General features: G+C 48.3%; 1 protein-coding gene and 1 pseudogene across 2 annotated transcripts; both read left to right on the top strand.

The window, feature by feature from the left end:
• The first annotated feature begins 28,356 nt into the window (after positions 1 to 28,356).
• Positions 28,357 to 129,989, top strand: KIRREL1 (kirre like nephrin family adhesion molecule 1). Of its 2 annotated transcripts, none has more exons than XM_003308524.7 (15): positions 28,357 to 28,495; positions 109,957 to 110,106; positions 111,835 to 111,984; positions 118,278 to 118,435; positions 120,466 to 120,616; positions 121,625 to 121,730; positions 121,876 to 122,024; positions 122,191 to 122,318; positions 123,047 to 123,173; positions 123,263 to 123,363; positions 124,900 to 125,098; positions 126,883 to 126,990; positions 127,167 to 127,306; positions 127,857 to 127,934; positions 128,188 to 129,989. In XM_003308524.7, the coding sequence occupies exons 1-15, from the start codon at positions 28,444 to 28,446 to the stop codon at positions 128,662 to 128,664; spliced, it is 2,274 nt and encodes a 757-aa protein (XP_003308572.2). In that variant the 5' UTR covers positions 28,357 to 28,443; the 3' UTR covers positions 128,665 to 129,989. The 2 variants fall into 2 exon arrangements, with proteins under 2 accessions (XP_003308572.2, XP_009433206.2); XM_009434931.5 differs by having other exon boundaries at positions 122,999 to 123,173.
• A 25-nt stretch (positions 129,990 to 130,014) lies between these two features.
• Positions 130,015 to 130,818, top strand: LOC134808725 (uncharacterized; annotated as a pseudogene).
• Positions 130,819 to 139,910: the final 9,092 nt, after the last annotated feature.

The raw sequence follows: 139,910 nt of genomic DNA, 5'->3' as shown, positions 1-139,910 counted from the left end.
CATGTTCATTTAACTCACTGTGGGAAAGGCTCTGGGCTAACTTTCATGGGACCATGTTCACTGGAGTCTGAGTCCTGGTGCTGAAGGAGCACCTAGTCTAGCCAGGGGAGCCGGCTAATCAATGGCATGTGTAATGTGCTTCATGTGTGCATGGTACTTTGCAAGTTTTCAAGAACTTCATGGAGGTGGTGAACGTAGCTGAAGTAGTGTAAGAAGGCTTCATGCAGAGATGGGCTTTGAGCTGAAAGCTGAATATTAAGTAGCAGTTAGACAAAAGAAGAGAAGGGCAGGCAGGCAGGAGGAGTGCCACGAGCAAATGCTTGGGGAGAGGGGGAGATATGTGAGATATCAGCCCCTGTGGTGCTGCTGAGATAAGTAATGAGTGATAAGACTGGGAAGGAATGGGGACAGTTCCTGGAGGATCTTGAATGTCAGGCTGGGGCATTCAGATTTCCCCACTAGGCCCCAGAGAACTAGTGAAGCTGGAGTCTGTCTTCGCTCTGCCTGGAGCTAAGACCTAGCATTTTCAGACCATTCTCTTAATACCTATTTCCTTCCCTCACTGTCTCCCCAAAGGTTAGACTGGGGACTGAAATCCTCCTGTGCTGTAACATCAAGCTGACTTAGAGCAGACGGCCTTTCTACTGGGGCCTGCATCCAAAGGCCTCCACTTCCCCTCCCCTCCCCGGCCTTCACATTCCAATTCCCCATCTGCGAACTCATGTGAGATCATAAGTCACAGTACCATAAACCACTCCAGAGTGTGTAATAAGTGAATTATTTACCAATGACCCTGGCTAAATGTTCACAGGGATAAATGATTAAGCCACAGATCTGTCAAAAATTTCCCATAAATAAGTAATTCTGTGCCACCTTAATGGGCTTTGTAAATTACTCATTCATGCCACTGCTGGATCACTCTCTGGGGTAAATTCCTCACACCTGCTGATTTACTGCTGAGGTCTGCACAGGGTGATACAAATTCTGCTAGCCAGCTGGGCAGACACCCCAGGTGCCAACCCACCTGGCTGAGCCCCCAGGGATGAGGATACCAGAAACAAAAAGTCTCCTGCGTCATCTGACAAAAATGTGGGGTCCAAGGTGGGCTGACCTTCTGGGCCACTTGGAGTTTGTCCTGCAGGGCAACACTGCAGTGCCAGAATCCTTCTCCTACAGGCATCCGTTCAGTGAGCATGTACTTAGCATGTCCTGTGTCCTAGGCTCTGTGTTAGATGCTTAGACCCCAAAGACACAGAAGTGTGCTCCAATGGGCTTGGTCACAGGAATGAAAGAAGACTGGACATACAATGTAACTGATGCCATAGCAGAGTGCTACTTGAGCCCACTGGGGGAATATCCAGGACAGCTGGAGAAATTGAGGAGATGGCAAAATATGGGGTTTGAGTTTCACTTTGTGCTAAAAAAGCCTCACTCCAATTCAGTCAAGATGGGCTGAGCCCTGTTGCTATGATAGTGAACAGCCCTACAATTTCAGTGGCTTACAACCACAAAGGTTTATTTCTCATTATGCAATCTGGAGGGTCAGTTGAGGGCTCTGTTCAACCCCATCATCCTCCTCCCCCTAGGACCTGGGCTGATAGCACAACATCACCTAGGTTATTGCCAGTCGCTGTGACCAAGGGAAAAGAGAACATGGCAGAGCATAACTTGGTTCCTAAAACTTCTGGCCAGAAGTGACACTTCCACTCACATTTTATTGGCCAGACAAAGTCCCATAGTCATGCTTTAACTCAACTGAGACAGAAAATTCTAACCTGGGGAAAGAAAGAAAAAAAAAGGATTTGTGAACAATCTTAATGACTACTCCACATGCAAATTCTGGTCCTGTGAATCTAGGATCTGCTGTGGACTGAATGCATGCATTCCCCAAAACTTTATTTGCTGAAGCCCTAATCCCCAAAGTAATGGTATTTAGAGGTGGTGCCTTTGGGAGGTGATTAGGTCATAAGGGTGCATCCCTCATGAATGGGATTAGTGCCCTAAAATACACAAAAGAGATTCTCTCTCTCTCTCTCTCTCTCCACCATGTGAGGACACAGCAAGAGATCCAGCAAGAAGCTCAGAACCCATCTGCTGAAGCACAGAAGAGGGGTTCAGGACCCATCTGCTGAAGCTCTGAGAGCGGCTCAGGACCCCATCTGCTGAAGCTCAGAGAGCGGCTCAGGACCCCATCTTCTGAAGCTCAGAGAGGGGCTCAGGACCCCATCTGCTGAAGCTCAGAGAGCGGCTCAGGATCCCATCTTCTGAAGCTCAGAAGAGCGGCTCAGGACCCCATCTGCTGAAGCTCAGAGAGCGGCTCAGGACGCCATCTGCTGAAGCTCAGAGAGCGGCTCAGGACCCCATCTTCTGAAGCTCAGAAGAGCGGCTCAGGACCCCATCTGCTGAAGCTCAGAAGAGCGGCTCAGGACCCTATCTGCTGGCACCCTGATTTTGGACTTTCAGTATCCAAAACTGTGAGAGATACATTTCTGATTTTTAAGCCATCCTGTCTATGGTATTTGTCATAGCAACCCAATCTAACCAAGACTCTAGTGTACGTCTGTGGGCAGGTTCCTAAACTTATCTTTCATTTTCTTCAGCTATGGAACGGGGTAAGAATAATAAGAACAACCTCTTAGAGGATTAAATGTGGTAATCTGTGTAATGCACTGAGCACCATGTCTGGCACATAGTAAGTGCTCAATCGCTCTGTTAGCCTTTGTTATTACCATTATTATTATCATTAGGTGTGACAGCAGCAGTAGCATCCTGTAGAAGTGGACCTCTGAAGTTGAGTATTGAAGAGCAGGTCACACCCACAAACACGTATGCACACTCACCTTTACTGGTTAACCTGGTCTGAGGTAACAACATCCTCTCCAATATCCCCTCTCCATCACCACCACCGACATCTTTAGTCAGAAGCAGGTGGCAGTGATGGACATTGCAGCAGGCCTGAGCTGCCACCATCTTCTCTCTTCTCTACACACATGGAGCATTTGCCTCGCTCAGGTCACTCACCCACCTCAGGCCTCAGTTACTTCACTACAAAACCGGAGCAATAATACTATTTAATGACCCGAGAGCTGGGCCAGAGAATCCTTCAACTTCCCCTTCCGTGCCAACGCCTTTGATTCTTTTCTCCAACTGTCATCACCCCCATGCCTTGTAGCCTTCCTGGACCATATCCCTGAACTGGTCCTACATGACTCATGGCCTGGGTTCCAGGTGGCCCGGAAAGAAGGGGAGGAGCTTCAGATGTGGCCTGGGTTTCCTCTGCCTTCCCAGAGGCCAAACAGACATCTGTTCCTGTGGCTGTCACGTCAGCACAAAATGTGTGCCAAGGGAACAGCAGGAAGAAGAGTGTGTAAATCGGCTGGTTTTCTGTGTGTTTCAAACTGCCTTGTAGAGGCACAGAGCCATTGTTGGGAGGAGATCCCTGAACGGTTGTTGACCACTGAGGCGCCCATCCTCCTTCATCAGCTTGCACAGGGGACTGTGAGGCTTAATAAGCTGATTGTCATTTAGATTATCAAGGGTACAATTCTGGGCCCACAGCTCACAGCTCTGCCTGCTCTGCCTGAGCAAGCCTGAGGAGGCTGGGAAGCTTTATGTTCCACTCTAGAAAAGAAGACATGATTTCCCATCTTTCATAATCAAACCAACTCATACTTATTCACAGCTTGGCAGGCTTTCAGCACTGCGTGAGCATCAGTCAACTCTTCATTTGATTCATTCCCTGGCAAGCCTCTGCCATGAGCAAGAGGCAGGTCCTAAGACATGTTTACTGTGTAGTCTGTGCCTTCTAGAATCGTACAGACTATTAGGGGAGATAAGACAGAGGTGCTGCAAAATGATTGTGTAAAACAACAGGTATTGAATGTGGTGAGGGTCAATTGAAAAACAACAGCTCTCTGATGACAATCAGCAGACAAAGAAAAGACTTGTTACATCAGAAGCTTTCCTTACCCACTTTCCAGCCTGGTGGATGTGGTCTTAGCCTTGGATATGGCAGATGCTTTAGGAAGAGGTCAGGGTTCTGACCACTGAGTCAGGGTGAACTGGACAGCTATGGAGGTGAGAAGAGTGCAGTAGGAGAGAGTAAGGATGATACTCACCGTGTAGGTCTGTGAGCCAGTTCGACTGTTTCTAGCACATTTATAGAAGCAAGGAGAGCTGGCCTGGTGGGACAGAGCATAAAGATGGGGAAACTGTGAGGCTTTTTGCTCCTCTCTTGTAAGACTTCTGATATTAAAATCAAAACAAATATTCATTGCAAACCTATTTATATGTGTCATGCACTGGGTTAGGGACTTTCATTCTGTTATTTAATTTTCTCCTCACCGCAGCCCTTTGGATATGTTTTACGATTCCTACTTCCCAGATTATTAAATTGAGGCTCAAAGAAGGAAATGATTCATATACTGGTAAGTGTTGAGCCAGAATATACAGCCAGGTCTTCTAAAACCTGCCTCCAAATTTCCTCCCCTTGACCATCCTCCACTAGGTGGCCATAGTGAGCCACTTGAAACACCAAATTCCATCATATTGTTCCTTAGCCTACAATCCTGCAGTGGCTCCTGGTGTTGCCAGGACAAAGTCAAAACCCTGGGTATGGCATACAAGACCTTCTACATCCAGCTAATTACATTTTCAATCTCATATTCCATCTAATCCCTGCCTCACTGTCTGCACCCAATGATAAGAAATGCTATCATTTATTGAGCATCTACCATGTGCCAGACACTGTCCCAAGCACTTCACGTGAATTGATTTGTTTCCTTCTCATGACAACCCTATGAGGCAGACGCTATGATATTCCCCACTTTATGATTGAGGAAACTGATTCACCTAGTGGTTTAGTAATGTGCCCAAGGTCACATATCTTGCAGAGAGTCTGGGAGTCACACCCAGGCAGTTCAGATCTTGAAAATAAATGCTGCTCTCTTTGTGATTTCCACACACAACAAGCTGTTTCAGGCTTCCATGATTTGATTTATATTCTCCCTTCTACTTGAAATACCATTCCCTTCTTTCTTCCCCTGGATAAAAATCACTTATCTTTCAAGACTTGGTTTAGGACTTATCTTTTCAAAGTATTTCTGTTAGTCCATTTCACATGGCTGTAAAGGAATGCCTGAGGCTGCGTAATATATAAAGAGGCATATTTTGATTCATGGTTCTGCAGGCTGTATAAGAAGCATGCTACTGGCATCTGCTCCTGGTAAGACCCCAGGAACCTTCCAATCATGGTGGAAAGTAAAGGGGGAAGTCAGTGTATCACATGGCAAGAGAAGGAGCAAGAGAGAGAGAGGGGAGACAGTGCCAGGCTTTTTTAAACAACCAGGTCTCATGTGAACTCACAGAGTGAGAACTCACTCATTGCCACAAGGACAGTATCATGTCATTGATGAAGGATCTGCCTTCATGACTGAAACACCTCCCACCAGGCCCACCTTCAACATTATAGGTCACATTTCACCATGAGATTTGGAGGGGACAGAACATCCAAATCATATCTTTCAGACCCTGCTCCCTAAATTTCATGGTTTTGTCACATTGCAAAATACAACCATCTTTTCCCAATAGTCCCCAAAAGTCTTAGCTCATTCTAGCATCCACTCAATCAAAAGTCCAAAGTCTCATCTGAGACTCAAGGCAGATTCCTTCTACTTATGAGTCTGTAAAACCAAAAACAACCTATTTACTTCCAAGATACAATGGTGATACCAGTATTGGGTAAACATTCCACTCTGAAAGGGAGATACCAGCCAAAAGAAAGGGACAACAGGCACCATGGAGTCTGAAACCCAGCAGGGCAATCCTTACCTCTTAAAGCTCCAAAACAATCTTTGACTCCATGTTGTGCATCCTGTGCACATTGATGCAAGAAGTGGGCTCTCAAGGCCTTGGACAGCTCCACCCCTGTGGTTTTGCAGGGTGCAGCCCCTGTGGCTGCTCTCACAGGTTGGAGTTAAGTGTCTGTGGCTTTTTCAGATTCAGGGTGCATGCTGCCAGTGGCTCTCCCATTCATGGGTCCAGAGGACAGCGGCCACCTTCCCACAGCTCCACTAGCCAGTGCCCTAATGCAAACTCTGTGTGGGGGCTCCAATCCCACATTTCCCCTTGGCACTGTCCTAGTAAAGTCTCTCTGTGGGGGTTCTGTCCCTGTGACAGGCTTCTGCCTGGGCACACAGGCTTTCTAATACATCCTCTGGAATCTAGGCGGGAGCTGGCAAAACTCCTTCATTCTTGCATTTTGCACACCTGCAGGCTTAACACCATGTGGAAGCTACCAAGTCTTATAGTGGCACTCTCCAAAGCAGCAGCCTGAGCTGCATCTTGGCCCCTTTGAGCCAAGGCTGGAGCTTGAGTGACTAGGATGTGGGGAGCAGTATCCTGAGGCTACACAGAGTAGCAGGGCCCTGCACCTGGTGTCCAAAACCATTCTTTCCTCCTAGGCCACTTGGCCTGTGATGGGAGGGGCTGCCTTAAAGATTACAGAAATGCCTTTGAGGCCTTTTTCCCATTGTCTTGGATATTAGCACTTGATTCCCTTTTAGTCATGCTAATCCCTCTAGCAAGTGGTTGCTCCACAGCCAGCTTGTATTCCTCTTCTGAAAATGCTCTTTCCTTCTCTACCATCCAGGGTTGTAAGTTTGCAGAAGTTTTATGCTCTGCTTCCCTTTTAATTATAACTTCTAATTTTAAGTCATTATTTTGTTCTCACATCTGATAATAGGCTGTTAGAAGCAGCCATGTGCATCTTGAATGCTTTGCTGCTTAGAAATTCTGCCAGATACCCTAGGTCATCAGTCTTAAGTTCAACCTTCCCCAGCTCCTGGGCCCAGACACAATGCAGCCAAGTTCTTTAAGGCATAACAAGGGTGACCTTTGTTCTAATTCTCAATAAATTCCTTATCCCCATGAGACCTCATCAGCCTGGGCTTCACTGGCCATATTTCTATCAGCATTTTGGTCAAAACCACTTAACAAATCTCTAAGAAGTTCCAAATCCCTCTCATCTTCCTGTCTTCTTCTTAGCCCTCAAGCTCTTCCAACCTCTGCCTGTTACCCAGTTCCAAAACTGCTTCCACATTTTCAGGTATCTTTATAGCAATGTCCTACTTTTTGGTACCAATTTTTTGTTAGTCCATTTTGCATTGCTATAAAGAAATACCTGAGGCTGGGTAATTCATAAAGAAAAGAGGTGTCTTTTGGCTCACAGTTCTGTAGGCTGTATAAGAAGCATGGTGGCAGCAACTGCTCCTGGTAAGGCCTCGAGAATCTTCCAATCATGGTGGAAGGCAAAGTGGGAGCCAGTGTATCACATGGCAAGAAAGGGAGCAAGATAGAAGGGAGGAGGTGCCGGGTTCTTTGAAACAACCAGATGTCAGGTAAACTAATAGAATGAGAACTCACTCATTACTGCAAGGACAGCACCAAGCCATTCATGAGGGATCCATTCCCAAGACTCAAACACCTCCCACTAGGCCCACCTCCAACATTTCTTTCTTTTTTTTTTTTTTTGAGACAGAGTCTTGCCCTGTCACCCAGGCTGGAGTGCAGTGGCATGATCTTGGCTCACTGCAACTTCCACCTCTTGGGTTCAAGTGATTCTCCTCCCTCAGCCTCCTGAGTAGTTGGGACTACAGGCACACGCCACCATGCCCAGCTAATTTTTTTGTATTTTCAGTAGAGTTTCACCATGTTGCCTAGGCTGGTCTAGATCCCTCAACCTTGTGATCTGCCTGCCTCAGCCTCCCAAAGTGCTGGGGTTACAGGCATGAGCCACCACACCCGGCCTCTAACATTTCAACATAAGATTCCGATGGAGCAAAACATCCAAATTAGGCTAGAGTTTAAATTCTCTCTGGGGTGCATTGGTACAGACCCCTGTAAACAGCTCTATGTCATCTCTTCTGCCCATGGGTCTGTCTCCCGCTAGACTGAATGGCAACTTGAGAACAGACCATACCATATTCATCCTTATTTCTCCAATCTTAAAGAAAAAATCTTGACCCCACTTCCCTCTGTAGTTACCACCCATTTATTCCCTTCTTTATACAGCATAATGTCTCACACCATTGTCCATACTCATTGTTTCTCATGTCTTTCCTCACATTCTTTTTTGAACCCACTTCAGGCAGGCCTTAGCCCCCACTACCCCACTAGGAAGGTTGCAGTCTTTGACACAGCTGACCACTCTTTCCCCCTTGAAATTCTTTATCTCCTTGGTTTCCAGGACACCACCCTCCCCTGAGTTTGTCTCCACTCTCCTTCAATGTCTCCTTTGCTGGTTCCTTCTTGTTTCCCTGACCTCTAAAGATTGGAGCGCCCCCAATTTCAATCTCTGGACCTCTTCTCTTTTCTTATCCACACTCACTCACATCTTAGGTGATCTCATTCAGTCTCATGGCTTTAAATACCATCTATATGCTAATGACTCCCAAATTTATAACTCCTGCTCAGAATATTCTTTCCTGAATTCTACATTCTGTTATCCAACTATATAGTAGCACTCTCCACTTGGGTGTCTAAGAGATACCTGAAACTTAACATGTCAAAAAACAAGTTCCTATTCTTTCCTCATGCCCCCCACCTGCTCCTACTGCTTTCTTTTCTGTCGCAACAGATGACATTGCCTTCATCCTTCCAGTTGTGCAGGCCGAGATCCCAGGCATCATCCTCGACTTTGCTCTTCCCATATCCCATGTCTAATCATCAATAAATCATGTCCATACTGTCTTCAAGAGAAATCCAGACCCCAGCTCTCATCCTAACCCAAGCCACTCTTCACAGATGGTTGAGCAGTACCCCCCATGGCTCTCTGCCTTTGCCCCTTTCCCTTTGCCCTCTATCCTTGACATGGCAGCCAAAGTGTTCCTGTAAAAGCATAAGTCAGGCCATATCGTGATCATCCCTCTGCTCAAACCTTCCATTGGTAGCACATCTTATTGATATTAAAAGCCCAGAGTCGGCTGGGAGCAGTGGCTCACTCCTATAATCCCAGCACTTTGGGAGGCCGAGGCAGGTGGATGACCTGAGGTCAGGAGTTAAAGACTAGCCTGGCCAACATGATGAAACCCCGTCTCTACTAAAAATACAAAAATTAGCCAGGTGTGGTGACATGTGCCTGTAATCCCAGCTATTCAGGAGGTTGAGGCATGAGAATCGCTTGAACCCAGGGGGCGGAGGTTGCAGTGAGCGGAGATGGTGCCACTGCACTCCAGCCTGGGCAACAGAGCGAGATTTCATCTAAAAAAAAAAAAGAAAGAAAGAAAGAAAGAAAAAGAAAAGCCCAGATCTCTACAGTGACCTCTATGGCTGCTAATTGCCGTTCTAACCACCGCCTTTCTGATCATTTACTATTCTCCTCACCCTCTGGGCTTGAGACACCTCCTGGTCTTTGCTGTTACTCAAACACATTAAATGTGCTCCTACCTCACAGCCTTCACATTTGCTGTGGCCTCTCTAGAATACTTTCTCCAGATTTCTGGATGTCTAACTCCCTCACGTCCTTTAAGTTGTTATTAAATGTCACCTTTTCAGTGAGGCTTTTCCTGGTAAACCCTTCCCACCTCCCAATATGTTCTTTCCCCACTTTCTTCTTAGTCCCCTTAGTACTTAATATTACCTAACATAGTATGCATTTTACTTATTTATAATATTAACTGTTTATTTCCCTTTCATAAAGGCAGAGATTTGGGGGATTCTGCTTTTATCACTGCTGTTTCTTCCGTGCCTAGCACAATACTGAGTACGTAGTAGGCACTCAATAAGTGAATGAATGAATGAATCTTTGTGGCTTTACACGTACCTCCTTTGTAAACATTTGTTGAACTGAACAAATTCTCCAAAGTCCACCACAGAGTGGTGTTTCTTTATTGGCAGCAAGCACTGCAAATTTTCCAAGCATCAGACGCTACTCCATTCACATGTAAATACAGAAACATAGCCCCTAGCCAGAGAGAAATTGCTTCTGTGTTCTCTCTTATATGTTGATTGCCTAGGCCTCTGTCCCATCCATCAGAGAGAAGAACAGACAGTTGACTGGAATGTGGTTCACTTACAAACAGAAGAAATGACTGGAAAACCAGCTACTTGATGAGCAAAGTTCTGGAAAATGCTCTGTTCAGAAGGAGAGAGGCAGTTTCTTGCTCACCTGGGAGGAAATTTCTGGTTTATTGTGTTTCCCTCCAAAGTTATAGCTTTCCAATCCTGCCAGAAGCCACCAAGGGAGCACTGCCTTTCAGAGTGGGGCTTCCAATTCTGAAAAATTAATTTTAAATAGAGACACATTACACCTCCCCACAGAACACTTAGCAAGAAAGTGCTACTTAGACTGGGCTTGGCTGCCAAGACTGCTCAAGCTGGGGTACTGATGGTGGGTGCCTCTTTGTCCCCTAGCCCATCCCCATAGGCCCAGCCCTGGCCTGGCTCCCAGCTCCTCCTCCCTTCCTGAATCTATACCCACAGTTCTGCCTTCTCTTTTGCCCCTCATCAGTGATTTAAATTCCACGAATATTTATTAAATGTCTGCTTTTTTGCCTTGCACTGTGCTAGGTACAGGGAAAGGGTACGAAGCAGAATGAATGTTTCATCATTCCATTCATTAGCACTGAAAAAGATACATTTTAGAGGCTGGGCATGGTAGCTCATGCCTGTAATCCCAGCACATTGGGAGGCCAAGGCGGGAGGATCACTTAAGGTCAGGGGTTTGAGACCAGCCTAGCCAAGAGAGTGAAACTCCATCTCTACTAAAAATACAAAAATTATCCGGGTGTGGTAGTGCCCACCTGTAGTCCCAGCTACTTGGGAGGCTGAGACAGGAGAACCTGGGAGGTGGAGGTTGCAGTGAGCTGAGATCATATCACCACTTCCCCTTTCTCCCTACATAATAAGTTCTAGACCACCGGGCTACTTATTGCCTACCTCCCCTCTCCCCATTACCATATTCCAGCTTCCACATCTTTCTTTCTGCCCAAATTTTTGACCTACAAAACTGTGAGCAAGTAAATGTATATTGTTTTAAGCTGTTATATTTGTGACATTTTGTTACACAGCAGTGATAACTACTACAAACAGGAAAAAAAAATTGGCCTTTAAGGTTTACTTCTAATCTTAGCCCTTTAACTCAGTGATATCACCAGTCCCAGAGATCTTGAACCAGTAAAGCAGTATCCAAGAAATGTGCCTGGTCTGAGTTTCCGTAGGATCTTTTTCATATAGAAGACTCTTCAGAGCAGAGCAGCCATATCTTTCCCATCAATTTGAAACACCCAATGCCAGAGACCACATCTCCTGTACTTTTGGATCCTTTCTGCTGTCCCTTCTGCCTTCCCCTCAGGCCCTGATATTTCCCAGGTGTTAGGAAGCCTTGGTGGATTAAAGTTTTCAAGATACTCCTCTTAAGAGGACAGGCATAGGAAACAACCCAAGTGTCTGTCTATCAGGGATTGTTTAAATAAATCATTTTACATCCACATATTGAAATACTATGCAGTTATTACAGAAAAAAAGTGAAGCCATCTGTATAGATATGGGGAAACCTCCTGGATATATGGTTAAGTGAAAAATGCAAAGGGTAAATCAGTGAATACTAGCATTTGTATAAGAAAGGAGGAATATACATATATGCATTTGCATGGGCTTCTATTTGCATAAAGAAACACTGGGAAGACACAGCAGAAGCTAATTAAACCTACTCCCTGTAAGGGGTGGGGTTGGGGAAGAAACGGGGTAGGTGGAGGTGGTAAGAAGAAGACTCCTCTATGTTTTCAGTTTTGTGTCATTTTTTGGAAACTTTGAACTAGTCAAAATATATTATTTAAAGGCACTGAAACACTGGGGGCGGGAGGGGGACGGGAAGAGATTTCTAAAGGACCAAAGAAACTGAAGAGCTATGATTCTACAATAGGCAGCCCCCACATCACAGAGTAAGAAGCCAGAGGCCAGCTTTGCTCTTAGGAGCAGGAAGTTGGTAATCCTGTGTGCTAGGTTATACTTGCCAGCTTACTTGGGCCTGTGTGGCCAGGTAGTTCTGAGAGGGCCTGAATGTGGAGGGAAAAGTGGAAAAGGTGTTAGGGTGTGTTGGTGCATGTCACAGCATCCAGTCTAAGGAAATCCTGTGACCTGCAGGATTTGGTGGCAGAATGTCTAGACATATAAGGCGTTATGGGCTGAACTGGGTCTCCCAGAATTCATATGTTGAAGTCCTAACCCCAGTATCTCAGAATTGACTATATTTGGGGATAGAGTCTTTAAGTTAAAATGAGGTCCTTAAAGTGGGTCCTAATCTAACTGATGTTCTTATAAGAAGAGGAAATTAGGACACAGGTATGCATAGAGGGAAGAACGTGTGAGGACACAGCGAGAAGAGGCTGTCTATAAGTCAAGGAGGCCTCAGAAGGAACTAGCCCTGCCAACACCTTGACCTGGAACTTCCAGCCTCCAGAGCTAGGGGAAAATCAACTTTTTTGTTTGTTTGTTTGTTTTTGTTTTTTTGAGACAGAGTCTTGCTCTGTCACCCAGGCTGGTGTGCAATGACATAATAGCTCACTGCAACCTCCACCTCCAGGGTTCAAGTAATTGTCCTGCCTCAGCCTCCCAAGTAGCAGGGATTACACGCGCCCACCACCATGCCCAGCTAATTTTTTGTATGTTTAGTAGAGACAGGGGTTTTACCACGTTGGCCAGGCTGGTCTTGAACTCCTGACCTCAGGTGATCCACCTGCCTTGGCCTCCCAAATTGCTGGGATTACAGGCATGAGCCACCACGCCCAGCCACTACTGTTGTTTAAGCTACCCAGTTTGTGCTACTTTGTTATCATAGCCCTAGAAAATTATTATAATGCAGAAGGGAACTGGAGGGCAGTGGAAATTGCTCTGCTAGGAAAGGGGTGAGCTTGGAGGACAGAGGTGGGTGGTATTGGGATGGCACTGGGGAAGCACAGCTCAGGGGATCCTGTGACAAAATGAAAAGGGTGGGTGCTTTGAAAAGAGGAGCTCGGGGCCAGGCGCAGTGGCTCACGCCTGTAATCCCAGCACTTTGGAAGGCCGAGGCGGGCGGATCACGAGGTCAAGCGATCAAGACCATCCTGGCCAACATAATGAACTCTGTCTCTACTAAAAAAAAAAAAAAAAATACAAAAATTAGCTGGTCGTGGTGGCACGCGCCTGTAGTCCCAGCTACTTGGGAGGCTGAGACTGAAGAATCGCTTGAACCTGGGAGGCAGAGGTTGCAGTGAGCTGAGATGGCGCCACTGCACTCCAGCCTGGCGACAGAGGGAGACTTCGTCTCAAGAAAAAAAAAAGAGGAGCTAGGAACTTTGTGTATGGAGGGGGTGTTGCAGAAGACAGAAAGTCTCATTTCTCTCCCTTAAAATCTCATTTTCCCCTGGGCCAGCCCATTTTCCCCAGGGCCACACTCTCAGTGTGCCTCTGTTCTGTTCAGGGAGCAGAAGGTTTGGCTCCAAGGAGCGTGTAGAACTGCCCCCGCCCCTCCCCGCCATCTGACAGCCCATTGTGTCCACAGAGTTGGGTGGAGTGATTCCGAGGGGAAAAATTCCCTCCTGCTCCGGGAAGTCCACTGGCTCCCCCGGCTCCTCGGTGCTAACTGGGGGCAAGGGGTGGGCGGCTCTGAGGCTGGAGAGGGGCAACAGTCTGGGGGCTGCAGGCCAGGGATTTGCAGCGGCCTCAGCTGGCGGCGCCTCCTCCCCTGCTTTCGCCACCCGGCGCCTCGCCCCTCGACCCCGCGGCAGCTGGGCCCGGGCGCTCCGCTTCCCTCGGCCCTTTGTGGCTCTAGTTTATTTTCCAGTTAATGAAATGGGAGACTGAGTCCCTGCCGCTGCCCCTGGAGACGCCGGAGTTCTGAAGGCATCTCCTCCGCGAGACTCCAGCCTGCTTCCCTGTCCCCTTCCCCCGCCCCAGGCTGCCATTGGGTCACACCTGCCGAGCATCCGCTCCACACAGGGCCTCAGTCCGCCGGCAAGGAGCGACTGCGATGGGGCCTGGGCCGAGGGCGGTGTTTGCTGGTGTGGGAGGGAAAGCCCTGCGGCCTGGAGGTCTAACTCTGCCATTTGCCTGCTGTGCATCGCCCAGCAAGTCACTCAACACCTCTGAGCCTTTGCTGCACCCTCTGTAAGACATGCCTAGTAAGTGGGACATTGCTCTTCCTTCTGGAGTCAGGGAAGATGAGGGAGACAAATAGAGGAAACAAGCTTTGTAGCTTCCCAGCTGAATAACCGTGGGCAAGTTACCTAGCATTTCTGGGACTTCAGTTCCTTCACATGTAAAATGGAGACAACATAGTCATAGAGGAGTAAATGAGAGAACTCATGTAAAGCCTTGGGACAGTGCTGATGCATAGCAAACTGTCAGGAAAGGTGAAACCATTGTTGTTATTGTAGTTATTATTATTATTATTATTATTATTCAACACTACCTTAATAAAATACCAATGCTGGCCGGGCGCGGTGGCTCAAGCCTGTAATCCCAGCACTTTGGGAGGCCGAGGCGGGCAGATCACGAGGTCGGGAGATTGAGACCATCCTGGCTAACACGATGAAATCCCATATCTACTAAAAACACAAAAAATTAGCTGGGCGTGGTGGCACGCACCTGTAATCCCAGCTACTCGGGAGGCTGAGGCAGGAGAATCGCTTGAACCTGGGAGGCAGAGGTTGCAGTGAGCCGAGATTGCACTCCAGCCTGGGCGACAGAGTGAGACTCCATCAAAAAAAAAAAAAAAGAAAAAAACAAACAAAAAAAACCCAATGCTGTGGACAGAGTTGAATCCAATTTTATGGGGCCTGAAACTTACACTGGTTGGAGGGAGGGTCTCCCATAAAGGAAAAAAAGATAAAAGTATAAATGCAAAATTAGATACATACTTGAAAATTTATTTTTAAAATGCGAAGAGGAATCATAACCAGTTGCAAATTAAAGAGTTGGCAAATCAAAAATCACTTAGAATCCAGAAAAATAACATAGTAATTTATATTAATTAACTGCCTAGCACATTTATATAGTATTTTTTTACTTCTTCTGGCAGCATGCTCTTTGATGGATTCTTCATAATGATTTTGTCATTTTTTTATAGAGAGAGCAGAAAGATAATTTAGTTTTCTTCTGGCATGGTTGATGAAAATTTTTATTATTATTATTATTGATAGTATGTAAAAATGTGTTTCAACTTTAAAATTTTGTGAGGCCGGGCGCGGTGGCTCACACCTGTAATCCCAGCACTTTGGGAGGCCAAGGCGGGCAGATCATGAGGTCAGGAGTTCAAGTCCAACTTGGTGAACATGGTGAACCCCATCTCTACTAAAAATACAAAAAAAATTGGCCAGGTGTGATGACACACACCTGTAATCCCAGCTACTGGGGAGGCTGAGGCAGGAGAATTGCTTGAACCCAGGAAGCAGAGGTTGCCGTGAGCCAAGATCACGCCACTGCACTCCAGCCTGGGCGACAGAGAAAGACTCCATTTAGAGAAAAATAAATAAGCAAATAAATAAAAATTGCTCTTGGTAATACCACATATAATTTTAGGGTAGGCCAGGAATGGTGGCTCACACCTGTAATCCCAGAATTTTGGGAGGCTGAGGCGGGAGGATCACTTGAGCCCAGTAGTTTAAGGCTGCAGTGAACTGTGATTGTGCCGCTGCACTCTATCCTGGACAACAGCAAGACTCTGTTTCTATTAAGAAAAAAAGAAATTAGGATTGTCAGATTTGAAAAAGAAAGCTATGCAAATTTTTTTTCGTAATAGAGCTGTAAGATTTCAGGACAGTTCAGGCTTTCTTTTGTAGTAACTAATCTTAAATACTTGTTATAAAGGATAATAGTCAGCCAGTTTGTCCTAGATGTAGTGGTCTATTATGAAGTTTATGAATGTTATTTTTATCAACCCACCAAGAAATTTAGAACTTTTTGCAGTGTATTCCTATGAATTACTCTTCTTCAGTAATTGAATTATTAAACAATCCAAGATCTTATTAGAAATCTATCTCTTCCTCTTACTGCAGTATCTCTTTGAGGATAATCTGAGTTTTATGTTACGATTCACTTCTTAATGTCAGAATAATTTCTATCTAACAATTTTATGTAAAAATCAATGGGGAACATTTTTGTATGGTATGTTTTAATTGTATATCCCACCTTATTAAACATATTCCTGACAGGGAAAACTTCCATTTTGATAAAGCACCAGTGAGAACCCAATCCACTGCTTGCAATGTTACATGACTAGTGATTAGGAGAATTTTCCATGGACTGGCTTCTGGCTTCATACAGTTCAAATACTACTTCCAGGTCCAGGCACTAGAGGACATGTTCTTGCTACCATGACCCTCAGGTTCTGAATCTTTATGTCATGATGATACCTGAATCAGTCAGCTCAATGGCTGTAGGAATATTCCTGGAAGCCATTCCTATACCAGAAGTTAGCAACAACTATACATGCAGGTGATCGTGGGCCACATCACATACCCCTTTAATCAAACCTAAATGTAGGCTGGGCGAAGTGGCTCAAGCCAGCATTTTGGGAGGCCGAGATGGGTGGATCACTTGAGGTCAGGAGTTCAAGACCAGCTTGGCCAACATGGTGAAACCCCGTCTCTACTAAAAATACAAAAATTAGCCAGGTATGGTGGCACACGCCTGTAATCCCAGCTACTTGGAGAATTGCTTGGAGAATCCCAGCTACAGGAGAATTGCTTGAACCTGGCAAGTGGAGGTTGCAGTGAGCCGAGATCGCACCATTGCACTCCAGCCTGGGCAACAAGAGCAAAGCTCTGTGAAAGAAAGAAAGAAAGAAAGAAGGAAAGAAAGAAAGAAAGAAAGAAAGAAAGAAAGAAAGAAAGAAAGAAAGAAAGAAAGAAAGAAAGGAAGGAAGGAAAAACCTAAATGTATTTTCAACTCAATTTCCACTTAGGCAGACCCCCAAAACACCCATGGTTCCTTCACCACCTAATATGAGGGGAGGTGGGGCAGAGAGAAAATTATAATGGAAAGAGACATCAGACTTAATGAACTGTAGTTACAATATCTTACTCTTGCATCTTTTATGCAGAACCACGTGAACATACTAGCAGGGTGCCTCCCAGGGCCTTAGGAGGGCCCTGAACGAGTGAGCTTCATTAACTTTATGATAAGTCTGCCTCCGGTTGTAGACTCCATAATTTCAAGGGCTGTAGAAGGTCTCTCTAGTACACCTCCAAAATGCCTCCTTATCAAGTATAAGGGTGTCTATAATTACACTGTCAGAAATGTATTCCCTTGGTTACAGCATTGTGCCAATGCTAGCTCTCTTTTAAAATACGCTTTGGTAGGGGGTATGAGGGGAGGCAGGATAGGCAGTTCCTCACATTTTAGTATGAATGCATTCACCAGGGGATGTTTAGAACTGTAGGAGAATTCTCACGGTTGTAGAATAAAGTATCAAGAAAGAGAGACCGTATCACCAAAGGCAAACTTTCTTTACTTCACATTTTGTGTGTAAAGTGGATGTGCTGCGTCCTACAGCCAAATATGGGATTACAAGTGGCCTATGTGAGGAGATAGAGTGAAAGAGAACCCATCTAGCATACAGCATTATTTTTAGTCACTTTTCAATTATGAGCAATAACAGAAAATAATTATTAATAGTATTCATAGCAATTTCTCAACAAAATCACTTTGCTTGGTAAGTATTTTGGATTTTATTGAGTGCTTTAAGCTGCATGTTGGTGACTTAGTTCAGGCTGAATTGGAGAGACATAATTTTTCTAACTTCCTTTGGCTTGCTTCCCCCGCTGCCCTCTGTCCGCACTGCCCAACCTCAGCTTGTTAAGAGATCCTGACTCAGGGAGCAGCCCAGCTGAACTCTCCCTACACCTACCCCATCCACCTTGGGTGATTTCCAGGCCACACTTTCCATGAGCTGAGCACTTGGTGATGTGTTTGTGAGAAGGAGAATCTCAGTCCACCTTGCTTCTCCTCCATTTAGACTCTAAACAGAGGTAGTGGTAAAATCATCTAAGAAAATCCAGGATCAGAGGAGTGGAGACTGAAGAGGAGAGCCCATGTTGTGAGGAGCGAGCGGCTGGCAGGTGAGTGTTTATCTCTCTCTGAGCTGACTCTGAGCTTTCTTTTCCCTATGTAAATGAAGCAAGGGAGGTGAAGGCCCCCAGAATACAGACAGGGCCTGGGCTGCCTTTTTCATAGCAGCCATTCTCTGAAAAGTTTCTTCAAAAACTCCACTTTGATAACCCCAGTGCCTGAGCGAGCCGCATTGGAACTCTCTGTGAAGAGGCAGGCTCTCAGCTGGCTGTGTGCAGTGTCTTTGAGAAGAGAATACAAACCCTGGGATATTGGATAGAAATTAGGCTGTGGAACACACAGCCCAAGGTCTCCAGGAATAGAAGAAACATGGTGGAGTTTGACACACTGGGTGAGCATCCTGTGGTCACATTCGCATACTGTGTGCCTTTGGGCAAGCTGCTTAACCTCTTTCTGCCACAATTCCCCTATACAGAAGTGGGAATGATAATGCCTATCTTGTCATTATGAAGATTGAAACTAATGCCCATAGCATGTTCAGCATAGTGTCAGACATGTTGGAGATGCTCAAGGAGGACTGGGTTGGCAGGAGGGACAGATATTTGGTTGAAAAAATGTGCCCTGAGCTTCCTCCCTGTGACAGGTCCTGAGCAAACCCTTAGGGAGGAACTAAGATGTGTGGGGAAGGCTTTCAAAGTTTAAGGAGGAAAAAAGCTATGTAAATACATGACTGTAATAGTAAACAGGTGGCCTCCAGGAGTGGAGAGTCAGTGGCTTTGGAAAGAGAGAACTAAAAGTCATGTCCTCACATCAGGCAGCTCAGGGAGAATGTCGTGTCTGGGTTGGGCCTTGAAGGAGGAGTTTTGACCAGAGATTATGGTAGAAAAATACATCACGTAAAGGGGAAAGCATGAACAAAGAAGTAAGGGAGTAAAAACCTGAAGACTTCAGAGAAGAACTAATACGTTGGAGATTAGGATCCATGTGACATACGTGAATAAAGCTGGAAGGTAACAAAGCTGTCCATGAAGCTAGAAGGTAAGTTAAGGCCAGAGGGTTTGCGTGTCTTGAATGCGCAGCTTAAACGTTCAGAATTCTCCAAAAAGCAAAGAACCATTGCGCGTTGTTGAATACATATTTTGGAGAAATGGCTCCGCTTTTCAGAGTAGCCAAGTATCCCCAGAGCAGGTGCCTGGCCCAGCCATCCTGTTTCATCAGAAGAACAAGGAATGTGGCCACCACTGAACAGGGAAATGAGGGAGGGCAGGCAGGGAGGAGTACTAGTGAGTTACACCGTTATAAATACACTTTAGGGCCGTGTGACTTGGCCATAAATCGCCGCACTGTGCTCAGGTGATGTCACCCGACGCTCGGCTGTGTTTATAGCTTTGTTCACTGTTCCCTGGGATTTTTTTTCTTGGCACATTCGAGGTAATAAGTGTCTCCCCCCCACACACTCATCCTGAACAACTGAAGATAAACTTTTATGCCACTTCTGCTCATCTTCTCCCAGCTCCTTGGAAGGATGATTTCCTGGACTTACCAAGTGCCTGCTTAGTTGGGAATATCCTCTTGCAGTTCAATTGCTAGCCCCCTGGCTTTGTACTCTGATATGGAGCTCAGCCTCCTCTCTACTCCAGTAAATCCTTTGTGGAACTCAGAATCAGAAATATCTCCCTTTTTGCCGGGCACTCTGGTAACAACAGTGAACAACACCAGTACAGGCTCTACCTGCACAGGGCTTATGATCAAGCATGGAAAACAGACATTGAATACTTAATTAGAAGGGAGATGAATGTTACTAGTGGAAATAGAAGGTGCTTGAAGGCAATAACAAGGTGATCTAGCTTGTCTGGAGGAATTAGAGAGGCTTCCATGGAGAAGTGACATTTAGTGTGAGGCCTGAGGGATGAGTAGGACTTAGCTTAAGGGGCGAGGTTGGGGTAGACCCCGGGCGGAAAGAACATTGCAGGCAAGAGAACCCCATGTGCCGAGACCCCAAACAATGAGAGAAATATGGCCAGTCCCTAGAACTTAGAGAAGCCGGGTGGAGTTGGAGTGTAAAGGATAAGAAGGGGAGTGGAGAGCAGTGGGGTTGGGAGGGAAGGCCAACGTACCCCAGGCAGGCTCTAGGAACCAACGGGAAGGTGCTGTATCTGATCCTAAGGGCAATGAGAGCCCCAATGAGTTTTAAGCAGGGGAGTAATGTGGTCGAATTCGAGCTGGAGAAAAATTATTAAGCTTGGGCTCATGCAGAAAGGCCTTGCTGGTGTTGAGGCAGGAGATAATACACATGGAGCAGGCTGGTGACAATGAAGATGGAAGCAAATTAGGCCACTACCTGGGAAAGCCAATCCACAGGATTTGGAGACTGTTTGAATGTGAATGGGGATGGAGAAAGTATGTACTCGCAGATGTCTGGTCTGAACAATAGGATGGAGGTTGGTGCCATTCTCGAAAGAGGACTGCTGAAGGAGTAGCCAGGGTTGGTTGTTGTTTCATTTTGTTTTTTACTTGGGGGACAACATTTTCCTCTGAATTTGCTTTCCTCTGGATCTATTCCCAAAGCCTAGACTAGGGTTTTGCATGAGGAGGACCTATGGATGGGGGAAGCATTGAGGCTCATGGCTAAGGGCTAGTAGAAAAGGGGAAACTGCCAATGCCTGGAAGAGGTGACTTGGTACCAGGACCTGTTTGCTGGCTGTATCTTGGAGGCTGGAACAGAAGCACTGGAGAGATAGTAAACCAACATTCTCCATCTGTCCCTTTAGGAAATGCCACCTGAGCCAGCAGCCAGACCCTGCCTGGCAGGTACCACGAGGCCTATTCCCTGGCACAGAAGCCGGAAAGTCAGGGGAAGTAGAGAGGAGTTCCATTGTCCTGGAGCTTGGCTGTCACAGGTAGGAAGGCACCAAGTCAGGTGAAAGGAGTGGGAGTCAGAAAATTGGTCCCCAACTCTGGACCTGGGGAAGAATCTTGGCTCTGGTTCCTTGAGAGGAAATGAGCCAAAGTTTCCAGAAGTAGTTCTCAAACACAGAGAATTTACAGAATACCCTATGGGCCCTGATGGAACCCACTAAAAGGCATCCCCAGGGAATATCTCGTAACTCAATATTAGAGACAAAGAATATTACAGTGCCATGGGGGCATCAGAGTTAGCAGGAAATTGAGGCCAGAGAGGGGAGCTATCTAATCTAAAGCCACACTCAGACTCTAAAGATCCTGAATCTCCATTTCTAGGAAACTTTTCTTGATGCCTGCAAGCTGAGTTGAGTAACTTCTGTTTTGCACTAAAAAATAAAAGCATTTTTCTATATGCGCTTCCCACCTCTGTTGTAATTATCTGTCTGTATTTACCACAAGATGATGAGCTTTTGGAAAACAAGGGAGTGTGCTTCATTCTTCTTTATATCCCAAGTGCTTCACCCAGTGCCTGGCATAGAGTGAGCTTTTAATACATGTTTGTGGGATGAATAGATGAATGAATGGGTGAATGGTCTAATTACTTAATTAATCTCAACCAAAACCCTTAGCAAACCTCTACTAGGGGGTTATAACGGTTGGAGTGACATTGTTAAGAGTTGTGCTTTAAGTTAACGGGCTCTCTTATAGTTAAGGTTAAGTAAACTTAGCCCTTATATTTCCGCTCATATGAACCTTATTTAATTTCACTCTTCAACTGCCATGATGTTCAGTGTCCTTAATAGAACTTCAGGCCATAATCCTAGCTGCAAACTCAATCTCATCTCTATCTTGGATGAAAACATAAACCATAACCCTCTAATCCAGTTCTGATACTAAATGAATCTAATGAATGGGTGGTTTTAGGTGTTCAAGGAAGCACTGGGGAATGTTAAAGGCCAAGAAACTCTGGGCTTGGGGACAGAATCCAAGAAAACTAAAACCAAGAGCCAAAGGAAGATGAGAGACTTCTCCCTTTTCCTCAGTATCCCTTGCTTCCTGCTCACTTTATTCTCTGATTTCCAGACCCCTTACAGAAGACTAGAGCCACATAATGGTCAGAGCCGTTTAGGTATCAGGAGTGTCTTTGCTGATAAAAGCATTTGGAATGAGACTGGGGTGCAAGGGTGGGAAAGATGGAGTTAGTGAGATACATAGGTGAATCCTGGCCTGAGAGGCCTGGGTTCTAGTCCCAGGTCTACTGTGCCTTCCCTTGCGACCTTTGACAGACCATTTTGCCACCTCTAAGGGAAATGAACTTCATGCTGTCTCCAGTTGTGCAGCTTCCCATTTGAGTTATTAATTCATTATTACTGTCTCCATTTTTTCCAAAAAGTCTATTTCCCACTGCCCTCCCCCCCACACACATACCCACTCCCCATCTCAAGGCCTCCGCCCAGAGTTGCTGAATGCTAACACTCTTCTTTTTTCTGAACAGGTCTCCTCAACCAGGCTACTCATTGGAAGCAGGGATCTTCCAATCCCCGTGACTCAGGCAATGAGATATTCATTAAGCCTAATAAGAGATAACTGGTTCATTTAGTACAAATTGCCCTCCCCCCGACACTTCCCCTGCCATATTGGAGCTGGAATATGAAGCAATGGAAGGGGAAGTGCTGAAAATGGGTGGTGTGGAATGGATCCCAGTCATTCGCAGGCAATGCTGGCACATGGTGGATATATACACTGGGAACCTGTCTTTGCCAAGGTCATTCTTTCTAAGCCCCTGCCTCTGAGTAACTTCAACCCATCCAAAACATTTCTCCCTAAATATTTTGGATACTTCTCAGTAGACAGTCCTTTATGGTGGCTAGCCTCTAGTCTTTCTCCTTCAATAGCAGCACTGCTTCCTAAGTGTCCTCTGACACCCATTCCCCATCCATGGAGCCTGACTTCCTTCTTCTACCATCTTCCCCTTCTGTAGGAGGCCTAAGATGGCCACTTAACCCCACTGCTGTCCAGGGTACCTAGTTTCTGTTGCGTGTCTTACTGGCATCCTCATGTCTTAATGTATCATGGATCTGGGCTTCCTTGGAATATCTTCTTTGCTCTGCACAGATGTCAGAGATGGTGAACAACTATCATTTCAACTGCTGAGCCCCCTGTTCCTTGGCAAGATATCAAGCATAGGTGGCAAAACTGAGATGAGGAAACGCCAGTCCCCAGGCCCAGAATTCTTCTTCACTTTTTTTACAGGGCCAGATATTCTTTACAGAGAGGCCAGCCTAGCTGGACCCAGGCTCAGGGACCCCTGGCCACTAAGGAGAGGTCTGGGGTACTTAGACTGATGCTGTCTTTCCTCTTGCCCCACTCTCCCCTCAGATTGCAGATTAGAGACTTTTTCCACGGCCATATGGCAGTCCCTTGCCCCTGCCCTTTTTCTTGTACATCTCAAAAGCTGGGCAACTTAAGGAAAAGGAGCACAAGAGAAATAAACTGGTATAATAGCAGGAAATCTCAAGGCTGAATATCTGGAAGGACTTATGCAGTACCTGGGCTGTGAGATACAAAAGTGGAGAAGGGATGAAGAGCCCCCTTTGCTGGGAGGACTTTTGAAGAAGGGGTACATCTCTCACTCTCACTGCTCTGGGCTATAGTCTGCAGCAGGGGAAGAGACAAGGTGACCTCTGGTGATCCCTTGCCCTCGGGGACTCAAAGTTTCCTTTAAGGTCAGGATTATTTTCCAAGCTGAGAATAAGGATCTCACCCTTTCTCTCCTCTGTCTCTGGTAAGCAGCAGGGACACAATACTCCACCTCTCTAGGGGGAAAAAGGACAATTTATAGAATTGTTCTGCTGTTCTTAGCCCTCATTGAGACAAAGAATTCATTTCTGTCTCTCAAGGTGGCTTCTCCTCCTGATGGTCATAAATTGCCTTCCTGCTCACTCCCTGACCTCTTGATCTTTTTGCTTTTGTGCTAAAAAAATTATTAATATTTCTCTTAACTCCATATATAACCTTTGGCTGTTTCTCTCCTTTATTCTAGGTGAAGTAGCATCCTTAGGGATTACTGCCTCCGCCTCCGCGCCTGCCTGCTTCTGTCGGGGCAAGGCTCTGTGCATGAGGATGAAGACAAATCCACAGGAGGAAGATTCAAAAGATCTCTGTTTGGGGAAGCTCTAAAACTGAAAAATAATCACAGCTAGCATTTACTGAGCATACGCTGTATGCCTAGTATTGTTCTAAGGGCTGTATGGATATGAACTCAATTCTCACAACTACCCCATAATGTAAGTACTATTATTATCCCTGTTTTCATGTGAAAAAACCAAGAACTAGAGAGGTTAGCCACATAAAATGTCCAAGGTCACACAGAAAGGAAGGGAAAGAACCTAGATTTGAATCCCTGTCTGGTTTCAGGGCCCATGTGCTTTGCTGTCAACTACTCTGCAAGGTACCTCTCTGATAGGGAGGGGCTTACCCAGCTTTTGCTCTGCCCTCAGGGAGCTCCAGAATGGTGTGACATGCATATTCCTTGCCCCCCAAGAATCCCCAAGTTTGATAGGGGAGGCAGATATCCTGTCCTAGGAAGATATGTCCAGTCTGATGGAAAAGACACAAGCTTTATCTTTGGATCATCTGACTGATACTAGGGACTCAGCCCCAGGATGTCTACAGTTTGATTAGTTATGTTATTAGATTCTAAGAGGCTCAGTTAATTCGACTAGACAAAATTGTGAGCCTTAGTGCTAAAGAGACGAGGATGGAGCAAAGTTAGGGCAGCTTAATTGGGGTTGCCCCAGGAGGGGAGGGTGATACAAGATTGGCAATAAGCAGAAGAAATGCTAGTGGAGATAAGAGGGCAGGACACTTGTGTGGTGTGCAGGCTTGCTGAAGACAATGTCTGGAAAGCAGTGGTTTGCTTAGTTTAGCAGCTCTCTACCTTGGCTGTCTACTAGAATCACCTGGGGCTATGTCTAAAAATACTGATGCTTGAACTTCACCCCAGAACAATTAATCTTTAGGGATGAGGGCATGGCACTGGTGTTTTTAGACAGCCCTCAGGGCAGGGCATGGTGGCTCATGCCTGTAACCCCAGCACTTTGGGAGGCCGAGGCGGGTGGATCACCTGAGATCAGGAGTTCGAGACCAGCTTGGCCAACATGGCGAAATGCTGTCTCTACTAAAAATACAAAAACTACCCAGGCATGGTGGCACACACCTGTAATCCCAGCTACTTGGGAGGCTGTGGCAGGAGAATCACTTGAACCCGGGAGGCGGAGGTTACAGTGAGCTGAGATCATGCCACGGCACTTCAGCCCAGGTGACAGATCTAAACTCCATCTCAAAAAATTAAAAAATAATAATAATAAAATTAAAGGCCCTCAGGAGGTGCTATGCACAACTGGTGTTGAGGACCACTGGCTGGGGATGAGGTCTATGGTGTCTTAAGCTCTGAGATCTGGGATGCTGGATGACTTATGTGGAAGAAATTCTAGAGACATGAGTTTGCTATGAACTGAGCTGGTGAAGATTTGGAATTAAAGGAAAGGGGGAGGGAAAAGGAAAGCTAAAGGACCAGAGGAGACAGGCCAGATTGTTGTTTTCGCTGTTAGTGAGCTAGAGAAACTTGGCTCCTCTGTTTCTAGGCTTTTGAGGCAAAATAAAAGACCCACAAAAATCCAAAAGCTCTGATAACCCAGTCCCTTCTCATAAAAAGAATAGCTATCAAGCCTGATATCAGACATGGAGATTAGGCAGGAAGCACTGAGCTAAGAATATTCCCTTCCTTCGATTAAAGACTTTTTAAAAAAAATTAATGCTCTCCTAGGCCGAGTGTGGTGGCTCACACCTGTAATCCCAGTACTTTGGGAGGCCGAGGCAGGCAAATCACTTGAGGTCAGCAGTTCAAGACCAGCCTGGCCAACATGGTGAAACCCCATCTCTACTAAAAATACAGAAATTAGCCGGGCATGGTGGCGGGTGCCTGTAATCCCAGCTACTCAAGAGGCTGAGGCAGGAGAATCGCTTGAACCCAGGAGATGGAGGTTGCAGTGAGCCAAGATCATGCCACTACACTCCAGCCTGGGTGACAGAGTGCAACTCCATCAAAAAAAAAATAATAAAAAGAAAGAAAAGAAAAGAAAACACACACACACCAAAAATAATACTTTCCTAAGTCAGGGTCACCCTCGCCTTCCCCTCCATACACCATCATGTGGAGTGGAAAGGAGAAAAGGCTGTCTCGCTGACATGCCCAGAGCTCCCTACCTCAGGGTTTTTGCCTTTGCTGCTACCATCTTCCTGCTGCATTCTTCCCTCAGACGCCTGAGCAGCTAAACCCTGAGTTCCTTCAGGTCTGTGCCCAAATGTGGCTGTAGCAGAACAGCTTTCTTTGACTACCTGTAAGAACAGTAATTCCTCCCTCTCTCCCTCTCCCTAATCTTTTATCCTGCTTTATTTGTCCCCCATAGCATTTACCATAACCTAGTATATTTCATATTTTTTCTACTGCCTCTGACTTTCCTCCAGAATGGAACATTAAAGGGAAGGACTTTGTCCTTTTTATTATTATTATTATTATTGTCTCCCCAAAGCCTAGAATGGTGACTGGAAAATAGCAGTCTGGAGCTGAAAAAATGTCTGTGGAATGTATGATTAATGAATGAACAAATGAAAAGCCTTATGTGTCTGTGTGTTGGTGTCTTTCTGTGTACGTTTGGGATTGCAGTCCTATTTCTCTGGCCAAGGTATGGCCCTATTCTTAAACTGTGTTTGCCTGTGTTTTGGAACATATGAAGAATTCTCTGGGTCTGTGCATATGGGGCTTCTGCATATGAGCTTGGGTGTTTTCCTGCCTTTCTCTGTCTTCTACTTGTGTGTGGATGTGTCTGGACCACAGGCTGGTGTTAGAATCTGCGGAGGAAAGAGGAACTGTGGCCGCTACACATCAACAGAGGGCACCAGAGAGCCACGCACCTACTTTCAGGGGCAGAAATTGAGAAAGCTTGGCGGGGAGTGTTAGAGACCCAGGAGATCTGGGATCTGGGAGGAAACAAGTGGAGACCTCTTTGGACCAACACATTACTGTAAAATTGTGCAATTCCAGCAACTCCTCTGTCCATTCCCTAGGGTCCAGACCTCTGGCTACCCGAGCAACCCTGTGAGCAGAAGTATCTGGTCAGGGGTGAGAAGAGGAGCTGGTTGCCAAACTGGGCCCTTAAGAAAGTGGAGATCCCTCCTGAATGCTCTCATGATTCTCAGGAATTCCCTTCCTTCCTAGTTCCTCCATGTCCCTACCCCAAAAGATCTCAAACTCCAGCGTGCTTAGAGATCCTCTGGTGGCTGTCTTCTCCTCTGGCTTGCATTCAGGGAGGTGAGGCCAGGTCTTGGCCCTTCAAAGCCATCCAGTTGGCTACCTTCTCCTTCGGGATGGGTGGAAGTCTAAGATGAACGAAGGAAGGGTCAACTGTGCCTCTTCCAGGCCGCTGAGTCCTCCAACGCCTAGCTGTGCTCAACCTTGACTGGGTGAAGCCAAGGCAGGGCCTCAAGGCAGGTCCAAGAGGCAGCTCCCACTCTCCAGTTCTGGGTTTTATAGGTGGGCAGAGGCATGTATGCCCCTCCCTTATCCAAGCATTCATTAGTCAATTGAGAATTCTTAATTTGGGGAATCTAGGGGCTAGACTTTGGGTGTGGAATTTAAAAAGAAAGGTCTTTATGTTTATTTAACTCCCTGCCCCCCACCCCACTCCTAGACACACACGGAAACACACACACACACACACACACACACACACATACTCCCCATCACATCCTCTGAGCTAGAGGCTGATGTCCCTCAGCCCATGTTCCTCCTCCACTGCTTAGTTCCATAGCCCGCGACCAAGACTGCGTCTATAAATGGGAGGGGGTGGGGTGGCCAGGGGTCCTGTCGTGCCTGCCCCAGAACCCACGACGGTCACATTTTTCACCCCCTTTTGCCTTTGCCCTCAATTCCTTTCTCTCTTTGCTCTCCTTCCATCTCAGTTCCAGCGAGGGGGGTGTGTGTGTGCGCGCGCGTTGCGGGGGGCGGGGGGCAGGGGGAGGGCTCGTGGAGGGAGGCGCCGTCGGAGGGAGAGTAGACGTCAGGCGGAGGGAGGGAGGCAGGCAGGCAGGGAGGCAGGGAGGGAGAGAGGGAAGGAAGAGAAGGGGAGAGAAAGGGGGAGCAAAGACCGAAAGAGACCCAGAGAGATAAAGCTTGAGAGGAGAAATAATTAAAGGGGGAGGGCGACCAGGAGGAGAAAAAGGTCTGGGAGGAAAGAGAGATAAAGAGAATCGGAGGGCAGGGAAGTGAGTTTGTGCGCGTGAGTGTGCGCGCGCGCGCGTGTGTGTGTGCAGGGGCGGGCGCGGGCGGGCGGGGGGCGGGCTCCCGGGCTCCCCTCCTCCCCAGCCCGCTCCTCTGGCTCGCTCGCCAACTCCGGGCCCCAGCCGCGGGCGGGCGCACGGCGGGCGGACAGCATGCTGAGCCTCCTCGTCTGGATCCTCACTCTCTCCGATACTTTCTCCCAAGGTAAGGGCCCCCAGCCCACCCCCGGACGCTCGGCTTCCCCCCGGGGCCGGGGCACTGCTCCCCCGGTGGGTGAGTGCTGGAGTGCCCCGCGGCCCGCGGCCAGTCCCCGGGTCCGGACGCCACGAGGCGGGGGCTCGGTCCGGGCGCAGAGCCCTGGGGGAGGGGGCGCGGAGTAACGAGGGGCTGGGGAGAATGAGTTTGCCGTTGATTTGCCCAAGTTGTTTCCTCTGGCTGCGCGGGAGAACCGAGCAATGGGGCCGCGAGGGCTGGAGGTCCGAGTAAAACGGGGAACCGAACGCTTTCTCTTGAGCTTCTGGCAGCCCTACCGACCCTCGCCCTCTGAGGCCGGGGTTCCGGACGCCTGAGTCCAGCCTAAGGGCAAGGCTGGGAAGAGGGTGGGATTTCGGATTTCGGGCGAGGGGGTGAGCGAAAAGCTGGGTCCCACCTCCCGAAGATGTTGCTAAGGGGATCCCCCTACTCCAGCCCAGCCCCTCGGGGGTCTGAGTCTGAATCACGGCTCCAGCCTGCCTGGGGCTGCCCCCTCTAGAGGAAGGGAGGGGTGTCTCGGCGCCTCTAGTGGGGATTTGGAACCCCTGCCCACGGAGGCTCTGTTTGGAGAGTGGAGTTCCACATACAGCTTCAGGCCCGCTTGATACAGAGGGGGCAACTCACGGGGGCGGGGGCAGAGGCGGTGGGGGGAGGGGGCTGACACTCTACTTGGGCTCAGGAAAGTGTTGCTGTCTGGGGCTTATTTGACACTGGCAGGGGAGAGGCTGGGAGGTGAGGGAGGTGGTTGGGAGAGATGAGGATGTCAGTGTATCCTGGGCAGGGCTGGGGTTGGGGGAGGGAAGAGGGCTGAGGGAACCAAGGGTCCAGACTGCAGCAGGGACTGGGGTCTGTGGGAGTTGGTTCTTGCCTCCCAGGTCTGACTCTAAGGAAGACTGAATCCTGCTGAACTCCTTCCCTCCCCCAAAATGGAGCTGACACACAGAAATTGACACACAAACACCGTAAAACACTCACAGACACTGAGACAGACTACTCACCTACTGAGAGAGACATCCCCACAAACATCCCCCACACTGAGACAGACACATATACACAAAGACACTGAGACATCTGAGGAAGACAGATTCCTCCCCCAGATCGGCACACACTCACGCATTCATCCACCCGAACGTTACAACTATACACAGTACATGTATGCAGGCGTTTACAAGGACAGGACACATGCTCTCACAGAAACCAACCCTCTAGCAAACAAAGAAACTTGAACAGACATTCATATGGGCAGACACCTATGGAGATGTACAGACTGCAGGTGGAGGAGGTGTTCTCTTTTAGGGGGTGTCTGGGAATGGATCTGGGTAGAACAGCCTCAGGCATTATTGCCCTGCTTTCTGTTCCCTTCCTGCATTTGTAGGTGGGGTGTTATGCTGGACCTTTCCTCTCCTTGTCGGGTCTCTTCCCAGTTCCGAAGGCAAAGCCTAGCTGAGTTGGTGGGGGCACATCTTGATTCATTTCTCCCCATAGGGCACCCATGCCAGCCCCCCAGCACACACTATGATATGGGAAGGGCACACATCTGTGGTGTGAGCCAAGAGTGGGAGGTGGTGCTAGGGGAAAGGAGGAGGCCTGGCCCTGGGGTTGGCAGGCCAGGCCAGCCACTTGGCAGAAAGTTGGGAAGATGACTTAAGTTCTGACTTTGTTCAGCCAGGCTGTTGGTGTCGGGGAGGAAGGGGGTGGGCCATGGTAGTGGTGGAGGGGGGTCATGTTGGTGGTGGAGGGGGCCCCTGGGTCAGTATTGGTCTATGTTGGGGGCAAGCTTATGTCTGTCCCTTTCTTACAGCCCTTACATGTCAGCAACATGGATACAAATGAGTGTTAAGGAACAAAAGCAGCAGTTAGCAAACAGGAGAGACATGTGGATTGAATTGGGGACAGAAAGAAGTGTGTGTTGTGAGCCTTTCTCTCTTTGGAAAGGAGCGAGTGGCTAGGGAATGCTGAGCTCCCACTTCTCTGCTCCAACAGGGGTGAAAGCAGGACCTGGTGAAAGTATCTGGGGTTGGGGGAGAGGATACCAGAGAAAAGAAAGGGAGAGACTAGACAGGAGGGGAGGGGAAATCACTAGTGAGTGTTGGGGGAAGCTTGGCAAGGGACTGGGGAGGAGGCAGAGAGGGAAGGAGTAGGAGTCTGGGGAGACTGGGACACACATAGGGGTGGAGAGCTTGGCAGGACCCCCTTTCCTTAGCCTCCATCCTCAGAAAGGAGCTCTAGGTCAGGGACTGGGGCAGTGAGAGAGGAAACGGAGGGGGGCGCTACAAAAGGGAGGAGGAATGATGGTGGGGGAATAGGGATGGGGGAGTAGGTGTCAGCAGGAAGCCATAGAATTGAGGGGAGCAGAGAGGAGAGGGGAAGGGGAGATTCAGCCTAGGCTGAGAAATAAAAATCGCATTTTAAAGAATTTCAATGGGCTTCATCAATCTTCATTTTTCACTAAATAATTTTCTGTATCTTATCTAAATGAAAACCATTATCCTTCCCCCTGTTTCCATCATGCGCCGGCTCCACAGACTGATTGCGCCGAAAATTGAAATATTTATTCATTTTCTGGGAGATTTTCTCGCTCCCTAGTCTCGGGGAGGAGAAATTGAAAAAGAAAGATTATAGCTAATCAGAGCAATGTGGGATGACAGGCCGGCTCGGGGCGGGAGCTGCCTCCGTGGGGGGGATGGATGTGGGGGCAGGAGAAAAATAAGCCCATCCAGCCCCCAGAGCTCCCCCTGGCATTCCTGCCACAGCTTTTGAGGGGAGTAAAGTGTAAAGGGAGGAGGCCCGAGGGCCTCCTAAATTCCCAGGATTCAACTCCCTGAGTACAGCTGAATCCTGGCAGAGAATCCTAGCAGGTCTGGAGAGTAACTGGACTCTCCCCTCTCGGTGCTACACATAGACACATATACACACTTTAGATGTCCCACTTCTGCCCAGAGCAGGGCACTGAGGTTGGGGATGAGTCAGGGGAGACATGGCAGAAACCAGGACACTGGGTTCCTCTCCTTGACCTTGACTGGACTCCACTTTCTGCCTTCTACTCACTTAGACCCAAAGGGAGGGTGTGAACCAAGTACTCAGTGCCTCAGCCCTGGGCCCCAGAACACCTGGTCAGGAGGAGGAGGAGGAGGCATCCAGGCCTTCTCGCCTCTGCTCCTTCCCACAGCTGAGTGGTTGGTTGTTCTGGCTCTGCCTTTAGTGCTCCAGTGAGATGGGAGGAGGAAGCCCCACCTCTGCCCCCTAGGACCTCTTTACATCCTTGCAGGGACTAAGTCTTAATTTCTTTTATCCTATAGTTTCTGGTGGTAAGTGCCCCTTAAATATCTGATCAATTGATTGATTTGATGAGCGCGCTGCAGTGCTGGAAAGAGGCAGCATTCGATGGCGATTAAATCACAGACTCCCATCCAGCTCCTACCTCCACCATTTGGTAGTCGTAAGCTTGAACAAGTCATGTACATTCTCTGTGCCTCAGCATGCTCTTCCAGAAGTGAGGATAGAAGTAATACCTCATAGGGTTGTGGTGGCACTTGAATATGTTAATCCATGTAACGTACATGGAACAGTGTCTGGCACAGTGAGAAGTGCTCAGTAAATGCTTGCTATCTTGACTTTGAGGTGAGACATAGATAGACAGGCAGTCGAGTTGTCTGCGCTTCCTTTTCTTCTCCCTATGATTCTTTGTGGTGTGTGTGTGTGTGTGTGTGTGTTTTCTAGCTCCAGCTCCCCAGATTCTTGGTCCTGGGCTTCAGTAAGCGCCTTCTTTGTATCTCTCATGGAAAGAACTATGTTGTGGCAGACCCAGAAGGGGAAACTGACCCCCTCCTTGGAGACCTCAGAAAAGATCTGGGGAAGGGATTTGAGGAGAGAGAGCAAAAGTGGAAGAGGTTGGCACTTGAGTGAGAAGGAACCAGAGCTCTTGTGTGGAATGAGGAGGGACACTAGCCCCGAGGTGGCAGCATTTCAGAGTCTGGAAATAATATGGATCATTTATTGAGCCCTGTGTTAACTACTTCATATGCATTATCTAATTTAATCTATGCTACAGCCCCCTGAGATTGGCTGTGTAAATTATCCCCATTTCATGGATGAGAAACTGAGATTTATTTATTTATTTTTTTAGATAGGGTCTTGCTCTGATGCCCAGGCTAGAGTGCAGTGGTGTGATTATGGCTCACTGCAACCTCCTCCTAGGCTCAAGCCATTCTCCTACCTCAGCCTCCTAAGTAGCTAGGACCACACACACCTGGCTAATTTTTTTTTTTTTTTCTTTTGGAGAGATGGGTCTTGCTAGGTTGCACAAGCTAGTCTCAAACTCCAAGGCTCAACCGCTCCTTACATCTCGGCTTCCCAAAGTGCTGGGATTATAGGTGTGAGCCACTGTACCTGGCCAAGAAACTGAGGTTTAGATACATTAAGTATCTTATTGGTAGTTGTAGGAACCAGTGGATCCCACAGCCTACACCCTTCTCCTTTGCCAGATCCTACATGCCAGCAGAGACTGATGCTGGGCTGGGACAGGGATTTTCCTGGTCCATAGCAGAATGAGAACTAGGAAGAAAAGGGAGTGAGTATTTCATAAAGGTAAACTCACTCACATTTAAAAAACAATCCTTTATTCTGAGATTCTGTCCTACATTTTTTGGTGTTAAATTGTTTTTCTTTGATGATATGATAAATCTAGTAAATGACTTTTTTCAAGGACTTGGCAAATAAAAAGGTTTGTTTCTAATATTAAACACAGCCTTACAGGTCCATGAACTACAAATTTGGGAATTATTCTTGTTCCATGCAAGGCTGACTCCTGGAGAGGCCCAGAGCCATACAGAGGCAAAAGAAGCACCGAGAAGGGGTCTAGGGGATAATCCTGAGACCAGGATCTCCCCAAGTGTCAGCTTCCAAATTTGTCTGGTCCCTGGTAGTCTGGTAGGATTGGAGGCTAGGGTCTTAGATGGCTTGTTCTAACCCGCCTGGGGAGGCTTTCAACCCTCCTTCTTAGCCTGCGCCCTGGGGAACTGCCTGGCCTAGGGTGGTGAAAAGTGATTGTAGGAGGTGAACTCCATACCAAAGCATCAAAATTACCTTTTATTGAATTCCTACAGTGTGCTTTTCAGGTTAATGTTACTCCCATTTTATAGATGAAGAAACCACAGTTGAGAGTTTAAGTAACTTGCTGAAGGGCATACCTGAGGTGTTAGATCCCAGATTCAACCCCTCTTTTGTCTCCCTACTAAGCGCCATGAGTGCCCTTCAACCTGCCTAGAAGAGCCACACCCTGCCTTTCTTAGAGTTAAGGCAGCTGTGGAAGGACAGGAGGGAAGCCTAGGCCTTTTTTCCTCTCCTGGTGCCTCACTCAGCTCAGCCCCCTTCCCTAGTTCTCAGCCCAGAAATTCCAAGGCCACATCTATCTCCCTGCCTTGCTTTGATGATCATTTGTGAAGCAAAACTTAGATGTCAGGATACATGTTTTAATCAGTGGGGCTGGGACCAGTAAATAATGCCCCTTGTCAGAAGGAGGTTTGGAAAGCCTCAATCCTTTTCCTCCCATGTTTAGAGTCTTTTATCTTTGTACCTGTATGGTGCTTGGCAATTTTAGCAACTTTTTACATGTACCATTTGATAGAGAGATACACTCATCCTATGATGTAGGCAGGATAGTTGTTTCTCCATTTAATAGATGAGAAAACAGAGACCTAGAGAAGTTAAATAAATTGCAAAGGGGTGGCAGTTGGTATGGAGGGAAGGGATGGGGACAAATTCCTTAATCTCCCCAATTTCTGGGAGATGTTTCCATCTGAGGCTAGAGACATTTCTCTTCATATGTCCAGAGATGAGAAAGCTATGCCCCTTCCCGACCTACCAGTTCCTGTCTGGTTTCTTCCCAGGGCCTCTGGACCAGTTTACTTGGCAATCTCCTGGAGGGTTCTTTGACCTGGAAAAGGATGGGGGTGTGGGGGTGGGTTGTCAGCAGTAGAGGAGAAAGAGGCTGTCATGTCCTTGATCCTCAAATGTGAAACCAGGGAGGAGGAAGAGGCAATTTCAGAAATCAGGAAAAATAATGGGCTCTCTCAGAGTGGGGGAGAAATCCGTTCACTTTTGTGAAGGGCAATTTTGTATTTTACATGCATTAGTAACTAATTCAATACTGACATAATTGTTGAAGTTAGGTGTTATCCCCATTTTACAGATGGACAAACAGGGATCCAAAGAAGTTAAGCAGATTGTCCAAGATGATCCAGCTAGTAAGTGACAGAGCCAGAACTAGAACCCAAGCAGGAAAGTTGGGGTGGGGGCTGAGGATAATTCCTAGAAGGAAGACTGCACACCTACCTGTTCTGCATTACTGCTGCATGCAAGCGTGTGGATGCAATCTCACTGCATGCATATGCATATGTATTCACACATGCCTTCATAGTGCAGCTATACATGCACCCACTTCTTATCCCCATCCCCATACACATCTGGACAGATATCTCTCATCTTTACCCAAGCCCTTTCAGTCACCAGAGCACTAGTGTGCAACAGTAGTACATTTTTGTGAGTCATTTTTCTTCCAGCCATAGCAGCCCTCCTGTGTCTTTAAAGGCACTACTTTTTGCCTTGCCTTGCATGCCCTGCATCCTCTCTGATAGATGCACAAACTGTGAAGTTATGAAAGTTGAGAAAGAAGCTTGGGGTTCCTCATTCTGTAACACTGGTCCCTCTCCATTCTGTAGCTCCAGCTCTTATACCTTCCCACGTCTGATTGTCAGACAATGCGAACCTAATTAAGTTCTCGGAGCATCCAGGATAAAAGCTGCTCTAGTTCGCAGACACCACTGAAGTATGACACTTTTCTTTCTTCTTTCTATCCCACTTACTCTCCCTGTATCAGCTGACTCCAAGCTCCCAGCTTGTCCTTCCCTCCATATTTAATTTATTCAGCCACTTTTATTAACCTCTGTTGTCTCCAGGGGCTGCAGTCCTCACCCCTCTCTGCCCTCCTTGAGCCCATTTAACAAAATAGGCATCGTATTGAAATAAATGAGCCTTACAGCCAGTCAACCTCCTCAGGATTAAGGGTCTTAAATCCAGGGGTAGAAATCTCCAGAACTCTCTAGCAAATTCCATTAGTTTCCCAGGAGAGAATGATGCTGCTTCATTCCTTTTGCAATCTGGCTCTGGAAGGTGATGGGAGACTCACCCAGAATGCTGTGGGTCTTGGGTTTTGAGGCAGGGAAGGGATAACAGGAACCCGAGTGTCTGGAGGTGTACTCTGTGCCCAGCAGGTTTATCCCAGGAAGCTGTCCCATCCTAGGTCCACTTCAGAATCGACTAGGCCGTTGGATGCCTTTTCTCTCTGCCCCTTCTTTCCTTCTGAGGCAGTCTGAGGAATATATCTTCACTGAAAGATGTGTGGAAAGAGGAAGGACTTTTGTTCCTTCATTCAGCGGAAGAGAATTGTGTGCTTACTGTGTGCTGGGCTCCAGTGTTGCAAAGTGAATAAGGTACTAGATCTCTGCCCTTGAAGGTCTCACTTTGTGATTTCAGTGCAAATTACTTAATCTCAGTAGGCCTCAGTTCTCTCTTTCACCAAATCAGGAGAATTATTTTTTTAATCATCAACTGTACATTATTATATGCAAAACATACTGGTAGGCATTATGTGGACCAAAAAATATGACAGCAGGTGGTCCTTCCCTTTTAAGAAACTAAGATATACATACATGAAGACTGCTGGTGGTGCAAGGTGTGGAGTCATTGGTGCCGTGATAGCAGTGTGCAGGTCAGAGCTAGAGAGTCCAGAAATGGGACTTTGCTGTGGGCTGAAGTGACCAGGAAGGGCTCCGTGGAGGAAGTGGGGCCCAAGGATGGACAGGACATGGATGTGGCAGGAAGAGGGAGAGCCTTACCAGATGGGCCAGACTTCCTGAACCAAGATGTTGCTGCTGGGATGTGTGGCGGACACTGAGGCCAGTTGGACTGAGGATTTGGGTTGGTTTGGGAGAAACAGATGAGATGATCCAGAACGGTAGAATGGGGACAGACCAGAGGAGGCTTGGAAAAGCCAGGCCAAAGACTTCTTGCAAAGACTCCCCTGTAAGAACTAGGGAGCTATGGATTTCTGTTTTTTAAGCAGACAAAGGGTATCTTAAAAACAGGTATAATCCCCATCTCATTTCTCACCAAAGCCTCCCCTCCTCTTAAACACCTCTTCTACTGGAGACGCTATGGAAATTTGTAACCCCTCCAATTAAAAACATGAAAAAAACAGATAACCAAGGTTTGGCCGGGCAGAAGTGAGCAGAAAACCTTAGAGAAATACCAGCTCTGCCTTGGGAGGTCTCAGATCTGTGACTTGAGCCAGAGAGACTTCGGAAGGATGAGGAAATCTTTTCCTCTGAGAATCCTTCAGTATAAGATAAAGATGCCTGGAGGCAGAGTTCAACAGCAATAACTGTGAGGAGAGCTCTGCAGCCTGACTCTGAGGCCAGGCTCTTTGTTACCTGTCCCCCCCAAGCTTGGGCCATGTCTACACTGCCCAGAGTCAAGGGGAGCCATCTGGTTCCATCAGAGGGCCCATCTGGGTTTAGTCCCTTCAGGGTCAATTCTGGGCTATTTCCACTGGTCTGTGGCCTTAGATACATGTGCATTTAGGAGCTGAGCCTAAAGATTCTTAAAACCTCTGCTAGGAAGTGAGCTCTGGTTTTTCAAATGGAGTCCTTTGAAGAGGGTCCCACCAGGCGGGGTGAGAGCATGTGTTCAACTTATGAGCATTGTTTTTTTAAATGACTGTGCTGGGCCTAGGCCTGGGAATGAAAAGGTGGGTAAGATTTAGTCCCTCCCTGTTCTTGAGGCACTCTCAGTATGGTGTGGGAGATGGATGTATAAACACATATTGACAATTTTATAAGATAAAGGTTGTGAGAGAGGTATGTGAAAAATGCTGAAGCCTAACCGTCCAGTGAGGGGGAGCGGAGCAGGGAGCAGGGGCAGGGAGGGGGCCACAGATGTGAGGCTCAGGGGCTGCGGGGCCTCTGGAATGCGGTGCCTCGAGATATCCCAGCTCTGGACAATCCCCGATTGTACCCCCTGCTCCGGATGGAAGGAGTCGAGGAATCCGAAGGAGTGAACCCTGGTCCCTCCCAAGGATTATGATTTCCAGGAACAAAGGCAGTTTATATAAAGCCCACTTCCCCCAAATCGAATCTCCTAACCTCTTGTGTCCAGTTCCGTACTCTCCACCCCCACTCCCACCCAACAGAGCTGATTTCTAAATTAACTTTGTCCTTGTAATCAGCTTAGCTGAGTTTTTTTTTATTATTATTATTTTTCCTCCTCCTTCCTGAATTCTCCCAGGAACAGCCCGGGGCCCTGCTCGCTCCATTACCCAGCATTGTCAAGCCATGAGGTGCTTTTAACTGCTTCTTCCCATTCGATTCGCTTAACTGGGAGGTTATTAAAAGGAAAGGAGCAGAGATGGGCAGGCAGGGCAGAGGAAGAGAGAACATAGTAGAGAGAGAAGGCATTTCAAAGGAGCAGAAACCCAAGGCTAGGGAGGCTGGCAGAATGAAGCCTCTGAGAGAAGTTGAAGTTTTCATCTCTACTCCCGAGTCATCCAGAAGGACATTTCATCGAGACAGTGGGACTCCTGGGTTTTAATCCAAAACCTTGAGGAATTGACTTGCTCCTCTTTGTCTCAGTCCTCCCCACCACTCCCCACTCTCCCTGGAAATCTACCAGCTTGACACTGTGGGATGGGATGGGGGACTCCCAGAGGTCCCACACTCCCCTTGATGCCCGACCCTCCCACACACACACTCGTGGCTGGCTGTGCTGCCAGCGCCAGAACCCTCTAGCATTCACCCCCGGGGCAGCTACATTGTGGTTGATGTTGGATCCCAGACTGACGTGCCTATCACACAGCACACATCTGGGAAGTCTCCCTTCACCAGGCAGTGGGCAAAGTGAGAATGCAAACTCATTTTAATGTCAGTTTGAGCCAAATATAATTAGAAAGGAAAATCTCTGACTTTGAAAAAAAAAAAATCTAATGCATTTCAAAGCCAAGTTGAAATGACTTCTGGATTATCTGCACCGCTGCCACTCTCCATTTAAGCAGAAAATCGAGAGGGGAGCTGGTAAAGTCTGTGCCTGAGGGATTTAGTTTGCACACATTGCCTTCGGTTTCATGCCAGGGTCATGTTTTAAGACTGGCCTTTTTCAACACAACCCGGTTCCTGGAATTGGGAAGCACCTAGAGTGACCTCCTCACCAGGGGGCCTGTGGCAGAGTCAGCCTCTTTCTCAGAGGGGCTGCTTCTGTGTGATCATGACCAAGTCACTTACTTGGAGCCTCAGTTTTCTCATCTATAAAATGCAAATGATTACGTCTATCTTCTAGGGTTGTTGTGAGGATTGAATGAGAGAATCTATATTAAGGAACAGTATCTGGAATACAATAAGTACTCAATAAATTATAGTTGTTATTAATATTGCACAGTCCTTGCTTTTTACAGTTTAGTCCAAGGCAGATCTTGAAAAAACAGACAATAGAAATGAGAGATGAACAAAGAATAGGCCAAATACAGATCAGACTGTTAACTGGGCCAAGGAGGGTGACCAGTGATGTAGGTAATCCTTGAGCTCTGTTCTCTGGGGTTCAGTGCAGTGGGAGCTTTAGGAGGCAGCACAGTGTAATGGAAAGCACTCTGGTTTAGAATTAGGTCTGTGTCTTGGATCTGGAAACTGAATGCTGTTTTGCCCTTTATGAGTCTCAGTTTCCTTATCTGTAAAACAGAGTGATAGCACCCACTTTCCTCTTTTGTAAGTCCTGGAAAAGCACTCTCAGGACGGTGTACAGTAAGCTTAACCATTATTTTAAACCCTGTCTTTCAGCCAGGCATGGTGGCTCATACCTGTAATCCCAGCACTTTGGGAGGTCCAGGTGGGCGCATCACTTTACATCAGGTGTTTGAGACCAGCCTGGACAACATGGTGAAACACCGTCTCTACTAAAAATACAAAAATTAGCCAGGCATGGTGATGTGCACCTGTAGTCCCAGCTACTCTGGAGGCTGAGGTGGGAGGATCACTTGAACCCAGGAGGCGGAGGTTGCAGTGAGTGGAGATGGTGCCACTGCACTCCAGCCTGGGCCACAGAGCAAGACTCTGTCTCAAAAATAAATAAATTAATTTTAAAAACCCCTTTCTTTCCAGCTTTCAACCCAGTGTGTTAGAACAATGATTCTCAAACTTTAACATGCTTACAAAACATCTGGGGATCTTGTTAAAATGCAGATTCTGACTCACAAAGTCTGGGGTCAGATGGAAGTTCTGTATTTGCACCAAGCTCTTGGGTGATGCTGATGTTGCTTGTCCTAGGACCACACCTTGAGGTGTTAGGGGATGCTTTCCTTGGGGAAATAGATCTTCAACGTTCTAATGAGAATCAAAAGAAAATAGAATTCATTTAACTGAATTCAGTTTTCAGCCAGCTTAGTTGTATAACAGCACTGATGGATCATTGATTTGGGAGCATTGATATGTTTGTTTTCAGGAAGCAGCTGGTGGGACAAGAGAGTGCACAGAGCTTGCCAGCACGCCCATCCTTAGCCCCAAGATTGTCTTATCTAAGCCCCTCCCTGCCACCTCACTAGCTCCATGCCACCCCACCCCACCCTGCCAAGTCTTCACTCAGGCTGCCAGCTGTCGAGTTGAAAAGCAACCTGCTGGTGTGCTGGTGGAAATTCATCCATATCGGAGCCAGTCATTTCCACTTTTTTTTTTAAATGAAAAAAGTCCTCATAATTCATCTCTCAATGGGAGATGTGGGGGAAAGCATTTTGACAGAGCTTCTGGTCTGGGCTTTGACCCTGTTGGCTTTGGCTTAAAAACTGGGTCATGAGCAAGTTGCATGATTTGGGAAGGAAGGTAGGTCATAGACTTAATTGGGTGCATGATTTGGGGGAGCAGTGGGGAACTGTCTTCTGGGCAGGTCAGCATCTCACACTCACATAGACCTCATAGTTGTTCAATCCACATGATGAGCAAACCCACTCTCTCCCTCCCTTCTCTGCGCGCAGAACCCCAGGCTGTAGAGGGAGATCCACAGGCCAGAGGAGAGAGACTGCCTGCCTTCAGGGTTCCCTGGTTCTGTGAGAGAAGCCTGGTCCTTATATGTAGGGAATCCTGTCCACTGGGGGAAACAGGAACTCCCATTAATTTTCCTTCACCTGCTCTTCTCCCCCAGAAAATCAACACACATTTAGCTATCTGCAAGTGTGAATGAGAACACAGGCAAAGTACGGATGGGGCGAGATCAATAGATTGGGCTTCTTGGAACATAGAACCTGCGGTGAGAAATTAAAGTGGAGTGATGATTCCTTAAGAACCTCAAAATGGACTGTCAAAATGTCTCTCTTTAGGTTGGACTAATTTGAACCAACCCAGAGACATCAATGTTTGTCCTTTTTCTGAAGAGAAAGGAATTCATTAGTACTCTCTGCTCACTCACTTTCATTTCAAATACTCCCTGGCAAGCAGGAAGTTCTTCTTTAGGTCTAACCTGAACCTTCCCTGCTCCTGCATGGAAATTGTCTGATTAGGTATTGTAACTGAACACGTCTCCAGTCTTCTCTATGTCTGGATAAATAACATTTTCCACAACAGGTTTATTTTCTCATACTTCAAGGCAAAGCTCCTTGTAATAGAGAAGCAAGCCCAGAGAGGTCATAGGCGAGACTGCCTCCTGGGCCCCGTGTGAGCCCAAGAAGTTTATCTTGTTAGGGGTCAGATTTGCTTTCCAGCAAACCACCAAGGCTGTCCTCCTACAGTATCCCCAGCCAGGACCAGGAGAATGATGTTCACAAGAACCTGGCTGAGTCACTGTGCCCTTACCTGTCTAGTGTCCCCTTCTCAGCCGCTCAGAGCAGCTGGGGGCTGGAGGACTCTGGTGTCCTTCCCATCATTTCTAGCCGATGGCCTGAGGGACCCTCCTCCTCTCTCCACGGGAGCCAGGCTGAGAGCAGTGCTGACATCTGCTGCTGAAGCCAGCATGTAGGAAAGTGGGCATGGGGGTGATGGCAGAGGTGGGCCTGCCTCACAGCCAGGGCCAGTTTTAGCTTAGGAGCAGGAATGTTTTCCTCTTGGAATCACTCAGAAGTGTCCTTGTCCCGCCTTGCCAGGGTGGATCCCAAGAGATAGCAGTGTAAGCAGAGAGAGGAGGGGATGGGGTCTGTGGGATGGGGTGCCTGCCTTTGGGGATCTCCTAGTCTGATGAAGGAGTGTGGGCATTTTCCTGGGATACTGAACCGTATAAGTGCAAACTCAACTGTAAACTTGAACTTGAGGCAGGAGACTTGGTTTCTGTTACCAGCTAGCTAATTATAATGGGGGGACATGGGTTCCCATCTTCCCCAGTGTATAAACACCTATAAAGATCATTTAAATAAGGGAAGATTTTGGACCCTGTTGTGCATCTGCACAGAAGAGGATAGAAAGAGACACTGGAGCTGGGTCATCAGCGAGGGACGTTTCCTCAGAAGGGGTGGAGGGAAGGGAACCTGGGCCCAGGTGGAAGGAGGACACCAGGTGGAGCCCATGAGAGAAGTGAAGACGATTCTTATAGGGGGTCTAATAGAAAGGGGTGGGGCCGGAAGGAGGTCGCCCAGTGAGGGCTATGTGGGCTGGAGGGTCTGGAGGCTGAGAGCTGTGGTATGGCTTTGTCAAATGTGGTCCCTGCAGCATTCACACTGGCCAGGTGACATGCTTTGCACACACACAGGCAGAGCCCCCCGACACCTCAGGAGAGGACTGGGGTGGAATGTAAGCCGTCTGAAGAAGAAGAGCTCGTGTGTCTGGGGGGAGAGTGCAGCATGGGCAGCCTGTCCTGGAGTTAAACCGGGCTTCAGCTTGGAGCCTGCTTGTGGGCAGCCTGGGTTTGCTTGAGGATAGTGCACCCTTTAAGGGTAGGAGGGTAGGACAACTATGGCCCGGAGTCCTGGAAGTGCAGCTGGCCCTGCAGCTGGCCATCCACCAGCAGCCCCCGTGCCCTGGCTTCTCTCTGCCCCCGAGCCGGATGCTCCCCGCTCCTGCTGTCCTTCCCTGTCTGTTGGTCTGTCACTCTGCAGGAGTGAAGTGCGCCCTGCTCCTGAAGCATTTGGAGCTTGATAATTTGTGGATTATAGCTAACTCTCGATAAAGATTCCCCTAATTGCTTGGCTCACCTCAGGTTCTGTCATCAAAGCAAAGCCGGGAGGCCCCCCTCTCGCCCTCCTTTTCTTTTTATTATCTCTTAATTAATCATTCTGGCTTTCACACTTAGCAGATAATTACAGTCTCCTGGGCACGCAGCTCATTTTCATAACCTCCTGCTCCTAGCCGGCAGCTAGGGGGGTGGGGAGGAAGAGGGAGAGAAGGGGAGAGTGGGAAGAGACATGTTGGAGGAAGGGGGCGGGGCGCAGTGAGAAGAAAGGGACACTTGGGGTGGTAAGGCAGCCTGGAAGCCAGGACCCCTGGGCTGCCCAGCAGGCCCCAGGGGTCTCTGCCAGAAGGCAGGAGGCTGTGCCCCCTGGGGAGGCCTCACCTGGTCCACAGTGCTGGCTGCTGGCACAGGCTTTATCCCCTGAGCTCCCCTGGCCTGCCCTAGGGGTACAGCAGGAGATGTGTATAGGTTGGTGGCCAGAAAGCTTAGTGAAGAGCAGGAGATAGTCCCCAGTGCGGTTCAGTCAACCGTGTGCTGGGAAGTCGAGAATCGCTGTGATAGGGAAAGGAAGGGCAGGGCCACCATCACAACAGGACCTGGACCCTAGCCTGGGAACTTTTCTGTTTGGGGGGAGCAGGACACCTCTCCTGAGGCTTGAGCCCCTGGAAATGACCAGGGAATGATCACTCAGTAGTAGGATCAGATGAAGAGGGAAAGGGCTCACCTTTACTCAGCACCATGTGGGAGCTGCGCCAGGTGTTTCACAGTGTGCTCATCATGCCCGTTTTAGAGATGAAGAAAACCGTGGCTCAGAGAGCGCCCGTCATTTGTTCGAGTCACAACAAATTAAATCCAGGTCTGTCTGGTTAGTTGTAAAGGTCATGTTCGTACCACCCAATGGCCCTGTCGCCATGGGGTCAGCACAGGACAGGATGTAATGGAAAAAGGGAGGGAGGGGACACCATTCCTGCTGGGCCCTCCCCTCTGGACCCAGCAGACGGTCAGCTCTGCTGTCACCTCGGGGCTTTCCTTGGGCTTTCATCCCAGAGATAAACAGAAAGGACACCCGTCCAGATGATGAATTGAGAGGCCCAAGAGACAGAAACCTTTGCCCGTGAGTTGGACACACAGTTGGACCAGGGGACCCTAATCTCTAGTGTGTCTCGTGTCTGTCCCTCGTTCCTGTTCCTCAGCGGTTCTTTGTGGCCCAAGCTTCTTCAGGTCCCCGAGAAGCGGATGGGGGACATGGAAAAGTCCTTCTTTCCCTGGACATATTGAATTTTCTTTCATGACCCTAGTCCAGTGTGCCTGGTTTTTAGAATTAAATGAGTTGGATCCCACTTCTTTGCCATTAACTAGCAGTGAGATCCTGGAATATAAACTTTGAGTCTCAATTTCTTCATTGGTAAATGGGAATCTTGAAAAGACTGGTGACAGTATATGCAAAACAGAGCCTCTGACCCATGATAGGTGCTTAACAAATGGTGGCTGTTGTTACTGCTACCATTATTATTACCACCATACATGAAAGCACCTGGCTTAGCAGACAGCACATAAAACAAGTTAGTTTCTTAACAAGTTTGTGAGGGAGGGAGGGAGGGTCCTTTTGTTCTACTTCCTCGAAAAAGGAGGGAAGGCACACAATTTCTACCTCGTGCTGCTTCTAGGGTGTGCTATTGAGAAAAGTCATGGCAGCCTGTTCTGGTATAATTCTTCTTTCCACAAATAAATTGCCTGTTCAAACTGGGGCTGCCTCTGGCTGAAAGCTCATTGGCACCCAGCTCCAAGCAAGGCTGATCTTGCCTCTGCCGCCTGCCAGACCTCAGATTGCCCACCTCAAGCCTGTGTGCCAAAGGGTTAAACATAGCGAGTTAAACATAAAAGGGTTAAACATATCACATGGCTTGCAACTTCTGACTCAGCTTCTGGTTTCCTGGGCATTACAATAGGAACATCTATATTGAGGAGGCAGTATGGAAAGAGCACTGGATTGCAGGTCTAGATGTGGATTTTAGCCCCATTTGTGCCTCTACTGGAGAGACCTTACTCAGTGACCTGGGCCTATTTTCTTATCATAAAATGAGAAGGTTAATTTCCAAGATTCTTTCTGGCTGCCCAGTTTTCCAACTCCTTCCTATCCAGTAAGAGTTCATGAAAAGGACTGGCTCTTCCCAAATGAGGCCCTGGATCTCTCTGATTTGGTTTATGAGGCAAGGCCAGAGGTACTGATTTCAGAGGGCCAGGGCAGGGGTATCCCAGGAGCAGCGTTTGCTCAGGAACCAGGGTGGAAGCAAACATTTCATGCATCTTCAGATCTGGTCTGAACTTGGGGTAAGGAGAGCAGGAGTCCCCACCACACACACACACACACACACACACACACACACACACACACACCACACAGTCCTGAGAATGTCACACACATGCATACACACACACACACACACCACACAGTCCTGAGAATGTCACACATGCACACACACACATACACACACACACACACACACACACACACACACACACTGTCCTGAGAATGTCCCAGCCTGCCCTGGAAGGTGGGGACCTGGACCAACGGTGTGGGTGCTTGTGTATGCATGTTGATAAGAGTTTCTCCCTGAAGAAACATGCTCTGGCTTTGCCCTGAACTTTAGCTTTGGTCTATGAAAAGGTTTTGCTGAATCTTGTGGGAACATAAACATTCGGCAGATTTCTTTCCCTGAAAGCTATTTCTTCTCTTTTTCTGGGAACTTTTGCCAGCAAGATCAAGGGCCCTCCACCCTTCCCTCCTCCCTCCCCTTTGCCTGAGACACCCAACCCCCTTTCTCCTCCTCTCCTAAATGAAAACAAAGTTAACTGGTGTGTACTGGGAATCATTTCAGAGCAAACTGGGCCAGAAGAAAGGAGTAAAGCAAACAGATAGCTCTCCCAGGAGGAGAAATTATAAGAAGGGAAGGGAAGAGAGAGAGAGAAAATAAGCCAATGGCATCAGTGGTGAAAAGTGAATTCCAGACATTTAAAATTCTTTTGGTTTTAATCATCTCAGAGGCTGACCAGAGCTGAGCTGTGGGGGCAGGGAAAAAATGAAAACCAGGGCCCTCTACTTGGAGCAGGCTGGAATCTCAGATTGTCTGCAAAGACCGACAGCCTTCCTAGGCAAGCTGCTCACTCTTCTCAGCCCAGGCCCTCATGACCTCCTGTGTCTGAGTGCAGATGGTTTACCGCCTCCGGAGAGCCCATCCTGACTAACCCTCTCTTTTTATCTCACTTTACACTCGGTTTTCAAGCACTGACCTTTCAGTTTTCCAACCGGATTGCAAGTTCCCCAAGGCCCTGGATTATGTTTTGTTAAAAGCAAAACTAGCAAACGACAAACCAAAGCCTCTTTCATAATTATGCCTTGGTCCCCTGCATGAGGGTTGGACCCTCGGAGAAGCCCCAAGGCCTCTTCCTCATCTGTAAAATGGGCTGAAGAGCTGAGCCCAGCCTTGAAGAGACTCTAGAAGGAACCGGGAGCTGGGAGGAGCCTAGCGGCTGGTGCCTCCTCTGTGCTGTGCTCTATTGGGCACTTCAGGATTCTCTCAAGGCTGCCCTGTGGGAGGGGTTGGAGGCATTTCGCTGAGGCCTAGGGGAAGTAGAGGGTCTTATTGTCCCCTTTCTCAGGGGTAGGGCTGGTTGGCAGTGGGTGAAGCTCCTAGACACAGGTGGCTGGGAGATGGGATGGGGGATTCCAGGCTGTCTCCTTCCCTGGGCCACGGTGGGTTTTAAGGTGAAGGAGGGAACCAGGAAATCTTGCCAGCTGTGGAGAGGTGATTGGTGGGAGGACCGGAGGGCAGCAGTCGGGGAAGGAGCCTGGAGGAGAAGCAGGAGGCCAGGCAGTGGCCACGAGGACGTGGTCACACGCAGAAGCCTCCTTTCCCTGGACCGGGTCCCCTCTGTGGTCAGCATCTTTCTTCTTTCTGAGCTCCCTCCCCCAGCTCTTCCCCCTCAATGTTGAGCTCTCAGTTTCTTTCTCCATCTGGAGGCAGCTCTCTTCATTCTCATGACCACCAGCTGTTTCTCCCACTTTCCCCCTCCCACTTTCCCTCAAACTTTGATTCCTGGGCCTTTGGACTTAGGTCTGTTTTTCATAGTGTATCTCCCACCTCCTGCTTCCCTTCCCCAATAAGATTAAAAAATGTAGAGCTTGAGAGTAGATTAGAGTTGACCTTAGAATGGGAGTCAGGTGACCTGGATTTTAATCTCAACTCGTCTTATTGGACTGCTTTCTCTTGGGCAAGACATGTGCTTTTTTGGGGCCTCGGTTTATTCAGTAGTAAAATGAGGAGCTCCGTAAATGATGCCTGAGGCCAGATGCTTTTCACCTTCTGGAAAAAAGAGCAAGATCTGGAGTTCAGACTGCTCAGATTCAAGGACCTGTCACCTCCTACCCGTGTGACCTTGTGCAAGTCACTTCACCTCTTTGTAGGAGAACAGTGGCATCTGCTTCATGGAGTGATGATAAAGACTACATTAAATAACCTGCATAGAATGTGTGGCTTGGTACCTGAGACGCTGTAAGCCAGTGGTATAAGTTAGCTCTTATTGTTAAATCCTAACCTTTTTTTGGTGTGGTGTAATAAAAAGAGTCCTGGATTTGTAATCAGGGACCTGAGTTCACATTCCGTCTTCCTTTCCAATTGTCTGTGTGACCTTGTGCAAGTCTGTTTCCCTAATGCTTTATAACATGGAATTCTTAAGTCCTGTTTTGCCCCTCACTGAGAGTTGTGAATGTAAGTTAATGTAAAGTCTATAGGGGCAAGGGCCTTCTTTGTCTCAGCCTCCCATTACCCGCCTAGTGCATGGGCACTCAGCAAATGTGAGATAAATGATAATTAGTGTAAGATACTAATCTATGAACAAAGAAACTGAGGCCCAGAATGGGGAAATGACTTGCTTAAGCTGGACACAGCTAACCCTTTGTTGTAGGGGCTGTCCTGTACATTGGAGGATGTTTAGCTTCATTCCTGGCTTCTACCTACTGGAAGCCAGTAGCACCCCAGTCTCCAGGTGTGACAATTTAAAATGTCTTCAGACATTTCCAGATGTCACCTGGGAAGTAAAATTGCCCCAAGTGAGAACCACTGAGCTAACCAGAGGAAAAGCTAGAACTGGAGATGAAGTCTTCTGACTCCCCTTCCATAGCTTTTTCTAAAATGCCACACTGCTGTCCATTTCTCCCTTTATCCCATACCCCATAAAATTTAGAGAGAGAGGTTTATGTTGTTGAGGATGAAGTAAAGTATTTTGTCCTCTAGCCCATTTCAGAGGTAATTAATTTCCACATAAGCTGCGACTGACCTCTCTGTCCTGGGTTAGGGCTAAGGAAGGAGGCAGGTGGCAAAGAGAGTCACCTGGGCAGTCCACTAAGCAGAGTGGACGGAGGACCTGACTTCCCCTAGAAGCATGTCATGTTTGTGATGAGGATTGCTGGACGATCTACCACATCTCCACCCCGAGCAGATAAAAGCAGACTCCTTGTGATGCCAGTCAGAACTGTTTTGGGTTTCAGGTGCCTACGGCTCCCTGTTTCTTCTCACCTTGCATACCCCACCCCATGCCCCACAGTAGCTCTGAGAGGACCTAGAGCATCGTAGAGTACAGTTTGAAAATTACAGATTTATTCCAACCCTTGAATGTTACAAATGAAAACCAAGACTCAGAGGGTAAGTGACTCGCTGCCCCACAGCAGTGACCAGAGCCACAAGTTCCACCTTAGTCCCCGCCCTTGCTCCGCAACCAAGGTGTGTGTACACCTCCCGCCGACTAGAAAACTGCCACTTCATCTAGGCTGTCTCCACGGACCTCCCTGCCTCCCCTACCATTCCCCACTGCACAGACAAAAAAGTCCTTTCTGGGGTTGGGGTGGGAGTGGGGGTGGTGACTTAAGGAGCTTACTGTCCATTAATTGCTGGAGGAAGGTGGTGGTCCCTGGAGGATTTTAGGTGACACTGCTCCTGGGACTGTCAGCAGATCCCCCACCTTCCCCAGAGATGCCCTTGTTTTTCACCCTCTGCCCCCATCCCTCCTAAGGGGCCTATTCTTGCTGTCATGGCAACCAGGGGATTAGGACCAGTTTGGAAGCCCAAAGATATGGGAGAGGGCTTAGTAAGAAGGCAGGTGGAAGGAGGAAATGAGAGAATGAGGTGATGATAAAAAAAACAGAGCTACGTGGGGGAAGTGGAGGGCAACGAGGAAGGTAAAGGGAAGGGGGAGATGAGAGAGACCTCACTAGAGTAAGAGAGAAAAAGGAGGGAGGAGGGGGAGGGAAGAGAGAGAGAGAGAAACCTCAACTTTAATTTAAAATCAGACAGCAGTTGTAAGCCTGGAGTTGTTGCCATGGCAACAGCAAAGAAAAGAAGATAGAGAGCTTGTGAAGCCGTGAAAACCCAATAGGGGTAAATGTTTAAAGCCAGGAACAAAAACCATTCAGAGATAATTAAGTAACCGGCCGCAGGTTCCATACTCCTGCCCACTGTCCGGGACTCTGCCTGAGATCCTAGCCTCCTTCCCATCTTGCCTTCTTCTCCCACCCTTTACTCCTTCCCCTCACTCACAAGGATTTCAAAGCAGCAGCCAGGGAACACCCGACCACCCTCCCTGTAATCTTCTTTCCTTTAGCGAGGGACTGACCTGCTTACTCCGGTCCCAGTTCCTTAGACCGACACTGGGCGAGCTTTCTCTCCTTCACTATTAAGAGAAATATAATCTTTATGGGCGGGGGGGCGGGGGGGGAGGAGGTTTTAGTCAGATAAATGGAAGAACTTCTTGACGCTGAATTGCTCCATGGATAACTAAGTTGTGGACTTTTCTTTCCTTCCTTGGATACGACAGGCAAGGCCCACCTCTGTGTTAACTGCGGCCCTCTAGATCTCTGAATTGCTAGGATTCTTGGGGTCTTCCTCGGAAGGGGAGGTGCGTTCTCCTCCTTCCGGTGCTTTACTGGGACTATTTAACTGTGTTTAATGCTACCACTAATTCCTCTTTGAATGCTTCTTAGGATTTTTCCAGCAGGCTTAATCTTCCCAAGCCTCAGGATGGCCACAAGCTAAGCTGATACTTTGGGGGTTAGGTGTACTCTGAAGAAATTTTTTTTTATTGCCAAAGTACTCTTTTCTTTTTTAAATGAGTTTCATAAAGTCACCTTACTCCTACCCCAGACATCACAACAGCTGGCTGGCCCCTCACCCCACCTCCTTAGGGAAATAATCTTTTGAGTCCTGCCATACCTTCAGTGTCTCCTAAGAAACTGTGAGTATCAGAGAGGGCTGTGATGTCCTTTTCTTCCTCTCATCTCTGATGCAGTTCTGAACTGGGGGCCAAAATAGCTAAGTAGGAAGAGTCCTGTTTTGCACCTGCAGCACTCCCTCACTCCTGCCCGCTGTTATCACCCACCTCCAGTCCCTTCCTGCAGATACTCTCAATGTTATCTTCAGACTAAGCCAGACCATTGGAGAGTTGGGAACCAAGATGGAATGGTTTTGGCCCCTTGAAGAATTGCTTTTACTGAACTGAGCATTTGGTGCTGTGCCACCAGCCCTCACTGAGGAATGCTTTAAGGAACAGCCCTGTGAGACTCCTTACTGCATTTATGGTAGGAATGTTGTCCAGGACATGGTTCAACACATCACAGTGTCCTTTTATGCAGATCCACAGGAGAAAGTTCCAGAGCTACTTTACCTAAGCCTCTGGTTCATTTTTTTATGGTTACTGTAAATTGTATCATGAATTTTGAAATTTTCCTCTTTGCACTGACTGCTTGGAAGCTCAGAGCTAGACCTTGTAGTTCATCTCTGATGAGGCACTTAGGATCTTATGGCATATATTTAGTATATTAGTTTTACCCCAACCTCAATTTATTTCTCTTGTTTTTAGTCTCTTTCCCTGCTTCCCTAATCACCACCATCCCCATCCCAGTATCTAGTTTCTTCTCTTATTTTTAATATCATTGACCGAATCTATGTATGCTGCTTCAGATTTTCTATGAAACAAGTAAACTAATTGAGTTAAGATCTATAAAACATAGAGCATAGTGCCTGACAAATATTAAGAAAGCAGGCTGGGTGCGGCGGCTCAAGCCTGTAATCCCAGCACTTTGGGAGGCTGAGGTGGGTGGATCACAAGGTTAGGAGTTTGAGACCAGCCTGGCCAACATGGTGAAACCCCATCTCTACTAAAAATACAAAAATTAGACAGGTGTAGTGGCGTCTGCCTGTAGTCCCAGCTACTCAGGAGGCCGAGGGAGGAGAATGTTGTGAACCCGGTAGGCAGAGCTTGCAGTGAGCCGAGATCGTGCCATTGTACTCTAGCCTGGGGGACAGAGCGAGACTCTGTCTCAAAAAAAAAAAAGAAAGCAAAGAAAATGTCAACTACTATTTTAAGTAAACAAATAATACAAATTGTTTCTAATCTTTATTTTAGAGATGTTGCAAATATGGACCAGAGACTGCAGAAAGCTAGCCAGATCAAAGGCCACCAGTTAAAGGCAGTAAATATAGTTAACTCCCAGTTGACCCAATAGAAGGAAGAGCCTTGACCTGAGTAACACCCAGCCACTGATTTTTTTTTAATCTTTTCTTTTTAACTTTGGGATGCATCATGGTGATAATAATGATGATAAATAATCAGATTTGCCTTGCTTATTAGAGTTGACTTGGTCTGCTATTTAAATGAGTTTCTAATTCCCTGCTCACACCAGACTGACAACCGAAACCTTCTGGGTGGCAAAGGGAATCAGCCTGCCTGGGATTAAGATTTTTCCATGGTTAATCTCCAAAGTGAGGAACCTACGTGTGAGTAATTGAGAGCTGACAGCATTTCGTTGGATCAGTTTTGCCTAGTCAGACAGGGAGAGGGCTAAGCCTTGGAAAGACAATAGGGTAAGACAAGAGGAGGTTGACAGAGTGTGACTTCTATCCATTTCTCAGCCTTGCTTGCACAACCTGCCCTAGCTCAGGTGAGGTTGGCCCTGCACTCTTTGTCTCTTATTTGCTCATTTCCAACAAACCTTTCATTTGGTCCAAGGGTAAAAAGAAAAAGAAAAAAGTCGCCATGACATCTCTGTTTTGTTCAACCCCACATTCACGGAGCATTTACTATATGTTAGGCACTGTTAGGTGCTCTGGATGTGTCAAGTCCCTGCGAGCTCCCTTTCCTGCGGAGGGCAGGTTCCAGTGGAGACACTCATCATTGCACGCACGGCCCAGGAAATGGGCATCTCCCCGGGCAAGTTCTCCTCATTTTCCTCCTTTCCTGCTTCCTCCTGCGTTTCTCAAGGGCTCTCTTCCTCTCACTCTTCTCTGTCATTCCCTCAAGGTCTTTCTAGCCCTTCTTAGTTTTCTCTCCTACCCTCTTTACCTTTCCCTCCTTTTTAAGATCCTTCTTTTCCTTTTACATTTTCAAGGGCTTTCTCTCTTTTTTTTTTCCTATTAAAATACATTTTTTGCCTAGCGCAGTGGCTCACGCCTTTAATCCCAGCACTTTGGGAAGCTGAGGAGGGCGGATCACTTGAGGACAGGAGTTTGAGACCAGTCTGGCCAACATGGTGAAATCTTGTCTCTATTAAAAATAATACAAATTAGCTAGGCATGGTGGTGGCACCTGTAATCCCAGCTACTTGGGAGGCTGAGGCAGGAGAATCGCTTGAACCCAGGAGGAGGAGGTTGCAGTGAGCCGAGATTGTGCTACTGCACTCCAGACTGGGTGACAGAGTGAGACTCTGTCTCAAAAAAACAAAAATAATAAAAAATAAATTTCTGAGAAAGGAAATAATTTCTTTTTTTTTTCTATTTTTCTGTTTTTTTTTAAACCTCTTTCCTAATTACTTACAAGGAAAAAAAAGAAGGCAGCCCTCCCTCTCAATCTCTCAGTTCTTTTGCTTAGAAGACAAAAGATCCTTCAGAATTAGAGAGGAAGAGGGGAAAAGAAAAAAAAAAGATTCCAGTTAAAAATCTTAAAAATCTTCATCAGGGTCAAAAACCTGACAGAAAAGCTTTGTTTGAAGGGAATGTGAAGGGGGAGGAGGAGGGAACTGGCAACCGGCAACTCTCAACCTCAAAAGGCAAAATATCTTGAGAGTTGAAGGAAATCTGGAGATAGTGAACACTCCCATTGAAGTAGTGGAATAGCTTTGATTTTCTTTTTAGCCAGAGAGTCTTGTCCTTTTGAGGCTGGTGGAATATGCTGAGAGGAAGAATTGGGGGGGTGGGAAGCATGGGGAAGCAGGAAACTGCCATTTTAATTTCACCCTGGGTCAGAATTGTCAGGAGTTAGGGTGACTGCAAAGAAGCCCTAGGCCTGAAGCCTCAGGCTCTGGTGTGCCGCACCACACCACAGGTCCCAGCCTAATACTTCCCAGAAAGGGAATGAAGCAGGGAGTAGGCAGAGTCAGGGGGCAGGGGAAGGGCCGTGGGAACTGATGTAGAGGGCTGGTGATGGTGAAGCTGGTGAAGCCCCGGGAGAGACCTGTGGGCAGGTAGGAGGCAGCTCGTAGCATGGCCATGGAGCCAGGAGGCATCAGAGCGTGAGATGGTGCCAACCTGGGAATGCAGTGTGGCCTGTAGGGAAGCAAGGTTCTAATTGGTCAGCTGCTCTAGGACTTTGAGGAGAAAAGACTCAGAGATGTCCCTTGATTGGAGGAAGGGTGAAAGCAAAAAGTAGCATGGGGCATTATCGAAAGGGTGTCAAGAATGGGACTGCTAGAATGAGGAAGCAAACATAAAGCTGGACACCCAGACAAGGAGGAGCCCTGGAAAAAGAGGGGAAGGGTAAAGAGGGGGCCTCCTTCCCTGGAGGCCATCTGATGAGGGTCGATGGGCCAGTTTGAGAACCATTTGTGGCAAGCGTTTAAATCCCAGGCTGCTTTTTGCCCCAGTACCTGGTATCCAGCCATCGATTGATGTGCTACGAGAGAAGATGAACCAATTTTATTATTAGCCTGAACAAAACATAATTAGGAGGAGAAATTTGCTTCTGCTGTTGCAGTTGCTGCAGCAAAGAAGTTACATAAGGTTCATTCGGATGACTTGGGAACACCTTCCCTACTTCCCTATTCCTGTTCCCGTTTCTCTGGCTTGAGCCAAGTAAATGGAGGTCCAGAGCCTCCACTCTGCCTTCTAGAAATTCCCAAGACAGAAATGTGGTCAAGGAGCAGATCTAAGACCCTCAGCCTATAGCGGACATGGAACAAGGGCACAAATCGAATAAGTCAGTGCATTGTCATGATGAACATGTGGACAAAGGCAAGAAAAGGGAGAAGGGACAAGAGAGAGGAGCAGACTGGAGGAGAAGGAATAAAGAGCTGAGGCATAGCTCTGCTCCTGTGATGTTAGAGGAAGGGAAGGTGGAAAAAAAAGGCATTGAATTATTCTCAGACAATTTCAGAAGGACCAGATGGATTCTGGAAGGAATTAACTCTGTTATGTCCTGTACTAGTATCATTACTACACTCTAAGATGGGCAAACGAAAGGATTTGGAGCATTTTGGCAGATACTCTTTGGGTGATTGAGAGGGGGAGGTAGGAGGGCATGGCTGTTGGGGTGACTATATGGGGGTCGCATTTGGGCTGAAAGTTAAGGCCACAGACACATCCCAGGCTGAGCTCCACACTGACCCCCTTAGACTGAGGCTTTCACTCAGGGCACTTAACTTGGGTGGAGGGAGGCAGGAGTGGAAACTCCAGGCCTAATTGCTAGGTCTCTCTCAGCTCTTCCAGGGAGCACGGGGCAGGAAATTCCTCAAATTCCAGGCTTGTAGGATCATTGCTGAGCTTAACCGCAGAGCAAGAGAAAGAGGCAGGAGAGGCAGAGAACTGCCTTCTCTCCATCTTTTTTTCCCTTGCAATTTTAAAGCTGCAGCAAATCAGAAGGGTTTGGAGGGGCTGATGGCTATGAGAGAGGCCCCAAGCATAACACCCCCGACCCCGGTAAAGAAAGTCCCAAGTCTGGGAATCCCAGAGAAATTAGTCCTGAATTGAGTAAGTTTGAAGTCAAAAATAGACTGCTGTGGCCCGGGATAAGCATTTTTCCCAGGGTGAATTTTTTTAGTTCTTCAGAATAGCCAGTGGAAAGGAAGTTGGTTTAGGAGCAAGAAGGTCTTGCTGAGATAAATGATGGCTGTGCAGGGAGCACCTTGGAAGGGGTCTTGGGGTGGACAGAATTTCCTTTTGCTCTAAGGGTGAAACCAGTCAGGTCTCTCCCTTTCTGAGCTCTCCTCCCAGAGCACCTGGTCAGGATATCCCAGTCATCACCTCCGGGAAGATGATGTTCCCTGGACAGCCCACACATTTTCTCACCTCCATACCTAGCTAACACTGCTGCATCAGTCCCAATGACCCCACTTCCCATCCTTTACTCTCTGAGATCTGGATTTGCCTTCAAGATGCACCCCCGATGCCACTTTCTTAAGGTAGTCTTCTCAACTCCCCCCAAAGAATGAACTATTATTTTTGGGGGGCTTCCAAAGCAAATTGCTTTGAAATTCCAAAAGATCATACATTCTGTTTTAATCATAGTGGGTTGTTAAGCTCCTGCACTAGACTATAATGCTACTTGTGGATAGGGACTATGATTTGTTTATATCTGTAACTTCCATCTCTTGCCTCTTTTCCCCAGCATAGAGCAGAATGACTGCCATACAGTAAATCAAAAAAAAAAAAAAAAAAAAAAAAAAGCCGTTGAGTGAATATCCCAGTTATTTGAGTGTGGATTATCCACTTGGTAGATCCCTATAATTAATGTTTAACTCAAAGTCTAGTTTCTCTTCCAGCTCAGCTCCTGGTACTATCACGTAATATGTGCTCAGAGAATGCAAACAGTTTTTAAATATTATCTTCAGTACGACATAATTAGGTGCTGCTAAAAATTCACTATCATGCTTTCCAAAGCCAAAAAGAAATAACTTTTGTATTATCCACTCCACTGCTCTTCCTCAATGGTGTGGATAACTGAGACATAAACATTTTCATCATAATTGATGATGGGACCACCTTACAGTGCAGTTGGATTTATTGGGTGCCAGGAGGAAGAAACAGTGGCCCAGATCTTCTGTAATTCTTTCTTCTCCAGTTGCTAAGCTCCTTGGATTTGCACAGAGCACTTAGAGTTGATGGTCCCACCCTCAGCAGTAACCTAAAAATGGCCAATGTGGGCTGGCATTGAGGAAGTATCTCGACCAAAACCTCAAAAATTCACAGTAAAAAATGCCGTATCCTAGGGCTCTTAATTTTTTTCTTGGTGGAATCATAAAATCCTTTTGGTTGTTCTTCAGACCTATTTGTCCCTCTTTTGTTATCAGAATTATTTTCTGGTGACCCGGAGAGATTCTTTCACTGCACTATATTGCAGATTCTCCACCAAAAAAGCAGAACTCAGCTGGCTGCATGATGCCAAAATGACTCCTTGCTTTGGCTAATTCAGTCAGCTGGTGAAAGTATCATGGTATTATGGAAGGAGCCCTGTTTGAGGCATTACCCTCATCTTAGTTTCATTCCTGATTCTGCTACTAATGAGCTGTGTGACTTTGAACAGGTTGCTTAACCTCTCTGGGCTTTGGTAATCATAATCCCTAACATGTGGAAGTTGGGCTAGGTAAAAGCAGAGGCTCTTTTTAGCTATAACTCTGTGTGTAAGTCTGTAATTGAGGTTAAGAAGAAATGTGCATATACATGACTTTTGATTGAATACTATTTACTTTCTATAACAGGTTACAGGATATATATAAAATTATGTTTTCAGTCTCCCTCCCTTTCCTGGGGAAGACTGAATAGGCCCTAGAGGTTCTGGGGGTGTGGCAGCTGTGGTGGGCTTTACAAAAGGGGTTTTTTTGGTTCCTTCTGTTCACTTGTAAGGTTTCAAAGAAAATTGTGCCTATACTTATCAGGATATATGTAAGCAACTGCAGAGAAATGCCATGCAACCTGAGGTGTTAAGTACTGAAGGGACAGGAAATAATACTGGGTGTGGTTATGCATAGTGCTAGTTTGGCTAGGCTTCCTTAAAGAGGTAAATCTGGAGCAGGGCTCAGCAGGAGGAGACATGGCATGGATTGCAAGGGGAGAAAGAAATCCACTCCAGGTGTGTGGGTGGGTGCGGTTGGGGTGGGGCTCGGTGGGTAGTTATTAAAGCTTTATGCACCTGGATTCCTAGTAGGCAGCTATTTTGGGTTCTGGAGAAGTGGGTCAACATAATGAAGTTTGAGAGGCTGCATTCTGATTTCTGGGCACATAAAACTGGGGAAGGCATGAAGCAAGGAGGATGCTGAAGGGCCATTATCATCCAAATGAGACCAGTGGGATGTAAAGGATAAGAGCATTATAAATATCCCAAAAAAGAGAATCTCAGAATTATTTCTATTTGAGCATTTAACTTGTGCTAAACACCTGCTATGTTCTGGGATGTCCGTTCTGGAAAGGACCTTAGAGGTAATCTGTTCTATGAATTATGAAACTGAAGATCAGAGAAGGGATGCAAACTGCCCAGTGCCACCCAGCGGATTCTGACAGAAGCAGATCTAGAAGCCCTGATTCCTTACTCCCACCCTACTGTTCTTCCTGCTACAGCTAAAAAACACCCATATTCTTTGACTTCACTTTCCCTATTGAATTTACATCTAGTGCCAAAGGGGCACCACTGGGAACACCCAGGACCCCTACTATAGATGTGCTTCCCACTATGGTTAAAAGTTAGGACTTGTCCCAGATCCTTTGCCAGCTGCCGAAATCCAGGCCCTGAGATTTAAACTCCCCAAACAGCCTCCAGAACAGATTGCATAATAACTTAATCGGAAGGGCGGGAGAGAGGGTCCAAGTGTTCAGGCAAGTACCGCTCTGCCAGCTCCTCTCCACATCTGCATCTGTGGGCCTTCTGCTAAAGTGCCAGCGCCCTAGCCTGTTTCCAGCCTCTTCCTCCCACACACCTGCACACCCGCACACTCTTACCTGTGTATACTCAGTCTGGGTGCAAATGAAGAGAGACCTGGGGTTAGGTCCAGGAGCAACTAGAGTGACCACCCTGGGTGATGTGAGGGTCCACGGGTGTCTTCTGAAGTTCTTTTTGGAGGCCTATGTGGCCCCTGTTCTCTCCTCTCCACAGGTTTTGGCTGCAGCCATGAAGCAGGCCAAACAAATGCAAAGGTCATGGCCTGAAAGGTTATGCCTTTTTCTTCGGGCCTTGGAAAGGGCAAAAAGTGCAAGTTGTGTCCCTAGGCATCATTCCAGGCCCCATTTTCCTTTGGGAGTGGTGGGGAGTGGCAGGAGAGAGCTGGCCCCCAGTGGACTGGGCCATGCCTTATCATTCTTGTCTACAAAAAAACTCCCTCACCCTCTTATTGATGGTGAGGGCTCTGTAGTTTTAGACAGTCAATAGTATGTTTTCATTTCAGTTAGTTTCAATTCAGCAAGCATTTATTGAGTGCCAGGCACTGTTCAGTGCTGAGGAAACAGAGATGAATACAATATGATTACTTGCCTTCCAGTTAAGTAAATTTTCACTTAAGAACAATAATACCAGTCTCAAATATAGCAAAGAGACAGACTACAAGGGAAAGTATTTTGGAGTAGAGCATAAGAGGCATAATTACAGGAATCCCCACACCAGACAGGACCATCTATTCTCCATTCTCCGTTTAAAAGGCAGCTGGGTACCATGGAAAGAGCACAAGTAGGGGGACCGGGAGACTTGTGTGTCTTCTACCAGCCTTGCCATTAATATCCTAGGTGCACTGGGAAAATCATTTTACTGCTCTAACATTCAGTGTCCTAACTCTAAATTGAGACAGGATTAAATAATTTCTTAGATCTCTTCCAGCTTTAAGATGGAGTCAATCCAGGACAGCTTCCTGAAAGAAGTACAATTTCAGGAACTGTTTGGAAAGTGGAAAGAAAACGTTAAGTTATTGTGCTGCGAAAGGTGTCCTGTTGTCAAATATCTTGGTAAAATGGAGATAGGAATGTGTGGTAGTGGGAGGGGATGGAAGAGACACAGGGTTTTTGTTGTTGTTGTTGTCGTTGTTTTCTTTTGACGAAGTCTCGCTCTGTCACCCAGGCTGGAGTGCAGTGGCATGATCTCGGCTAACCACAACCTCTGCCTCCCGGGTTCAAGTGATTCTCTTGCCTTAGCCTCTCAAGTAGCTGGGATTATAGGTGCATGCCACTGCACCTGGCTAATTTTTTGTATTTTTGGTAGAGACGGGGTTTCATCATGTTGGCCAGGCTAGTCTCGAACTCCTGACCTCAGGTAATCCACCCACCTGGGCCTCCCAGAGTGCTAGGATTACAGGCGTGAGCCACTGCGCCCGGCCTGGTTTTGTTGTTGTTGTTGTATTTATTTATTTTTTTTTTGAGACAGAGTATTGCTCTGTCTCTCAGGCTGGAGTGGAGTGGTGCGATCTCTGCTCACTGCAACCTCCACCTCCTGGGTTCCAGCTATTTTCCTGCCTCGACCTCCCTAGTAGCTGGGACTATAGGTGTGTGCCACCACACTCGGCTAATTTTTGTATTTTTAGTAGAGACAGGGTTTCACCATGATGGCCAGGCTGGTCTCGAACTCCTGACTTCAGGTGATCCACCCACCTCTGCCTCCCAAAGTGCTCCAATTACAGGTGTGAGCCACTGCACCCGGCTGAGACACAGGGTTTTGAACAGGTATTGTTAACAGGTAGTGTAGGAAGTGGTAGACCCAGAGGATGAGGGTGGGAAGGCCCTTGGATCCAACTGTAGAATGCCATACCTGAAAACATAACGGTTTATAGAGGAGAACTTGAAACAGATCTGGCAAAGGGGATCGTGGTGTTTTCCCTGTGTCCCTTCCCCCACCCAGTTCCCCAGGGTCCATCCTGACCTCAGAATTGAAAGCAGCTCAGCACCAGTGGCATTTTTAGAAGGAAGGGAGGGGTGTGGAAAAACCAAATTAAGTAACTCCTTGGAGGTGGGCACTTCTTGCCCTAAGCTGAGGAAACCAGACCAAAAAAAGAGATCCTCCCTTCCGATTTCTTCAGCCACCACTGTGAGCAGCCCAGGTGTGGCTGGCAGACATCCTGTCCCCGAGGGACCCATGGACACTCAAAGCCTGTTCCTTTGTAGCCGCCTCCTCTGTGTGGAGAAAGCATCTTCAATTTTCTTCTGACCCTGCAAACTGACCTGTCACTGGGTCTCACATTCTGGACTAATGCGTGGATTGAATGCAGGGGAGCGCTTTGGATGAGAAAAGTCAGATGGGTCCTCCTCAAGTTCCCCCCATTCTCTCTTCCCACTGGGAAAGGGAAAGAATGCATGCACAGATTTCTTTCAGGGTGGCGGAGACACCGAATGGAGCAATGACAGGCCCTGTTAGGCCCAGGAATGAAGAGGAACGGAGTAAGAAAAGGGGAAAGAGAAAACTCGGGGAAACGACAGAGAAAGGGGAGCTGGGAATAAGCAGAGCAGAGGCCAGAGGTGAAGCAAAAGGGCAGGAGAAGCAAGGAACTGAAGACTCCGAGGAGCGACAAAGGCTAAGGGTGCCCCAGGGAGAAGGGCATCGGAGACAGGATCTGAGAAAGGAAACAAAGGAGAGAGATGGGGGTGGGGGACGGCCAAAAAATGGTCTAGAGAGGAAGGAAGAAGGAAAAGTCCAGAAGGAAAAACAGCCAGAAAAAGAAGAGAGAAAGGAGAGAGGATAAACAGAGCAAGACGAGGCCAGGCGGGAAGAGATGCAGCCAAGAGCAGCACCGAAGAGGAGAAGCAGAGGCCAGAGGGTGAGAAGATGGGAGAGGAAATGGGAGCAAAGGAGGTGGAGAGGAGAGGGCAAGCAGAAGAGGCAGAACCCGGGGAGGGAGCCACAGAAGAGGCACGCATGGCTGGTTTAATGAGCCACTCTTCTTTCCCACTCCCCAGGAGAGGCTGCTGCTAATTATGCCTTCATCCTCCTGGGCAGGAGGAGGTCAGGATGTCTGAAGAAATGCCCTCCCCCAGCAGAAGGGCTGGGGGAGGTGGCGTGAAGGGAGGATGGGCTGGGGCAGGGGCAAGTAGGAGTGCTGAGCTGGCAGGACAGCAGATGGGACCCCTGCCCTGGTTCCTGCAGGCCTCTCTCCCTGCCAGTCCTGGTGGGGTGGTGGGAGGGGGCACACCTATTTGACTTGGCACTCTGGCACTGCCTTCCTCTTGACTAAGTCATAAGAAGGCCAAAGGCTGAGTGAGAAGCAGAGGAGGAGCTGCAGGCTGGGGTTTCTACTCCCCAGCACCTCCATGGGGCCTTTTTCTTTGCCCTGTATTTCTGTCTGGTACTGATGCTTTGCCCTCTGAATCTCAGAGGCACAGAAAGCACACCAGGGGTAGGTGGAATTCCAGCCTCTGGCCGGTGTGGCTTCTTCCCTCTTCCTGTCCTGCCAGGTAATGTATAGAAGCTAGGTCTAGTATATCTTCACTGTAGACTTGCTTATCTGGGCTCACTGACTGGACATCCTCTAGGCCCCGTGGAGGACACACCACTGTTAACCTAATGAGAACATGCAGGAGATGGGGACAGCATACTTAGAGAAATACAAGGGAATGGGACGCTATGTGGAAAAGTGGAAACAACATGGTTTTGAAGGGAGACATACTTGGTTATCATCCCAGCTATATCACTTACTAGGTCTTGGGCAAATGTCCAAGCATCAGTTGCTTTATTAGCTAACCAAGTGCCAGATACCCTTCAAAGTGATATTACTTTATGTGATCTTCCCAATGATCCTATGAGGTAGATATTTTATCATCCCCATTTTACAGAACAGGAATCGGAGTCACAGAAAAGTAACTTGTCCAGTCTCACAGCTAAGATGTGACAGAGCAGCTGGGATTGGAGTCAGACAGTCTGGCCTGGAGACTATGCTCCTAATCTCCATGCTCCAAAGCTGAATGAAAAAAAGCAAACTGTTTTTCCTCTGCTCTGCACCCCCCCACCCCCTACAACAGTCAACACAGAAGACTTCTGTGACCAAATGTGTGGGGTTTTCCCCGCACTTCCAGCAAGCAATCAGTCTTCCAGTAAGCAAGCAATCCTTTAGCAGACTTGGGCTGGGTGTCCTTCAATTCAACTCTGACACTATCTACCTGGAGATAGCATCAGATCCCCCAGGTTGAGGGCTCAGTCCCACAAGACTGTCCCCCACTTCCAATATCAATCGCAAGCCCCGCATTGTTTTACCTGCGCTTCTGACTGGCTGGCTACAAATTGGGGTTCCCAAGACCCCATCCTGAGGTTTTATTCCTTTTCTCTAGTGGCTCAAAGAGGTAGGAAACACATTTACTGGTTTTTTATAAAAGGATAGTAGAAAGGATATAGATAAAGAGAGGCACAGAGCAAGGCACGTGGGAAGGAACGTGGAGCTTCCATGCCTTCTCTGGGCGTGCTACCCTCCAGGAACCTCCCTGTGTTCAGCTACCTGGAAGATCTCGGAATCCTGTCCTTTTCGGGTTTATGAAGGCTTCATTACATAGGCATGATTAATGAAACCATTGGTCACTGGTGATCAACTTAACCTTCAGCCCCTCTTCCCTCCCTAGAGGTTGGGGTATGGAGCTGAAGGTCTCAACCCTCTAATCCTGCCTTGGTTTGTCTGGTGAACACCTCTCATACTGAAGCCACCAAGGGGCTGCCAGCCACCAGTCAATTCATTAGCATACAGAAAGACACTTATCGCTTGGGAGATTCCAAGGACTTTAGGAGTATATGCCAAGAGCCAGGACCAAATATGTATTTCACAATATCACAAAAGTCTTTCTCAGAAATGAGGATAATACACAGGTGTGTGGGGAAAATTAGATCAGCTGAAAGCACTTGGCGCATAGTAGGTCCTCAATATGTTTGTGTTGTCTCAGAGCAAAGCAGTAGATGTTAAATTGCCTTGTGAGTAGCATAGCCAGGAAGCTCCCAGCAACAAATTACTTCTTATTAGGGTGCTTGGAAAAGGATTGACCTTCAGGAAGAATTAATAGGATTTCAGTCTTAGGGATAGTGCAGGGGCAGCCCCAGGGAAGGAATGATAGAGACCACTTCAAAAAAGACCCACGCTCCCACCTCCCCATTATACTTCCCTGCAGGTTTTAATAATGCTATTTCTCATCACCTCCCTACACAACTCCTCCTCCGCTCTCCCACCCTACCATGTCCCTGAGGTAGGGTCTGCTCATTCCTGCCCCCAGGCTTGGAACATGCCACTGTCTCTGCCGGAATGCCGTCTCTCTCCACAACTAACCTTGACCTTCATCTTCTGCCAAAGCAGCTGCAGTGGTCTGCAGGAACTGAGACTTTATTAGCCTTGTCTGCCTGCGCAGGGGCTGTTGGGCACCTGGGTCCTCAGGGTGTACCTTTGCATGGTAATTTGCACTAGTTGGTCTGCCCTTGAATAAACCCTCCCTAATGTTGGGGAGTGTGTAGCTGTGTGATGTGTCCCATCCAGAATGGCTAGAGAAGGGTTAATGCAACTTAAATGAAATTTAGGGAGAATTTGGGTTGCTTCTTTCCTCTTTAGTTGTTCCCAAAGCTGGATGCAAATTCTGCTTTTAATTGTAGCAACTAGCTTTTGCAAGGATCTCTGGAGTATTCATTCCATTTGCGATGATGTACCAGGCCTTTGCAAGGCATAGGGGCCATAGTTTCCACTGAGGCTGGAAAGCCCAGGAGGCATTTTCCTGGGATGCTTCCACATCTTAGGGGTTTGCTCAGTTGTTATTTTTTCAATTATTTTTTCTATTTTTTTAACTTATGTAACTGAAAACTACATAGCACTTCTCAGTTTACTAGGGATTTCACAGTCTCTTTATTTAATTTTCACTACAGTCTTGTGAAGTAGGTATTATTATGTCCATTTCATAGGTGCACAAGCTAATAACTGAGAGGCTAATTCTCTTGCCCTGGGTCTTGGTAGAACCAGATAAAGTCAGGATGCAGAACTTGACCTTCTCCAGGTATTAGTGTACATTCCACTGCACAACACTGTCTGGTGAAAATTACCCTACCTAGAGGGCTCATATCCCTTTAAGTTGAAATAAATGACCTTTATCTTTGTGGTCATCTGTTCAAAGCTTTATTAAACACATAATTGCGTCTGGCTCAGTGTGGATGTAGTATAAAGAGATACGTATGGTCCAGCCCCTGCCTCTGGGGCCTGCAGTCTAAGCCAGAGGCATTGACATGGAAAAACCTGTACAGGGCATGTACAGCAGAATGAAAACAATAACCTATCGTGAATCAACAGCAAAGTATTTACAAGACTGTGCAAGGCAAGGGTAAGCGCATTTCAGGCATAAGACAGAAGGAATAACTCTTGCCAAGGTGCCTGGGCAGATCTCCACAGTGCTAGACCACAGAGTGCATCTTCAATAGCTGCCCTAATTCTCTCTCCCTATTGCTGTAACAAAAACCTGTGTGTGTGTGTGTGTGTGTGTGTGTGTGTGTGTGTGTGTGTGTGCGCGCGCGCGCGCGCATGCGCACATGCATGCATGTGCATATATGCACGTATGTATAATGCACATAAAATATGTATAATTTTTAAATATTATTCTTCAGGCTGCCAATGTACAATTGGGTTGGTTAGAAGGTGAAAAGTTATGGGAGTCTTATATTTAGATAATGATGGGGAAACTTTTAGCCCTCCTGTAGCAGTATAGTGAAATTTATTCTCCTCCGATGTACATCAAGTTTATCTCTTAACACTGAGCCTTTATGAGATGGAATGAGCACCTGTAATATAGGAGAGAGAGAGAGAGAAGCAAATAGCAACTCTGAAATCAGAGAGATACGAACTTTAATCCTAGACCTGCTAATGTTCAGACACAATTGTGACATTGCACAATTTATCTGAGCTTACTGAGTCTCAGTTGCCTCACATGCAATTGGGAAAATTATCTCTACCTTGCAGGGCTGTTCAGAGAATTAAGTGAGATTGTATAAGTAAAGCACTCTATAACCTGATGGCTTAATGTATTTTTGTTAAATTTTTAATTTTATATTTTTAGTAGGTAATGTACATAGTACAAAATATAAAAACTACAAGAAAAATAGTGAAAATAACTCTCTCCCATCATTATCTTCTAGCTACCATTTCTCTTAACCTTAAGTATTTTGGTCCTTACAAAATCCCTGTGTATAAGGCAGGTCAGGGTTTTTGATTTTTATTTCTCAGGTATGGAAAGTGAAGCCCAGAGAGATTAAATGGTTACCTGAAGTTACCCACATGAAAGTGGTGGGACTAGAACCCACATCTTCCTGTTAGTACCCCAGCTTGTTGTATTTCATGTTTCACACTAGAAGATGTGGTCAGAGATGGACCCCAGGCTGCTGAATTTTGTGACTTTGGGACCATAAACTCTTTTGAGAATCTTATGGAAGTTATGGATCCTTTCTTTCTCACCCTCACATACACATGCCATTCAGACTTGCATATATTTTAGATGGTTTCTCAAACACTAGAATTTCAAAAGTCTAAACCATCCCAATACCTTTATATCATCACCAGGGTTTTAGCTCTATAGGACTTCTCTGGAGAGCAGTGGAGTGTGCTCAGTGACCTGCAAACCGAACCTGCTCCCCAGGGAGCCCAAAGTTCTGGAGTCAGAAGATCTGGGTTCTACTCCAGGCCGTCGCATATCTTAGCTTTGTGACCTTGAGTGAGTCCTTCAATTTCTCTGACCTTAATTTTCTTTGTCTGTTAAATGGGGTTGGTATTCTCTGTCCCCAGGAGCTGTGAACTAACATTTATAAAGTCATTTTGCAAACTGTGAAATTACAAACAAATCTAATATATTATTTCTCCCTGCTAGGCCTGGAGCAGGTGAGAAAACCAGAAAGAAGTAGTCTCATACCTGGAATTTCATCCAGTAGCTGGAGTACCTGTCCTATGTGGTAGAGGCTGTCCAGCCATGCACCCCCTCTCTGGATTTGGTACCCAGAGTCAAGATCCCCAGGAGTAGGTGTGAGTGCTGACTCATGTTGCACTGAACATCCCATCATCAAATCCCAGCTCCATCTGCTCATCCTGGTCCAAAGTGGACGATAATCCCATTGTTAAGACATGTCTCATTAAGACTTCTCTAAGATGGAGCCAGCAAACAGCCCAGTAGCATCGAGGCTGCTGCCTGGGAAAGAGTTCCCTCCTCTCCTCTGTTCATTAATGATTATGGGAGGTTTTATTCCCCCCAACAAAAGTGTTAATTAGACATCGTTCGGAACAGGGATATTACACAAATGAATTAAACTCAAACCAATCAACAAGCTGGCTCTGTGCTTCAGGTCCCCCGAACGAAAAGGGAATTGAAGGCTGTAATGGGAAACAAACGGTAAGATGTCTTTCCTAATATCAAATAATAACTAGGAAGGCTGCCTTCGCTTCTAGAACTTGTCTTCTTATTCTTTTCTTTCTCCCCTCCACTACACACACACGCGCGCGCACACACACACATGCACACACACGCACTGCCATGAGGCTTGGAGAGTTAGGGTTCCATTCTTGTGACTGAAACTGAAACTGGCTGGGACTGCCCAGTGGTACTTCTCAGGTGCCCTCTAGGCTCAGGGGCCAAGTGGGATGGAAGGAGTCAGAAGAGCCCAATTCCAGTCCCTCTCTGTCACTCACCACCTTCCTCATCAGAGAATAGTGTGTGTAATGCTCAGGAGTTCACAGGGATGCAGTAGGTACTCAATACTTACCTGCTGTGTCCAAATGGCTGGGCGACTTCTGGAAGCATTCTGTGCCCTGGCAGCAAATTCCTGAGGCTGATTGACCCCTGTGGGGAGAGTGGGAAGAACTGGAGGGAAAAGAGTTTTAGTCCTTGTATTTTGAGGGATCCCAGTTGCTTGGAGGGATAGATAAAGAAGATTGAAAAGTCTTCTAAAAATGGACAGATGAAGCCAGTGCAATGGCTCATACCTGTAATCCCAGCACTTTGGGAGGCAGAGGCAGGAGGAGCACTTGACCCCCAAAATTTGAGACTAGCCTGGGCAACAGGGTTAGAAACCATTTCTACAAAAGAAAAAAAATTAGCCTGGTGTGGTGGTGCATACCCTTGGCCCCAGCTACTTGGGAGGCCAAGGTGGAAGGATTGCTTGAGCCTAGGTGGCTGAGCCTGCGGCTATGATCACACAACTGCACTCCAGCCTGGGCAACAGAGCCAGATCCTATAAATGAGAAAAAGAAAAGAAAAGAAAAAAAAAAAAACAAACAAACACACTTGCAAATGAGAACAAGATAGGACAAAATTAAGTATTAAGAATTTAATGTATGATGGGAACTGGGGACTGGTGTCCATGGGGGAAACTAGAGCAGGGTTGAGAAGTCAGGGGCAGGGATTCTCATGGCTTCCACAGGGCTGGGAGATGGCTGGAGAGGATAAGGAGGAGCTGGGCCTGTCTGGCTGAAGCAGGAAGTTCAGGCTTGGGAGCAGGGAGATGAGGTTGGGGTAATGAGAGGCTGGCTGTGTGTTGACTCCCTGAAGGCAGGGCTGACTTTCCTCTAGCGTCTCAATCTCAGGAACATAGTAGGTGCTTGAATGCATGTATGAAGTTGGCTTCTGTGCAAATAAATGGGCTGTAAGGGAACTTGTCTCTGGAATTAATAGGAGTCAGAAGGCAACTGAAGGCAGAATTTAAAAACTATTTTTCTTGGGAACAGGATGCAGAGGGTGGAAGTGTGGAAAAGGAAGTCCATTCAAAGGTTTCCCTGCAGGTCTGAGAAGAGATGAGCTCTGGATATCCCTTCCTTTAACTCCAGGTGTGTCCCAGGCGTAAGAACCGCCCCCCACCTCCCACCTTTCACTGCTTGTCCCCAGCCTCCTTATAAATCATTCCCAGCCTGTGATGGGGAATCCCCACTTTCTTTTTCTTTTTTCTTTTTCTTTTTGAGATGGAGTCTTGTTCTGTTGCCCAGGATGGAGTGCAATGGCACAATCTCGGCTCACTGCAACCTCCACTTCCCGGGTTCAAGCAATTCTCCTGTCTCAGCCTCCCGAGTAGCTGAGACCACAGGCATGTGCCACCACAACTGGCTAATTTTTGTATTTTTAGTAGAGATGCGGTTTCACCATGTTGGCCAGGCAGGTCTCGAACTCCTGACCTCAAGTGATCTGCCCGCCTCAGCCTCCCAAAGTGCTGGGATTACAGGCCTGAGCCACTGCGCCCGGCCGGGATCCTCACTTTCTTCTTTTTGAGACGGAGTTTCGCTGTTGTCACCCAGGCTGGAGTGCAATGGCGCGATCTTGCTGCAACCTCTGCCTCCCAGGTTCAAGCGATTCTCCTGCCTCAGCCTCCCCAGTAGCTGGGATCACAGGCGCCCACCACCATGCCCAGCTAATTTTTGTATTTTTAGTAAAGACGGGGTTTCACCATGTTGACCAGGCTGGTCTCAGACTCCTGACCTCAGGTGATCCACTCGCCTCGGCCTCCCAAAGCTGTGGGATTACAGGCGTGAGCCACCGTGCCAGGCCCCGACTCACATTTGAGAGTACCCCCACCACTATCCCCATGCCTCACCTTTAAAGGAAACATCGGGGCTTTCCATGAGTGGCCGCCTTCCCTTTCGAGGAGCACCTTGCAGCTCTGGGCTGGATGGTGACTTTTTGGCATCAGTGCTCCACAGTGCCTTCTCTTCCTTGCTTTGCAGCTCATTTTATTGCTCCTCATGCTCCCACTGCCCCAATCAGGTTGTTTGATCCTTGTCTCAAAGCCTACTGCTGCAGAGAGTCCTCTTTCTTGTTTGGCCCTTGACTACATATCATGGAGCTAACATTTCAAAGATAGAAAATGAAGTTTTCGGCCGGGCATGGTGACTCACATCTGTAATCCCAGCACTTTGGGAGGCCAAGGCAGGTGGATCACCTGAGATCAGGAGTTAAGACCAGCCTGGCCAACATGGTGAAACCCCGTCTGTACTAAAAATACAAAAATTAGCCAGGCATGGTGGCACGCGCCTGTAATCCCAGCTACTGGGGGGCTGAGGCAGGAGAATTGCTTGAACCTGGGAGGCAGAGGTTGCAGTGAGCGGAGATTCTGCCACTGCACTCCAGCCTGGGCAACAAAATGAACTCCATCGGAAAAAAAAAAAAAAAAAAAAAGAAGGCTGGGCGCGGTGGCTCACGCCTGTAATCCCAGCACTTTGGGAGGCCGAGGCGGGCGGATCACGAGGTCAGGAAATCGAGATCATCTTGACTAACACGGTGAAACCCCGTCTCTAGTAAAAATACAAAAAATTAGCTGGGCTTGGTGGCGGGCGCCTGTAATCCCAGCTACTCAGGAGGCTGAGGGAGAATGGCGTGAATCCAGGAGGCGGAGCTTGCAGTGAGCCGAGATAGCGCCAACGCAGTCAGGCCTGGGAGAAAGAGCGAGACTCCGTCTCAAAAAAAAAAAAAAAAAAAAAAAAAAAAAGAAAATGAAATTTTTCTTTATCCTTCTCCTCTTTGATTTTAGATGCCTCAGTTTCCCATAGATTCTCCTTTCCCAATTTTCATTCCATTTTATATCCAAGTACTTGGCATTCTTTATATCTCTGAAACCCAAGCTTCAATAGGATTCTGAGCATGACCAAAATGGAAGGGTGTTGTTTTCTAGTCTCTCTTATCCAGTTACCTGGACCTTTTACTTTGTAATGTGACTTAGTGAAAGTGTGTATTAGGAGTCAGATATGGGTTCAAGTTCAGAATCTCCTCTCGCCAGCTGTGACACCTTAAGAAAGATATGAAACTGAGATTCAGCTTCCTAGGGCTGAGTTTTTTGTGGCTGAAGAAGTTAAATGAATATAAAAGTGATTTTTGAATTGTAAGCTGTTCATAAAACATAAGGGATTGTTATTTCTTGCTAATTCCATCTTAGCGCAGTTACTTAGGCAATAGGGGTTGAGGGACGGGAGACCCTGGTGATCTGCAACTTCGGTAGCTAGGGTAGACATATTTTTGGATAATGTGGGGCCGTCTAGTTATTACTGAAAAATCACACGTTTATTTCTCATGCTACCAGATATAAATGTGTACTTTTTTTATTGAAGAAATTGAGGCAAGCTAGAAAAAAAAATTTTTAATTCTCTCTATATTTTCTATTTAACAAACATCTTTACTGAACTGGTTGTGTGTGTGTGTTCATGTGTGTATATGTGTGTGTATTTATTTTTGCCATTGTTCTGTTTTTCTTACCTCCTTTTCTTCCACCTCTTTGGGTATGTATTTTATCTTGGAATCTGGGAATTGAAGCAGGAACTGGTAGGAGCCATTCCCTTTGCCCCCTGGCTAGGTAGCTATTCAGGCTCCCTCTCTGCCTCTTTTAAGAGATCAATTACTTACCATCCGTCAGTTTCTTTTATCTTTTGGAAGGAAACCTGTTTAGAACAGCCCCCTTGGGACTAGGGCCCCAGGCAGCGAGTGTAGTAGAGAAGTGAGGTCCAGATGCTGTATGCTGATGTAAAGTTGCGACTGCCCTCATGGAGCCTGACAGCAAGGACTGCAGAGTTTTTTCCCCATCTCTGGCATCTTTCCTCCATCAGTAGAGGGTCCAGGGTATCAGGATAATGACAAGACCCTGCCCTGAACAGTAGAAGGGTAAATACAAAGAAAGGAGAGAAATCAAGGGGGAGACAATTCATATATAATGAGAACCTATTCTGCACAAGACACTGCTAGATATTCTACTTACTGTCGACCTATTTATTTTAATTCTCATGGAGCCCTGTTAAATAAGAATTACTCACCCTATGTTCTGGATGAGGTGTTAAGGCTCAGAGAAGTGAAGGTGGAGCTGGGATTCAAACCCAGGCGTGTCTGACCCCAAATCCTAGTATTTTTTTTTTACCAGTCCATGATCTGTCGGGGCTTTAAAGAACCACTCTGACGGAGACAGGCCATGCCCCTGCTACGTGGAGACCATGTGGTTAATAACAGTGATTGGATGTTTGGGAGATTTTAGCCACAGTCTATGTCCTAGTAGCAGTAGTGTCAATAATTTGGGAGGAACATACCTTTGCCCCTTAGAAAGGCATTTTACTACCCCAAAGTCCCAGAAACCTACAGAGCCCTACAGAACTACACAGAGCCAGGGGGAACTGGTATTTCCAGGGGTGGATTTATGCCTTGACAGAGTTTACCGTCATCCCTCAATTCTCAACAAATGTAGAGAACCAGAGTGTGGACAGATACTTTCCTAAACCAACAGTCAAAACCCAGGGATACTGGGGATTACTAAAAGTGTTGTAGTTTGTTTGTGTTTTGATATAGAAGGGACCTTGGGCCTTGACATTACAATGCATGTAGACTACGGTGCAAATGGCGCCCCCTGGAGCACAGAATTAGAATACAGAATTTCCATTTATTTATTCATTTATTCATTTCTTTATTTATTACTGTTCCAGACTTATTTTCTGGTTGTAACTTATTTAGATAAATACTGCAATGAACTTGTAGCACCAATTGGACAGATCAGCTGGAGGTGCTGGGCCGTGATAGACAGTTTAGGTGGCTTAGGGAGCTAAACTAACGTGGAGAATATGCAGCTTTTTTGCAGACTGAGTAATAAGGGGACATGCATGATGCTTGGGTAACAGAAAGCAGTCCACTATGTAACCTGTATTTACAAATGGGGAAAGGACATGGAGAATGAGAGCAATTCGAGAGGGCTCCTAGACCTTTCCAGGTTTTGGCAGGACCTTCAAGGAGAGCGGCAAGGTTCATGGAGGAGGATGGTGTAAGTTCTCTCAAAGCAGTCACAACCCGGGAAAGAGAGGCGCTTGATGGAGGAGATAAACATCCATGGACCGCGATGCTTGGTGCAGTCTCGGTCAGCTCACTGGGGCTGATGTCCTCCAGTCTACAGTGAAGGGCTTGGGCTGGATTATACCTGAGGCCTCCTGATGCTTATGGTTTTCATCTTTTCTGGCCTGAAGTAGGGGATAGAGAGGGCAGTTTGGGGTGGACAGCAAGCTGTCTGGAGAAGAAAGACTGGGAGAGCAGACGAATGAGGGCCGTTAGACAGGAGTGAGAACAGCCGATAGCTGGGCTGTGGGCTTTAATCAGCCAGAGGAGCCTTGGCGGGCAGGTCTGGAGTGAACCACCTGGAGTCTTGGACTTCGATGGAGCCTGAGATGGGACAGTCTCAGTTGGGCCCTTCAGGGCCTCCCGTGTCTCCTTTGGTTCTCCTATGTTAAAGAAATCCCAGAGGCTGCTGTGGGCCCATGGGTGTCATGCAGCAGCGAGTCCAGATTTGGAGTCCTGGACACCTGTGTTCTAGTCCCACTGCTGCCATGACTAGCACTGGACCTTGGCCTAGTTGCTTCATCCCTCTGGGCTTGTTGAAAGGGGTCAATCGGCCGGGCGCCGTGGCTCACGCCCATAATCCCAGCACTTTGGGAGGCTGAGGCTGGTGGATCACAAGGTCAGGAGTTCGAGACCAGCCTGGCCAATATGGTGAAATCCTGTCTCTACTAAAAATACAAAAATTAGCTGGGCGTGGTGGCGCATGCCTGTAGTCCCAGCTGCTCGGGAGGCTGACGCAGGAGAATCACTTGAACCTGCGAGGCAGAGGTTGCAGTAAGCTGAGATTGCGCCACTGCACTCCAGCCTGGCGACAGAGCAAGACTCTGGCAAAAAAAAAAAAAAAAAAAAAAAAAAGAAAGGGGTCAATCACACCTACTTCTCAGGGGTCGTGAGCATTAAGTGAATCAATGTCTATAAAATGGTTAGCAGCATGCCTGGCTTATATACGTGTTCAATAAATGACCATTATTTTAATTATTATTAGCTATCAAGTCCCATCTCTCCTTCCAAACCCTGATTGTAGCTCCCTCCTCCAGCAAGCATCCTCTGATTAAGCTCACAGGTCTCCAGTTGCTCGTACACACTGCACCCAGGCTCTTGCAGCCTCACTTTGGGGTTCCCAGGTAGCAGTTGGCTTGTTGTCCTGAGTGTCCTAGGAACATGGTCTTTAGAGTGGGGACCTGTCTCCTTTCCTCCCCAGATTCCTTACTGCCCATTGCAGATTTTGGCCCTCAGGGCACTGGGCTGAGCCCAGGGTGCCTGGCTGATGGACTTCCTGCGACTCATAACTATTTCCTCACCAGGAAACACCCCCAGGCCCAGTGTCAGCTAGACTCGGGGCAGGACCAGCCTGCCAGCGGCTCAATGGCTCTAGCTAAGTTAGGGTCTGGCTCTGTGCCCACGACCTTCCTGGGAAGCTCGTCTCAGGCCTGCCACCCATCTGCCTGGCTGATGAGGGAGGAAGGCCAGCTATTTCTTCCTGCTGGAGGAATAGAGGTCAGTGTGGTGACTCCATCCGTTCTCCTCATGTGTGAGCTGAGTCCTGTGCATTCATCCGTTTAGTTCTCAATTCAGCAAATGTTTATTGAGTCTTCCACTCTGTGCCCCACACTGCTCTGGTCCCTGGGGACCTGGTAGGGGTCACTGTAACGAGGCTTTGCTCTCATAGCTGCAGGGGGTCAGTCAGTGGTGGTGGGAGGGGGCAGAGGACAATAGCAAGTAAACAAGAACATATGGACTGTGAATGAGTGTTATGATGTTAAAGATGAAGCAGAGTGGCATGAAAAAATCTGATGTCTTCCAGTCCTTTTACAGGTGGCTCTTCCTCTTTTTTTTTTTTTTTTTTTTTTTTTTTTTGGAGGCAGGGTCTCTTTATGTTGTCTGGGCTGGTCTTAAACTCCTGGCCTCAAGTGATTCTTGCCTTAGCCCTCCCAAAACACTGAGATTACAGACGTGATCTACTGTGTCTAGCCATTCTCTTCCTCTTTTAAGGAAGGATTCCTAGTGTGTGGTAGGAGTGATTATTCTTAGCCCTGGGAGATCTCACAAACTGACGACTGAACAAAAATAGGGTTCCAAAGGGTCTGAGGAGACGTGAAAAATTCTGTGTCATGTCAAAGAAACAGTAGACTTGCCCACTAGGGGCTTTGTTTTGTTCACGGCTGTAACTTCAGAATCCAGAAGAGTGGTACGTAGTAGGTCTTCAATAAACATTGATTGGCTCCAGAGGGCTAAACGAGGATGAATGGATGTGAACGTTACAGAAAGGCAGAGTTCCACAGACTATAAAGAACAGCTTTTTAATAGCTGTAGCTGTCAGCAGATAGAGAGGGCTGCTTCATGAGGCAGTAAGCCCTGCAGCCCGAGAGGGTTCAGGAAGAGCCAGGCTGACCACATGCTGGGCACGCTGGACCAGAGACTTCTGATTGAGAGGAAGGTTGGACAAGGTGACCGCCATTATCCCTTCCAACACTGAGGCTCTGCCATTTCAGCACCACCCCTTCCCAGGCCCAGCCTGCCTATGATTTTGCATCATAAATGCCTGAACTTTGCTGACAATGCCTATGTCTTGCTTGCCATAGAATTGTCCACGAAGAGGAGCCCTGACTGCTCAGCAGTAAAAGGGAAAATCACTTGGAAATATACTTCCCTTTACTGACCCTGAAGCTCTGTCCTCATTTTATTTTTCTGTATCAAATTGCCAACAGTAAAATTGCTGGATGCATGGCATGTGCTGTTTGCTTCCTTTATGGCCCCTCATTCCCACCATTTGGCCATTAGAGAAAACAATTAGTGGTATTGGCTCGAGTCTCAAGCTGGAGGACACAAAAGCAGCAAAGGCTGAGCGGGATGTGAGAGCTGGGCAAGCTGGGGTGACCAGAGCCGGGATGCGCCTGCACTCACATTACCGTATGTCTAGAACCTCCCACCCCACACTTACTCATCAAGCCAGCTTTTTCCCCAATCATGCCAATTGTTCCTGAACCTACTGTCCTGCAGGGACCTCTTTGCTTGAGCACAGTTCTTTCCTTTTCCTCCCCACTCCTTCATGTCTCCTATCAGGCCTGTGATGTAAATACAGTCTGGTCATGTATTGATTGTCTATTTCTAGGTCTTCTTTCCAAATGGCCTAGATGTTGCTACCTGTGTTGGTGTGTTGGTCTCAGAGGGAGGTCCCAGAAGGGAGAGAGCTTGTCTGTCTTGTTCTTTATAGGGAACTGCTCTTGCCACCTCTGGGCGTTGTTGTTATGTTTTTCAGTTTGTTTTGAAGTGTTTGGTTTTTTGTTTTTTGGCAACCATGCCATCTCCTTGTGGGCTGTTGATCTACTCATAAAGCAGAGCTCTGAGGAGAGGAGACAGTTGATGCACAAGGGGTTCTCCAGCGGAAAGCATGAGACTGGGCCTCCCTTGCGTATTTTTCCTTTGCACAAATTGTTGCTTTCCTTCATTATTGCTCATGTCTAGGGGCATAACATAATCCTCAGTTTTCATTCATTCATTCACTCATGCATTCACTCACTTGTTTGTTCAATTAACCACAGTTATTGAGACCCTTATATAAGACCATTCCTGGGCTTGACCTCCAGGATGTAGATATAAGTAAGAACCAGCCTCTGACCATACATCTAACCGGGGAAAGAGACATGTGGGCTGAGAAATGCCATAAAGCATAGCAAGCAAGTCCCATAATAGAGGTCAGAGACATGGAAAAGAAAAAAACTGTGACTTTAGAGTCAGACAGACCAGGGTTGAAATTCTGACCCCAGCTTTTATTGTTTTTATACCTACTCCGGCAAAGGTTTGATGGAATGATAACATCTACCTTCCAAGATTGTTGTGAGGGAGAATTAAATTAGATAATGCATAGTCAGCACTCTATAAATATGGATTCTTCCTCTCCATTGTCTAGGAGAATATAAAAGGAGTTACTCACTTTGCCTAGGCAAGTTAGGAGGGCTTCACAGTGGAGGTGGTTTTTGAGCTTGATTTTATAACACAGAGCAGTTTTCAGGTGAAAATGGAGGGGAAAAACATTTCAGAAAATGGGAACAGGCATTTCCTTAATATCAACCCTAGTAATGAAAAGGCTGGTCTATTCAGAGGAGGAGGGCTGGAGCGTGTGCTAAGATGGTGGTTGGTGGGGGGCTGAAGATAAGATGGAAAGGAAGTTGGGAACCTGGTTATGAAGGGCCTTGGGTGACCAGCTAAGGATTTTGAATTTTATTATCAACAACAAGGAAATAATGGAGGTTTGTAAGCAGTAAGTGATGTGAATCAATCTTGTGTTTTAGGATAACTCTAGGGATAGGTGGGGGCTGGGCATGTGTGGAAGTAGGGATGGAACAGAGGAGAGAGAGCAGGTAGATGTGCATCCAGGAGAGACTACAACCAGTCAAGCAACAAATGTTTATTGAGCAGCTATTATGTGCCAGGCACTCCACTGAGCATTTGGAATACAAAGATGAATTGAATAGGATCCCTGGGATAGACAGATAAATAGGGAACACAATAAACTGTGGTAAGTTGTGCTAGAGGGGAGAACAGGTCCTGTAGAGGCCTTGGGGAGGGTCAGCTAATAAAAGATGCTGTGGACAGGCCACTCATTTATCCGCGTAGGTGTGCATACATCTCACAACTCCCGTGTGCCACTCACAGACAACTTCGTAAGGTGGTCCTGGTCTTGAAGTTATCCAGGAGAGAAAGATAGGTTTGAACCAAGGGAGAGACAATTCAGGAGGGGAATCATTAATTCAAAAAGTATTCTGGAGTTGGAATTGACAATAGATTTGAGATAAGGATTAAGGGAGAGGAAGGGATCCAGGCTCATAACAGTCCCTCTGAAGGTGCTGAGGCTTGAGTGTCTAAGGAGAAAGGAAAACCAGCAGAGCAGCTAATGGGAATGACCAGAAACCTGAGGGACCCTTGCCCTCTGAGCCTCACTTCTCCTTATCTTAGAACCTAACCCAGAGGGAATCACTTCTCTCCACCCTCGCTTGGGCTTTCCCACCTCTCTCTTCAGATTCCTATCTCAGTCCTCTCCCAAAAGAACCAGGTTCAAATCTCAGCTCCCTTACCTACTGTGTGCGTGATGGTGAACAAGTCTCCCCTCTGGTTTGTGCGGTGGGAGAATGGGGGTGCTTTGTACTCTAAAACCCTAGGCTGATGCTAGGACATTAACTTTCATCATTGCAGGCAGCAGGTTGACTTGGATGGAGTGGAAGGGCATGGATTTGGTGAGCTAGAGATGGCGAGGAGGGTTAGGCAGTTGGTCTGGTTCAGAGATTTCTTTCTGGGGAAGGAGGTGAGAGGAACAAATTGGACCTCAGAAGTTCAAGGGCCTTCACAGGAACTCAGAGAACTTGCTACATTGCCTGAGCACTTCTGGAGCTCAGAGAACTTGTTCAGAGAACACTGTTACATTGCCCAAGCACTTCCAGAGCTCTCGATGTCAGAGGAGGCTTGGAGGGAGGGACAAGAGAGGAAGAGAGCTCCTCCAACACCAGAATGGAGGTGGGCCCAGGGCCGTGAGTAGCTGCGTCGTGTGGGTCTTCTCCAGGGTGTGTGTGTGTGTGTGTGTGTGTTTGACTCAGACCTGGTAACTAAATAAGGTTTCCAGGTGAACGTGCAGGTAAGGGGGGCCCGGCCTAGATGCTCCCGGCACCAGTTGAGAGTGACCTTTGTGCCCTCCTATTGCTTCGGTTTTCACTGGGAGGCAGCTAAGATATTTGGAAGAATCTTTAACATGAGCCCAAAAGTATTTGCTTCTTTGGTTACGCTATTACCTCATTCTCTGTTACCTGAGCCTCAGTTTCCACATGCGTAATATGGGATACCAGTCCCTCCCTTGCAGAGCTATTATGAGATGAGGTGAGATTATGGAAGCAGAGCTCCACACTGCTGTAACACTAGCTAGTGTTTACAGAGGCCAGGCACTGGTCTATGTACTTTACAGATGCATGTTGCCTCATTAAAACCTTCACAACAACCTGAGGTAGGTACGACTATTCCCCAGTTTTGTAGATGAGAAAATGGATGCAGATTGGCTGTTCTCTGGCCTGTGCTCTTAACCACCTGCTGCACCCTCTGTGATGTTATTACTATGCCTTATAAATTAGCTTTGCCGGCCGGGCATGGTGGCTCACTCCTGTAATCCAAGCACTTTGGGAGGCCAAGGTGGGAGGATCATGAGGTCAGGAGATCGAGACCATCCTGGCTAACACGGTGAAACCCCGTCTCTACTAAAAAAAGAAATACAAAAAAAATACAAAAAAATTAGCTGGGCGTGGTGGCAGGCACCTGTAGTCCCAGCTACTGGGGAGGCTGAGGCAGGAGAATGGTGTGAACCTGGGAGACGGAGCTTGCAGTGAGCGGAGATTGCACCACTGCACTCCAGCCTGGGCAACAGAGCGAGACTCCATCTCAAAAAAAAAAAAAAAGATTAGCTTTGCCCTTCATCATGAGGGTGGGGGCACTCCAACACCTACTGCGAGGAAGCAGTGATGGAGAGAGGGAGAAGCTGCTTGCAGAGTGGACTGTGAGATCCACACTGGGAGAGGCTACAGATGGGAAAAGAGAGTGGATGGAAAGCTCCTGAAAACTGAAAATGGTGACATAGGCATGGGATATTTTTGCCCCAGCCAGCACCTCATTCCCCCCTTATGGAAAGAGTGGCGTAAGAATGCTGACCCCACCCCTCCTCCATTCCTGCTCAGATGTGCTCAGCCCTCTCTTGGCCCCGCTGCACGCCTCCCTTCCCCCAACCTGTGGCCTCCACCCCAGGCAGGATCAGATATGGTCTTTGTCTTTCTGCCTGGCTGCTCCCTTTCAGGGGATAAAGGCCTCTGTGTCTGGGAACACTGATAGTTCAGGGGAGTTTGAGGGACAGCTTGCGAAGTCAGACAGGACTCCCTAAATAAACGCCTTTCCTCTCCACCCAGTGGCCATATCTCCCCGTTACCTTCCCCTAGGCTGGGTACCCCATTACCATGAGTTCTAGGGGCTGTGGAGAAGGCCTCTGCTTTCTTGGGCCCCTGCTTAGGGGGAAAGAGGAAAACAGAAGAAAATGTGCCTTCCTGGAGAGACACTGGGGGTGGGGGTGCGGCAGTGGTGTGCTGTGCCATGGCAGGGAGCCGTGAACAGCAGCATCTCGGTGAGAGATGCTTTGACGCCACAAAGGACCCCATGTTTAACCCTATTTTTCCAGCTTCACCCTGCAAATTACTAGCTTTGTGACATTAGGCAAATTACTTAATTTCTCTTACCCTCCATATTTCCATCTGTAAAATGGGGTTAATAATAGGTATCTTAATGGTGGATGTTGAGGATTCAGTGAGGCAATCCACATAAAAGAACAAGCTCGGTGTTTTGGACATTCATTCATTCATTTAGATGTGAACTGGATGCCGACCGCATACCAGGGACTGTGCTGCATGCCAGGTCTGCAAAAGTGAGCAGCTGGACATGGCCCCTGCCTTTGTGAAAAAAAGCAATCTCTGCAAGGCATGGTGGGTGCCAGATGTAAGAAGCATTACATAAAAGGCAGCTGTAAAAAAGTGGCAGAAGGAGGTGAGCCCCCTTCTGTCTGCCTCCAAAGCCAGTTCGGGCTTAATGCAAGGTCCTGCATCTGGGAGGGGACGGTCATCTGTACTGACTGGGAGGTCCGTGCCCAGAGAGAGCTTCCATCCTCTCTGGACACTCACTTTAATGAGAAGCCGACAAACTGGACTTCCCTAATGGAGGACAGTGGTGAAGCTTCCAGAAATTATAACAGATTTATTTATTTATTCAATGTTTTTAAAGTATTAGGCATTTTTTGTTTGTTTGCTTGTTTGTTTGTTTGTTTTGAGACAGTCTTGCTCTGTCACCCAGGCTGGAGTGCAGTGGCACGAACTCGGCCTACTGCAACCTTTGTCTCCCGGATTCAAGCGATTCTCATACCTCAGCCTCCTGAGTAAATAGGATTACAGGCATGCGCCACCATGCCCAGCTAATTTTCGCATTTTTAGTAGAGATGGGGTTTAGCCATGTTGGCCAGGCTGGTCTCGAACTCCTGGCCTCAAGTGATCCGCTCATCCCAAAGTGCCAGGCACTTTTTCCAAGTGCTGAGGATACAGCAATTAACACAATGAAAAAAGAAAATCTCTACCCTCACGGACCTTATATGGCTTCTGTCAGAGAGAGGGACAATAAGCTAATTGATAGGTAAAATATAGTTAGTTGGATATTGATAAAATGGAAAATAATTAAGCAAGGGAAGGGGAATCCGGAGTCTGGTGGGGCAGTGGTCCAATTTTAAGTAGTGCAGTGAGTAAAGAACTTACTCAGAAGGTGATATCAAGAAAAGATGTGAAGGAGTTCAGGGAGTAGGCACATTAAGGGGAAGAAGCATTCCAGGCAGAGGGAACAGCAGAGGCAGAGGTCCTGAGGGGCAAATGCACCTGGTGTGTTTGAGGAAAAGCCAGTGTGGATGGAGGGAGGTGAGCAGGGGAACTGGTGATAGAAGTGAGGAGTGTGCCTGCACATGTGCACAAATCATGAGGGGCTACAACACTGTCATACCTTCCCCTAGGCTGGGTATCCCATTACCATGAGTTCTAGGGGCTGTGGGAACGCCCAGAATCCACAGGTTAGGTAAGGGCACAGTCCCCAACAAGGACTGCCCTCGTTTCAGATGTCAGCTTCAAATTTGGGAGTCCCCAGGCCACCTGGACTTCTGACCAAGTAACTACAAATTCAGTGGTTCCCACAACCCCTTTGGGATCAATAATTTGATGGAATGACTCTCAGGACTCAGGAAAGTGCTATACTATTACAGTTTTATTACACAGGATATAAATCTGGATGAACCAAATGAAGAGACACACAGGACCAGCTGTGAGAGGGTCCCAAGCATGGAGCTTCCGTGCCCTCTCCCTGTGGAATCAAGACGTTTCACCCACCCTGCACATCAATGTGTGTACCAACCAGGAGGTTCCATGACTCTAGGAGTCCAGAGTTTTTATTGTAGTTTTATTATCAAATCATTTTGGCATGTGATTGAATTCAGTCTCCAACCTCCCTCTCCTCTCTGGAAGCTGGTGTCATGTGGCTCAGTGCCCTAACCTTCTAATCACGTGGTTGATCTTTCCAGCATCCTCAGCCCCAATCCAGAGTCACCTCATTAGCATAAACCCCAGTGTGCAATGAATAACAAAGACATTCTTATCACTTGGGAAGTTCCACGAGTTTAAAACTTCTGTCCCAGGAATGTGGACCAAGGCCAGAAAAATTCTTCCTTATTGGACCAGAGCCTTGAAGGAATCATAGGACTTAGGCTTTTACTTTGAATGAAATGGGAAGTCACTGGTAGATTTTGAGCACAGGAGTGACATGGTATAATTCATGTTTTAACAGAATTGCTTTGGGTACTGTGTCAAGAATAGATGGTGTGAAGGAAGGGCAGGAGCAGAGAGACCCATTAAGCAGCTACTGCAGTAATCCAGGCACAAGATGATAGCTTGGGCACCATTGGCATGCCTAGAGTCCACAAAAAGTGGTCCATTTCTGGGATTATTGGGAAATGAGAACCAGCAGGACTTCCTTATGGATTGGACGAAGGGTGAGAGGGAAAGATCAGTCAAAGATGACATTGAGGCTTTGTCTTACGGACCTGGAGGAATGAAGCTGGCTTTGACTGAGAAGACCAAGTTTGGGGGTGGAAGATCAGGAGCTCAGTTTTGGACACATTAAGTATGAGAGGCCAATGAGACAGCCAAGTGGGGGTGTCCAGTAAGAAGTTTGAGCGATGCCACTGCAGCTGGAGGGAAAGGTCTGAGCTGGGATAGAACATCAAGTTAGAGATGATGTTTAAAGCTGTGCAACTGGTTGAATTTAACAAGGGAGCGAACCAAGAGGGAGGGGAGGGCCAGTCAGGACCCTTCAACAAGAAGAGGAGGAGGAGGTTGTGGAGCAGGCAAGAGAGGAGGAGGAAACCCAAAAGACTGTGGGGTCCTGCAAGACCAGGTGGGGAAGGTCTTTGAGGAGGGAGGGATCATCTGTAACAAGTGTGCTGATCCATTAAGCAAGATGAGGACGAAGATGAGGGCCAGTGTTGGATTTAGCAACTTGTAGGTCATTGGTAACTCAGCACTAAAAGTTCTGGTGTGAGTTCATGAGTGAATGGGAGGAGAAGGATTGTGTGTACTACTATGCTTCAGTGCTTTTGCTATAAAGGAGAGCAGAGCATGGAGGGGGTTGCTGGGCACAGGGTCAACAGAGAGGTTTTAAGAGAGGAGAGAATGCAGCCCCTTTGTATGCAGATGCCTGTGGAAACAACAGGTTAAGAAACTAGGGATGTTTGGTCATGAGAAGAGGAGACTCCAGGGATATGTCATAACTCTCCTCACGTGCTTAAAGGAGTGTCATATGGAAGAGAATTAGATTCATTTTATGTGACTCCATAGAGAAGAACTAGGACCAATGGCTACAAGCTACAAAGAGGAGGATTATAGCACAGCCTAAATAAGAATTTTGTGCATCCATGTATTTGCTCATTCAGGAAGTCAGTATTGAATGCCTGCTGCATGTCTGACACTGGCCTAGGCACCAGGGGTCGTCATGATGAAGATTCAGCCCTTTCTGGCTAATGGAAGAGAGCAACACAGACAAACAATGATTGTGCCATGTGGAAAGTGCTGACAAGGCCCCTGTGTCTGACTGGGGTGGGGAATGGGGGTTCAGGGGAAGGTCAGGCTGGGTGGAGAAGTCATCATTGTTGGCTGAGGATATTCCATCTTCTGATAACCGAGAGCCTATTTGGCCTAAATAAATGAGACTTAAAAAGGCACTTGAACCTCAGTTATCAGGTCCATTTTCTGGATGGCTAGGCCATGTAGATACAGCCTTCATAAAAATGATACCTGATATATGGGCGGTGCTTTATCATTTACAGAGAACTTCTAATCCTCCCCACAGCCTGCCAGGATCATTCTGTTGTCCCTGTTTTCTAGTTGGGTTAACCAAGGCTCAGAGCAGTGAGCCTTGCCTAAGGTCACTTCATTATTATAAAGATGGAGCTGGGGCCAGAACCCGGTTCATGAGTCCCTGGTCCAATGAACGCACCCTCCCAGAGCTGTGAAATGCTGACTATAATTTACCGTCTCCCTTCTCTGACCCATGCACAAAAGTACTTTGGGGCCAGGATTTGGGTCTCAGCTGAAACATTTCCTAACCTCATGCCCCTTCTCCTGATTTCTTGAAGCTTTCCCCAGTCTGGTTTCTGCAAAAGAATCTGCTCTGATGAAGCCAGAAACTTTTCCACCCTCTGCCTGGGGCTTTCTCCCCTGCTCTTTCTCTCTGGTTGCAACCTTTCTCTTTTGCCTGATCTTACATCACATTCTCTTACTTTAAGAAGATCTCTGGACCTCATCGTGGTCTAAAATTGTTAGAGTCTTCATACTTTCTAGGCCAGCAGTCCTTGGGTTCCTCTGATGTTGGTGAGACTTATTGCGTCCAAAAAATTAGGGGAGTTGGATATCTAAACACTGTAAATAAGAAGGATGGAAGGAAGAAGGATAGGGCAAGAATAATAGTGATTATTAAAACTTACATCAGGCTTACTACCTATGAAGAATTATTTATGTTATCTCCATTTTACAATTGAGGAAACTGAGGCACAGAGCGCTAAAGCAGCTTGCTCCAGGTTGAGTAGCAGAGCTGGTTACCAAGTGGCCATGCTTAGCTGCTGTGCTCCACTGCTTCCCTTAAGAAGGAAAGGAGGAGAGAAACAGGACTAGGAAAGGCATTTTTTCAGCATGATTGTTTTGAGCCAGCAGTGTGCTGAAGCTGTGGGGGAAGAAATAGATCTAGTCCTTGCCCACAGTGAACTCACAGCTACAGAATTACAGAACATCAAAGTTGGAAGAGACCGTGGAGATGTCATCCAAATTGGGACACAGGGAGGTGAAGTGAAACACCTACGAAGGAAAAGGGAACACATACTTTTGCACACATACAAAAATAGCATAAAACATACAAGTCAGCGGTTCAAGGCAGGCCATTAACAACTGAAGTTGAGCACCTGTTACAGTAAATACATGTCTGGATACTGCAGCAGGAGTGAAGTAAAGTCCTTGCCCTCCAGCTGAGGGGAAATTGTGAGAGTAGGAAATAGGATGACATTGACCGAGAGAGTGTAAAGTATTTAAAGTGTTTGAAAAATAACGAGCAGTCCAATTTGGTAGGAGTTGAGCTCACTTCTGAGAGAGAATTGAAAGGTAAGGTGGAGATGCTAAGGGAGGTAGTACAAACTGAGCTCAGAGAGTCCAGAGAAGCAGTCAGGTGGGGCTTATCGGGAAAGGCTTTCTGGAAGAGGGAGCTTTGGGTTGCACTAAAGAAGAAAAACTTGCATTTGCAAGTGTGGAGACAGAACGAATAAGGTATTTGTAGAAGGTGGTGTGGGAAGTAGAAAATGAGGCAATTAACTTTTGGATTCAGTTCAATTCTGCAAATGTAAGTTGAGTGTTTACTAGGAGCCAGACATCCTTGGTCAGTATAAAAATGAATTTAAAAAGTAGTGCCTATCTTCAAGGAGCTTATAGTTCAGAGCTTCACAGAGTCAGAGGATGCACAAGTACTGTGGGAATTCAGGCAGGGCCCTTGGCTCAGACTGAGGGTTTAAGGGAGGTTCTGGGGCCCTAAGCTGGAACTGTGTCTTGATGGATGGAGAGGAGTGAGTCAAGTGACGGGAGCACAGGAGCATCCTGAGGGGGTGCACCCGCACCGAGAGGATGGTTTGGCGTGTGCACACACCTCTGATAGTCTGGGATTTCTAGAAGGTAAAGTGCACGTTGACCAGGGTCTAACTGAATTTGAACTTCATCTGAAGTCAATGGAGAGCCATTGAAAGGTTTTTCATAGGGCAATGTTATCATTAGATTTGTGTTTCAGAAAGATCATTCTGGCAACTTTGTTGGGAATGGACTTAAGGGAAGCAGGCTGGTGACAGGGGAAGCAATTAGGAAGTTATTGCAATAGTCCAGGGGAGTGAGGATAAAGATCTTAAGCAAAGCGGTAGGGTGGAGAGGAAGGGATAGAATCCAGACCTATTTAGGAGGGATATTTAGTGGTGCCTGCTATGAGGTAAGAGAAGAAAGTCTGGGATGAGTCCCAGGTTTAAATGAGGGTAGGGAGGTAGTGGGGTTGGTGAGCAGAAAGACTACAGAAATGCAGCTGGAAAGACCCATATTACAGCAACCATGGGCCCTCAGTGAATTGGGGAGGGGGAATTAGAATGTGCCCATTAAAGCCAGAAGCCACTTGTTTAAGGGACCACTGAGCACTGCAGTACAATGTGTTCAGTGTTCCAGGGACCTTAACCATGAATGGGAACTGGGGAGGAAAATGGGGAGTGGAGATGGCACCTGATTAGAAGTCCAGAGAGACCACAGAGTTATCCTTCTGGCTTTACTACTGACCAGCTGTGTGACCTCAGGAGATTCACTTCATCTCTCTGGGTCTCAGGTATTTCATCTGTGAAATAAGAGAATTGGATTAAATTATCTCATGTAGGTTTCTTCCAGGTCTCAAATTCCATTATTCTGAAAAATGCAGTCAGATATTTGCTCTAAGATTAGTCTATTTGATCTGTCCCGGTCTCACTATCTACTTTTTCTGGATTCTTGAAAACTTAAGAGCAGGAAGTTCTTCTTCATGTCTACCTTCGGTTTCTCCTGCTTCAGCATAAACCTTACTGGGGAGAAAAGACATCTGTCCACTGTTGCTCAGAACGAAGGTCCCCTCCTCATACTTCAGTGCTGGCTGCATTGAATCAACTGTTCTGATGGTGGACGTGGTGCATGGAGGCCGAGAAGCACATGGGCAGCCCAGTGTAGTTGCAAGGTTTGCTCACACTCAGTCCATACTCGGTGCCTTCCCCTGTCCCCTTGCCTTTGTGCCTGTGCTTATGCTGTTCCCTGGAAGATCTTCCTTTCCTTCCTGTGGTCTTTCCTGAAGCAAGGGGAGATACAAGAACCCTGACTCCCAGATCCTACTTCTAGTTCTATCATCTATAATGACAGATGATCAGTTATTCTTATTAGTGGTTCATGGTCACACAATGAATACCTATAGACGACAGAAGTGGCATTATTGAAATAATAACAGTGGCTAATATTTTAAAATACTTGCTACATATATATTTCATTTAGTCAACACTACCAGTAACCAGCATGTAGCCACATCAACATCAACACTAGAGTAACTATCACTATATTTAACTTCTTGTTTCCTCCTTTTTGTAGAGACATAGTGAATGGATACCTGCTCTCTTCTCCCTTCCACTCTCTTCCTTCTTCCAATTTAATTCCCCTCTCTTGCTTACTCTTTTCCTGGGAAAAATGCAAGAGTAATTTTTCTAAAATCTTCTCTTCAGTGGGTCCCCATCATCTACAAGATGAAGTTCATACTCCTTGGAATGACCTTGGATGGCCACCAGGCCACTTGCCATTGACTTCTGCCTCCCCATCACCACACCCTTCTTCTCTAGGATTCCTGTAAATGCCTTCACCTCCTCTTTGGTTACCCAAACTGAAAATGACCCCCCTTCCTCTCAGCTTCCACCTTCTCCTAATCATTAAATCCTGTTGATTCTACCCCTTCATTTATTTCATACCTATTCCATTTCTCTTTATCCACTGTCTTAGTTTTATATCCTTATAATTTTTCTCCAGGAGCAGTACAGCAGCTTCCTGCTGTACCTACCCTCCCTCTAACTACTGGCAGGGTGTTCTGCCTTATCACTTCTCTTAACTACTCTGATAAAATCCAAACTCCTGATCCAGCATATAAAACTCTACATGATCTGGCCCCAACCTACCTCCCTTACCCCATCTCTCTTCCCTCTCTTCTCTTGAACTCTAGTTAATCAGAACCAGTTGCATATGCAGCAGTCCACAAACATACATGGCCCCTGAGCCCTTGCTAACATTTATCTCCTGCCTGGAGGAACTGTCCCGCTCCCAGCCAACCCACCCAACATTCCCCTTACCTGCTTGGTGAACACCTATTATATTTCAAATCTTAGTCTAAGTGATATCTCCTCTATGAAGACTACCTGACCACCAAGCTTCCTTACTTTTATCACTGTACCTTGTATTAGTCCATTTTGTGTTGCTATAAAGGAATCCTGGAGGCTGGATAATTTATAAAGAAAAGAGATTTATACAGGGCGCGGTGGCTCACGCCTGTAATCCCAGCACTTTGGGAGGCCAAGGCAGGTGGATCACGATGTCAGGAGATCGAGACCATCCTGGCTAACACAGTGAAACCCCATCTCTACTAAAAATACAAAAAAAAAAAAAAAAAAAATAGCCGGGCGTGGTGGCGGGTGCCTGTAGTCCCAGCAACTCCAGAGGATGAGGCAGGAGCATGGCATGAACCTGGGAGGCAGAGCTTGCAGTGAGCCGAGATAGCGCCACTGCACTCCAGCCTGGGCGACAGAGCAAGATTCCATTTCAAAAAAAAAGAGAGAGAGATTTATTTGGCTCACGGTTCTGCAGGCACCAATATCCACTCAGCTTCTGGTGAGGCCTCAGGAAGCTTTTACTCATGGCAGAAGGCAGAGAGGGGAGCTGGTGTGTCACATGGCGAGAGAGGGAGCAAGAGAGAGAGGAGGAGGTGCCAGCTCCTTTAAACAACCAGCTCATGTGTGAACTAACAGAGAGAGAACTCACTCATTACCCTGGGGAGGGCACCAAATCATTCATGGAGATCTGCCCCCATTACCCAAACACCTCCCACTAGGCCTACCTCCAACAATGGGGATCACATGTCCACACAAGATTTGGAGGGGACAAACTTCCAAACCATATCACACCTATAACTGCATGTTGTGTTTATGTGTGTAAGTCTGTACTCACCTGTACGTTCATTGAGAGCAGGAGGCATGTGGGATTCTACTTCCTGTCTCCATCCCCCAGCACAGCACCTGACACACAGTAGGGTGCAGGTGCATTAAATATTGAGTGGGTAAATGAATGAATGACATTCAAGATTTGGCACAATCTGGTCAGAGTCTAGCTGTCCTTTCTTATCTTTCATAAACAATAAAAATGCAGCATCTTAAGGTTGCCATGCATAAGTAGCTTGCAAGTGTATTTAAGGGGATTATCACTTTTAATCCTTACAACCCTGCCCTTCCACAAATACCCAGTGACTCAGCCACACCAGACTCTTCCCCAGACACACCACAGGCTTCTCTGCTCATGTCCTTTCTGTTCTTTGTGCCCAGAATCCCTTTACTCCCACATTTCCTGGTTTGAGGCTTAATTTTGCCCTTTACAGAGACCCTTTTCAGATTCACCCTCTCCTCTTTTCCCATTGTTGGAATTGATCATTTTCCTCCTAAACACCAGAGCTGATGATTGACCTGAGCCTCATATTTAGCTGAAGCTATTTCATGTAAATTCCTCAAGGACAAGGCTATTCCTTATTAATCCCCTTATTCTATGGGACTGAGCATAAACTCTGGCACATAGTAGGTCCCCAATGCTTGTTTGCTAGTTAGAATAGAATGGAATTGAGCTGAATTGATTGTTTAGGTTTCAGAGTTCTTCCAGTTTTTGCTGGAACCACAGGACAGAAAGAATCAAGAAAGTGGTGGGGATGGGCCGTGTGCAGTGGCTCACACCTGTAATCCCAGCACTTTGGGAGGCTGAGGCGGGTGGATCACGAGGTCAGGAGTTCCAGACCATCCTGACCAACTTGGTGAAACTTCATCTCTACTAAAAATTAAAAAATTAGCCAGGTGTGTGGTGGTGTGTGCCTGTAATCCTAGCTACTCAGGAGGCTGAGGCAGGAGAATTGCTTGAAGCTGGGAGGCGGGGTTTGCAGTGAGCTGAGATCGTGTCACTGCATTCCAGTCTCGGTGACAGAGCAAGACTCCATCTCAAAAAAAAAAAAAAAAGAAGAAGAAAAAGAAAGTGGTGGGGATGGGTTGAGACTGAGGGTGGGTGAAGGCAGGACCAAAGGGGAGGCTGCTTAACCATGATGGGATCTCTTTCATAGAAGTTATATAAACAAAATTTCTTGCCAACAAGTTGCCTGTGGATATTTATGGAACCATCATCATTACTATTATTTAATTTTTTATTATCCCAAACAGCATGCTGAGCTTTGAGTAAAATGCTGATGGCCAACCTATGCCTGTACCAGGAACTTGTAAGGACATTTTCTCAAAATGGTTCTCCAAGCCCTGTCCCTGTCCTCAAAGAACTCACACCATCTTGAGATTTGGAAGGCATCTTCCATGTCTTCTGTCCAACCATTCACTTTACAGATAGGGAAACAGGGCCTACAGCTGTGTGCCTCACCCACGGTCTCCCTGGCAGTAAGTGGCAGAGCTGGAGTTCAGATCCAGTTCTGATTTCCAGCTGATATGTTTTGTTGCTCGCTCTACTAAAACCTGCCTCTACCAAATTGTCATTAGAATTCCTCATATTCTATCTTCCTCAATTCTGTTCAATTCAACAAATATTTATTTTATCGAGTACCTACTCCTGCAGAGAGACCTGTGCTGGGGGATGTTGAGACAATAGAGCAACAGGGAAGATGGAAGTTCCTGATCTTGACAAGTTTACTACCTACACTGTGGGTGGAGGTGGGAGGTGACTGGGGGGTGCGTTTTTATTGAGCACGGCACCAAGCATCTTCAGACTCATTTATTTGGGCTTTCTTGCTTCTCCCTTTTTTGGGCCATCCACCATCAATCACCATTTTACCATGGATGAAACTGGGACTTAGTGAGGCTGCACTGGCACCTGATTGACACTAAGCACCTGCACTTGCGACTCTGCTGCCTGCCTTCCCCCTGAATGAATGAGAACAAAGAAGCCTGGGGTTGCCTAGCCTATTCTTGGCCCACCTGAAGAAGGTGGGAGCATGGAAAGAGATTAAACCAAGGAAGGGGAGGCGGCTTCCCCAGAGCTCCTAGAGCTTGACTTTCGCTGTCATGACTAACAGCTGTTTGCATCTTGCCAGCTCCACTCTCTTTGGTCCCTCTGGCCCCCTCCACTCCCTTCTAGTAGAAACACGGGTTAAGTCCTTACTTTTGCAGCTCTCACCAAGCAGGGGATTTGAGAGAGATCAGCTGGCAGGTCTGGGGGACTAGAATATGGGATATCTTTGTTAAGAAACAGGTGAATTATGTATCAGTAGCCTCAGTTTCCCCAACCTCATGGGCAAGAGTGGCGGCCCCACTTCCTGTGCCCTGGCCGCCATCCAAGTGCCATCTCAGGAATGCCAACATATCGTGAATTTGTGTGCCTTGCAAATGCTTTATTGGCATCTCGTGGTGTTGAAAGTCATGTAATTATGAGCAGAATGTATATGTCGCCAGGGCTGCCTAGGCGCCCTCCCTGCGTCTCCTTCCGGGCACTGCAAATATTGAAGACTGGCTTAGAAAAGAATCAAACCTACCCACCTTGATATCTATGCACCCTGTAGATAAGGTTTTAATTGAAAATCGGTTCATCTGTTCCCCATGCCTAATTACAAGGTGCCTGCACTGCCAATGGAGCATAAGGACAGGAGCCCAGCACCCTCCAGGAAGGCCTGGGGTTGTGGTCCCACATGGGGACAGCAGTAACTTTGGCAGCTTTACCTCTTCCGCATCTACCACCTGAGGACTTCTGGTTTCTTACCCATGAGCAGGCACTGGTGTTTGCAGGGAGGACACTCCCTCAGCCCCATCCCCCTCCCTCTCTGGCTGGTGCTTCTGCAGTGAGGACAGGATGCAGCTCACTGCCTGCTTCCTCCCTTCTGCCCTGCCAGGGATACACTCCTCGCCCCCCCTCATCCTGCCCACTCCTTTCCTTTCAGCCCAAATGGGCAAAACCAGTCTCTGTTTGTCAACACCATTCCCTTTCACCTCTGGGCTTGCCTGGAGGCCACTCGCCCTCTTCCAGGGCGCTCTTTCCCCATCCTGCTTTGTACCCTCCTCTCCCGAGAAGCCCCTGCAGTGGTGATGACAGATCTTCTGCCCTTGTGTCTGTCTCCCAAGGACTTGCCTTTCGCGTCAGGCTGGAGCATCCACCACCATCTGCAATTCCTCCTCACAGGGCAGGGCAAGGTTCTGCACCTGGGGAGTGATCAGCAGGGGTCTAGGGGTGAGGGAGCAGGCCAAAGAGCCCCCAAAGGCTGATGCTCATGACCAGGAGAGGCAGGGGTCAGGTTGGCTGTCTTGCCTGGTTGGGGCTTAGGAAAAAGAGGAGCACCCAGCACCTGCCCCAGGTGTGTGCCTATGGCCTTCACCCTTAACCACCTCTCCCTTGGCCCTGGTCACATGTCACTGCTGTCACATTTGGCTCCAACAATAATTCCCCTGCTTGGAGAGCAGGAGGAAGAAATTCATTTTCCAGCTCCAGCCGGGCGGCTGTGAAATATGATTTCTAAAGTGTTAATAATGCATCATGTTTAGATAGCACTTTACATCTTCCAGAGCAGCTGGCTGGGCGGGGGTGCTGGCAGCCTGGGCTTGGAGCTGTGGGGCTGACTCCTGGGTTTCATTTCTGAACTTCTCATGTGGAACATGTGCCTACTCCTTGGTGCCTTAGTTTCTCCTTCTAAAACGGGGAAGGAATCATTCAGTCTTGGCCTTCTGCCAGGATATGGAGGTGCCATATCCCAGCATCTTTGCCACTCCCATCTCCTTCTTCCAAACCTTCATTTATCTTTTTTTCATCTTCTCCTAGGAGGACCCCAGCATTCCTTCCTTCATTCATTCATCAAACCCTAATGAAGTGCCTGTTGTGTGCCAGGACCTGAGGTGCAGAGATGTTACTGCCTTTGGGGGCTCTCAGGAGTAGATGGGATAGAGGTGTGAGTCCCTGCCCCCAGCACTGTGGCCTAACACGAAGAGAGCTGAGGGTTGACACCTCCACTCAGCTTTATTTGGGGTTTGGGGACACGTGGGATGGTCTCTGCAGGATGCCAGAGCTTCCAGGAAATCCCAGCCAGCTCTTTCTGTTATCCCAGAAAGGAAGCCCTGCCTTGTCTTTGGTGGTCTGCTCAGAGCCACTAACCCTTTAGGGCCCTTGACTTCCTAAGACCTGGAATCTTTCTCAGTCCTCTCTCCTGTGCCTTCATTTGTGTGCAAGATAAGTACTCCTGTCTTTTAATTTGTCTCCAGGGCTTTTCACAGACATAGAATATTCCTCTCTATTCATGCCACTGAGCTCTTTCCCACCATCACCTAAAGGCTTGGGAACTATTTCTCCATTAGTCAGTTCATATCCATAGCCACTGCTTCCAGGAAGGCCTCCTAGGATGATCTGAGGAAAAGAAAAGATGTGTAATAGTTTTTTGGGGTCACCCCAGGTTTCCCGATTGCTCCCACTCAAAAGACAGTTGCTCTTGAAATGCCAGAGTACCCAGGTACTCCACTCTTTGCAGCAGTTGGTCCCCTGAAAAGTATATGGAAATTCTGCTTTTGTAGGTAAAATAATATTAATTTCCAAGAGACCTGGATTTCTAGTTTCTAGCAGTCCCGGTTCTGCCACCAACTGTCTGCAGTGTCTTTGGACCTCAGTGTCCTTATGTGGAAAACGAGGCCATTGAAAAGGTAGTACCCAGGGGCTTTCTCTAACCTTCTTTGATGACACTGCTACTTCAAACAAATCCTTGGTGAATTATTAGGTAAAGAGAAGAAGCCCTTTGATAAGCATGTAATTGCCTTCCAGTTGATTGATTTCACTGGGTGAGTTGGGGGCTTGCGATTTTCTGGAGGGGAAGCTTGGCTGTGCTCAGTAATGTCCTCATAGATTGCTTGTGTCTTCAGCTGAGTCTGTGGCCTGCGGGTCTGGTCCAGAGTGGAAGCTCCCAGAGGGCCAGGCCTCGGGTTCTGTAATTCTGTTTGCACTTTGTCCTGCACCACCACTGACTCAAAGCTTTGTGGTGCCTGGGATGAGGAAGACACTTCCTTCCTGCCCTCAGCCCCTCTGACTCCTCTAACTTCCTAGGAAGACAATTCCTCACCAAGTTTTCCCAACGGGTTGCGCTGCTGCTGCTGTTCAGCTGACACCATAGCTGACGAGTTATTAAAAATCCTTCATTATTATTCTGTGCTGTCTCTCCCTCCTCCCTCCCTGCCCTGCCCCAAGGCCCATGGCTGTCACTGAGAAATGCCTGGAGGCCCCTAGCCAAGAGCTGAGGCAAGCTTTTCCACCCCCTCCCTCAGAGTGACCCCCATGGATGTTGGCAGCCAGCCAGAAGCAATGGGTCTCACCCAGGGTTAGGAATTCTGACACCTAGCTTTCTGATCCTGCTTTCTGCAGGCCTCGGGGAGCTAGTGCAGGTACTTTGCGGCTCAAAGGTCTTTATAGCAAGAAATAGTTGGAAGCCAGAGAGGGATTTTCAGTCCCTCAGGGATCTTGGTTAGGGAGACATCTCTTAGGTATGCACATTGCAGACGACATCTGGGACCCGATGCTTCATCCCCTGGGGAGAGAGTGACAGGCCAACTCCATCATCCCATTCCTGAGCTGGGGGTCCAAACCCAGCTCATCCATCACCCATCCTGATAATCAGATTTGGCTGCGGCAAGAACAGAACATAATACTCAGCTCCTCTCCCAGACGCCGCAGCCGACATGTCCTGAGAGATGTGGAGGGCCTTGCTCTTTGGAGATGCAGAGAGGGAGTGGCAGGACCCGGAGGAAGAGATCCCTGCTCCTGAGTTGTGGGGCAGATAGGAAGTGTCTACAGAGCAGTTCCACACCCTTCACAGCACCCTTCCCACTGCATGTTTCCCATGGGCACCCAATAGAGCACTCCTGCACCCTGTGTCTGGGCAAGGGATCCCAGGGTCAGCGCTGTGGGTGGGAAGATGTTTTGGTTCTGCCTTCCAAACTGGAGTCCTTTCACTTACTCCCTGTCAGATTTCTCTCTGCAGGAACGTGCCTCTTCAGATCTAACTCATTCTATTGTTGTCTGAAGCATCAAGTCCCTTTTTCCGGAGCCTCACAGCCTTGGCCCAGCCCTCAAACCCATGTTCAGCCCCAGTTTCTAGCACCCAGCCTCTGGGACAAGAATAGGACTGTAGGGGAGAACGCTCTGGGTGTCCGGGTTAGAGACAAGGGTAAGCATCCACAATTAGCTTGAGAATTCAGGGGCCAACATGTCCACCTTGGCTTGGCCTCCAGGTTGAGTTGACACTTTTGTTTGTCTCTACCTTTGTTTGCCTAGATGAATTCTAACTGAGGGCCCTCATCTCTCCAGAGGTGGGGGCAGAAAAAAACTGGGATTAGAGTTAGGTGAAATGAGATTGGGGTTAGAAAAGTGGCCTTTAGGATTAGGGTAGGGAATACTCACCTGGGGTGTGGGATTTACTAGTGCTCAGTATGAGCATCAGGGTAGGCAGGGGTGGGGACTCAGGCTTGAAGCAGCGATTACTGTTAAGGATAGAGGTAAAGTTTGGCTTATTATGTTCTTATTTATTCAATAAGCACCTATTGATCACTTATGCTGTACCTGGCTCTGAGGGGACTTGAGATGCTGTGCCTCTTCAAGAGCTCATGTTCTAGTTAGGATTTGGGGTTAGAGTGATTGCTAGGATTAGGTATGGATTGGAATTAGTGTTGAGGTGGACATTGGGTTCGGGGTTACTGTTTGGGGTTAGGGTTGAAGTGGGAATACGTTTAGATTATATGTAAACATACAGGTTGGTGTGAGGTTTCTGTGTAAGTTCCTTCCTCCAAGTCTCTGCTCCTTAATTCTCTCCTCCCACTGCTTACCCAACCTTGTCTGTGCTGTCTAAGTCTTCCTGGACTTACTGGAATCCGTTTAATGACAGCGACCATCTGCCACCCCTGCTAGTGATCAGCCCCTTCCCCTTTCCTCTCTGCTCCTCCTTCGCCTTTCCTAGCAGGGAGTCTGCATCCTGCATTCCTGGGCAGGGTTCTGATGACATCTGTCCTCTTTCACAGCTCACATTCTGGGGATCTCTGACCTTTGCCCCTCCTTCTCAATCTCCCTGTCTGTAGCCACCAGGATGAGCCAATTTCACCCATTCCCACCCTCGTTCCCTTCTACTATTGCCCTGCACAGCTTAAGGCCCTCACACTTCTATCTTTCATGCATGGGACCCTTCTGTCTTTAGCTGAGTTCTGCTTATTACTCTCTCTCTCCTCCTTTGATCCCTTTCCCATGTCCTTCCAGAAGTCCCCTGGTCTCTTACTTCAATCTGCCTGTTCCCCCTCCACTGAGACTTTCTGCTGCGCCTTCCTCCTCCTTTAACTCCCTTATGAGAGGACTCTCGACCCATTCCTCCAACAGCCTCTGCTTGCCTCTTGGGCTGGAGAAATTTCTTTTCATCTCCCCTCATCAGTAATATGGGGCAGATCCCTCAGAATTCCTGCTCTTCCTGGCAGCCCAGCCAGGAGCAAGTGATTTTGTAGGAAGAGTCATTTCCATGCAATACAAGGTATTGAAGAATGCTGGAGTGGGGGCTTGAAGCAGGGAAGTGTCTCTTCCGCTCTCATCTTATTCCAGAGTGAAATAGCATGACTCCGGTGCCATCTCCTAGCCCAGAGTTTAGGGCACATTTAGGGGGTGGCTGGATGAAATACCCAAATTTCAAGAGTGGTTTGGGAAGGAAGTTCCAGAACTACCTGAGCAGAGGTTAAACTGCTCCTGTCCCCACCTTCCATTTCAGAGAATTCTGCCTGTAAACCCACTGAGGGCTGAGTTTCCGGAGGCTTCCCTGTGCCCTGCTCTGTCCTCTACCTCTTCCTTGTTCTTGGAGCCCTCCTGTGCCCCCCTGAGAACCTAACCCCCCATCCATCCATCCATCAGAGGTTTGTGAGTTTGATTGATTCTGATATCAGGAAGCAAAGGCTGCTCGTTGGAATGCATGGCACCCTGTCCCTCTTGCTGGGAGATAATCGAGAGGGAATATTGCCTGGTCCGGGAAATGAGGTGCTAAATTTGTTGTGAGATAGGTGTCACAAGCAATCAAAACGAGCCTTTCTGCATCCAGCCCTGGACAACTAAATGAGAAATCATTAGGTTATTGCAGAGACCAGGGACAACAGAGGCGGAGGGATGAGAGATCCCCTCCCTATTCCTTGGGGGTGGGCAACACAGGGAGATCAAAAAGGGAAAGGAAGACTCAGAGATGGAGTGAAAGAGTGTGAGAGAAGAGGCAGGCTGCTTTTTCAAGGTTTCTCCTACACCTGGATGTGGGGTATCCTCTTTGCCACAGCTGCATCCAGCTCCTCTCTAGGCAGTTTTGTGTGACGCTTTAGTGGACACCTTCATCAGTCACATGTTTCTGGCCTCTCCTCTGGCATCTAGGGTGGTTCTGAGGCTGAGATGTACTGACAGGACAGAGAGACAAGTGAGCAGAGTTGGGTGCCCCCAGATCAGCAGAATTTGGGGTGAGTAGAAAAGCTGAGACAGGCTCATGTGGGAGGCTGATGAAGGCACAGTTCAGGGTGGCTGGTTTTGGTAGGATGGGAAAGGAAACTGAATACCTCCTTTATAGCCCCTCTGGGAAGACTGCCTGGAGGACGAGGATTTGAAGGTTGCATAGCAGGCTGTGGATGGATGTAGGTCTGCTAGGAGATGGTGGAGTGGCTGGCATGTGGACAAGTAGGTTGCTCTCTCTTTCTGCTAATACTTGCCTCCTTCATGGAAATGAGGGCACAGAGCTGCCCTGGTGTTCACATGCTTTGGGGTCCCAGGAACAGTCATCAGTGTGCATGCCCTAAAGAGAAAGTCTCTCCATGTGCCCACACCACAGACTTGCAATTGGTCACTAAAATCATGTCCCCCACCAATATCCTGTAAATTTCTGAGAGTGGTAAGATGAGTGGTTTTGGCTTCCCTGGCCTCTGCTCTTGGAGCATTTGTTTTCTGCCTGACAAGGAAACTCAGTCAGGCAGAGCAGGGAAGAACAAGGGCTCTAGCGTCATCAGCCCTGAAGTTCTACCTCTGGATGCTCCCTCCTCTATGCAAGCCTCTGCCTATTGACTGCTGCCATATTGAGACCTGCTCCTACAGCTCTTAATTATGGAGCCTCCACTCCAGGCTTCCTCAGCTCCCTGCAGGAAATTAACATTCTGTGCCCCCTGTACGTGTAGAATGAACCGAATTAGATGGATCGATTCAGCAGCCGGTTGGAACTGCTTTTACTTTACGCAGAATTGATCCAGATGACCCCAACCTGGGGATTCTAGGAGCGCCTTTGCAGGAAATATTTTTAATGGAGATTAATTGGAAAACTCTAGCATGTCCTGCTTATGTGCAGAAAGTGCCTCGTTCTCCCTTTTGGTGGCTGTATACCAACACTACTATGTTGACGTGTGGTAACACACGCACGCTTACCTAGACAGGTGAATGCATACAAGGACACATGTGTCCCCCCTTGCACGCAGATACAAAACACACTGACATCACCATAGGCAGCCTCTCTTCCTTTCTGATTCTTCTCAAGCCTGTCCCCAAACCTTATCAGGCTGACACACATGGCCCTGTGCAGCTTAGATGTGCCACAGCTTCCACTTTCGTCTTTCTGAATCTGGACCTCTTTCTTTGTCTATGTCCATTCTCTCCATAGCCCAGAAGTTTCTGGAGTGCAGAGCCAGAGAAATGTCCAGAAAGAGAAGGCATTAGATTTTTAAAGATGCCCAATCCTGATTCCAATTTATTTATGTGCCTGAAACCCAGCCACTTCCAATTGCTCACTGGACTCTTATGTTTCTGTGTCTTGGCTCATGCTGTTCCCTTTGTTTGAAATACTCTTCTCCCAGTTCTCTGGCTGTCGAAATATTTCTTGTCTTCAAGGCTCAATGCCATTCTGGCCGATAAATGTGCATTTATTGAATACCTACTCTGTGGCAAGCAAGACCACCTATGTCCAACTTACGAGGCTATAATAAGGGCCCAGAGCTATAAAAGGCTAACATGAGTCTCAGCCCAAGGGAAGACCAGTTTGGAAGTCAGATAAGAAAAAAATGCAATGTATTTGTTCATTCAACAAACATCAATTAAGATATTCATTCAACAAGCATCTATTAAGGCTGTAAGCTCCTGAGTGGAATAAGACCCCCATGTCCATGCCCTCAGGAGTATTCAGATTGCATGGGTTCCCACATCATTGCCCCCCATCAAGTCGGCCCTGATTTCGTCTCATCAGCATGGGCTACCACTGCATGACACTGGTAGTCTTTCAGCACTTATTTGTTAACTAATTTGTCTCCCCTGATAGAATGTGATGAGCAGGCAACTTCCCATTTTCCAGCTTGCCCATCCCATCAAGCACACTGTTTGGCTTCCAGGAGAGCTGTGCTCAACATACCAGCCAGGCTGAACTGTTTCTAGGATCCTAAAAGGCCTCACTTTCCCAACTTCACACTGCTGTCTATGCCCTCTGCCTTCCCAGGACAGTTTCTTCTCCCTTCTCTCTCTGCTTACCAGGAAAACTCCTACTCATCCCTCAGATCTTGTCAAAGACATCACTTCCTACAGGATTCGTTCCTGCACCTCAGGTACTTTCCTCCATGTTGCCCCATCATGGCCGCTGTCGCACTGTATGGACTTGGTGCTTGGGTATGTCTACCAGACTTGAAGCTGGATGATGGCAGGACTAGGTCTGTCGTGTTCACCTTTGTATTCCAGGGTCCAGGACAGTGTACAGTATGGTAGGCATTCAATAAGTATTTATTACATGAATAGATGTATGTTGAATTGAATTTATTTTCTCTGGAGGGTGGTGTTTTATACATTCATCCTTAATTCAGAAAAGCAAATAATAAGCTTTTACTGAGCACCTATGGTGTGTGTGGATGATGCACGACTAAGATTACATTTATTGCCTCAAGAAGTTTGCCATCTATTCGTCTGGAAAAGGAGCCAAAATAAAAAAAGTTATAGCTGCAGACTAGACTCCAGGTCTGAATCCATATGATTATGTTCAAGTCCCATTACCAAGTCTTTGGCGTCGTGGTTAACTGCCATGGGGAAAAGGTTTTACTTATACCTTTGACTTCCATCCTAGACTGTTTTTTGACCTGTTCTTCCCCCTTCAGATGGCCCTGTTTAAAGAATTCCTTCCTTTAAACTTTGAGTCCACCCTAATTGACCTGTTACAAATTGATTATTTGATGGGTGTAAGTCCAAAGTAAGAAGAAAATTTATGGTGTGTAAATAGAATGCTAAAGCATCAGAGTTGAAAGGAATCCTAAATATTACCTAGAGCCCTCTGGAGCATTGCTGCCAGGTGGCCATCCAGCCTTATCTTGAACACCTCTAGTGATGGGAAGCCTCTGCTATGTGCTATTAGAAAATTTTATGTGAATAACAGTATCTATTCCTTGGGATCTACAACTGTTAATGTCTATCCTAGGGCTTGTATGGAAGGGACAGTGATGGGGTCTGGGGACACACCTGTCTTATGGGCATGTCTAGTGTCTGCCAAGCCAGCCTTTCTTAGAGGCACTAGTGGAGAGCCAGGGAGAGTTGATGTCTACAGCATTCATCAGAGCCCCATACCTTCCCATATTAGTTGCTCACCTGGCTCATAGACTCAGATGGTTCATCTGGAAATTCCAGCCTCTGGAAGGAGAATAATGTCTAACACCTAAACCTGCTGGTCTTTTTTTTTTTTTTTTAATTTTGAGGTGGGAAAGAGGGGCAAGGGGAAAGAGGGGGGTGGGAGGTGAGGAGGCATAGAAATGTAATAAAGCTTTTAAAATTAGAAACAGAGAGGGGTCCTTCAGAGTGCTTGCCTGGTATCAGAAGATCTGGATTTACTTCTGGTTCTTTGGTTTCAGGGTCAAGGAGAGAATGCCCTCCTCACTGTTGCCCAGCTCTTTGTGGATTTCTGAGTTGAGGCTGTTTATTCAGGAGACTGTTCCTAAAAGTGCCAGGAGACCTCTAGAGAGGGTCTGGGACCAGCCTGCATTTCTTCCTCGGCTTCCAGCCTGTGGCGGGGACCCAGGCACCATTCTGGCTCTTCTCAGATTGTGCTTAGAAGCTCTGTTGGTGACAGTGGTAACTAAGAATGCTGAAGTAAGCAGTGGGAGGTTTTCAGAGCAGAACTTGCACTTGCCTTAATTATGGAGCCTGTAGGGAGGTGTCGTGCCCAGAGGGGATGGCTTTACTAAAAGAAGGGAATGGGGTTAGACTCCAGGAAAAATTTTGTGCCTGCCCAGGAAAAGGCAGGATGGCAAGAGATGAAGGAGTAATTGACCTCTCTTCTAAGAGGTGAGGTTAGAGAATCCCTTGAGGACGCCTGCGGAAGGGAGGTGAGCTGTGAGCCAGCCTTGGTTTGTGGGGAGACACAAAGGCCCTGTCCTCTGTTGCCTTCTGTGTTACCTCATATATAGCCCACCTCATTCTCTTCTCTCCCTCCTTGGCTAATCCTTTCAAAGCTCCCTTCCATTTCCCAAAGACTTCATTCCTTTTCTTCAACCTAGAAGCTCAAGACCTTCAGATGAGGCCAGAGGGTGGGAATCGCAGCCCGGATTTCTGCCTGTGGGACCCCACTGCCTCTGCCGCCTGCCCTCTTTCCCCTCAGCTTTCTCCAGTTTCTTCTCTCTTGTTCTTTTGTCCTTCTTATTTTCGTTCTCATTTTCCTCTCCCAGATGGTCTCCTTACTTTATTCCTTGATTCTCACTTCTCATTTTTTATCAAATTTCCCAACCTTCTTTTCCATAACTCCTCTCTCATCACCTTTTTTTTTTTGTTTCTTCTTTCAGTGAAGGAGGGTTTCCAGGAAGAGCCTCTTCTTGCCCCACCATCAGTGCAGGAAGAGTAGGCTTTGGGATGTGCCCTGCCTCTAGAGAGGGGCCCTCTGTCATTGTGAGGCTAGTGCCAAAGCCACCAGGAATTTGGAGACATGCCAACCTCACATCCCTCCCTCCCTCCCTGACCCTCAGCTCCTTCAAAATAAAGAATGTTGGAGTGGCGACCATCAAGGCCTTTCCCACCTACCTCCAGTCATCATTCTAATTCAGTTCTCTTCTCTTCCCCTTGCTTGTCTCTCTGTCCTGTGCTCTGTTTCTTTCATACCATAGTGTCCTCTTAGCACCTTTCTTCCTCACCTGACCTTAAAACAATCTTTAACAGCCTCTTGCTTACTTTTCCCACAACTAGCTTTCTCTTTTATCTCCTTTGCTCTCTATTTCTGCCTATGACTCTTTCTTGTCATCTTTTTTCTCTTCCCAGTCTGACTTTGCACATTGAGGCATCTCCTTCAGTGTCCCGCGTCTCAGTTTCCTTCCCTCCCACTGTGTGGACCCTGGGAATTGCTGGAAAGCCAAGCCTTGGACCCTGCCTCCATGTGCTCCTGTAGGTCAGGGAGGCAGGTGCAGGGCCTGGATGGAGAGGACAGAGGCTCCCCGTCCCTTTCTGCTTTCCCACCCCAGCTTCTGGTGCCTTTCTCCATCTCTTGCAACCTTCTCTGGCCCTGGCCTAGTTTCTGCTCTCTCGCCTCCTTCCTGCTCTGTCTTTTGCTCTCCTTCCTCTTAGCCTCCTATCTGAACTAAGTCCCTACCTGCCACCTGCCTCCTGTCTCCCCTACCTCCCTTCCCTTGCCCACTAAAGCCAGATTGAAATTCAGGTTTTCAGCAGAACCATCCATCAGCCCTACCACCCGCTTTCTGCTCCCACCTGTCTGTCATACCTGCTATAGCCAACACATTTAGGCTCCCCATGCCATTGTCCTTCCCATAAAACATTCTCAGGAGCCCTTGCCAGGGTACATTTGCATAGAGCTGTCCTACTAGGTCTGGCGCAGGTGCCCTGAGCTGGAGGTTCAAATGGGGCAGGTGGGAGTGTTTCCAGCATCACTTCCAGCCTTTTCCATGTAGAGCTCAAAGTCCTGTGAGTGGGCCTGGGCTGGCAGGTCGCTTCAGGGATCTCAGCTGCCTGATCTCTATCCTCCTTGCACCACCATGAGCCCTACTGGAAGGGATGTGAGAAACTCTGATGGGAGCTTCTAATGGGAAAGGAAAGGATGGCCTCTCTTCTCCTATGCCGGATACCTCATCTGGGTCCTCAGCCTCTGTCTTAGTGACACACACCCACAGACCTCCCTCCACATCCCTGCAGGATGAGGGAGGAAACGCCCCAGGGAGGAAATGCCAAGATGGGCCCAGGTACATTAGTTCCTCCCAGCAGTCAGTGCTGAGTCCTTAAGTGTCCTCAAGGTTTGACCGAGGCCCCAGGTCAGCAGGAGGCAGGGGTGCAGTCTGAGGACATTAGAGATGGGAAGGCCCCTGGGGGCCAAGTGAATCTTCTCCTCCCTTTTACAGGCTAAGGAGCCTGAGACCCAAATAAGTGAAATGAGCTCTCCAAGTCACACAGCAAGTTGGTGGCAGAGCCAGGACCAGACAAGCCCACGTCTCCTAACTTCTGGCTTAGAGTACTTCTGTCCCTTCCTGGCAGGACTGTGCTGGGCTGATCCCCCTTGCATTTTTCAGGGCTCTGTTCCTGCCTCTTGAGGTGACTAATCCATAGGCCCAGAACAGTAAACCTTCTTGCCCTGTCACTGTGAGCACCAGCCAGCCCCTCCAGCCAGCCGCTGCAGCTGGCCTCTGTGGTCTGCTCAGATGCAAGGAAACCAGGCCAGACCATGGCCACTTGTAAAATCCCATCTGGTCCCTGGAAAGATTCCCCTACGGCTGTCCCTACCGTACCCCCAGCCTTAGAGACGGACAACAGGGAGGCGGTGGCCAAGCTGCTTGGATGAGGGAGGAGAGATTGATTCTTCTGTCCATGGCTTTGGCTTCCTGGGATGAGAAAGGACCAGCAGTGGGAAGGCGGTAAAGGTGGATTCAGTCTGGGCATTTGAGGCTCCTACTGTTCAGTGTCTTTTTCACTGCAAACTGTGAAATGAAGCCAGAGAGCTTTGGTGGGCAGAGACAGGAGGTGATAATAGTCCTTAAATGTTTACAAACTTGTCTTTGGGGAATGCCGTTTGTCATTTCTCTCTCTTCGTCTGATGTCCATATCACCTGACATCTACGTGTAGTCATTCCTCTGAGATTATCCACTGAGAGCAAGGCAGTGGAGTTTTCTGACCTCTGATGCCTCATCTGTCAAAGGAGGGGGTTAAGGGTCTCTAAAGTCAGTCACATCAAAATTTGACATTTTAGGATTCTGGGCTGGGCTGTGTATAAGGCAAAATCAACAGACCCAGACCCCTCATCCGCAGTAGCTGGGCAGGCACAGAGCTTTACTCTGGGGAGCCTCTGCCTGCCTCCATGGCCCTTGCCAGGTTTCTTTCTCTGGATCTGTCCTCACCCTGCCCAGCCCCAGCTCAGCACTCCCCTCCCTTCCTCCCTCCTTCTTGCCTTCTCTTCTCCTCTATCAGAAGTGCCAATCTCTCCCTTTCTTCTCTCCTTCGCCCTTCGATGGCCCAGCCTAGAGAATTGAAATCCTCTTTCTCTGAGAGAACCCAATGTGAGGGGACCTCTCTGGCTGTTGTATTTTTCATAGAGCAAGAAAGGAATGACTGGGGTTGGGGGGAAAAGAGTCCTGCGGGGGTGGGGAGAGCCACGATGTGAGAGCAGAGAGGGAGGGAGAGTGGAGTGTGGAGAGATTTAGTTCCATCTGAAAGCTGTCTGTGCGAATCAAAGGCTTCCCTTTGAACCAGCAGCACGATCTGGAGTGGAGAGTGTGGGGACTGCTCTGGCCCAGGGGGTTCATTACTGCTCGTTTGATAAATCCGGGGAGACAGGGCCTGTCCTCCACCACCCCCTACTTCTGCCGCCTGGTCCCCTGGCATCTCATGTGCTTGGCCCCATTCCCTCTCTGGTTCCGGGCTGGCCTGGCAGCCCAGGCTCTGGGAACATGACCATCAGGGCACGTGTGCAGAGACACGGAAGCAGACGGGCATCCATGGGTGCAGAGACAAGTACTTGAATGTGGGAGGGGTGTGTGTGCGCATGTGCTTGCTGGTAAATGCATGCACTTGTGTGTTATGGTACGTGTGTCCCTGTAAGAAGTGTATGACGTACTTGTGTGTGTGTGTGTGTGTGTGTGAATCTAAGCATTTCCAGCCCCTCTAGGATAGATTTAGAGGTCACTTCCTAGTTCTTTGTCAAAAATGGGATTCGACCTTGTTGTCCTCCCGGTCTTTGCAGGAGCAGGAAGTGTGTTCACACACAGGGACTGGCCTAGCTCTGGACCCCAGTGCTGTGATGAGGATGGAGCAGGGAGCTGGAGAACAGGGATAGTCGCCCCAGGAGGATCAGTGTTAAGAGGGAGAGAGTGCTCCAGGTGAGGGGACAGTATTAAGGGGAGGTGGAGAAGCCCCTGGGGACTGGTTTTGCACAGTGACCTGAATCTGAGCTGGGAGGTTCCAAGAGAAGACAGCAGTGGCCAGGCTGCTGAGATGGCATTCCAAGGGAGCCAGTGGCCTGGCTCCTTGCTGTGCTCTCTGTCCGATACTTACCAGCTGTGTGACTAGACGGAAGTTTCTTGATGTCCCTGAGCCTTAGCTTTTTTTATTAAGGATAGTAATTGTGCCTACCTTATTGGGTTGTTGTGTATAAAAGTGGCAGTGGATTAGTGAGCTGCACAGAACAGTCATTGGCCCTTTATAAGCAGGGGCTACTTCTGCTGGTAGCTACTGGTGGCCTGAAGGTTGGTGCTTTATGAATCACCAAAACCTCTCTGGATGCTGTTGACAGTCGTTCCAGCCTTGGCTACCGCTCCTCCCTTCGTGTAGGGACATCTAGACCAAGTCTTCTATGTTGGTGGCAGTGTGTGGGGCAAGTCCTGCGTGGCTATAAAGTGCTGGCCAGCCCAGAGCTGAAGAGTGCAGCCTCCCAGGAGGTAAACAGGGTTAAGATGGGAGTGTAAGCTGTAGGGCAGGAAGAAGGAGTGGTAGATGGCAGAACTTAACTGATAGTTCTCTTCTGGGTAGAGGTCATGAATCTCGTCCATTCCGGAGAGACATCCTGGATATCCCTGTAGCAGAAAATACCTGAGTTCACATCCCATCTCTGCCACTTAACAGCTGTACCTTAGGCACCCTCAGCCTTATTTCCCTTTTCTATAAAACAGAGATAATAATAGTGGATTATTATGCAGAAACAATGTCTACAAGGCATCTGCCTCGGTGCCTGGCACATAGTTGGCATCTTATAATTGGGAGTGTTTATTATTAAGGAACATTGCTGGGGTTGAAGGGTCAAGGAAGATAAATCAAAGCATCTCTGTTATCCAGGGGCTCCCAAGAGTGTGGGGGAGACAGAAACACATACATATGGGTAACTTTTAATCCAAGGCAGGCTGTGATAAAGTGTTATAACCAGAGGCCCCAACAATGCAGTAAGAGAAGAGGGAGGGAATGATTCCCAGTCTGAGGCTAGAGGGGCTTTGCCTTATGGGGTGTGGGTGGTGAGGGTTGTGGGCTAACCTGAAAGGATGGATGTCTGAGAGAGAGGCAGAGAGGATGCTGGTGGGCGATTAGGGTTACCTCACCTCTCACCTTGCCTCACCTGGGGAAGAAGCACAGAGCTGCCACGCCAAATTCCCTATTGCTCTCCTAATTTCTCCCCAGCGTCCCTCTGTGCTCCTCTCACCCCTCAAGACTCTGATCTCCTCCACCTAATTAGACTATTCACCTGCCTGCAAACCCTGGCTGGGCCTTCTCGTAATTTCCTATCCGGTGAGAAAAACAGAGTGTCCAACCCTGGGGCAGGAGATGGGGTGCTGCCAGGGCCCCCAGCTCCCCTCCCACCTCTGTCTTTCTCCTGGTCTCCATCTCTCTGCCTTCCTTCCCCCCTGCTTTGCCTTGGGTTTCTATTACTCCATGGGTGTCTTTGTCTCACTGGCTCCTCCTGGCACTTTTCTCTCTGGATTTCTGTCGGCCCGGCCTGCGTCTTTTCCACGCTGGGCTCTTTCCTACAGAACTCGCCTCTTCCCTTCTCACTCTAGTCTCCTTTCCCTCCTCGCTCTCCCTCTGCCTCTGTGTGGGTGTCTGTCTTTGTCTCTGTTTCTCAGCGTTGTCTGCGCCTCTGTCAGCCTTCTGGGTACGTGTGGGTGCGTGTGAGTATGTGTGAGTGTGCGTGCCCTGGCACACGGGTGTGCTGCTCAGTTTTTCTCTGCCTGTCTTCACAATGACTGCTTAAGAGCTCACCACAGCTGTGATGGTGTCTGAAGGCAGGGAGGGAGCAAGATCAAAGCAGGTGGGAATACACTTAAAACATATGCGCAGAATCTCACTGGCTGGCCCCAGACTGGAGCTGCCAGAATTTGACCCAGCAATGGTCTGTTTTCACTGTATGTCTGTGGTCAGGACCTTCCTGGTTCCCCTCCCACCTGGCCCCCGGGAGGCCACCTTCCCACCCCACATAGAGCAGTTTCCTTGTGTTTCTGTTTGGCACTGGTTTTATTTCCTGGAAGGGGGCGCAGGCATAGGGACGGGATTGAAATGTCATCCTCAGTCCAGGGCAGGCTCTGCTCTGTGGCGTGGATGGTGGACGGCCAGGCAACCAGGACCTGAGAGGCAGGTGTGCACACAAATGTGTGCCTAGGACACTTGCTAGGCCACTTGTCCTGGGTTTTTAGTGGCTTCTTGACACTCAAGGGCAAACCAACACCTCATCCCCCTTTTACATTGTAATGCTACTGGGTCCCCTCTCCCCTTCCTGCTAACTGATCAGCCATGCCCTGTCCGAGGCCTGCACCTCACTGCTCAATTTCTAGGCTTTCTCCTCTGCTCTCCCACATCCCCCTCGCCACCACCATATGTCAGAACCGTCCAGAGCCTGTTTCCCTTGCCCTTCCCTTCTCTGCTCCACATTCTCTTTTTCAGGGAGCTTCCCAGGACCGACTCCAAGTTCCACCCAGCATTGTTCCTCCTCTCACTGAGAGGAGGGTGCTGTCCTCTTCACCCGCCCAGCCTGTTTCTACCTCGGTGGAAGTCTGTGAGCCTTCTGGGGTCAGGGGCATGCTCTGCCTCCTTTTCTGGATGGTGGTTTCACAGGCAGGACTGTGGACTCGGATTTGCTCACTCTCACTCCCTCAGTCAACAGACATATTTGGAACACCTGTAGTGTGCCAGGCAGCAGGCCCTGCACCTGGTGATGGGCTTGACTATAAGTGGCACAGTCCAGACTCCTGGAGTTGCCCCTGGGGCAACAGCAGGGATGGGGTGGCCAGTGCAGTGTGGGCCCTACTACAGCAGAAGTGAGACGTGAGTAGGAAGGCCTTGAGGGAACTACACGAAAGTCACGGGAGACGTCCCAGAGGAGGTGACTGTTTGAATCCTGAGGGAGCAGGGGGAGCAGTGTCCACCCCAGGGAAAGGCCTGTGCAAGGGCATGAAGAGGTGAGAAAGGCCTAGTGGGTACAGATCAGAGAGAACAGGACTTGGTGAAGAGAGACTTGGGGCGTTCCTGTAATCATAAGCCAGGTCGGCATAACCCAGGGGCATCTGAACTCTATTTGGGATTCTGTGTTGGCTGCAGGGGCTGTTTTGGGACCAGAAAACATTGCCAGTGGCTTTAGTAGGCTCAGGATCTAGGCTGCCTTTCCATCCAATTAAATTCCCGAGATGTCTTTACTTCCCCTCCTTTCTGGACTCTGCAAGGTTATTACTTCCATCCCCCTGTGTCTGGACTGAATTGCTTCAGTCAGGCCTAAATCAAGAGGAAACTTCAAAACTCCCAGAAAGTCAGATACCACCTTCTTTGTCATGTTCCTATTGAGGTTTCCAGTTGTCCCTCTAATTGTCTAACTGTTCAGGAGAAATAATGATCATAGCTGCCATTTAGTGCATACAGGCAAGGGACTGTACCACGCATAGCATACACCTCATCTCATTTTACTTTGACAGCAATCCAGAAATAGACATTAACATTCCCCAGTTTACCAGGGAGGAAAATGAAGCTTAGCAAATAACTTGGCCAAGGTCACTGGGTGAGGAAGCCACACAGGCAATATATAAACCACAGTCTGTCTCCTAAACCTGTGCTCTTAGTATTTGGGCACAGAGGGATTTGGCGTTCCTCAGTCCAGGCTTGTCATTGTACAGGTGAGCAAATGGGGGCCCAGATGAGGAATTGACACACCCAAGGTCACACCACTCCTCATCTCCACAAGACCCCCGTTTCCTGATTCTTACTTCAAGTGCTTCCCATCTCCATCTTGCCGCAGGGTCAGCTGCTTCTTCATTCCAAGTGGACAAGGAGCCAGCTGCTCACTGTCCTTGAGAGACTTCAGTGAGATACCAGGGTGTCCAGGCTCCATGCAGGAAAGCCATGCATATAAATTCCACCTCTGAGCCAGGGCTCACCAGCAAGCCCACTCTTAAGCCCTTGACTTGGGCTCCGGGGGCCATGGGAAGGAGAAACGTGAGTGTGGAGAGTTTGCAGCATATAGCTGCACTAGAGAAATGCGCAAGGATATGAATAAATTTGAATAATAATGAGGACAATGCTTGAATTAATAATGTTGGCTGCTCACCTGACCCACCCCTCCCCCAGGATCTCAGCACCTGCCACCCTGATCACTCAAAGGGGATTATCCTTTAGAAGACGTGAATGAGAGGTCAGGTCAGCAGACTTGAGGAGTCACTCATGGAGTATGGGAGAGGGAGCCTGTTTCTAACTTCCTGGCCCCTGCAGACCCAAAGACCTAAATTTGCACACTTAATCAAGAGTAAAGAGTCTGCCTCATGCTAGATCACATTCTGGTTATCAGTCCACTCTAGGCCCCAGCCACCTCTTTTTCAGACTCCTTTGTGTGCAACAACCAGTGGGGATGGATGTCGGATGTTCAGGAGATTCAGATGGGGGAGAGAGCTTGGCCTTCTGCCTTAGAGGAGATGTTGGCATTCTACTGGAACAGATAGGGCAAATGTCCTCACCTACTAGTTGCCCTCTACCCTGCGACAAACAAAATCATGGACATTACCCCTGATCATTTGAGAGAGGAAACCCCGTACATAGTGATAACAGCAGGGCCGAGTGACGCGACCGGTTATATTTGCCCAAGAGGCCAAGGAATTGGGCTAGGAGGGCTTCCTGGAAGAGGCACATGTAGAGCAGGTTTGAGGAAAAAAGGAGAAATGGGGCTGGTGAAGAGAAAGGAAGGAAGGAGATGAGACTAGGATCCCACTTCTGTGGGGGCTTAGAGGGACATCTTGGAGTGGGGAGGGGTGAGTTAAGTTTGCTTACACACAGGAGTGATGATGGGGCAGATAAATTTTAGAAAGCTCTGTTAGGAAAAGGTCAGATTTGGGGATTGTGGCCTGTGCAGATTCATGAGCTGTAGAGGGAAAGAAGAAGGAGGAGGCCGTGACTTTTGGGGAGAGCCGATTTCAGTTACCTGGTATGACAGGTTGGGAGCATGGCAAGGAAGTCCCAGAACTCTCCTTTGCTGTCCTTCAGTCACTCCCTTGTCCCCCTTCTCCTTTCCCCACAACTTGGCAAAGGAACCTGAGCCCCATAGCTCACATAGCTCTGCAAGGAGCCTAGGCCTGCCCCACCACTGGGGCCGACCAGTGCTGGTTGGAGCCGGTGGGTGGGAGTGGTGGGGGAGAAAAAACCCGCAATGCAATTCCCTGCTCCATTTAGGCTCCACAATTAAAGGCAATTACTCTGCAGTTCTCTAATCAAATGCTCCCGGCCGAGCTGCCAGCCGGGCAGCCATGTGTAGCTCCCACAGCCGGAGGGAGAGTGGAACAAAGTCACATGGCCTCTCAGCTCCCACAGTGAAGGAGGCGGGGTGTGTGCAGGTGTGTTCATGTGTACACACTTAGGCCCCCCTGCACTTGGGAGCAAAGGATGAACACACAGAGCAGGGCACATGTGCCAAGAAGTGGGTTCAGAGCTACTTTGTTTTGGATACACTTTCCACCCAGGAAGCTTCTATACACACATGTGGACATGCTGGCTTTATAGTATCTACCCTGATGTATTCGTGGAGGAATTGTACCTGGCATAGTTGCACATGAGTGTTGGTTCACATTGACTCCCATCAGCTCACATGACACGTGTCTCAGTAGGAGTCATTAATGTGGGGGTGGGCTGGGGCAATGGGTAGTAGAGGAACAGCCAGGACCTGGATGCAGGGGCTCAGGTTCTAATCCCAGCTCTGCCATTAACTTGCCCTTGAGTAAGTTACTCTCCTCCCTGGAAGTCAGGGTCCTCCTCTGTAAAATGAGAGGGTTGGACTAGACCCATTTTTAAGGCCCTTATGTAACAGTGCACTGTTTTCTGTGATTGCTGAGCACTTCAGCTCCTGAAATCCATTCCCATGGGTCTCAGAGGGAGGAAGGAATAAAGGGTAAGGACGTGGCATCTTGGAACAAAGGGGTTGAGGCTGAAGGGGGGCAGGGACCGGAGAGTCCCCATCCCCAACTGGAGGCTCTCCCTCCTTCCTGCTGCATGGTGAGGGGGACCTCTTAGAGGAGCCCCTCTCCTTACTCATCTTACCCAGTGCTGGCTTTGGCTTTGCAGGGACCCAGACCCGCTTCAGCCAGGAGCCGGCTGACCAGACGGTGGTGGCTGGACAGCGGGCCGTGCTCCCCTGTGTGCTGCTCAACTACTCTGGAATTGTGCAATGGACCAAGGACGGGCTGGCCCTGGGCATGGGCCAGGGCCTCAAAGGTGAGTGCCTGGCTACCCAACGTCCAAACTGTCCCATCTTCTCCGCCATTCCCCACTTCCAGCATAGATTCCTGGACTCACCATCCCTTAGTTCCCTCACCACCCTCCTCTGTGCCACAGCCTCCCCTCTGTCTCTGCTACTGAGCTCCATTTCTACAGCTTTCCCACCCTGCAGCTCTACCTTTCCTCCCACTGAGGACTGACTTGAGGAAGGCAGTACGAAGCCTGAGAGGTCAAGGGAAACCAAGAGACCTTTATATAAGAGAGTTTCAGGCAGACACAGACCCTGTGAGGGGAGCTGCAGGCAGACAGCTGTCTAGCAGGAGGTGCTGGGAGACTCCAGAGTCTGCAGCAAGGGTAGGAGAGGGCACAGGCAACTTCTGTGTCCCGCAAGTGTCTCATGCCGGCCTGGCTCGGCTCCAGCCTCTCTCCTCCCCGCTGCCCAGGCGATGTCTGCTCAGAGGCCAAAAACTCATTTTAATATCAGCCTGAGCATTCATTTATTTATTCATTCAACAAGCCTTTATTAAGCACTGGCTATGTAGCTGGTGCTGAAGCAAACATAATGAGTCAGTCAAACACAAAAAAACCAACTTCCTATATTCTAAAGCAAGTAAAGAGACCTTTGGAAAGGCTGCCTGGCAGAGTGGACACCTGGGTTCTAGTCCTGCCTCCGCCAGCTGGGTGACCTTAGGAAAGCCACTTCACCTCTCTGGACCTTCATTTACTGTGTGAAGCAGGCATAGTGGTTGCAGGCCGGTCTGCCTTAGAAGTGCATTTGTGAGTTTTGAGCCAAATGGGAGAAGAGATTTGTAAAAACATATTTTAGCTTTAAAGCACTGTAAAGAAGTAAGTATGGGTGTGGGGGATGGGCTGTATATTTTTATTCTTATAATTGTTGAGGGAGTTGAGATTATTTGCTGTGAGTTCCATGTGTTAGTACAGGTAGAGGAAATTCGTCTGTGTAGAGCAATCCATATAAGGGAAAGAGATGGGTCTGGTAGATCTATTGATGATAGAAAGAGAAAGAAACTGGGAGAGAGAGTGAGATCAATAGATATGGAGTGAGAAGAATCGATAGCCTCTGGACAGAGGGAGATCATGGGAAGGAGCTGATGGTGGGAACGTGAGGGGAGGCTGGGAAGCAAGAAGCGGGTTGGGGAGCCTGGAGGAAGGAGGGCAAGGCCCACTGCCTCAGCCACTGCTTCTGCAGGAAATCAGGACTCTTTGGTTTAGGAGCTCCTCTGGGGAGCCGGCGGTCCCCTGCCTCATCCTTCCTCCCTGGGCCTGCCTTGGGCTTCCCTCTGCCTTATGAGTCCCGCAGAGGTGCTCCCATGAGCTCATGTCTGTGCCGCGATGCCCTATATTTCCTGGCGCCCACACACTCGCTCTCCCTCTCTCCCCCTCTCCTTTGCTCCCTGCTGTGTGCCTTTTTCTCTCCTCTTTCTCTCCTATTATTATGAGAGGCATTTGTCTGCAAACAGCCTTGGAGATTTCATCTGCTCCTGCTAGCCTCCCTGCTTCAGCTGCCCTCCTGTCTGCTCCTCCGGCTGTATGGCTCCCAGCCTCGCCGTGAGGTGTCGTGGCATCAGGTGTCTGTGTCTGGGGCCTCACCTTCTCACCTGTCAGTGGTGTCCCAGGAGAGGGCAGAGGGAGGAGTACTGGTGTGGGATGGCTGAGGATGTGTCCTTGTTTCAAGGTTGGGCCTCATTCTTTCTGTTTCTGCAGCCTGGCCACGGTACCGGGTTGTGGGCTCCGCAGACGCTGGGCAGTACAACCTGGAGATCACAGATGCTGAGCTCTCTGACGACGCCTCTTACGAGTGCCAGGCCACGGAGGCCGCCCTGCGCTCTCGGCGGGCCAAACTCACCGTGCTCAGTAAGGACCCCAATACCTTTCAGTACTTTGAGGCCCTGTCTCTCTGTATCCTGGCAGTCTCTCCCACTCTCCAGTTCCCTCTTTAATTTCCCAGCTTCTCCCTCTCTGTTACTGGCCTTATCCCTGCCCTAATGCTCAAGTCCAGGTAGAAGAAAGTAAACCAGGCATGTGGGAGATGTGGGGTGCTGGCGGGACGTGGGCTGTGTGAGGCCCAGCATCCTCTCTGCTGCAGCCAGTGCCTCGGCCACTCAGGGACAGTGCCTTCTGCCTTTTAGAAACAAGGCTGTGGAGACAAGAAGCAGGGAAGTATGGAGTGATGGAGACCCGGGCCCTCCTTTCCCAGCTGTCCTGGCTGGCAGGCTTGTTGGTGAGGGGGCGTCTCCCTTCTACTTTCCTCTCAGCTGCCTCGGAGACCCCAAAGGGCCCCTGTGCCCCTCTTCCACCTCACCCTAGCCTCACACAGCCCTTCTTCCCTCAGCTGCCTCCTTTCCTCCCTCAGTGCTCACCCTTCCTCTCAAATTCACCTGGGGGCCTCCTCCAGGAACAGGGGAATAGGACTGGAAGGAATGGGCCTTGAGGCTGAAAACTGGGGTGAGGGGTGGGAGGGATGGGGTCCTGCTGTGTCTGGATGGCTGCTGGCTCTTGGAAGCCCTGCAGCTCTTGGAAGCCCTGCGCCAGCCAGGCAGCCACCCACGGGGGGACCAAGCAGATGTCCCTCTATGGTAACCCCTGAGGCCATTTGCATAATGAGGGGACTCTCTCCTGCAGCAGTGCCACAGAACCGGAAGGAGGCCAGCTTCAGCACACCCCTTGCCCCCCCTCACCCACTCAGCCCCCAGCCTCTCTCCAAGCCTCACTCTTGCAATACCTCTGAATCTGCCAGTCTTCCTGTTCTCTCCAGCCCTGTTGTCTCACTGGGCCTCTGCCTCTGTTGTGCTTTCTGTCTTGGGCTTGGACTCTGTCCATCTGTGACTCTCTTTCTTCCCTATTTACATTGACTCTGTCCCTTTTTTTTTCTGCCTCCATTTGATATGTTTTGCCCCTCTTCCTTTCCTTCCTTCTAACTTGAAATCACTGAATTTGCGGGGAGCCCCCAAGATGGATGGGAGAAAGGAGAGAGGAGCTGAGATGAGGGAGTTTGGGTACAAGGAAGGTTTTCTGTTGTTTGTTTGGTTGGTTGGTTGATTGGTTGGTTTTTTTGAGACAGAGTCTCTGTCACCCAGGCTGGAGTGCAGTGGCATGATCTCGGCTCACTGTAATCTCCACCTCCCGGGTTCAAGGGATTCTTGTGCCTAAGCCTCCTGAGTGGCTGAGATTACAGGTGCCCGCCACCATGCCTGGTTAATTTTTGTATTTTTTAGTAGAGACAGTGTTTCACCATGTTGGCCAGGCTGGTCTCGAAATCCTTACCTCAGGTGATCCACTCATCTTGGCCTCCCAAAGTTCTGGGATTACAGGCATGGGCCACTGTGCCCAGCCTGTTGTTTTGTTTTTTGTTTTTGCAAGGAGGGAGGTGAGAACATAACAAGTCCTCAGAGCATAGTGGAAAGAGAGAGTCCTAGACTGCTGGTGGTTAGAAGACCTGGGCACTTTGGCCATTTTGGCATCATGATCCTAAAGAGGTGACAACCTCTGGGCATGAGTTTTCTCATCAGTAACATGGCATAATGACACCAGCCTTTTCTTAGCAACTGCTGCTTTGCTGCATGGAGACTTGTAAACTGTGAAGGTCTGGGTGAATGTGAGATGTCAGAATAAGTAAGGACTGGAGGGACCCAACAGCCAATTTCATTGGATGTAAAGGCCCTGAAGGACCAGGATTGAAGGCTGTTGGATGATTTGCTTTTCCTCTCTAGGACTAAAATGGAAAGAATTAGCAAGGAGCAGGAATGAGGTTAGACAGCAAAAATTAGAGGGTGATCTTGAATGCCAAGACATCATCTTTCATCCCTCACTGAAGTGTGTCAGCCCCATGCTCAACCAAGCATTCCAAGGAACCATGAGACTCTTAGGAAAGCTTCTTCTTTCTTTTTTCCTCCCTAACTGCCTGTATCTTAGGCCCTAGAAGGTGCTATGCTGCCCTGGAGTACTCCCTTCCTAATGAGTGGACCTTGATACTCTTCTTTCTGCTACCTTATCACAGAGATAGAGAGAGATGAAGAAAGGCCAGCTAAGCTACTAAGTGTTGCAGTAGCAATGTCTTATAATGGCACCCAGTGGCTTGGTTCCATCCAGGAAGAACCTGGAAAAGGAGAATATCAAGGGGAACCCTAGATGGAAGAGTGCCTTGTTTAAAAGCTTGCAGGCCAATGAAGGAGAGCTACATAGCAGGAGAGCCGACTGGCTTGTTTCAAGGGCATGGTGGGTATTGAAGGTATGGTCCTTGCTGGCCTGCCTGGGTGACTTGGGTGGATGAGAGAACAGGGAGAGACCCCAGGAGTAACTTTAAGCTGAAAGAGAGACAGGGACGGTTAGTGCAGCTGGAGGGGCTTTACACGCCTGGGCAAACACCTGGGCATGGTATCTCCTCGGGGCTCTGCCCATCCAGGATCTTCCTCCTGGGTGTGGCAGCAACATGTGACCTTAGAGGGGCCTGAGCAGACCAGGAGGCCCTTCTCCCCTCACTCTTTCCTCTCCTTGTCTTTCTGTTAAATTCTCAAACACCCTGCCACCTGCAGCACGCGGAGGCAATAAGAAGGCATGACACTTCCTGCGTCCCTTCCTGCGTACCTGCTTACCCACAGCCTTTGCTCATGGCAGCTGGGGGACCCAGAGACTAGGCAGGGCAGAAATGAGGAGTGGGCTGTGCCCAGTGCCTGGTATCAGCCTCCCTGCATGACGTCAGCCTTATAGACTCCTCTCCTCCCCAGCCATCCCCCTCAGCGGCCCCCCAGCTCCCCAGGCCAGGGGCCTTCTTCACAAAATGGCCTCTGTCATTCTTCCTTAGGGTAGGACTTTGAAAAGAAGCCTCCCACTGCCCCGCAGATGCAGACATAACACAGATATACAGACCTCCAAAACCATGGTGATGAGCATGACTTCTGGGTCAGGCAAGCCTGGTCCACATCCCAGCTCTGCCCTCTAACTCACTCTCCTGTCTCTGAGCACATTTGTTTATCCTCTTCGAGCCTCCGTTCCTTATCTGTAAATTGGGGTTAATGATATTTACCATGAAAGGAATAATGAAATATACTTTGTGGTAGGGATTAAATGAAGTCATATACAGGAGGCACTTTGGCTGACACAAGGTGAACGTTCACTGAGTGGCAGAAGTTATTGTCGATCCCACCACCATTTACAGTTGGCTTCACCTTCTTGATTTTGTTTTGCCTCCACAATAGCAACTCAGGGGAGTAGGTGTCCATCGTATTTTTGAAGTTTTATAAACAAGGAGACTGAGGCTTTTTTGACCACAGACTCAGGGGCACATGAGTTTGGGGAGGCACATAAGCATATTGATATACAGATTTAAGTCACAAACCATAAAAACTTGCTTATAAACACATGCACACATGGACACATGCCCTTTAACAGCTGGCTCAGCAGGCACCTTAACAGCTTTATTGTCATTTGTCCCATATATGAGGGACGAGCTCATATATGAGGGATGAGCTCACAGAGGATGGGCAGAGAGTTTGGAAAATTCAGAGAAAGGTAGACTGCTGGCAGAGGTGACAGATGGGTAGTCTTTGCATGAACAAAGGGGCAGGAGGCATTACCAGGGTAGAGGAAGCTGATGCCTTCCCAGTGGAGGGGCTTCACACACCCGGGCACACACCTGGGCATGGTGTCTGCTCGGGGCTCTGCCCATCCAGGATCTTCCTCCTGGGTGTGGCAGCAACATGTGACTTCAGAGGGGCCTGAGCAGACCAGGAGGCCCTGAGCAGCAGCTCTTGATTCATTTCTCTCCACCTTTCTCTACTTTTCAAGCTGCTCCCCATCCCCATCTGGCATTGGAACCAGATACACCACAGAACAAGGAGGAAGAGCCAGGGATTCAGAGGATAATTAGCCAGGCAGGAGTTGGAGCCACTGCTACTCTCGTCCAGGCAGTAAGGCTAATACATTCCATACCTCACACATGCCCTGCACATCATAGTCTATGTATAGTATCTCATCTGACCTTCATGAGGCTCTAGTGAGTAGGCATGGTTATGTCTTGGTTTCTTCTCTGATGAAGAAGCTGAGACTCAGTGATTTTAGGAACTCATCCGAGATCACACAGCAGGTGAACAAAGGTGCCAGGATTTGAAACCAGGCAGTCTGAATCTAAGTTTTATTCTTTTTCCACTATACCACTAGGCACACATGAGTTGAACAGAATGCTAAGACAGGTTTCGAGTAGTTTCTACTGGAAACCCCAGCATAGAGACCTTCATTGTGTAAATTCTAGAACAGCCCTGTCCACCACTGGGCACCGTGGGTCTCCCAAGATCTCCTCTTGAGTGTTCCCTCTGCACACTCCTCTCGAGTGTTCCCTCTGGACCCTCCTCTGGGTCTTTCTTGTCTTTCTCAGAAAGAAGCAAACAAAATCTTTTATCGGTGGGGCACGCTGGCTCATGCTTGTAATCCCAGCACTTTGGGAAGCTGAGGTAGGAGGACTGCTTGAGCCCAGGAGTTTCAGACCAGCCTGGGCAACATAGCGAAACCTCGTCTCTACAAAAAATAGAAATTAGCCAAGCATGATGGTGTGTACCTGTAGTTTCTGATACTTGGGAAGCTGAGGTGGGAGGATTGCTTGAGCCCAGGAGTTCCTTTCTCATTTATGGTTGATGAACACTGGGGGGACCAGAAAAATTATAATCAAAATCCTTCTGCCTTTATTTCATCAGTATCCATTCATTAATTCAGCAAATATCCCTGAGCACCTGTGATCACCCAAGCCCTGGGCTAGACATTGAAGTGTTGATGGTATATCAGAAGCAGCCGCTACCCTCAGGGAACTTACAGTCTGGTTTGTCTTAGAAGCCTATGGAGATAGAGGAGGGAGAGCCCCCCTTGTTTGCAGCATCAGACGTCGGTCAATTGAATTCTTTAAACATTTAGCAAGAGCCTACTTGGTCACATTCTAGGCACTGGTGACCATATAAATATTAGTGAGACAGGGTTGCTGTTTTTCCAGGGGATCACAGTTTTGGTTGGGGCAGGGTTCAATAACTGTTATAAGTAAACAAAATCCAAGGCACTAAGAGCTCTGAGTGACTGGTGGGGGCCACCATGGTGGGGGTGGGCTACGGCATGGAAACCCTTGTGCATCAACTGGGATTTGAACAGGATAGGAAGCACTTCAATAGAAGCTGTGGGAGAAGGGCATGCCATATGGAAAGCACTGCAATGCAGGTCTTGGCTTGAGGACCCTGAACAGGAGGCCGAAATGCTTGGAACTTATGCCCTAGGCAGTTGTAGCCATTGAAGGTGCTTGAGCAGGGGAGTGGCACATACTTAGCTGTGCTGAAGGGAAAAATAACCTGCTAGCAGTGTGACATGGAGGTTACTGTAATAGGCCAGCCCATCTGTCTGCTCTAGGGCAGAGGAGCAGACAGGAGGAAGGATGGGAGAAGTGCTATGGAGGTAGCCACCTTTCCGAGCCAGACTCCCAAGGGTATGAGCTGTACTCAGGGCCTGAGATAGCCCAGCCCTTTCTTAAGTTTGAGGCTTCCATCTGTAGTGTGCAGCTCTGAGCAACTGTAGGGGTATGGAGCCAGGCACAGTGGTTCACGCCTGTAATCCCAGCACTTTGGGAGGCTGAGGCAGGTGGATCACCTGAGAGGTCAGGAGTTCGAGACCAGTCTGGCCAACATGGTGAAACCCCTACTCTCTACTAAAAATACAAAAATTAGCTGGGAGCAGTGGTGGGCGCCTATAATCCCAGCTATTTGGGAGGCTGGGGCAGGAGAATCACTTGAACCCAGGAGGTGGAGGTTGCAGTGAGCTGAGATGGCACCACTGCACTCCAGCCTGGGCGACAGAGTGAGACTCCATCTCAAAAACAAACAAACAAACAAACAAACAAACAAACAAACAAAAAACCAGTAGGGGCATGGAGTACCAGAAAATATTATAGGCCAGGAAAGAAAAGCAGACAAGGACTGGGAAAGATGTGTGAGCTGAGGACCTAGAGGAAGCCACCACAAGAGCAATGAAGACAGTGGTTGTAGATTAGGGGGTAGGGTGGTACCGCCTACCTAGAGGTGCACATGCAGGTGGAAGGATGCTTCCAGAGGCAGGAGTTTTGGTCATCAGGGAAGTGTTAGCCACACCCTGCACTGACTTTGCTCTGCTTTCTCCCACAGTCCCCCCAGAGGACACCAGGATTGACGGAGGCCCTGTGATTCTACTGCAGGCAGGCACCCCCCACAACCTCACATGCCGGGCCTTCAATGCGAAGCCTGCTGCCACCATCATCTGGTTCCGGGATGGGACGCAGCAGGAGGGCGCTGTGGCCAGCACGGTGAGCTCCGGCCAGCTCCCCCAGCTCCTCCTGGGCCTAGCCCAGCTCACCTCTCCTTTCCCACAGGGGTTTCACCACAGACTCAGGAGCACACAGACATGAGAGGGGTCTTAGAGGTCATCTGGTTCAGCCCTCTCATTCTACAGTTGGGAAAATTGAAACCCAGAGAAGAGAAATGAATTCCTAGGTTTACTGTGTCATTCAGTAGCTGAACAGAGACTAATAGTAATAATAAGTTGCCATGGATTAAGCACCTACTGTGTGCCAGACACCGTGCATGCTAAACACTTTATGGACAGTCTCTCTTAATCTTCATAGGAGTCCCATAAAGGAGGCATTATTTCCAACTCACAAAGGAGGAAACTTGCGCTCAGAGAGGTTGAGTGACTTGTCCAAGGTCACACAGCTGGCACAGAGCTGGCGTTTGTACCTGGGTCTGACTGTGCTTTCTCTCCACTGATCACTTCTACCTCTTTCCTTCAGCATCTGGTTGTCAGATTATTCCAGTCATCACAACAAAGAGGCTAGGGAAGCAGAGATCCTTGTATACATTTTATAGATGAGGAAGCCATGAAAGATATCAAGTGACTTGCCCAGGATTACATAGCAAAGCGGACAGTACAGCTGGAATTCAAAGCCAGATTTCCTGGTTGGGGTTACCCTGCCAGTTGTGGGTAAACATATGTGTATTCAGCCCTTTGCTGGTGCTGCAGGAGCACTTCTCAGTGTGGAGACAGAGATGTTCCCATGCTCCTCAGCAAGCAATCCCAGGAATACCTGGCTTCTGGCTTCAGTTCTGCCCTTAACACACTGTGTGACCTTGGATAATTCGCTTCACTTTTTTCTGGCCTTAGTTTCTCATTTGACAAATGATAATTCAGCCTCAGTGGTACTTAGCCTTTTCACAACCAAAAACTGATTTTTCTTCATCAGGGCTACATGTTTTTAGATATTTTGGCAACCAAACAAGTTGGTTTGTTAATATCCATTTGTCATCTACCCCCATTTTTCATATTCATTAAAGACAATGGAGCTTCAAAGCAGCACAAGGGAGCCAGTGTTACTGCACTGGCCCTCAACTGGGCCTGTCCAGCAAAGCTGCATGCATGGTGGTCAAACAACGGGGTCTTACTTTGATTAATAATATGGCTTCCCTCAGGCAGTTTGCAATATAGAAAACAGATCAAGGGTTCCTGTGACCATATTTAGGGACCCCTGGCTGTCACTGAGCAAGTGTAAGACTTCGAGCCTGTGAGTCCCTTCCCTGCCCTCAAGGAGTTTACAGTTTAGCAGAAGAAACCCAACCCTGAAACACGCACACATGGTGCCTACAAGCAAGGTTGGATGTGTCTAGAGCTGTGAGCAGGACACACTGACTATAAGGGCATAAATTCAGTCTGGGAGAGAGTTCTGAGGGCTGGGCTGGCTGAAGAAGGCTTTCCAGAAGAGAAGGGATTTGCGCTGGACTCACAAAGAGTGAACTCTAATATAAACTGTGGCCTTAATAATAATATATTAGTTTCGGTCCATCAGTTGTAACAGACTTATCACTCTAATGCAAGGTGTTAAGGTGTTAGTAATGGGGGAAAGTGTAAGGTCGGGGAGGAGGGTATATGGAAACTCCCTGTACTTTCTGCTCAATTTTTCTGTAAACTTAAAACTGCTCCAAAAGATAGTCTATGATGTGGGCATGATGGCACACTCCTGTAGTCGCTGCTACTCAGAAGGCTCAGGCAGGAGGATTGCTTGAGTCCAAGCTTTGGAGGCCAGCCTGGGCAACATAGCAAGACCCTAAAAATATATAACTTTTAATTAAAAGATAATTAGTAGTCTATTGATTAAACACACACACACACACACACACACACACACACACACACACACAAGGGAAGAGGTTGTGGGAGTGAAGGGGATTGAGCTTTAAGTTAAAGTACCCCTCCAGCCCAAGCCCATCTCTGAGTGAGGTCAACTTAAGAGCAGAGGAGGGGGCTTTTAGCTTGACCATATCTCCCACCCTTGTCATGTTCCAGGAATTGCTGAAGGATGGGAAGAGGGAGACCACCGTGAGCCAACTGCTTATTAACCCCACGGACCTGGACATAGGGCGTGTCTTCACTTGCCGAAGCATGAACGAAGCCATCCCTAGTGGCAAGGAGACTTCCATCGAGCTGGATGTGCACCGTGAGTGGGCTGGGGGGAGCAGTCTGGAGCAGGGGGGTGGAAGAAGGGGTGTGTTTGAGAAGCACACTCTTAGTTTGAGAAGCACAAACTAAGAGTCCCCCTATGGTCCCCAGGACAAACGCTTGCCTTCTTCACATCTTTCATTCCCTGGATTGAACCATGGGGACTAAGGGCTGGTAGAGCATTGGCTGTGGAGTCAGGCAGTCCCCAGGTCTAAACCAGCCTGTTATTAGTCAATGGTTTACACTCTCTGGGCCTCGGTTTCCAGTTCTGTATACTGTATATTGCAAAAGATAAAATACTGGCCTACAGTCCCTTATTCAAACTAAAAGTTGTTCGATGGTGCAGCCTGAACCAAGGCTCTTCATAGTCTTTTATTTAATTTAGTCTTAAGTTTCACTGCAGATGTATTCATATGTGTGACTATGGGATGTGGCCCAGATGCTGCTGGGGATCTTACACAGTAAACGCTCTATGCACAACCATTGCCTTTCTAAATGTGAAAAATTCTAAATTCTGAAATGCATCTAGTCCTAAGGGTTTCAAATAAGGGATTGTGGACCTGGACCTGCTTCCTGGGGTTGTGAGCATTAAATGAGATATAGCAGAAGAGCATCTAGCATGGAGTATTCTTACCTGGTAGGTGTGTAATAAATTGTCTCTCCCCAGGGAACCATGGGGGTGTGGGCAGCAACTGGGGATGCCCACACCCCATCCCTTTTAGTGAGCCAAGCAAGCTCACACTGACGCCTAGTGGCCACAGTGGGTCATTAGTCCATTGAATTATTTGTCCCTTTGGTGCCTTCATTGGTGGTCACCCTAGCAGGCCCCCTAGAGGCTCCATGTGCAAAAGGTGAGGAAGACAGCGTGTTAACTGGAGTCGATACACTGCAACCTCAAATTCCTAGATCCCCGCCAGAGTGGTCAGGTCTGAATGTACGTGTTAGGGAGGGAAAAAGAAACTCAAGGGACAGAAAAGACCCTGACTCCCTGTGCTCTACTTTGCAGACCCTCCTACAGTGACCCTGTCCATTGAGCCACAGACGGTGCAGGAGGGTGAGCGTGTTGTCTTTACCTGCCAGGCCACAGCCAACCCCGAGATCTTGGGCTACAGGTGAGGGGGTCAGAGGCTGGGAGCGCTCTGGGGAGTGATACGGAAGAGTTCGGGGTTGGAGGCTGTACTGGGGAGGCCAGGTGTCATGGATGTAGTTGAGAGGGTCTGAGGCCTGATCCCACCTCTGTGTTGCCTCCTCCCCTAGGTGGGCCAAAGGGGGTTTCTTGATTGAAGACGCCCACGAGAGTCGCTATGAGACAAATGTGGATTATTCCTTTTTCACGGAGCCTGTGTCTTGTGAGGTTCACAACAAAGTGGGAAGCACCAATGTCAGCACTTTAGTAAATGTCCACTGTGAGTAGCTGGGAGGGCAGGGACGGGGACAGAGAGCAGGGGCCCCCAAAGGGCCTTGGACAGAGTCGGGGACTGCTCCATGAGTGGGGAGGTAGCAGGGCAGGAGGAAGATTGATTGGTCCCATGAGCTTGAGACCCTAACGAGTGGCTTCTTTCTCCCTCACAGTTGCTCCCCGGATTGTAGTTGACCCCAAACCCACAACCACAGACATTGGCTCTGATGTGACCCTTACCTGTGTCTGGGTTGGGAATCCCCCCCTCACTCTCACCTGGACCAAAAAGGACTCAAATATGGTAAGACTCTTACTGCCTGTTCTGAATGCTGGGAGGAAGGGGTGCGGCCACAGATGGGAGTAGATGGGGTTGCTGCAGCATTATCTTTGAACCTGGGCTATTTCTAGGGTCTTGGGATTTGGAGGAGAAAGTGCTTATGGTTATCCCCACATCTTCTCACAGGAAAGCCCAGTTCAGAAGCACTGGGGGGACAAACTCACCTGTGCATGGGAAGCAGGGTGGGGTGGGAGGAAGGGAGAGGGCCTGGGGTGGGCCTACTGTAGTGGCAAAGGTCTGGTAAATAATGCTGCACAGGGAGGTGGGGAAGCTGAGGCGATTCACTAAAGAAGGCTGGAGTCTACAGCTCTGCAGAGACCCCCATTAGACCGTTTGGGCCAGAACTACAGGAAGAGGAATTTCAGAGTAAAACGTCCTATGTCATTTGGCAATGAAAACACTAGAACAGATCATCAGAAGAGGCTGCGTCCTCCTAAAATGATTGCAGCCTTCACCTGCCCTCTCTGGCCTCCACCCCATCCCTGCCCACACTTGCAGAGATGGTGTGTTTACGTGCCAACCTGTGTAGAGTCAGAGCATGGACCAAAATGGACTCGGGAACCCCATTTCCCTTCTGGGAATTCACTTGTGGCCCTTCCTGCTTTCTTTCCAATGCCTCCGATGTGGGGCCCTCATGGACCTAGGGGCCCAGGCCTCCTGGCTCCCCACCCGAGGCTGCTCTCTCTGCCCAGGTCCTGAGTAACAGCAACCAGCTGCTGCTGAAGTCGGTGACTCAGGCAGACGCTGGCACCTACACCTGCCGGGCCATCGTGCCTCGAATCGGAGTGGCTGAGCGGGAGGTGCCGCTCTATGTGAACGGTGAGTGAGTGGCCTGAGAGGCAGCCGGGCCTGGGCGGGCTGGTACTGCAGTTTTTAACTGGTTCTGACTTGTGTCTTCTTGCTTGCAGGGCCCCCCATCATCTCCAGTGAGGCAGTGCAGTATGCTGTGAGGGGTGACGGTGGCAAGGTGGAGTGTTTCATTGGGAGCACACCACCCCCAGACCGCATAGTGAGTGGCGGACCTGCCTGCGGACAGCCAGCCCTCCCTGCTTCTTTGCCCAGGCCCAGCCTCCTCTCACTTCTGCTGGTTTTGCTCCTTCAACTTCCCTGTCCCGTTTCCATCCTCGAATCTTCTGCTTTCTGTCCCTCTGTCCCTTTACCTGCTCAAATCCCACCTCCTCCCTTACTTGTTATGTGTCCCTGAGCAGATCACTTAATGTTTTGAACCTCAGTTTATTCATCTATAAAACAGGGCCAGTAACTCCTACCTAATAGGGTTGCTGTGAGAAGTCATGGCAGCAACAGGTGTGAGATGCCTAGGCCAGCACTCAATTAATGTTAGTTCCCCACTCTCTCCCCTGGGCTAACACTTCCCCTCTTTTCTCCCTCATCTGCCTGTCGTTGACCTCCTGCTCTTTTCTTTGCTCCCTCCCCTTCCCTGTCTCCTCCTCTGGTTCCTGCCATCTCTCTCCCTTCCCATCAGTTCTCCTACCTGCCTGGCCCACTCTTCTCTCCCTCCTCCTGCCTTCCTCCTACCAGCCCCTTGCCTTGCCACTCTCCTCCCTCCTTTCTCCTCTCCCCCACACCATGAGCCATTAATTCCTTCCGTGACTATTAACTGTCAAACCCCTCATCACATTTAATAACCATTTGGCTAACTCCAGGGCTGCCCAGGGACACTTCATTACCACGGCCGCCCGGGCAGCAGGCGGCTGGCCTCCCGGGGGGCTTTCCTTGCAGATCTAGGAGGATTGATCCCTGGAAAGGAGCCAGTTCTCGGCTGCTCCCCCTCCCTTAGGCTCCACTCTGAGGAAGGGGCCACACAGGGGAATGGCCCGGCTGAGAAGTCAGGGATGGAGGGGTCCAGGAATACCCCATTGTGGGTTCTGCCTATTATAAGTCTGTGGATCAGTCTCAGAGCCAGCCAGGCAGGTCGTGTGGGTTGGTTAAAGGTACGCCTAAAGATTGAGTTACGCTTAGTTAGAATCACAGACTATCAGAGCTGGAAGAAATCTTGAGCGTTGTCTAGCCCTAGCCTGGTTCTGTCATTGTATAGATGAAGAAAATAAGGCCTAGAAAGGGACACGGAGGCCACACAGGGGCTTGATGGGGAGACGAGCCCAGCGTTCTTGAGGACAAATGCAGAACTTTTTCTACAACATCTGGGATTCCCAGTGTCGGTTCAATGGATCAGCTGCATCCACATCACATGGGATCATTATGAAAATAGAGATTCTCCTCCTCCCTGGAGATTCCTATTTAGGACATAAGTCCCAAATATCTACATTTGAAAGAATCTCCCTAGGTAAATCTGATGTCAGCCCTGCTTGGGAGCCACTGCTTCTCCTTGAGTGGAGTGTCAGTGCCGAGGGTGTGAGGTAGCAGGTGTGACTTAGGTTTGTTACAGGGAGGTGTTAGGCTGGGCTTGTGGGGCACACATGGCACATAGGGGTGAGGGTGCCTTGAGGGTGGATCAGGGGACACATGGGCATGGGCTTCTGCCCCCTGCCCCTTTCTTACCTTCTTCCTTCCCTCTCCACCGCAGGCATGGGCCTGGAAGGAGAACTTCTTGGAGGTGGGGACCCTGGAACGCTATACAGTGGAGAGGACCAACTCAGGCAGTGGGGTGCTATCCACGCTCACCATCAACAATGTCATGGAGGCCGACTTTCAGACTCACTACAACTGCACCGCCTGGAACAGCTTCGGGCCGGGCACAGCCATCATCCAGCTGGAAGAGCGAGGTGACTGGTAGTGCTGCCTGCCAGCTGGGGTGCAGAGCAGCCTGAGGATTCTGCTCCTTCTTTTCTCCAGGGGCAGGGCTCAGCTGCTCCCCTTCCCTTGGGCTCTGCTCTGAGGGAGGGGACACACAGAGGGATGTCCTGGCTGAGAGGTCAGGAGTGAAGGGGTTTGGGGCTCCTCCCCTCTGATTCCTGCCTATTGTAAGAGTCTGTGCATCAGAGGGAAAGAACTCTCTTGGGCCTCCCCTCCAGAACCTGGCCTCCATGCTCAACTGGGGAAATTCCCTCACTTCGTTAAAGTGTATTGAGCATTTGCTATGTGCTAGACTCTGCCCCAGGGGCTGCAGAAAGAGCTGTGAACAAGACACAGTCCCTGACCTCAAGAAACTTTCAGTGTAGTGGAGGAGGGACTTACAGAATGGTAGTAAATTAATTCGGATGGAGAAGAATCATATGAACTGCAAAAGGGAATAACACGCCCATCTCATTGGGTGGACGTGAGGATTAAATTAGAGAATATTTACAAAATGCCTGGCATACAATAGGTGTTCAGTAAGTTTGGGTTCCCCTACCTCTTCAAGAATTGTCACTCTGATAGCAGAAAAGTGTTCTCTCCTTTAAGGCACTTCTCACATGATAAAAGAGGTATTCCTTTGACTTTTTTGGAAGCTACCAAGTCCAAGGAGGAAAAGATAGCATTTTTTTGTTGTTGTTTTATTTTTTGAGAACTAACCATTTGACATAGGAGATGGAGAACCACATGGAAAATGACAGCATCCCATCACTTCAGTCTTTTTTTTTTTTTTTTTTTTTTGAGATGGAGTCTCCCTCTGTCGCCCAGGCTGGAGTGCAGTGGTGCGATCTTGGCTCACTGCAACCTGTGCCTTCCGGGTTCAAACAAGTCTCCTACCTCAACCTCCCGAGTAGCTGGGACTACAGGCACCCGCCACTACGCCCGGCTAATTTTTTGTATTTTTAGTGGAGACGGGTTTTCACCGTGTTAGCCAAGATGGTCTCGATCTCCTGACCTCATGATTCACCCACCTCGGCCTCCCAAAGTGCTGGGATTACAGGCATGAGCCACCATGCCCGGCCTATCACTTCAGTCTTAACTAAGGATGCCAGCAAGGGGGTTGGGGGTGGGGAAGAATGGAGTAGATACAGTAACGTGGGGCTCCACAGGGAAAGATCTCAGAGGGGAAGAGCTATAAGCAGGATCTGGATTCAACTAGGGCTGCTAGGAAGACAGAGAAAGCTGGAAGCAGGATTCCTGAGCTCTTCCTCAGCTCTGGGAAGCAGAGGAAACCAAGGAAAACTGTTGGAGCCCTGAGTAGATAGGTGAACATTCGGCAGTCACAGTGGTATTATGGATGGCACAGTGGTGAAAGATGTCGGAACACGGGTGGCAGATTGGAGAGTTTGGAGACAGCTGACCTCAAACAAGAGCGAGGGGCCAAGCATCATAGTCAGGTGGGCTGAAGGACAGGGATCGACAGACAACCAAGACCAGGGGCAACCTCCTGCCCCAGCTGCAGGGATGAGACATGACCATGATCTCCATTCTGATGGAGCTGGAGCACAGACCAAAATCCAACCACAATGCAGACCTTCCTCTCTAATCCAACCTTGACTTAAACCTAACACTGTCCCCAGGCTCAGTCAAAACTTAGCCCTGTACACAAGCCAAGGTTGCCTCTGTGGCTGTGGCCTAGCCTTTAGCCAGCACTGAGCTTAGCTCCCAGTATAACTCCAGCCTCACCCCTCCACCTTTCCTTCCCCATCGAAAGAGGTGTTACCTGTGGGCATCATAGCTGGGGCCACCATCGGCGCGAGCATCCTGCTCATCTTCTTCTTCATCGCCTTGGTATTCTTCCTCTACCGGCGCCGCAAAGGCAGTGAGTATGGGCCCTGTGCAGCCCACAGCCTTCCCCTGGCTCTTCCGGAGCCATGACAGGCAGTGCTTGGGGTGGATGGGAGGTTGGCCGTTGAGCTCCAGCCCAGAGGGAGCCAGAAGCAGCCGCTGCAGAGGCCAGCAGGAAGCACTTGTTCCAGGCTGCCTCTCCCGTCCCAGGTCGCAAAGACGTGACCCTGAGGAAGCTGGATATCAAGGTGGAGACAGTGAACCGAGAGCCACTTACGATGCATTCTGACCGGGAGGATGACACCGCCAGCGTCTCCACAGCAACCCGGGTCATGAAGGCCATCTACTCGGTGAGGGTCCTGCTCCTCGCTGGCCTCCTGCCTTCTCCACCCTCTGAGGACCAGCTCCATCCCAGATCTCTAATAACCGCGGTCATTCTCTCCTTCCTCGGTCGGCCTTCCCTGGTCCTGCCACACACACTCTCCCACACTCACACACATTCTCTCACACACGCCCCAGGCTAGTTTCCTCCAGCAGAGGATAGGCAGCTGGGATTGTCCAAAGACTTCCTTTGCCCCACAGTGTGTGAAAGTTGGAAGCCCCCAGAGGCTTTCTGGTCCATCTGCCTCATTGCTGAGATGAAGAAACAGCCCTGGAGAGGGGCAGTGACATATACAAGGTCACATTACATGTTAGCAACCAAACTAGTGCTCGAACCAAGGTCTCTGGCCTCTTCCCACCACATCCCAGAGCCTCTGCTGAGAGGACCAGAACTCAAGTCTGCCCTTGACCTCAGACCCCTCCCGTGAGCAGGTGGCCTCTGAGCATGGGAAGGGGTTGGTGAGGGGCGAAAAGAGCAGGGCTTCCGTCTGCTGACGTCCCACTCCTGCTGCTCCACAGTCGTTTAAGGATGATGTGGATCTGAAGCAGGACCTGCGCTGCGACACCATCGACACCCGGGAGGAGTATGAGATGAAGGTGGGAAAGGGGGAAGGGGCCAGGGCATGAGGGCTGGTGGGCCAGTGGGTTTCTGAGGTCCTGTGGCGGGGAGGTGAGGTGAGGACAGACTTGGGGAGGAGTGGTTGGGAGGGTTTTTGAAGGAGCAGAGGAGGTGGAATGCTAGATGGGGACATAGGGAGAGCTGGAGGAAGAGGCCCAGAAAGCCATGGTGAGACTTGATCCCCACCCAAGAGGGAACACTGCCTCCATCCTCTTCTCTCATTGCCCCCAGGACCCCACCAATGGCTATTACAACGTGCGTGCCCATGAAGACCGCCCGTCTTCCAGGGCAGTGCTCTATGCTGACTACCGTGCCCCTGGCCCTGCCCGCTTCGACGGCCGCCCCTCATCCCGTCTCTCCCACTCCAGCGGCTATGCCCAGCTCAACACCTATAGCCGGGCCCCTGCCTCGGACTATGGCCCTGAGCCCACACCCCCTGGCCCTGCTGCCCCAGCTGGCACTGACACAACCAGCCAGCTGTCCTACGAGAACTATGAGAAGTTCAACTCCCATCCCTTCCCTGGGGCAGCTGGGTACCCCACCTACCGACTGGGCTACCCCCAGGCCCCACCCTCTGGCCTGGAGCGGACCCCATATGAGGCGTATGACCCCATTGGCAAGTACGCCACAGCCACTCGATTCTCCTACACCTCCCAGCACTCGGACTACGGCCAGCGATTCCAGCAGCGCATGCAGACTCACGTGTAGGGGCCAGAGCCTGGCTGGGGCATCTCTGCGGGGCAGAGGAGAAGGCTTTCACAGCTGTTCCCTGATATTCAGGGGCATTGCTCATTGCTCCCTTCTCGGACCAGCCTTCTTCCTCCCACCATGGCAGGTGGGGAGCAGGTCTCCCAGAAACACCCCGTCCTGAGGATGGTGCTCTGTGCATGCCCCAGCCTCCTGGGCCTGCCCTTCCCTCTTCTTCGGGAGGATGTGTCTCTTCTGACCTGCACTCTTGCCTGACCCTAGAATGGGGACAGGGAAAGTGAAGGTTAGGGAAAGCAGAGGGGGCACTTTTTAGCATTCCCTTTCTATCCCACCCCTCTGATCTCCCATAAGTGGAAATGGGGGTACCCAGGGATGGGCAGGCTTTGGCCTAGGGACATGAAGTATGGGAGTGGGTGGCTGTGGCACAGACAGGTGGAAAACGGGATAGCCTGGCCAGTCCCTCTGTTGTCTGCAATCGTGCCCTGGGTGCCTCTCTCCTTCCTCAGGGTACTGCAGAAGGGAGCTTGGATTTATGTTCGCTCTTGTCTACAGAACAGCCCTGGCACTGCATTCAAATCCAGTCTTCATTCAGCTGGGATCAAAATGCCAGTCACCTTGGCTACCCACTGTGGACAGCTGTCTGTCAGCATGCAGAGGGATCCAGGAATCCCCCCGGCAGCACGGCCCGCTTTCCTTCTCCTCCATGCTGGGCCAGCCAGATAAGTCAGGGTCCTGGTGGAGAAAGAAAGGCTAGGACCATGTCCTGATTGACCCAGATACTGCTGTGTGCTGCACAGCAGTAAACCAACACTAGAGGGAGCCACACAAGCCTCCTCTCCCCAATCTGCCCCACTTCCTGGCTTTAACTCTTGAGCTGGTTTGGGGAGTGGTGAGGTAGGGGTGGGGGTGCTGTAGGCTCTTTTTCAAAGAAAACAAAAAACAATGAAAACCTCATTTGGGAAGAAAAGCTGTAGGGATTCCCCCACCCAAATACAAAGAAAAGCTGTAGGGATTCCCCCACCCAAATACAAGTCCCAGTGGAAAGGAAAGGTAGTACCTATTCTTCTCCATGGGGTTCCTAACACCCTCCATTACTCTTTCAGTCTCCAAGCACTTTGAATCCATTTTTAAACATTCAGGTTGCCAGACCTGTCACACAGTGGGCTCCGATAGGGTTACGGACGGGGCCTGGCTCTCAGTCTCTACTCTCCTATGTCCCATCAGTTGGTTGGAGGCCACCTTCCAGGGGGTATGGGAGACAGGTTTTGGTTTTTAAGTGTCTTTTTTTTTTTCTTGGACCAATCAGATTCCTTCTTCCACTTTCAGTGCCTTGAGTGTTAAGCTTTGGATGACCGACCCTATGTGGGCGGTTGTGCGGGGAGTGGGTACTTGTGAGCCTCGGACACACTGTTAAGTGTTACAGTGTTACGAGAGAGATGGGTGAGGGGACCTGGAGAGGTAAGGGGCTGGAAATGGCCATGACAGAGAACTTGTGCTGACCGGGAGAAGGTGGTGCGGAAGGGCACCGCAGGCATTCCACAGGCCATTTCTCCTCCTCCATGTGCACGCACATCCAACACACACCTTCCATGTGACCGCTTCTCAGCCACCACCTTCTGACCAAAGAGAACAGGCGCTCCAAGGAGAACCTGTACCCCTGCCCCAGCCTCGCCTTCCTAAGAAGCAGTGTCTGGAGTTGGCTGTTTCTGGCCTCCCCAGCTGCGTGTCCAGCCCAGTGGGAGACAGGGCCTCTGGTGCAGTTCCCAAAATGTTCCTCGCCCTTTCTCCGTGGTCACCATTCATAATTCATGTTCGCTTTAATGAGTTACATGCTTATCAGCCACAGGCCATTACCACCCTTACGGATGGGTCTGGGGGGCGATATTCCTGGCCAACCCCTTGCTAGGAAGGACCAGATAATACCCAGGAAGCAAGTAGCTCTAATTTTAACTTTGCAGGAAGTCTCTGCATCCTCCTTCATTTCAGCAGGGAAAACTCCTGTGGAGTGGGCCCTATCTGGGGCATTTACAGGCTTCCAGCTATATTCCATCCCTGGAAGCTGATACCTTTCTATAGAGTCCTTTTATGAGAGCTCAGTGGGAAGGTCTGTCAAGAAATTCAGGTTCTTGTACAGACAAATTCATGCAAATTTCTATTATTTTCACAAAAACCAGAAACCATGGGGAATCCAAAGACTTGAAGTCTAAAGATGGTGGCTTTTTAAACATGCATATTCCAAAAAGAATTCATTTTTGTTTTGGGTTTGGCTAGATTCTTTTATTTATCCCCTTTTAGCTTAAGTATTAGTTTCATTCTACTGAAACGATGGAGAGAGGGCCTAAGGTTACTAGGTAATTGAGCTGATGGTGCAGGGAGAATTGTTGAGAAAGGAAGCCTAGTTTCCAGAAGCCTGACACAGAGCTACTTCACTGTTCTCTACTCCTTAACAAGTTAACTGGAGCCTCTTGGGTGTCAAACAAGCACCCTGGAAGGCACAGGGAAGCATCAGCAACCAAGGTAGTCTCTGCCCTCTGTAACTTACATGTTGATGCATCAGAATCTGAATTGGAACCTACCTGATGGGCCCAGTGGAATAGCTTTTCTGGGGAGTGGAAGGCGTCCTTGATCACAGGGCTTTGCTGTCGAATCCTGGAGTCCTGCAACATGGTGATGCCTCAGTAGTTGGTGATCCTGATCACCTTTGGTGGCTTGTTTTAGTGGAAAGAGCAAGGGACTAAAGGTCAGGAGACCCAGGACCCAGTCCTGAAGCTGTGAAGGTTAGATCTCGGCCTAACTTTCTGTTCATTGCCCCCAATTTGTCTGGCCTGTAAAATGAAGGGGGAGGGTTGCATAAACCTAAAACTATTCTGGTTTTGTTATACCCATAGGGTTGGGGGTAGGGATGGGACTGCCCATTGCTGGCAAGGAGCTGGGAACAGTAGCAAGCATGGTGAGGGCTGGAGAGCTGGCTGGGGGCGTTCTCTCCTGTTCAAAGAAGCTTTCACCATGGGCTTCATTATCTTGTCAGAAGTGAATCAGTTTCCACCAGGGACCCCTTTATCCCAAACAGCAACACAAAATACACCCTAAACCTCAGAGTAAAATTGATGTGGGGCTATCCTTTGGCTATCGGGTCATCTGTGCTGCTCCCCACTCATTTCTGATGGGTTTGCAAAGGTGTCTTTTGCCAGGGCAGGACATAGTATGCACATAGGGATATTGTTATGTGCCTAGGTTTCAGGCACTCCTTCTGTAGGGGAAAATGGGAGGAGCCTTCCTCCACCCTGATCCTTAGGAACATTCCTCTGGCCCAGGGACAGCTTGTTCTTCTCACCAAACAGGTGAAGCCTGCAGTCCAAGGTGCCTGGAGCCAGAGGTCGGGGAGTAAGCACAGCTGCCCCTGCCTGAGAAGGAGCAGCTTGCAAGGGGAGCTGGTGGAGGGAAAGGGGTACAACAGCTTTGGAATACATTCTGGATCTTGAGGAGGATCTTGTGATTTTGGCTGAGCCACGGTCACTTCCCTCGTGAAGGACCCGCCCTATATCCTAAATTCTGGATCCCTCAAAGTCCAGCCACAGAGTTTGCATGAAGCAAAAAGCCTAGTAAGTGAGAAAGGAAAGGGGCCAGGGATGGGAGCAGTGCTGTGCTCTTATCACTGTCTTGCTTGGAATAAAAACATCTGTTTGAGCACCCTGTCTTCAAGCGGTACGCTCTCCCCTTATTCCAGCAGGCTACTTTCCTCTTCACTCTGATGAGGGGAGCTTTATCTGCTTTCAAAATGGAGCACGTCACACTGGAGTTTCGTGCCCTCTCGTTAACCTGTCAGGAGCCACAGGGCTCCATAAAACGGAATCAGTGTCTCAATATACATGACCTATGTTCATAGCAATGTTCAGCCATTTGGGTTTGAAGAAAACCACATTAAAGCCAAGACCCCGTTTGGAGCGAACTGCCTTGTTCTTTGCTGTGTGGAAGGTTCTGTCCCCACTGCTGAACTCCAGTTCCTCCCCAAGCACCCTGGCCCCAGAAATCCTGGCTTCCCCAAGCTAGTGCTGTCTGACCTGAGCCAGGCCACTGCTTGGTGCCTCTACAGGCCACTGTGCATGTTGAGAATCGCCCAAAAGGATTAGTGAAGCTCCTGACCCTGGCGAGGCCATAATGAACACTGAAGTGCACAGGCCAAGGGATGTAATTGAAAGGCATTTATTTTTGTGAAGACGCTATAAAATTAGCATTTAAATATCCCATTCCCTTCTCTTGGCTTCCTCCTATCCCCCTATGGTATTTCTCCTCCTCTCCTCAAGGCCAGGCTTTTTGTGAAAGGCATTGGCTCATCTTTGTCAGCGTGGTCCTGACGTTCACCTCTGGGCTGCTGGAGAGGACTGAGAGATGTGTGGTTTGGTAGGAAGGGGGTGTGTGGGGGGGTTAGTGGGGAATCCCATTTTTTTGCATCACTGTGAGGGAGCTCCAGGCCCTGTCCCTGGAGAAATAATTGCTGCGCAGAAGTCACAGGCCATACTGGGCAGTTCTGGTACAAACCTGCCCTTAATAATAATAACAATAATAATAATAACTCCATTTGCATAGAACTGTCACTCATTCCTGCCAGTCTGCTGTCCCTACCCTGGTTTTTTGCTGGCCCCAACCACTGGCCTTGTTGAGTATCGATGGGCCCTGAGCTCTTCTGTTTGCTTTTGGAGCTCTTCAGATGCTGTCCCCGCTGAGAATACCCTAACTCTAGGGAAAGAGCAGCCAAAATCCCAATACAGTAAAACTCCACACAATCTTGTTAGCAACAGTGACCCAGAAAATTTTGAGAAGTCCAATTTCACCAGAAGAGGCCCAGGGCTCCCTGTGGTCACATTTTCTACCCAGCCATTCTTGGCATTGCAACCTCCATTTCTAGCTCCAGTTGAATTTTCTCCACCCAGACCCCAAAAATAAATGGATCCATGATGATAATTAAGAGAAGAGAAAAAAAGATATTATTTTTGTTAGGACAAACCATTGTAGGTTTTTAGCAATGTGTATCTGTGTGTCCCTCACACCTTTTCCTATTCTACTTTTTTTTTCCTTTTTTTAAAAATATTATGTACTATATTTTTAGTCTCAAACACACTATATATTATATATATTTAATTTTTTTATATATATAAATATAAATGTTTTAAAAAGTACCATGTTTTGTGTTATTTAATGCACTAACGGCTAGTTACTTAAAAGCCTGCCTGGCTTTGGGTGTTAGTCCTGGTTTGGGGAAAAAACAGGTTTGGATTGAAATTGCAGAAGCAATGTTTGTGCCACCTCCAGGCCGTGGGGCAAAAACGTATTCTCTAGTTTGCCACTTGTGCAGAACCCTGAGGCCAATTATGGCAGTTCAGGGACAAACAGCTGGAGGCTCCTGCTATTGGAAAACAGCATCCAAATGTTCTGTGCCAAATAGCATTATGGGAATGGGAAAAGGGGAGACTTTTGAATCTGAGATCTAGATCCCAAAGGAATTGGGACAAGTGGGTAAGAATGGCTGGTTTTGTTTATTTAAAATGCTGTGGTTTGGGTAAAAAGCAAAGTTACAAGGTCTCCAACCTTTTGAACTTGTAGTGAAGCAGAATGAAAAAACAGATGGTGCAGCAGTGCACACACACAGAGGCCATCCTGCTGAGAAATCCTAAATTCTCTGAGTTGAGTTCCCAAGGGTTTCACTTTGCTCATTTCTCAGGAGTGTTTGCAGATACCTGAAATAGTTTTCAGATAATGCTTTTTCAGATAATGTTTTGTTTTATTTTGTTTTGGACTTTTATTTTGTTTTGTTGTAGAGGCTATGTTGCCCAGGCTGGTCTCGAACTCCTGAGTTCAAGTAATCCACCCACCTCGGCCTCTGGAATCGCTGGGATTACTTTTACAGGTGTGATCCACTGTGCTTGGCCCAGATAATGTTTTTTAAAGCTATAAATCATTAGAGAAATAGGGTTTATTGTTTTCTTCATCCAGTTAACAACGAAGCAAACTCAAGACAGTTTACAGTAGCCTTTTTTGTACACAAGGGACACCCAACATAGTCAGAGAGGAAGATAGGATGTAAGAGCTGAAAAAATACTTTCGAAATAATGCAACCCATTTCCAAGAGGGCTAGAAGTCACGGCACAGGAGCTGCAGCTGAGGGAGGGTGCAAGGTGCCGTGGGGCCTGGGGTTTGGAGGCATGTAGCCAGGACCAAGAACCTATAGGTAGCCCAAGGTGAATCCAATCTGGATGGGAATGAGAGGCCGAGGTACAGGTATATTTGGAGGCTGCATTGAGGTAAGTTGCACTGGCATAGGTAAAAATGGCATTGATAGAATACAAAAGCAAACAGAAAAGAGTAGGGAAAAAAGACCAGTAGAGGAAGCAAAGTTGTGCAAATGTGGAGGCACAGGTGAATACTATTAGGCCAAGTGGTGCTAGGTGGGGCGCTTCCTATGTTATGTGTCCACCTGGGATACATTTATTCATCTCCACATCCCCAGACCCCAGCACAGGGCCAGCAGGTTCTTTGGGACGAGTCTGTATAGGGCACTACATAAGGCCCCAAGGGCCTAAACCAACTCTCAGTCACAAGAAAGGCCACAGGACCTTGTCCCTGTGTATTAGGCCTCTTTCTGTGATGGGAGCCCCAGCCCCTCTAAGTCACCTCCAGCCTGAGGATAAGTAATAATGACACAGCCCCTTTATCATCTGGCTTTGCAAAGTTGTAAAAGCCACCCCCTCATTGTGAGGCATTTGTGTCACAACAGGAGCTATTGGCCCAGGCATAAACACACTCCTGTGTGAGTTCAAATTTTTCCATGAGATGACCCCACATCTTCCACTTACTTCACAACCCTCCCTTTCACTTACCCTACATTTCAACACAGTTAAATGGAATTATGCCTTGTTTGTGGTATGCCCCCGAACTTTCCTCCCTCTGTGCTTTTGTCCAAGCTCTTTTCTCTGCCTGGAGTCCCTTTACTTTCCCATTTCTAAGTTTTACTTATCTTCAAGGCCCAGCCCAAAGGCCATCTCCTACAGGAAGCCTTGCCTGACTCATTACTCACCTATTCCTCTCTGGAAGTCTCGTGGGTTAGCTATTATGTCACTGATCTCATCTCATTTATAGCCCTTCTGCTTTGATAACAGGATGTTGTGTATGACACATTAGCACTTTCCTCCTAAAAGAAGGTCACTGAAAGGCAGAGAGCATGTATCATTTATTTTAGTATCCATCACCCAACAGAGTGCATGTAGTTTCTCAACATGTGCTGGAGGAATGCCAGTATGGAGGGAAGGAAAGAGGGAGGAGAAGCAAACCCATAAACACAATACAAAAAAGGAATTTAACCTAGGGGAGTTTTTCATGCGCATCTGTGTGAAGAGACCACTAAACAGGCTTTGTGTGAGCAACATGGCTGTTTATTTCACCTGGGTGCAGGCAGGCTGAGTCCTAAAAGAGAGTCAGCAAAGGGTGGTGGATTATCATTAGTTCTTACAAGTTTTGGGATAGGCAGTGAAGTTAAGAGCGATGTTTTGCGGGCAGGGGTGGATCTCACAAAGTACATTCTCAAGGGTGGGGAGAATTACAAAGAACCTTCTTAAGGGTGGGGGAGATTACAAAGTACCTTCTTAAGGGTGGGGGAGATTACAAAGTACATTGATCAGTTAGGGTGGGGCAGAAACAAATCACAATGGTGGAATGTCATCAGTTAAGGTTATTTTTACTTATTTTGTGGATCTTCAGTTACTTCAGGCCATCTGGATGTATACGTGCAAGTCACAGGGGATGCGATGGCTTGGCTTGGGCTCAGAGGCCTGACAGAGTTCATGCTTGATAAAGTAGTATAGCATGGTGATTAAAAGCATGGACGTTCAAGTCGGTCTACCAAGCCGATAGACATGACCAGTACTTATTCATATTGAATTCTCTGTTTCTGAGTTCCCTGGCTGTTAGACAAGGCCAAGCTGACTATAAACAGAAGTGGCATGTCACTTCCAGACCAAAGCATTTAATTGCTCGTGTGAGATCCTCTAGCATTGTCTTCCTCTGCCCTAGCGGCAGGAGCCCATTTATTCCAAATGGTATGGCTTTGTCATAGTGGAATCTGTCTGGCTGGGTCCCGAGCCCTTTAGCCAACCCATGGTGAATATGTAGTTTGAGGGAGAAATGAATCTTTGTTAAGATGTTGAAATTTTGTGGTTGTTTGTTACTGCAACACAGTATATCCTATCCTGATTAGTACAGGTAGTGCTAAAACCCTGCCTTCTCCATTTGCTCCTTGGGTGAGTTACTTTACCTCTCTGCATGTCTCTTTTCTCCTCTGTGAAGTGGACTAGTAATAGTTACTATCCCATGGAAAATGCTTAGCAGAGTTCTTAGCAAGTGAATACCCAGTAAAGGTGAGCTTTTGTTAGCCTAGAGAAAGGGGAGCAGTGAGCATCTGTCCCTTTCCCTCCTTTGCCTCTTCCTTAGAGACATCAGGAATGATGTCTCCGTTTGTCCAAGGGGTATGGAAAGAACAAGGATTTTGGAATGAGAAGATCTAGCTTAAAATCCCGGCAAAGCCTCCTGTAACTGCAATGCATGGCAGGTCAGCACACCTTTTTGAGCTATCATTTCTTTATATTTAAAATGGTGTAAAAACTCAGTGAGATGAGATAGACAAAAGCCTTTTGTAAATTGCTAAATGCTATTCAAATGTGAGTTGATTACTTTGGTCTATTAACTCTCTGAAGCATATTACCGCCCCCCCCCACCCCACCCGCCTCACTCTGTAGCATCCCACGCCACACACCTCCCTGCCACAAACACAACATGAATGCTGCTCTAGCAGTGACCTGATATTAGGAGAATGTGCCCATCCAGCTGGGCATGATAGAGCCCATGTTGCCAGTCCCCAGGGTTCTAAAACCAAAAGACCAGCTCTTTGTAAAGCAGGAACCTGGGGGAGGAGAAAGATCACTTCATTGGCACTCACTTTCCCATTTCCTTTACTCATTGTAATTAGCTACACAGAGGCAAACTCCTGGGGAGAGCAGAGCCATCAGCTCCCCAAATTGAACCAGGGAGCTTTGTCTTTTTGTTCCTCTCCATATAATACTGCTCTCCTGGTGGTCGCTATGCAAACACATCCTGCATTCATTTGCAAACTGGGGATTATTTCATATTTTGAGGATCAGATTAATGTTCTACCTCCCCAAAAGAGACACTGGTTGGGACTTCTATTCGAACAGTATCCTGTCAGCACTCCTAGCAAAGGGTCTGGCTCCCAGAATCATGTGATCACCTGAGGGATGACCAAAACCTTGCTTTTCTCAGAGCCTCTATGATTCCCTCACTAAAATAGATCATTAACAGTGGATAATCGAATCTCAAAAATTGAAGGCACCTCTGGGGTCACCTGGCCCTGTTATGGACCTGAAGCAGAAGCCCCAGTTCAGCTTCAGAGACAAATGGGCTCTGCATCAAGACCAACAGGGACCAGAAAGCAGGGTGACTCTTTATGGGGGCTGGACTTTGGGATCTGAATGTTCGATTCCCCTGAGCTTCTGCAGGCACCAACTCTGTGCCTTTGGGGAAACCATTTGCCTTCTCTGGGCCTCGGTTTTCTCAACCATAAAAATCTTTCATTCATGCAAAAAATATTTATTGAGTATTTTCCATGTCTCTGAAACTACATCAAAACCTGGGGATACAGCAGGAAACAAAACAACATCCCTGCTTTCATGGAACTGCGCACCTAAAAGGAAGAAGCTGAGGCAAAATTAATACACATGGAAAGTTTATTTGAGCCAAGCTTGAGGATTGCAACCCGGGAGCATAGATGCAAGTTGCCCTGAATATACACTCCAATTAGCAGCAGTTACAAGTGGATTTTTAATGGCAAAAAAAGCTGACAGGGAGTGGACTGCTACAAAGTTTTTTGTCAGGAATTCTTAATGGTTTACAGAAATAACATTGGTTAGTGATTGGCTGTAAATTGTTAAACTATACGGCATGGGTTATAGTGTTGTGTATGGCATTATTAGGTTAATTTATAGCTACTTGTGGCAAAAGTAAGCAGTCTCAAGAGATGAATACATAGCTCAAAGGGAAGAGTGAGGCATGATTGTGATCTCTTTTAATGTCTCTCTAGGTCTGATAATTAAAAGGACTTGCATTCCTCAAATGAAAGTTCTTTTCTTTTCTCAGAACTTACACTGTAATGATGGGAGATAGACAATGAACAAACAAATGAATGTCAGAGAGAAGTCAGGAGAGACACAGGGCTGGGTAGAGTGGGACACGGAAGACAGATGTGCTATTTTATGTTGGATGGTCAAAGAGAGTGTCCAGGATAAAAGGACAGGTAGGCTGGGTTTATATCTAGGGAAAGAATATAGTAGTCTGAGGGAACAGCACCTGCAGAGACCTTAGGCAGAAATGAGTTAGAGAGTCAATGGCCAGCAAGGAATGTGGCTAGGGGAGCAGTACGAGCAGAGGGTGGCGAGAAATCCGGAGAGGGTGAGATGGAACAGATCCTGTGAGAACTGCAGGCCATTGAAAGGGCTTTGGAAATTACTGTGAGATGAGAGGATGTAGTAAATCAAGCCATATGAACTGTTTTTATAGGTCAAAAATGGGTGAACAGCAGCAATTTTATATGGTTCAACCTAATACATGTAAACGTACAGTACTGTTGATTTATTATTACCCCCTTTAAAAAACAAGCCTTTCTATTATGTTGGCAGGATTAATTGAAAGGCATTTCTTCCTCCTATTGAGGCTGAGTGGGCCTCTTTATTATTTTTACCCAGTGGCTGTAGCTCTGCCTTCAGGACAGTGCTGTCTGGGTAGTCTGCCACCCCCCTCTCCCTCTCCATGCAGTTCTTTTGATATTGAAATGTAGTTGTCATGATGTCATGTCTCTTCTAAGAAGTTTCTTTTCTCAGTTAAATATTTCCGATTCTTCAAACCCTTTCTCTTAGGATATGGTTTTTGGATTCTTCCCGTTGTGCTCACCCTTTCTTCGGGGTGAGCTCTGAACACACGTTAAGAAATTCAGCATCTCCCACTTCAACCTACCAGTCTGAGGGAGAGTTCCCCATCTCAGCCCATTAAGATCCTCTATGTTCCTTCACCTCCTAATCTTCCGTAAATATAGACACTGAATTCTGGCTTTTCCCCAGGAGGGAGTTGTGGCCCCTCTACCTCCCAAAGGTCCTGATACCCATCCCCTCCACTGAAGTAGGAGATGG

This window comes from Pan troglodytes, chromosome 1, assembly GCF_028858775.2.
Source record: "Pan troglodytes isolate AG18354 chromosome 1, NHGRI_mPanTro3-v2.0_pri, whole genome shotgun sequence".
NCBI classification, from domain to species: domain Eukaryota; kingdom Metazoa; phylum Chordata; class Mammalia; order Primates; family Hominidae; genus Pan; species Pan troglodytes.
This window is presented reverse-complemented; position numbering and strand designations above follow the sequence as displayed.

What these genes read in the sequence shown, in the direction of transcription:
- KIRREL1 (XM_009434931.5), top strand. Translation starts at nt 28,444, where the DNA reads ATGCTGAGCCTCCTCGTCTGGATCCTCACTCTCTCCGATACTTTCTCC. An exon ending in CTCCGATACTTTCTCCCAAG is followed by an intron (nt 28,496 to 109,956) that starts GTAAGGGCCCCC and finishes TTGGCTTTGCAG; the next exon opens with GGACCCAGACCCGCTTCAGC. An exon ending in GGTGCCGCTCTATGTGAACG is followed by an intron (nt 123,174 to 123,262) that starts GTGAGTGAGTGG and finishes TCTTGCTTGCAG; the next exon opens with GGCCCCCCATCATCTCCAGT.